The sequence below is a fragment of the Elaeis guineensis genome, chromosome 2 (genome assembly GCF_000442705.2).
Source record: "Elaeis guineensis isolate ETL-2024a chromosome 2, EG11, whole genome shotgun sequence".
NCBI lineage: Eukaryota > Viridiplantae > Streptophyta > Magnoliopsida > Arecales > Arecaceae > Elaeis > Elaeis guineensis.
Window position 1 is genome coordinate 360,132 of NC_025994.2, and position 144,179 is coordinate 504,310.

At 37.1% G+C, this 144,179-nt stretch overlaps 3 protein-coding genes and 1 long non-coding RNA gene across 8 annotated transcripts; 2 read left to right on the top strand and 2 right to left on the bottom strand.

The window, feature by feature from the left end:
- Positions 1-18,143: 18,143 nt before the first annotated feature.
- On the bottom strand, positions 18,144-22,140 carry LOC105034234 (glucan endo-1,3-beta-glucosidase 1). The gene is made up of 3 exons (XM_010909300.3): positions 21,760-22,140; positions 19,863-20,120; positions 18,144-18,495 (listed from the first exon to the last, which is right to left on the bottom strand). The coding sequence occupies exons 1-3, from the start codon at positions 21,899-21,901 to the stop codon at positions 18,461-18,463; spliced, it is 435 nt and encodes a 144-aa protein (XP_010907602.3). The 5' UTR covers positions 21,902-22,140; the 3' UTR covers positions 18,144-18,460.
- Positions 22,141-45,130: 22,990 nt separating this feature from the next.
- Positions 45,131-99,718, top strand: LOC105034243 (putative DUF21 domain-containing protein At3g13070, chloroplastic). Its single transcript, XM_073251411.1, has 14 exons — positions 45,131-45,921; positions 63,465-63,562; positions 63,685-63,778; positions 71,363-71,445; positions 71,553-71,651; positions 72,493-72,574; positions 80,741-80,880; positions 80,952-81,030; positions 81,192-81,255; positions 81,581-81,672; positions 87,051-87,116; positions 94,553-94,669; positions 96,345-96,524; positions 98,775-99,718. The coding sequence occupies exons 1-14, from the start codon at positions 45,337-45,339 to the stop codon at positions 99,093-99,095; spliced, it is 2,100 nt and encodes a 699-aa protein (XP_073107512.1). The 5' UTR covers positions 45,131-45,336; the 3' UTR covers positions 99,096-99,718.
- On the top strand, positions 75,381-76,358 carry LOC140855404 (uncharacterized). The gene is made up of 3 exons (XR_012138342.1): positions 75,381-75,787; positions 75,878-75,944; positions 76,043-76,358. It is a non-coding gene; the product is annotated as an uncharacterized lncRNA (long non-coding RNA).
- A 23,271-nt stretch (positions 99,719-122,989) lies between the features above and the next one.
- LOC105034249 (zinc finger CCCH domain-containing protein 18) lies at positions 122,990-131,433 on the bottom strand. Of its 5 annotated transcripts, none has more exons than XM_029261360.2 (9): positions 131,249-131,433; positions 130,737-130,793; positions 129,442-130,394; positions 128,940-129,107; positions 128,661-128,840; positions 124,677-124,750; positions 124,381-124,548; positions 124,171-124,288; positions 122,990-123,594 (listed from the first exon to the last, which is right to left on the bottom strand). In XM_029261360.2, exons 3-9 carry the CDS (start codon positions 130,374-130,376, stop codon positions 123,519-123,521), a joined length of 1,719 nt encoding a protein of 572 aa, XP_029117193.1. In that variant the 5' UTR covers positions 130,377-130,394; positions 130,737-130,793; positions 131,249-131,433; the 3' UTR covers positions 122,990-123,518. The 5 variants fall into 5 exon arrangements, with proteins under 5 accessions (XP_029117193.1, XP_010907626.1, XP_019703529.1 ...); XM_010909324.4 differs by having other exon boundaries at positions 129,442-130,399; XM_019847970.3 differs by lacking the exon at positions 130,737-130,793.
- Between the last annotated feature and the right edge of the window lie 12,746 nt (positions 131,434-144,179).

Genomic DNA, 144,179 nt, shown 5'->3' on the forward strand with positions numbered 1-144,179 from the left:
TGCGACCCATGCATTGGATAGACCCACATCACATGGTCTCCCCTGATTGATTGCATGCCATACAGCTCCACGTAATGGGATAATCGAAATAACTTTTCACCCCTCCTCGCTTGACTTTAGTCCTTCCCCATTAATGGAAGGATAGAGAGGGCTCTCGAAGAATGTGCAAATAGTGAGCCATCTAGACATTGGACTCGAGATTAGGGGAAGCTCAGCTTTGGCGTTATCCCTGAAGATTCTGAGTCAATCCTTACTCCTAATCGGATCTTAGGTCCTTCACTATCATAATCTATCATTCTAGAGAAAATGACCCCTATCATACAAACCCTCCGAATAGGACCCCATAGAAAGCCCTCTGGTATCCACACTCCTATCCATAGGTGGGTTCAGACCAACTGACCGACCTCCCTCCTGGTTGGTGCTCTCCGTCTAATAGTAAGGATCTCAGTTGGCCTCTAGACTTCGACATCAGAGGAGAGATCGGACATCGGACAATAGAAGAGGCCCCAGGGTTAATTATGATTCTTGTCCAAACATGTCAAGTCAGGATACATTACCATCATTTCACTTGCCGCCTACACACCTATTAAGCCCACATCACGTCACCTTCCTTGCCAGCTGTATGTTAGGTAAAGGTCCACTTGCCAACTGACATGATCCGTATGGTTCATCACATCATCAATCTCTGTATAAGTAGAGGTAAAGAGGAGACCTCTAGGTACACACATGTGTGCCCACCATACTTGTACCTTCTTATGATTTTCTCTCCTTCTCCTTTGTTGCGCCAGATTTCTGACTTGATCGTCAGAGAGTCTTCACCGAAGCACATTTTGATCAGAACTTATTTTACAGGAATGCCACTCCAGTGGTCTTCAGGCTGCTCCAGCCATATCTGTATGCGATCAAAAATTTTTTGCAACAAAAATAATATAGCTTTAATGTAAAGCACTGATACAGACTCTGTTAAAACATAAAACAAACTCTGATACAATACAAAGCACAACAAACAATTCAATAAAATGTAAATCATTAATAACTCTATTTGATATAACTCAAACACTTGCTCTAATACAATTCTAACACATGATGACTCAAATGCAAAATAAAGTATGCTTGAATGCTCTATGATGATCTATTTTAACATGAATCATGCTCTCACACAATTTATGCAAAACTCTGATACATACTTTGTTATAATATAAAATATACTTTGATACAATATAAAGCATATAACAAATAATTCAATATAATGTAGTAGCTCTAACATAATGCAACATAAAAGTGCTTTGATATAAATAGCTCTGGTAGATCATATCTTGCAACCAATTAAATTGAAAATTGACTCTTATACAACATAAGTTGCCAATTTAATTGCTCTAATCTTAGTTCATGTGCTTTGATGCATATTGAATCTAAAAATCTATTAATCTATAACCTAAAATATCTTATAAAAAGCTTTGATGCATCCAATTGACTTTGATACATTTTAAAGGCTTTGGTATATTGAAGATCGAAATTTCAAACTCTTGAAATTTACGAATGTTGTAATATTTGAATTGTCTAAAATTATGAATGCTTTGATATCTTGAACATAATTTTTAAGATTCAATTTATACTTTCTTGCATCTACTCAAGGTTTTGTCATTATCAAAAAGGAGAAGATTGTTGACTCTAAGGATTGATTAGGATGATACAAAATATTTGAGTATAGTATTATTGGTTTTATGTACTTTGGAAAGAGATAAATATAATTTGCAGGAAGCTCTTACTATTTGATTAGATATGGAATCCTTGAAATGATTATTTGAATATTTGAAGAAGCTTCCAATATACATTGAAAAATTTAGTGCAAGTGTAGCTAACTCCGGCCTTAGAGGAGCCGACACTATGATGACCATAGGGTGAAACAAAAAGGCTGAATTATGTGGGGTGGTTAGGAGTCTACCCTAGACTTGAAGTCTACCCCAACATCTCAAAAGCCGACTATAGGATACAAAAGTCAACTGATGTATGATGAGAAGTCAACCCTAATCTTGAAGAAGCCGACTCTAGAATAGCCATAACTAGAAAATAAAAAAATTAATTTCTACGATCATTTAGGAGCCGACTCTAGTCAAAGAGCAGTCAACCCTAGATGTCTAGGAGCCAACTCCTTTATAGTTGATAGTCTCTAATGGCTATTCTCCAAATAGGTTCTGAATTATACTTTTAGCTATTAATAAGGCACAAGAGCCCTCTAACAATGAGTAAAAGATCAAAGATGTCTTCTATCTTATTTAGAAGGCATCAACTAATTAATGAGGAGAAGTTGTTGAGAAATGAATTGAACACAAATGAACTACAGCACCAAATCTTGGTGAATAAAGCTTTCAAGTGGGAAAGGTACTCAATCGGCTGAATTCTTACAATTTTCCTCCATATTTGAAAGAGCTGAACCATATTCATCAAGCTTATAGCTATGATTTATAAGTGATTTGGATAAGTTTCAAAGAAAATTTTGAAACTTGAGGATGAGGCATGGCTGTGCCTTGAAGCAAGTAGTCGTACAAATTAGGAATAAGCTCAGGTATGCTTGTTTGTTAGTGGTAGACTGATGGATTATTGTAATTATTAGAATATGATTATTGGGTTAGAATTCTCATGGGTGTTTCCTTGGAAAGAGGCTATAGGAGATGAGTTTGGCTTCAAACCTCTACATAAAAATTCATATGTTTGTGAGATGCTTAATTTACTTGCTAACCTTCATTTGTTTTATTATCTCTAATTGCCTTCATCTTATTTATATATTGATTAAATTTAAATTTGTTCTGCTTATCTATTGCTTCTTCTTATCTTGTCACTATACTTTATCATTCAGCCACTACATCTTATTTTAAAATAAAAAAGAAGCAAATTTACCCCCTCTTTTGGGTTATATATCAATAACACTATGGCTTTGTATATCAGCTTTCAATCATAAAAATAAGCTTTTTAATCCATTCTAGCATCAACAATGAAGATGGTGCATATTGCTCTAAGAGTGGCCCCAACAAAGTGGCCACTTGTTACGTGGCCACTTCCTTGATTTTCTTCTGTAATAGAATACTGGCAATTATGTAGTGTTAGTGTAATACCCCAGTCTCCATTTAGGCTCGAGCATGAGTTTTAAAGCATGAAAACACACACACAAAAAAATAAAAAAATAAGCCAACACGTGCTCTGCACGTGCTAGGCTGTGGGTTGTGGGCGGTGGGCAAGTAAACAGAACTCCCGAAAGAGTTCTTTCTCCTCTTGTTTCCTTCTTCTATTAAGACTCCTGATTAGAGTTGAAATCGGAGGTTAGGAGAGAATCAACCTTCTCCCCCTTTCTCTCTATTTAAAGGGATGGGGTCCCTTGTGAAACCTCCTACACCATCCGCCCAATCATCATCGAGAAAGAGCTATTTTTTTCCTCTCGTATTTATCAAATTTCAATCCATCGACCACCAAAAAGCTAGGTAAGAGGCTGAGAATCCTCCTCCCTTTCTTCCTTCATTGTTAAGTCATGGTTTCAACTAACTATCATTGGATTTCAGTTGGAAAAGGAAGGGCTCAAATCGGTTTCAAAAATCCCCTATTTTCCTTTTGTTTCCTCCCCTTATTTTCTTGTTTTTTCGATGCCAGTGGTCATTATTGACCGCTGATATGGAGTCGTTGGGCTGCACCATCGTAGCTCCAACTGTTGCCGACCACCATCGTGCCAATGGTGCTCTGTTGTTCAATGATAAAAGGGAGAAAATAAATCCCCTGTTCCACCATGGAAGAGAAAGAAGAAAAGAAGAAAAAAAGAGAAGAGAAAAGAAAAGAAAAAAAAAATCTCTCTCTTCCCTCTCTCCCTGCTCTAAGTTTAAATCTTTACTTTCTCTCTAGACAACCAACTTTCTCTCTGTTTCTCTCTCTAGAATTATCTCTCTTGTTGGAGTTTTCTCTCTCTAAGATTAATCTAGTGAAGATTTTCTTTCAATATTCTGATCTAACTTGAGTGAAAAAGATTCTTGATTCGTAGTCACTGGCAGCATGCCGGCATCCATCTTTGCTAGATTAGGATACCATCTGATTTGATCTCTATGGAGCCAATTGTATCTTAATCTGACTATGATAAAGTTAATTATCAAACTGATCTTTGATTGCTGAGCACCATGTTGGTCTCCATATTGACTTTCATTGAATAAGATTGATTTGATCATCTTTGATCTCTGTAAAACTATGTATATCTTGATACAATCTTTGATTAGATGAAGTTAGATGACCGACCAATCTAAATTGTTAGATGTGACTATGTGTGAATTATATCTTTCTTAATTATCCTTATTCTTTATGATTATTGGACTAAATTCTATATAGGAGTATAGCCTTTTTGAGAAGATGTCTAACAGTAGATACTGCAATCTTATCCATGAATTAAAGATTTTGAAAACAAATTTATGGAATAATATGGATTAACTGGAATACATGTGAGATAAGTAATCACTACAAGAAAAAAAAATTTTATGATGAATTTATTTATGATGAAATCACTTTTCGTCGACTATTTACGATGAAAAATTATATTCATCGCTAATAATAAAATATTTATGATAAAATTTTTTTCATCATAAATAACTCCATATTCGCAATGAAAATAAAATTTCATCATAAATACATATTAATTATGATAATTATTTTTATCATAAATAATAAAATATTTATTTTAATTTTAAATTTTTAAATATTAGCGATAAAATAGTTTCATCGTAAATTATATAAGTGTTTGCGATGAAAACTCATTTTTCATCATAAATATATATTATTTATAATTAAAAATTTTCATCACTAATATTTAAAAAAATAAAAAAATTTAAAAATTCAAAAATTAAAGATTATTTATGATAAAAATTTTCTATCATAAATAATAAAGTATTGCCGATGAAAACTAATTATCCATCATAAATACCATCTTATTGACGATGAAACTTTTTCATTGCTAATATTTAAAAAAAATTAAAAAATTATAAATTATTTATGATAAAAATATTACATCATAAATACTAGAGTATTGATGATAAAAATAAATTTTTCATCGTAAATAAAACTTATTTATGATGAAAAATTTTTATCATTAATATTTTAAAAAATATTAAAAAATTTAAAAATTATAAATTATTTATGATACAAATATTACATCATAAATAATTGAGTATTTATGATGGAATATGAATTTTCATCATAAATACATAGTGATTTATGATGAAAATTTTTCATCACTAGTACAAAAAAAAATAAAAAAATTTAAAAATTTTAAAACTATAGATTATTAGCAATAAAAATTTTACATCATAAATAATTATGTATTTACAACGAATATCCACTTTTCATCACAAATACTCACTATTTATGATGAAAAGTCTTCGTCGCTAATATTTAAAAAAATAAAAAATTTAAAAATTATAGATTAGTTATAATAAAAAATATTACATCATAAATAATTGAGTATTTATGATGAAAATTATCTTTTCATCATAAATACTCATGTATTTATGATAAAAATTTTTATCACTAATATATTAAAAAAATTAAAAAATTAAAAAATATAGATTATTAATAATAATAAATTTTTTATTGTAAATAGTCAATTATTTAAGATAAAAATATTTTTATCATCAATATTTTTAAAAAAAATTAAAAATTATAAAAATTATTTGCAACAATACTTTTCATCTTTAAGTTTCTTTGAATCTGTCTCATTGTTCAATTTTGCATAGGTTATTGGTTCTATAAACTGACTAGAGGTCATAAAATACAAACGCCTTGTATCTGCCTAAGAATATAGAAAGAAGATGATACTAGATCTTTATATATTAAAATATGATTTACAAAAAAGTTATCCAAAGATTCTCGAATGTATACCAAACTAGTCCTCCTAAACTTTTTAAAATAGAAGCTCTTCTAATCTTTTTAGTAATTGTATAAGTTATTTGCATGATGATGTAATTAAATCATGCATAATAGGTGTAATGTTCATCAAATTCAAAATTTATAATATTGATTCATTATGTCCGAATAGTAAGATATCTTTTATGATAAATCATATTAATTATGGTATCTCTATCTAAGTTACTCTAATAAAGAAAGAAAAAATGAAGCATAATTAATATCATACAAAATAATAATATTTATTATACTTTTTTATAATAAATTAATATTTTTTAAAATATTTAATTATCTATAAATTATTCTAAATTTAATTAGAAGGTATGAAAAGTAATTTTGAGCATTTGGTTATCTCAAAAAATCAAAATCAGTTCCCAATCTGAGGATCCAGATTCAAAAATACTTGAAATGACTTGAACTGACAAGAACTAAAATGAGTTCTACTCAAATAATCAAATACTCTTAACTCAAACTACAGTTGATGCTACTAAAGCATACTTTTCATAGTATTAAATGAAACAAGTTTCAGGAACAAAAAAATAAAATTAATAAAATATGACTATATAGGGTGGATATATGTTGCATAACTAAGTAAAAAAAGACTTGAAATTTGAATTTAATATAAAAATAAATATATAAAAATAAATTAATATCTTTTATAGTTTATTCTTGCTTGAGGAAGAGAGAAAATTATACCCCATGAAATCACATATCTTTTTCAAATTACAAAAATATTACCCTCTGTGCATATGCACAACTACAATATTTATCATTATTATTTATTTTAAAAAATTTCAAGAATAGAGATTCAAGAAAACTTGATTGAGATTCAATATATTTATTAACTAATTTTGAGCCCCTGCATTGTGTGCAGGTTCTAGATCATATAATAGATTATTTTATATATATAATAAAATAATATCCATCTAAATTTTTTTCATGAAAAATAATTAGCGATGAAAATTATTTTTCATTGCTAATAAGATAATTAATGATGAAATATCTCATTTTTATCATAAATTTTTTGGAAAATTGACACAATTTTTTTTCATCAGGAATTATTAGCGACAAAAATCTTTTTCGTCGCTAATAACCTAATTAACGACACAATATTTTTGTCGTAAATAATTTTTTTTGATGAAAAAATTTTTTTAGCATGAAAATGGAGAATTTTTTTTTGACAGAAATTATTAGCCACGAAAATTATTTTCTATCGTTAATAGAGTTATTAACGATGAAATATTTTTTTTGTCGTAAATAATTTTTTTGGTGGGAATTTTTTTTATCAAAATTTTTTTCTGAATTATTAGCAATGAAAATTCAGTTTTCGTTGCTAATAATGTTATTAGCGATGAAAATTTTCGTCGCTAATAGTTCACATCACGTCATGTCTTATCGCACAAAATCCTTCTTCTCTCCCCCCTGTTTCACGCAAAATCTCTTTTCCCCCGTCCTCCTCTCTGCTCTCCCCCCTTTCCCCTCCATTGCTTCTTACCGCCATATTCGCCGCCGTCCGTCACTGTCGTCGTCGCTTCCCATCGTCGTCACTTCCTACCGTCGTCACTTCTCCTCTGCCGCCGTCGCTTCCCGCCGTCCATGTCCGTCGAAGGTAACGATTTCAAGATTTTTCTTTTTTTTTTTGGTGTTGATCGCGCCACCAGGGGGCCGAAGAGTGGTCGGCCGGTGGCTGTGGAGATGGGGCTAGCGGCGACTGAGATCGGGATGACAGGGATGGGGTCTGGGGCGGGGAGGATTTGGGGCGGGATGTGGCCGATGGGGGATAGGCCAAGGAGGGGGCGGCCGGCGGCCCTGTCTCCGTCGTCGGGGAGGGTGTCAGCCGGTGGAGATGGGGCTGGGGAGGGGGCAACGAACGATCAGGGGAGTCGGGGCCGAGGAGGGGGTGGTAGGGAGGGAGGAAGGGAAGAGAGAAAGGAGGGGGGAAAAAGAAAAAAAGAAAGGAAAAAAAAGAAAGGAAAAAAAGGAGAAAAAAGAAAAAAAAAGAAAAAAGATAAGATGGGGTAGGAGAGGGGGCGGTCGGCGGTGACGGAGACAGGGCCAAGGAGGGTGTCGGCAGTCGGAGATGGGGTCGGAGAGGGGGCGGCCAGGGGAGATAGGGTCGAGAAGGGGGCCCGTCGGTGGCCTGCGAAGATGGGGTCAGGGATAGGACCGCTAGCGGCCGGGGGAGATGGGGCTGGGGAGGGTGTCGGCCGGCGAAGACGGGATCGAGGAGGGGGCAACCGAGGGAGATGGGGTCGGGGAGGGTGTCGACCAGTGGAGATGGGGTCGAGGAGGGGGCGGCAGGCGGCTGGGAAAGATAGGGCCAGGGAGGGTGTCGGTCGATGAAGACGGGACCGAGGAGGGGGCAGTCGATGGCCGACGGAGATGGGGCCGGAAAGAAATTTATTTGATTAATAAAATTATTTAATTATTTGATTAATTATTTGATTAATTATATTTGTTGCATAAATATTTTAGTGTTACTGTTAAAATTATTTAATTATTTGATTAATTATTTTTTATTCCACTAACACAATGCATATTGCTATTACTTATTATAATTTAATTATTTTATGTACTATTTTGTATGCTTTTATTTATTATAATTAAATATAAAAAGTATTTCTATTTTAGAGAAAACTCTATGAAAATTTTTGATGAAAAAATTTCAATGCAGAGTTACTCTTTTTTGATAAATTAGAAATCCATCTTCGAATATATGTTCAGAGATAGTAGTTAAATTATATTGAGCCATAGATTCTTGTTCAAGGATCGATCTTCATCGAGGTCGACTCTTGGATGTCCCGTATTCGGGCTTTTTGAAAAATTAATAATCTTATTGTTGTTAATAGTTGATATTTTGTTTCATTATATGGTATTCAGTAGTTATCTGTTCATTGTTCTTCGGATATATGGTAGATAGAGTGCGTAGGCACCATATTCACATCATATACTTGGAGAACCATGGAGAGATACTGTCAAAATTTTCACAATAATGAGATAAAATATTCACTAATAACAATAATAAGATTATTATTTTTCTGAAAGAGATAGGACCATACCTGTTAGTAATGATTTGAAATGGATATAATCATACATTTTTACTTTATTAAATTGGTGGAAAGATATTTTCTGTGTTACTGTTCAGTCTATATTTTTTAATATATATTGTTTTGTATAAAATGATCTGTGTCTGGATCTGGATCGAAATTTTGGTCAGAATTTGGATCGTGATTCAATCTAGAATTCAAATTGAGATCCAGTTCGGATAAATACCACTGAATCTTTTTTTGTTGTTAATGATTTTTTGTTTGTTATTAGATGGATATCAACAAAAGTTGAATGAATACTAGAGGTATTTTTTTGCCTGAATATCAAAAAAAAAATTGAGATTTTATTGAGTTTGTACGGCATAAGGCTGACATGCTAGTCGGATAAAGTATCCATGCAAGAGATGTGTCCATATGATATATCATCACATAACACTTGTTGAGGAGCATCTGCTACATTATAGTATGGATAAAAAGTATACTTGTTGATATGGCATGGGGAGGGTGATCCAAATGAAGTGGTGCGTGATAATGACGATACTAAAGATGATAGTGATGCTGCTGGACCTGTCGAACAAAGTGGTATAAGAGAATTATTAGATGATTTATATCAGGGTGTTTGTTCAAATATACGTATGAGTACTACTGCATTTGAAAGCAATTTTGATCATGAACATAATATCCAACTTGAGGTAGAAGGGACTTCTGAACTGTTTGCAAAGCTTGTAAGGAATGTACGAGAGCCACTCTATCCAAATTGTACAAAATTTTCTAAGTTAGAGTTTTTGATAAAATTGCTTCATATTAAAATCGTGAACTGATAGAGTCAAAAGTCGTTTGATTAAATTTTAATATTGATTAAAGCAGTTTTTTTCGATGAAGAGAGACTTCTGAAATCATATTCTGAAGTAAAAATATACATGCAAGAATTGAGACTTGGCTATATTCCTATACATGCCTGCAAAAATGACTGTATATTATTTTATAAAGATAACGAACATGTAATCAAATATCCGAAATACGGTGAGCCTAGATACAAAATCGATAATAAAAAAGTAAAGAAGATATCTTAAAAGATTTTGAGATATTTTTTATTGATTTTAAGACTTCAAAGGTTGTATATGTCCACAAAAATAGCTGAAAAAATGAGATGGCATTATGAGCAGCGGGTTTCGAAGGAGAACATATTTAGCTATCCGACCGACTCTTTAGTATGGAAAGACTTCGATGCAAAGCATCCGCACTTTGCGAGTAACCCGTGCAATATCCAGCTTGGTCTAGCGATAGATGGATTTAATTCCTTTAGCAATTAGAGTACCTCTTACAGCATGTGGCCTGTGATACTAGTTGTATATAATGTGTCACCTTGGAAGTGCATGAAAGAATCATTTATTTTTATATCACTGTTGATTCTGGATCCGAAAGCACTAGGTAATGAAATTGATGTATATCTACGACCTTTAATCAATGATCTGAAAGAGTTATGAAAAAATGAGGTATAGACATATGATTCTGTGAGCCAAAGTAATTTTAAGTTGCATGCTTCGAGTCTATAGAGCATAAATAATTTTTCTACACATAAAAATTTATCTGGATGGAGTACCAAAGGATATCTGGCATATCCAATATGCAATAAGAATGCATCCTCTTTATATTTAAAGCACGGACGAAAAATATGCTTCATGGGTTATCGATGGTTTCTTCCTAGTAATCATTCTTGGAAGACCTATTATAATCAATATTTTAATGGTAAGTTCGATCGACGTCCGCCACCTAAAGAGTTAAGTGAAACAAAAATTTTAGAACAATTTGAAGTTATTGAAAACATCGAATTTAGAAAAACATCAGATACTTGTAAGTAGAAGCATACTGAAGCTGAACTAAATTGGATGAAGCGAAGTATCTTTTTCGAACTACCATATTGGAAGCAGCTACTACTTCATCATAATCTAGATGTAATGCATATTGAGAAGAATATTTGTGATAATATCATCGGTACTGTATTGAACATCCCAGGAAAAAATAAAAGATGATACAAAAGCTCGTCTTGATTTATAAAAAATAGAAATCCGACCAGAGTTGCATTTAGTTCGTCGAAGTGAGAGATTTTTTATGCCACCTGTATGTTATTCGCTATTCGGTGAGAAAAAGAAGAATTTTTGTGAATGGTTCAAAATCGTAAAGTTTCCTGATGCATACGCTTCAAACGTATCGTGATGTGTTAGAAACAACGACGGTAATATCTCTGGCATGAAAAATCATGACTCCTATGTGATGATGCAACATTTACTTCCTATAGTCATGGTGGCTATTTGAATGGTCATGTTTAAACTGTATTAATTGAGCTGCGAGTGTTCTTTCGAAAACTGTATTGTCAAAAATTGAAAATTAAGTTACTTCAGATATCGAAGAAGGATATTATACTCATTCTTTGTAAGTTAGAAAAAATTTTTTCACCATCATTTTTTGATGTTATGGTGCATCTGGCTGTTCATCTTCCAAAAGAAGCATTTTTGGCCGGACCAGTACATTATCGATGGATGTATCCTATTGAAAGATAAAAAAATTATACGTACTTTATCATATCAATTATAAGATGTAAATATATTTTTAAAATTTAAATTTATTTTTATTTATAAATTTTGTGTATCTTAAAAAAATATGTGCGCAATAAAGCAAAGCCTGAAGGATCTATAACGAAAGCATATGTAGCTACGGAGTGTATCACATTCTGCTCGATATATCTTGATGATATCGAGACAAGATTCAATCATACCAATCATAATGCAGATCGTAAATGGGATGATAATTAATCGATATTGTCTATATTTAAACAAATGGTTCGATCTCTTGGTGCAAGGAGATATGAATTTATGGACGTGAATGAGCTATACAAGGCATACTTTTATGTTCTAAATAATTGTAAAAAAATTAAAAATTTTATTAAATAAGTACCATCTTAACATACTGTTTCATATTCTAAGTAATTTTTTCATGTTGATGTAAAATTAAAAATCATAATTTGTTGCAGTGAGCATAAGAGTATACTATGTAGAGAGAATAATACGGATGCTGATGATCGACATAGAAAAAAATTTATAAAATAGTTTGATGATCTTGTAAGTTACATTAATAATATATTATTTATTTAATTATAAATAATATTATTTAAACCAATATAATTTTTTATGTTATGGTGAGTTGAAATATAAGTATTTCAATAAAGAAGTGGATGCGACCGATGAGTTGTACAATTTAGCATGTGGTTTCGATCGAAAGGTTAATCACTACGCATCTTGTATCATTGGAGGAATGAGATTTCACACAAGGGAGCTTGAGATGCAATGATGGACCCAAAATGGTGGGATTGCTACAATAGGATATGAAGAAAAAGAAGAAATTGAATATTATGGTGTACTGGTAGATATCATAGAACTAAAGTATGGATCCAGTAATTCTGTATTCTTATTTCAGTGTGAATGATGGGATATTAGTAATAAAAAGATCAATATTCATATCGATCTATACTTTATCAGTATAAATTTTGCATGAACATGGTACCAAAATGAGCCATATATATTAGCAACTCAAGTGAAATAAATAACATATTTGAAAGATCTAAAGTAATGAGGTAATTGGTATGTTGTACAAAAAATAATACTTAGAGACGTATATGATATACCAACCCGATTAGAGATGAATAAAAATTTGGATTTACATGAAGATGAAGCTTTTCAGCAAGAAGAACATACATTAGCCGAGCTTTTTGTTGATGAAGAACTTGTAATGGCATCTTTGAATAAGACTGATCTACCGTCCAACAAAGTTGAAGCTGATTTTGTATTTAATCTTGATGAGTCAGAGGGCGACGATCAATTCATAAATAACGATGAGATAGAAGACGACACATATATCGATTATTGTGATTCGAAGGAGGATCTACACATCGAGAAAGAGATGAATATTGATGAATAGATCTATATTCTTCGTTCAATCTTCTCTTGGAATAACGGTATACGATATAATTATATTCATTAGAATATAATTTATTTTTTATTATTATTATTTAATGTTATATTCATTTATATGTCAAAAATTATAGATATGGTATCAGGAGACAGACGACGACGTTCGCATTCACAGTCTACTCCGGAGGTTGAGATGCTTTCACCGATCTCTGTTGTCGCACCAGCTCCATTGCCAGAGGGTCCTGCACTGGCAGGTCCCAGTGAGGTGGGTCCCAGTGAGGTGGGTCTGAGTGAGATGGGTCCGAGTGATATTATTATATTTTTTATATAATAAAATTTGATTCTTTTATTTGGATAGCTATCATACTAATGATTTATTTATTATTGTTTCATATCAGTCTTCATCGATAGTGAGACGAGGATGAGATCCATCGAAGAACCTCACTCTAGAACATTGGAGACGCAAGCACTCGGGATAACATCTCCATATCAAGATATCATCTGGTTATACCAGACCCATTAGGAGATGGTGCGAGCCGTGACAGACTGAGCTGGGCATTATATGCCGCAGCTATGCCCCCGTGATGCTTTTCGATTGGCGTCACATTCTACCGGCTCGAAGAGAGATTATCTACACCCACTTATAGGTAAAATAAATTATATTATGAATATTTAATTTACATAGTATTTTTTTAATATTTGTTATTTGTAAGGTGTATTCGACATCATTAATTTTGAGGAAGATCGTGTGCGGCGAACAGTGATACTCATTTATCATTACATTTTAAGGATTATCACCATCACATGTATCAACATTGGTACCATATGGTGCAGGATCATAGGGAAGAGGCAGCATGGCAGCAGCCCTATGACAGCATCACTACGGATGATTGGACTGTCATATACCGGCATTACGAGGATCTGACATATCAGATTACACATCCAAACTTCTTTTTTTAGAGTTTAATGATTGAATCATTTATTCTTAAATTAAAATTGTTATCTACTAATTTGACTGGTAACTGTATAGAGAAGATATGCCTAGAACATCGTGAATCGGACGAGACAGACCATACCGCATTATGGGGGTTCGAGGTCGTTCGCTCGTCACATGGAGCATATGGTAAGTAATTTTTAATTTTTAATTAGCATATAATTTTTTAATTATTTAATTTTTTTTAATTAATTATTTTTAAATTACAAAGAGATGTTGAGAGTGGCGAGCTTCCTGAAATGATCGATATCTACCAGCGGATCCACCAGCGATAGTCATGGGAGTAAATAATGGAGAGACAGGAGCTCTTTGTAAGTTTTTTTAATTATTTTTTCATTCACAGTCTGATTTTTATTACAAAATTAAAATAGTTATAACTTTAATTTTCAGGACCGTATGACAGACATTAGATCCCAACCTATCCTTGAGGATTCGATCACGCCCACAGATGATGAGATCTGTGATCAAGTGCTTAGTATGAGACTGTTATGTTAGAGATCTAGGATATGGGATCACTGCTCCCTCATCCTCACGCTCATCTAGGGCTGACATCTATTCTACTTGCAAGGCTCGACTGACGGAGATGCAGAGACAGACTGTCGAGGATCGATAGCGGGTTAAGCAGTGAGCTTAGGAGTTGGTTACATGTGTCGATGAATATCAGTAGCTCCAGATCCAAATGATAGAGCGAATAATATAGATAGAGCAGACGATATAGCTGATGAGACAGCAGAAGGCCGATTCGAGCTTTTTCGAATGCTCCCCTTCCCTAGCTCGTTCTCTAGATACCGACATTTAACGACTTCTTCATATAGTTTTTTATTTTTATTTCAAACTTTTTATAATTTTAATTTAATATAATAAAATAATAAAATTTATTTATAAATTTATTGTGTAAACTTTTTATTTTTATTTTTTATTTTTTATTTATAAAAAAATATTATAAATATAACTTAAAAATATATATTCATAAATTATTTTTTAAAAAAAATATGTTTAAATTATTAGCGATGAAATTATTTTCGATGAAATATTGATCACCAAAAATATTTTAGCATGATAATTTAATTTTTCAATAAACATAAAATTATTAAAATTTTATATAAAATTAATAGTGATAAAAATTTATTCATCATAAATAATTATTAATGATAAAAATTTTTATCAAAAATTATCATATTTACGACATAAATTTTACGTCGCTAATATTATTTAAACTTAATTTTTCAAAAAATTTATTATTAAATTAATAATGATAAAAAAAAATTATTGTAAAAAATATTATTTGCGATGTAAATTTTTTATCGTTAAAAGTTTTTAAAAATTTTATTTCAAAAAATTTTAATTAAATTAATAGCGATGAAAATATTTTTGTTGCTATTAATTTTTTATTTATTAGCAACATTATAATTCATCATAAATATTTTTTTATGATTAAAATTTTTCATTAAAAATATTTTAACAATAAAAATTATTCATCGTAAATAAATGTTATTAGCGATGAAATATTTTTTTCATCATAAAATATTATCAACGACATGATTATTTACGATGAAATATTAGTGATAAAATTTTCGTTGCTAATAACTATTAGCGACGAAAATAGATTATTAGCAATGAAAATTTTTCATCGCCAATAACCACTTTTATTGTAGTGAATGTAATCTTTTTTTTAGATTTATTGATAAATTATAAAATATTTTATATATTAAATTATTCATGATTTATAAATTTGATGCATTATATTTTGGATTACTGAATATGTCCCTTTTTTTATATGTCAAATGATTTGTGATTGATCACATTGATTTTTATATCAATTATATTTTTTGATTTCAATGTTGTCTAGTTTATAACTCTTTGAATTGGAATATGAATTTGTATTTAATCTGAGATGAATTTTGACTTACAGTCTGATTATGTTTCGAATCCCACCAGTGAAGGTCAAATGCTAGTATTTTGATATTCTACCAGTAGGGATTGTGCGCTGATATTTTGATATCCTATCAGTGGAGGTTGTGCACTGATATTTCGATATTCTATCAATGGAGGTTATACACTAGTACTTCGATATTCTGTCAATGAAAGTTGTACACTCGTATTTCGATATCCTGTCAATAGAGATTATGCAATAGTACTTTAATATCCTATCATTGAGAGTAATACAACGGCATTTTAATTTAGTTCATGACTATCGAGATGTGTATGATATTTGAAAGAAATTGATTTATTAACAGAAATAAATTTGAAAATAAATTTTGAAAAGATCAAATTTGCATGGATTTATTAGTATTGTATATTTTGAATTGATGCACCTTGTATGCTTATTTTTAGTATATTATTATTACTAAATTTATCTAGCTAAAGTATATATTGCTTATTGGGTTGTCTAATTTATTACTCTATATTTTACTATTTTTACAGATTCTGAGGACTAGCTTGATTCGAAGATTCTATATAGAAAAGCGAAATAGAGATGGACTTCGATATTTTATTTTAAATTAAGATTTATTGAAGTTGATGAAAAAATATGAAATTTTATTCTTATAAAAAATTTGATTGAATATTAATTATTTGAATTCTACTGTTGCTTATGATAGATTAAATTTTGAAATTTGACTTCACACATCTTATATCGTGATTGATTGTGGCCGAGTCTTAATTTATCAGCCTATTCATTAGCATCATGGTTGAATTCTACCTCCTCAGTCTATATCTTCGTAGGTAGAATTATAACTGAATCTTATCAAGCCTAGCAAGGATTACGTGGTCTTTGTTTGTCTGTACTTCATCTAATTGTGTCCACAAAGTACTTACTCGTAACCTCCAACTAAGTTATTCAGATAAGATGTAAACACCAAGAGATGACGATAATTTTTTTATCAACTGTAGCTGAGATAATTTACGTCACTTTCTTAAATTTTAGATTCTACCTCTTTCTTATAACTTGAATATTAAGAGATTTTGTTGGCATTATTTCTGGCTCTTTTAAGATATCTCATAAACATTGTCCCATTAGATATAATTTAACAATGGGCTTCCAAATGGGCTAATAAGTGTTCAACTTATCAAGATAAGCGGTGGTAGCAAAAGTAGCTAGCCATATTGATGTTGGTGACGTGGGCCATCATCACGTGAATATCAACTTATAATAGGCCCATATGTTTGCACATACATAAAATAATACACTGATAATTACCTTCGAAACAACCAACAATCAGATCATCGCTTTAAAAACTATTCTTTAAAAACTGTGCTCTAAATAAATCTAATCAAAACTCCACACTACTTGAATACACTAACTTTGCTCTGCTACCATATAGTATAGTGTGCTGCTCGATGTAGATTGAATGTATTGACTCAAGAGTCAAAACAAGCAATAATGATGGTAGAAAACATGTGGAAGAGAAAAATAAATTTATCCAAAAAAATAGAGATCAACACAATGAATCTAACTCCCACTCTCCAACTTCCGTTAAAAGATAAATTCTTATATATTGAGTCTACAACTTAACCTAACTCAACTTAAACTAGCACTAAAAGATAAACTATTCGAATTAGAATCGGAGTAAGACAAGGAAAAGCCAGCATAATCATGACAACAATGGACTTCCAATAGAAAGCACTTGCTAGCACCATTTGGTGGCTTCACATTTACTATTGCTCGAGCCAGCTTACTCTTCTGATGGTAAATATTTCTTTAGCAATGGTATCTCTAAATTATATATATGAGCTACTTGTGATGCTTAGCTTTGCAGTTAATTAGTCCTGGAGCACGATATTTACAGTTGGAGAACTTTGGGAATGCTTTCTATTGGACATGATTACATCCTTGTTAATATTGGGCATTGGATGCATGCTTGTGAATTTTAATGTGCATATTCTCTCCTGGAAACCAATGTGTTGGCCATCCATTTTACCAAATTGGGAGTCCTTTTCTCTTAGATAAGGAATTTTTGTCTGGTGAGTTTAGCTCTGAAGTGCATATGTATCATTTGAAGTAGCCATCAGCATTCTAGCAAGACGTGTTAGCTAGAAAATTTATAATGAAATTCACCCTCGAGTTTCATATGTTTAAAGACAAGATTATTTTTGACTAACATCATGATAGTTGTGCACGGATCCTCATTTGTAAAATACATTTTGGCTCATTTGTATGAAAAATGGTTGAATTATTGGTTTCATAACTGGAAAAGGTTTGCAATAAGGAAATCAGAAAACATGATGTAGAAATTACGATAAAAGTCTGATCGATGGTAGCCGAGAAACCACAACAAAATGGCACTTAATCAATTATCCTTGTTTCTTAGATCACAGAAAACACCTTAGATTGATATCTAAACATCTATGATCATATTAATTATGACAAACACAATAAATTTAGAGAAGTAAATTTCATAGTCTGCTGCCTAGCCTTGTCTTTCTTGAACCAAGGGAGAGATTTACCCAGCAAGACGATCAGCTTAATTAAGCATCATTAAGAGAAAAGCTGAAAATCTTAATCATGGCATGGTTTCTTAGTATCAGGAAAGTGACTCAAAGTGACATGAACCATGACCTGCAAGCAAATATAAAAACAAAGATCACGGCAGGTACCACCAAACAAGTACATATATAAACATAAAACCTGTGATAAGAACAGTGACGTAGAGCCACATTTAGACATGCTACCTACGTGCTTGCCAATGCTTTAAGCTTGTTGGTTGTTGTGAGGATCCATATAAGCTTGTGCTTAATTCTACATTAACTATATAGTGAGAAGATTTTAAGTACTTATACAGGATCAAAAAATCTAAATAACATCTTCTGGTAAGTCTTTTTGGATGAAATCTTGAATTAGTCATTATGCTGCATCAATTGTTCTTTAGTTGATGAAATACTATAGCTCTGAAATATGATTTTCATTTTATTTTGTTTGTACGAAGCAAACTCTAATAAATTAATGATCATAGTGGCAAACAAATAAAGTTATTATTGTAGTCTACAGTTATATTGACATTATGAATTCAATAAATTAAATAATATCATCATAGTACTTGGAATTGATGTGTAATGGTTACATTTCTAACAACTCTAAAAAGATAGGCACTCCTTCCTCCCTCCATTTCTCTCCCCCCCCCCCAACCCCCACCCCTTCTCTCTCTCTCTCTCTGCATGCATGTGCACATGTGGGTATAGAAACATACTATCTAAGAACATTCTAACCAAGAAAATTTCTTTACAATATGCCAAGTTTTTAGTACAAATTTTCCAACTCCTAGTATGACACTTCTTGTATTTATTATTTGCTCTCTTTGCAATATTTATGCAAAACGCTTATCCTTCTTTTACCATACAATTCTCTTTAGCTCTCATTAGGTGGGCAAGTGCTCTCTCTGGATGAAGTGCACAGTAAAATAGGGGAAAGAACAATTGCAATCCAATGCACCAGCCTGATATAGAAAAGGGACACAATGCATCGGCTCAAAAATTTAAAAAGGAAAAAAAAAACAAAAAACAAAAGAAAAGATGACAAAATGCATAGATAGGGGAAGGTACTGTTTTGGGTGGAGGGCAAGTGGATGGACTATGGGGTACCCACATGGTACTAAGTGATCCATCCACATTCAAGCTATGGGCTCTATGTATCCTTGCATTGAAAAAAGGAAAAAATTTTGCATATGGAGAATTCTTTATGGATAGAACTATACATAAACCATGTGGAAAAATATTCTAACACATAATGTAAACATTAAAAAAAAATGTATATGGTAAAGAGCATTTTTCTTTACTGTTGATCCAACTTGTTTCTTCAAGAAAATTAATTATTATAGATTGTTTTAAGGGTGGTTGTCATACTTTCAGGCAATTCTACGAAATGAAATGAAATGAAATGAGATGAGCTTGGGTCTCTCAGTCATCATAGTGGAGATGATGAGTTCATACTTGGGTTCAAGTCAGTGACCATGGCAGCAGCATTGAAGTAACAAGAACCTCCGTAGTTTTTGAATTTCTGCCAGTAGCTGTTGAAGGCATAGGATGCATGGTCCCTAACAGTGTTGGGAAGGTAGCAGGACTTGTTTGGTTGGATCATCCTGCAGTCTGCACCCCCAATACCGCATGCCCAATCCATAGCCAGCTGTAGAACATCATCTGGCGTTTGTTCATCAGCTACACACCATTGCTGCTCCAGATATGCCCCATCTATCATACAATTTATAGACTAAATTATTAGTGTAATGCTTGATGGGCATATGTTATTCCACTCATGTTCATCATGTCTTGAGCCTCAGTTTTTCCTACATTTATGGAACGATTTAGTAGCCTTTAACACTGGATATGTATGGATACAGACAAAACAAATTGCAATGTATGAAGCTGAAAGTAATTGAAAGAACAAGTATGAACGTGTTAATATCTTTTATGTTTATGATCAATATATGTGCTGTTTGTCAGATCACTATGTCATATCTAGATCTAGTCAAGATTGTGGGTTTCTGTTGTGCTCCTCATATTATCTGAGTAGTAAATTCTTTTGAATTTCAGTGCAATTCATGTTCATGACATATCTAGATTCTTAGCCACAGAAATCTCGAGAAGACCACTGGCCAATTGTGCACAAGGGCTTGTGACTGCTAATTTTCTGCTGCTAGCTGTTGCTTTATAGAACAGTCAAAAGCCTTCCGCTACTACTGATTGTACAGCTAGAAAACTAATCTTGGTTATTGTCAGTCCCCCACAATGCCTGGCCACATATGATAAATTCATTGGATTAAATTGATTGTGGTTAATTTGCTCGCCTTTGTAACTTGAAAAGCATATTGTATTAGTTTGTACCATCTAGTGCGGCAGTTTCCTGCAGAACTTATGAACCATATTGAATTAATGAATTCCTATCTAATACATGATGATATTTTTTAAGCTGTTTTAATTGCGCATGTATTGCTGTTGACCTTCTTGATTGAAATTATGCTCTAAATGAATCTCTGAATATCTTCTGACAGAACAAAGAATTATTCAAAATAAAAGGAAAAAAAATTAAGAATCATAAGGCTAGATATATCTTCCCTTAAGTTTTGGTATTATAATAATTTTCTGCTCTGCCATTCATTCCAGCAGCAGTACTATGACAAAAGAGGGCAAAGTATGGATCATGGAGTTCCATGCATTGTTCTTTTTATTTTTCTGTTTTCTTTTTCGTTTTTTAATTCTTCTTGAAGGCCTAAATACATGGTTTCTTACAACCATGTGATTCAGTAGGCCTTGTTCTTTACAAGCAGGAAAAAGAAAGACTGTCATGACATCCCTTAATTAAGTTATATAATACAAACAAATAAGACATAAATGGAAATACCGGTCTAAATGAGACATGAGATGTTCTCAAAACAGATATGTCCTAGTGAGATACTATCTTACCTGCTACTGGTGAGAGAAGAAAATTTAGTTTTCTTACGTCAAAAAAATTAGAAATATATATAACATAATTTATCTCATGTGGTCATAAAAGTTCTCTATCATCAGTATAAGGTAGGCTTCTTTCTTTGCAGATATCTCAGATATTTTCTACTTAGACAATCCCAATAAGAAGAAAACCACAGAAAGCGGGGAGGTCAAATTTTTTTCAGTCGTGACACCATGGTATATCACGAAGGCTGAATGTTATATTATTGCAAGAAAAGTGTGTGTGTGTATATTATGTCATGATTTCTGTGAAAATTCCTCAAATTTATCTGTATAACTTGAGTGCGCCATATGTTTTCCAAAATGCGTTTATGATCATAATTAAATAGAGTCGTATCAGATGGATCAGAAGAGACAATCCAAATGGCCATAGCTGTCGTACCTGATCTTGGTGTCACTAACACCAAAAACAGCACAGAGATCAGCATCGTTATGGAAATGGAAGTCATCTTGTTCCCGTTCTTCATCCCTTGAGCTTGATCAGGGCACTGACATGTGATGAGTAAGCAAGTCTTCCAGATCATATATTCCAAGATCTGCTGCTTTTCTAAAAGCTGGCGCTTGGTTATATATTCTTATATTAACTATGGAAAATTGAGATTCTTTCCTTCATACTTGAGGTAGGTTTTCACACTGTTTCTTCAGCTGCAAGTGTAGATTTTTTGCACCCAAGATATTCCTAGAACCGTGATCACTTGTGGTGCCTCAATCATTATGGTTTAAAGTTAATTATCTGTGGATTTGGATCTGAAATAAACGTTTCTTTTTTTAAAAGAAAAAAAAAAAAAAAGGGCATCAGGATAGGTGATGATGAAAGTAAAAGTGTGTTATTCTTGAGATTAAACTACTATTATTTCGTGGCTATACTATTTCCTCCCCGGCGTGCATACGTACTGGCTCTGGTAACCTCACCCAGGGAGCCCATAGATTGTCCGTACTTTCTTGTAGATCAAACAAATCTTTTGCATGTACTGGACATATGTAAAGCTATACTTGGAATCTTATCCAGTGTGTGATTTTGCTTTCTTCTCCTTCACGGATGGTACAGTCACACTGATCAGAGTTGGAAAGATGGATGGCACCACTGGAGATAGAAAATATTACCTCACGGACGCAAGTTATGTAGTAAGGTTTAAAGGGGCCATTATAATAGATTGGAGGTTCCATTTTTTTTTTCCTTTTTTTTGTTTTTTATTGAAATAGGAGATTCTTTTGTGTTATATGTATTAATAACGAGACTCTAAATAATTACCACTATCTCACTGTTATTTTGTTTCAAAAGCTATCATGTTATACGAGCAATGGCTTTTGCTTTATTTTCGCCTAAATAAAATAATATTATTTTAAGATTTAATTCTATATAGAAGCCTGGCAAAGATATTTCTTTTCCGATGAACAATGACTAGGACGAACAACAGGATTGTTTCCATTGTTTATTGCCATTGGGACCACTGTTTTATTTTCTAATACACTCAAGAAGGGCTCAGATGGGCATACAATGCCCATTACTTTTGTTATAAACAATAAACAATGATTTTTGATGGGTTACATTATTTGGGGCAATGACATCAGGGAAACTTTGAATACTATAATCTTTTTTCTTTTCTTTTTCTTTTTTTTTTTAATTTTTTAAAAATTATAGAATGCACAAAATGCTCCGGCACCTGCGGTTGTGATTATATATAACTACTAATTTAAAAGACTATACCCAAAACCTCATAAGATTCATGAGTTGGATCAATACTGTCACGCTCTGAACCCACATCCAAATCGGATATATAATGGCCGCACATTTTTTCGGGCAACACCCTAAATAATATGTCGTTATAACTTTAAGATTCTGTGAATACTATTGATTTCAATTCATAATAAATGTTTCATATTAACAAATATCAAATCTTATACAATTTATAAAATTTGCTATCCAATTGGTCTGAATGATATTTTATCTAATCAATCCTTTCAAATTGTAATCTCAATCTTAACCAAGTCTTGTAACTCTGAAAAAAAGAATGAATGGTTGTGAGCATTAAAGTCCAGTAAGAATCTCCATACTCATACCAGCAAGAGTATAAAACATCTTTCAACAAATATATATAACTGATAGGAAAATAATAAGATTCATACATCATCAATTTGATAATTGAATAATATCATCATGTATAATTCTATTAAATACGTTACATAACACCAATCAATAATTATATTCAACAGTAATTCAATGAGATTACTTATCATGAACTAATTAACATAATTCTGATCCAGACAATATTATTATTCTGATACTGGACTAGACCCACTCATATTCCAGCTCATGACAAGCCAAACACAGATCATATTTTTATCCATGACCGACAACCATATTTTAGCCCACGGCTAAATCACAAATTCTATATTTTATACGTGTCGACTGATCTATATACTCTACAATTAGACATGAATCATCATCTTGATTTGATTTTGGTACTAGATAGTTACAACTATGCTTTAGCCGATGGCAAGCCAAAACATCTCAGTCCACGGCTGATACATCACATTTCACACATCACCGATTAATCTACATGCTCTCTATTTTTACACTTTATGTTTGTCTTTATGGTATTGAACTAATTATAACCATGCTTTAGTCCGTGATCAGCCAAACACAATGCTATGCTCCAGTCCGAAGTTGACACAGCGCATACACCACATTTCTTATATAACCGATCAGTTCAAACGCTGCCCATGCCCCATCCATATTATTAAAGTCATAATCTGATTTTTGACACTAGATTAGTCATGGTCATGCTTCAACCCATGGCAAGCCAAAAAATAATATCGCACCCTAGTCTGAGATTGACCCAGCATATACACTATATTTATTACATGATCAACTAACCTAGATACTGCCTACCTTATCAATTATATTAAATCATATTTTTTTTACTCAGCAATCATTAAGTATCAATTAATCATGATTAAAACAATATCAATTCAGCAACATATAATATACATACCGATAGATATAGAACATGCATCAATCATATATATTTAATTTTTTATAAATATGTAGATGATCGTGTTAAAAAATTCTTATCTCTATTGGTGATTAACTCAAATATAGTAATTAATAAACTCTCCGATCTATAAACTCGGGATAAAGTATTCGACTCAATACCATCTTATCTTAGCAATTGCTCACCTATAAAGTCAGTCCTCACCATCGAACTGATTATAACATCCAGGATTCTTGATGAAAAATTATAAAAAAAATCAAAATAGATGATTATACAACACTAGCCTGTGACTCCGAATCTCACAACCCAGTCTAAGACACATCCTACCGTTGATGTAGACCTATCATATACCTGAACTCTCCACTGGTTCATAAAATCTTTAGAGAAAGAAATCTATGAAGAGAGAGAAAATTATAGTGATAGAAAGTAGAATTTTCTAAAGAAAGAAAGTCATAGAGAGAAACCAGAGAGAAAAAGAGTATGGTAGAGAGAGGAGAGAAAAAAGAGAAGAAATTTTTTTCTTTCTTTTATTTTTATTTTTATTTTTTTAGTTTTCTTCTTTCTTTCTTCTTCATAGAAATGAAGGAAAAAAGCTTGACCATCCGTCCCCCCCCCCCCCTCTCGAGATGGTTTTGGCCCTTAGACACTGGAGCACGATTGTGTCTAGTGATGGCAGTCGGTCCGATGGAAGAAAAATAAGAAAAATAAAATAAGAGACTCTCATGACTAGAACCGGCAATAAACCAGCGGTAGTCAGGCCATTAACGGTGATCAAGAGACCCCTAGATATTGATGGAAGAGAGGTAGGGATTAGTTACCTTACTCTGGCAAAAAATTCAACAACTCATGAAGAGGCCTCAGCTGAAAATCAGGGGAAACATTGGGGTTTTGCTGATGGTGGATCAAGATGAAAGACGGCTCCGAGGGGAAGAGAGGATGAGGATTTATAGATAGGAGTTTCAGGTGCTTGCCGGTGCTTGATTTGTCCCAAAATCATTTTCTCGATTGGACCCAAAAGATGAGACGGAGTCTTCCTCTTCTACCTCTTTTGCCTCACATGCCTGCCACGTGAGATTCAATTTTTTTTAAAAATTTTTTGTGTATGCTTAAAAAATCATGTGAGAAAAATAAGGTCCTTACCAACTTAAATATGGCATAGCCCACCCAATCTTTATGCATACCCAAACAACCATGATGGTGGACTGGTCCAAATCTCAAAGGAGCAGTTTTTTTCTCTCTTGGGATTTGGGTCAATCTGATATAATAATTCTTTAGGTATTTATAAAGGCAAATCTAACCTAGCGACATTTAAGTAATAATATTGGTCCAAATCTATCATTCCTATGGGATCGTAAACTCAGCCATTCAAATAGATCCTAAGTATCTCTACTCAATGGAATAACAAACCATGTCTCATCAAGCTTAATTGAGAAAACTAGCTGAAGAACATGATGGCCAGCTTCTTTTGAATTAAAAAACAGCACTCCTGCGTAAAATGTGAAGGGCAAAGCTTCTGATGATTACTTGGGCTATTCACCCTCTCATCTTCTGTTTTAACTAGCTGGATAGATCCAATCAGCATATCACAACCATGGATGTATCCTGATGATTGTTTGGATCCCAGGTACCTACCTAGGACTACTTGTCATGCATAGCGTGAAGCCTGTTGGATCATGGGGCTGGCTATGAACTAGAGAGGGTTCAAACTTCTAGCAGCATTCTTGATCTACGTAGTATATGCATGCATGCACATAAAGATAACTTGCAAAATGTTGAATGCATCGGGATGGTTGGAGTTCGTAGGTTGGCATGTTCGGAATTTGCTGAGTTTCAACATAAAGCTAAGACATATGACCTTTTATCTATTCCATGGAATCATAGAATAAAGCTGTCTCATTAAATTATTTTTTTCTCACAGAATAAAATTGTCTTTAGTAAAGTTTGAAATGGTGGGCTAAGGCCTAGTTTAGCTAAGCTGTGGCTGGTAGAGCTTTGGGGAAGCATAGCTTTTGAAAAATAGGGTTTTTACCAAAAGTTGTTTGTTGTTTCATAATTATATTTCTAAAATATTATGAAACTTTAACATATGTTTGGTTACCAAATAAAAAAATTATTTTTGATATGACAAAATGATCATAAAGAAATTACATAACATTACATAGTAGAGTATAATAAAATATAGGATAAATTATAGTGACACTCGTTCATCTTTTTATGGTTTGCACTTACAACCCAAATATTTTATTTTTTTCAATTTGACCCTTAAATAGAAGTTTTTGTTGCAATGTAGCCCAGCCATCTAGCAATGTCTAATGCCCTTAACACAACTATTAAATTACTAATTTACATTCTTGTTTTAAAATAAGAAAAAATTATCTGAAAAATTACAGAGACATCTTTCAGAAAATCATGATTTTCATGTAACCCCATAACTTTTAAAAAGTTATACTTAGCCCCTTCCTTGACTATGATATCTATAGTTACTTATGGAATGAAAACCATCATATTAACCATCCTATCTTGCTTTTTAGTGTCCATTTTAGTGCCAACAAACCTCCCTTAAGTATATTTAAGAGATTTGCAAAAGATCTTGCTTGAAAAAAAAATTCAAGGGTAAGGGAGGATGAAAGAGAGCAGTCATATCCTTTGGATATGGAGTTTAAAAAATTGAGTTAAATGATATATATCCTTCAGAAATGCAACTTGAGAAGAAGAGGCATAGCCACAATTCTTCTTCCAAAGTAGCAATGACACCTTCTCCCCCACCAATGATTAGGACATCGGAATCCAAAAAATCCACAAGCTGCATTCGGCCATTGGACACTCCATCACCTCTATAACAGAGACTTTAGTTCTCTATTTTTTTTTTTTTTTGCTTCTTTGATTTTATAGTTCTTTGCTTTGTACAAATCTAGATTTTATTATGATTTGATAAATGGGTGGTGTTTGGCTTCTCTTTCATTCAAAGTGGCAAAATTGGTCATCCACTTTCTTATTCCTTTCTTCCAAATGTGAGTTAATATTTAAATACAATGAGTCATAAAAAATAATAAGTATGGCTGTATAATTAAAAATGGTAAACAACTATAGAATATATATACAATAAAAGAAAAGAAATAAGAAAAAAATATTCAAAAACAGTATTGCTGATTATGATAGATTTTCTTGATTGCCGAGATCATAATTGACCTTTGATTGCTATGATCTTGGCTTGATTTTATAACATCAATATGATCTTGGCTTATTCTGTCAGATTGATTAATTGATTGCCAAGATCTTGACTTATTTTGTTCACATCCTCCCTCCAATTGATGCGGAGAATCAGCAAGCATCAATTTGCTAACTAAGTATGACGAGTGGAAAACATGAATTTGGCAAACAAGTTTGCTAATTGATCATGAGATGAGACATGAAAAAAATCTAGAGTTTTGTCTTGCACAAGTTTCCCAATGTAATGGTAGTTGAGCTCCATGTACTTAGTTCATTCATATCTTTTTTAAGACAAATATGGAGAATTCTATAATCAAAACATTTTTTTATCCAGATTTTTATGTGTAGCAATAATATATTACTTTTCTAGATAATTACTAACAGGTATGCTTACCAATACATAAAATGATTCAGGTTTCGGTATATTAAAATTATATGGCATTTCTTAGTCTCCTTTTACTTGTAATGTTGGTTCATTAATATATAAGTCCTTTTATTCCCATAATTCATAAATTTATGTGATAAAAGATAATATCTGTAGTATTTTTTAAATTTTTGACTCGTCAATGAATCTATTGCCATCACATAGTAATTTTGCTTCATGCAGTGAATTAATTAGTTTTTTTTTCTAGGTGAATCAAATTTAATTGAGTTTTTATTTTGAACTATAGAGTGTTGGTTGATTCTATTTCACCATTTTTGAGGTACTAATAAAAATCATTTTGTCTGAGACAAATTGCATTGATAATGGCCCTTTAACCAATTTTTCCATTTATTTTTTTCAAACTTATAAATTTTCTTTTGCTTTGATTTAAAATCAAATATTCTTTGTGTCATACAATAATCCTTGATTTTATCCTTAATAAAAGAATTGGTATGAACTTTCATGCATGATTGGATAATCTGGGAGCTATACCCAAGAGATTTAGTTTGATATTTTGATTGAGACAAGATTGTTGCTCTACTGAAAGAATGTTTCTACAGGTATAGCATCAAGAAGGGTGTCTAGAAAGCTATCAAAAAGTGTCACGTCTATTAGATGACCAAGTTCCAATGTGTTGACACCTAGGCTTTACTCCCTTTTGTTAGTCCGTAAGACATCATGGAAGACCTAAGCACGGACTTTATCCTACGTTTATGGAAGACAATAGGAGCATAGATTCTATCTTTGTGGTGGTGAATCAATTCTTTAAGATGGCTAGTTCATCTCCTCCAAAATGGTTACTAATGCTTCCTATTTTTCCTAGCTCTTTTTCAAGGAGATAGCTCACCTTGCATGGAACTCCGAAATCAATAGTGTTCAACCATATTATCAAGTTTCCCACTCACTTTTAATGGATATTGTAGGCCAAGTTAGGCACCAAACTCCAATTCTTTAGTGCCGTTCATCCCCAGTTGGATAAACAAATTAAAGTTATAAATAGAAGTTTGGAGAATCAACTATGAAGATTTATGATAAAGAACCTAGCCATCTCGAACACCAATCTTCCTTGGCTGAGTTTGCTTAAAACAACACCATCAATTGCTCAACTGCTCAGCAAAATGATCCTACATTAGGATTATGATTAGATTAACACCACAACAACTCCTTCCGACCAATATGCAGTAGTATTTTCCTCAAATAAGTGAATTTTTTGTAGCACATCTAACAAATTCATGAGGAAATCAGAAAAAATATAGTAGAGTGCAAGAAAGTTATACTAGAAGTATGCCAATTAAAAGTAAAGATAGTACATTACAAGCCATGTAACAATATTTTCATCATCATCTAGTCTCAACAACACCCATCCATATTATACGGTAAACTACAACCCCAATATCTTTAGCCCTTCAGCATCGTTGACAGAGTGGAGAATGTCTATATCATTGACTTATAAAGGATCACCACTTCAATTCCACCTTCGATGTTGTTGACCTTGCACCTTACTTTGAAGGATAAGAGATGGCCAACAAAGTTAGAGATTTGTAAGTGGAAGCACTAATAGTGGAAAATGATATAAGAAATTAAGGCTAAGATCTTATTGACCAAAAGTGGATCCATCCAAAATTTTTGGTAAAATAAAAAGGGCTTCTCAAATCTAGCAGATCATAGATCATTGTCGAAAATTTGTAGCCTTTTAATCTACATCTTTTTGAGGAATATAAAGCATAATTTATTGGATCCGAATCCCTCCAAGTTGGGGGCAGCTAATGCAAGCTAGACTTAGACCCAAGCAACAAAATAGGCCTAAGTGAGCTAGGTTGTCTTAAGATGAACTATGCATTATCAAAAGCCATCTAACAGTGCCACTATTATTATCTAAAAGAAGGTCACATTTAGAAGTTTCCATTAGTGAATCTACTTTTATAAAACTTGGTCATGAAATAACCATTGTCCAAAATGAACTCCATCAAATCCAGCAACGTCCCACTCACCATTTGAAGAACCTAGAGTATCATCCAAGGATCAAGGAGCTAAGTCCAATTTGAAAATATAAACTAAGGCATCTAACGGTGGACCTGCCACCATTAGATGGTATCCATTGGTAATGTAACTGCCATTTAAATTTATTAGTACCTCAATGTTCGTAGACCCAATCATCTTATCCCTTGTGGGGGCTCGAAAACCTATAATAATCCTTATATACCTCCTACTTTGATAAATTTTCTCTTGCACCTTTTTTCTTTTCATGATGAATTCTACACATCTTAATGGATTCTAAAAAGGATAGTGAAGCAAGTTGTGAACCCGTTGGTTGCGGCATGCTTCAAGTTATGAATGATCTTTGGTATGGCAAAGCCCTTTTAGTGGTGAAGGTGAAGAAGCTACTATCTTAACTAAGAGCTTAATTTTTTCTTTATCTTTAGTTTTAAAAATCTATTACTTATTTTTAAACATCCAGGATCAATAAAATTAGATCTAGGTTTTTATTGTTGGCTTTGAAGTTATTGTCAAGCCTTCCTTGCATCAAGGAGGTGGAGGTGGTGCTTGGTGGGTGGGCGCATGTGCACGTGTACACACACACACAAATATATATAAGAAGAGGAGGAGGAGGAGGTTGAGATAGACCGATGCGGTGGCAACAACATTTAGAGGAGAAGATAAGAGAAAAAAGAAAGAAAGATAAAATAAACAATATAGTGCATATCATGCAATATCCAAATTATATATAAATGAATATATAGTCAAGCTAGGTAGAATGAAATAAATATCAAGTTGGAGCTATCTACACCATATCTTGACACTTGAGGATCATTATATGGCAATTCTGAGAAAAGACTTAAGTTAAGACTTAAGTTAGATAAGACCAAAACTTTAATATTATCAATCTCATTAAGAAGTTGAGTAATTAAAAAGTAGTTTCGACATAGCACTTAATAGATCAAGTTAGGCGACCATCAAATTGATAGCTGATAAAATGAGGCAAATTGAAATAACTCAATCAACTATGTTGAACAAAAGGTCATTACCCATTGATCTTACCAGAAAGATTATAACACAGCATAAGATCAAACAAGCATTTTTTGGGAGTGTGGGACTGGATGGTTTGTGAGTGAGAGAAAAGTAGTCTCAGTAGTTAGAGTTATTGTCCAATGATGCAACTCAAGTGGGGAGGTGAATTGTGTTTTCAAAAATTTTATAACTATGTGCAACAAAAAAATAATGTTAAAATACAAGTAAAGTAGTCTATGACACACATGTGCAATTATAACATTGAAAGAAAGAATGCAAAGGATAAATAGATTACAAGCACTTCAAATATCAAGTTTTATAGTAGTTCAGTACCAAACTTAGTCCTTACATTCATTTTCCTAATGATCCATTTTGAGAACTTCATTAAATCTATCTCAAGATTAGAGCTCCATTATTTTTTTAGACTTGCAATCAAATCTAGTTGATTTCTACTAGGGATCACAAAAATTAATCCAATCACATCCTTTGCTAGGCTTGATTACCCTTTTATAGTCTAATTTTAGGTCGGATAGACTTTTCCCCAAGTTTCAAGCCTTTTAAAACTTGCCCTCATTAAAAATAATAATTATAATTGATGAAACCAAAAAGTTACATAGCTTCTTAATAAGCAAAACAAAAAATTATTGAAGCTCAAGTTGAATAATGTTGAGGCTCGTCTTCAATTTTTGGATGTATCATTTGAATGCTCAATTAACGTCTCTCAAAAGTGGTTGGATGTGAGCTTAAATGCTCTCTTGAATATCACTTGATATTCTTCAATATTTATTTTCTTTTCTTAATAATATTTCTTCAATTTATTTGTAATGCATTTATATTTTTCAATTTGTTGGAGAGCCATTTCTAACTGTCAGAGGGGTGAAAATAACTGTCAGAGAGAAAATTTTTCTATTCTGTACTTATAAGAAAACTAGCCATGAGAATTGTTTAGCATAGAGGGGTTGACTTGTGGCCTTTTAAGTTTGACTCATGGAAGGCTCGAGAGACTTATGAGGATCTTGGGTCAACTCCTAAAATAGTTATTTTTACTACTTTTTAATTTTTTTTGTAGCCATTGAATGGCTGATTAGGTTGATCTTAGGGTCAACTCGTTGATTGGTAGAGGTTGACTTGTGTTGCTTGGGTTGATTCATGAAATATCTATTTTTTATTATATTATATTTCTCCAATGATAGTTTTGGGATCGACTAATATATTGTTACGATCGACTTATAAAATTGTATTAGCTCTCTCTAGCATGCCAAGGTTGACTCATCGATCCTTGGATTAACTCCACTAGTCCTTGGATTGACTCTTGAGACCCAAAAATTTACTACTTTTCTATTGACCGTATGGTCTCTAAGAGTTGGTTCCTATCATTTTTGAGTCGACTGCTATAGAAATTCAACAAACCTTATAGAAACTTCTCCACTTGCGTAATTTGGTTCATTTGCTTGTCCAATCACTCAAGTCACCTAGAGATTATTTTTAATTCCTATACACAACCTTAAATACTTCAAGAACACAATTAGTAGACTTATAGTCAAATATTTGGTACTCATGAAAATCAAAACTTTAGGCCAACAAGAGCTATCAAAGAAAGTGGAATATGATCGTGGATCGATGCAGGATGTGGGTGGTTATTATGTTTCTTGTCATGTCACATATAAATAAAAGAATGTAATTTAAGAAAGAACCCTTTTGCTTATCAAATAGACTGATGTTATCTTTTTCTTTATCTTTAATTTATTGTTGTATTTATCTTTAAATTTTTCACCTTTAGTTACCTAGTTCAAGTATAGTTTTTCTATAGCTATAGCAGAGACTTATAACCCCATCTTTTCTAGACAAGTTATATTATAGTAGTGAAAGTCTTTAGAAGTCAAGGCATCAGAACTTACACTACCATCATTTTACTTTCTTTTTTTATGGCTATTCAATATTGATAGCATGCTTGTGTACATACATGAACTTTTCAAGGACGTCCATGCCATCCATATTCCCCTAATAGAGGATTTTTCAGCCAATAGGAGCCCAATTTGATTCTAAACTTAGCCTAAATGTTTAAACATGGACTAGCAATTATGCCTAAAACTTGAGACTAGGCCTTGCAAAAATTGGGTCAATCAAAATTGGTTTTGATCAAGTCTTGTGCAATCCATATATTCAAGCTTCCTAAAAATGAAAGTTTATTATGTTGATAGTGCAATAATAGTATTTAGTAAGTTGAAAGTTATAAAATAGAAATCTAACTAGCAGAATAGTAGTTTTTGATCTCAAAATACACCCAGTGACAAACTAATAAATAGGATTGTTGGTTATAGCTTGGATGGCTATATAATTATTATAACATCTAGCATGCCTAATTCTAATATATGACACAAACTAGCATACAAAGCATGTTATCCTCAACAAGTTTGTTCATTTCACAAATGAACTTCACCCTTTTTTAATTGGAAAGAGGACCTCTCATTTTGAACTTAAATTTCTTTAATGTCTATTAATTTGTACCAAATATTGTCCTTTGATCATTTAAAAATTCTCTTGCATTTTATAACTATGTGATTCAATCCAAGAAAAAGGAAGAAATTTCTTTAACCTACTCAATACAAAGTTTTTAAAGAAAAAATTAAAATAGAAAAATTGTCTAAAATATGTCTAGATCTTCTTGTCCTTCATAAATTAATTCTAAAACTGAGTAACAAAGCCTTTATTAATGCTAAAAAAAGTCTTAAAAGAGGTTATAGGTTTGTCAAAATAGATGTAACTAGTAAAAATAATAAAAAAATATTAAAATTCTATATAGGTAGATCTAAATTTCTATATCAATTTTATCTTCGGCTGCTTTATCTAGATTTTCTACTTTCACTTGGTTTAGGTGATATGCCTAATCAACATTATGTTTTTTAAAAAAAAATTGCTTTGATTTACCTATTTTGAGGTCCAAAAGATGGAATTTGCTCTAATTACTTATCTTCTGCTGCACTCTTATAGGATGGCACCACATCATATAGTTTAAACATTACTTAATTTTTCAAAAAATATCGATTGAATGTCATATGTGTATATTAGGACTTCTAAAAGTTTGATGTGTGATCAGCTTCATAATGTCATAGATCTTACGCTTGGATTTTATTATAGTGATTCACATCAAGTCTGATGATTTTATTAGATTACTATAAGAGTAGAGAAATCCAATCATATCTATGACTTAGGCAAAAGACTAAATAGAACATGAGTATATATAGAAAAGGCAAACATTATCGATCAATGTTAGAGTTATGTTAAGCATTAAGGGTTTAAAATTTGAAAGCATAACATTTTTTACAATTACAAAGTGGCATAGAAACTTTAAATGATGGAAGGGGAGTGCAAGTTAAAGAAATCATCAAAACATGCTATACCCCTTATTTTTAAAAATAAGGATATAGAGGTTTTCTGAAAATCAAGGTATAAAAGTGTAGAAGATCGAAAAATTAAATGACTAGTATTAAGGTTGGAATAATAATTCTTGCATTGCTAATGATTCACTACACCAAAACATAACAATCAATAAAAAATAATACTATTTTTAAATAATTAATATTTAACTAAATATTTAAAAAAGCATATCAAATGTTAAATAGTGTCACTTGATTTACTACTTAATGACTATGAAAATAGAATAACATATGTCACTTCAAATTTGTGTCATTGATAACATAATAAATCTTTTTGTGTATCATTATTCAAAATAGTAACGATGATTGAATTTTTTTAAAAAATATTATTATTTTAATAAATAATTCTAAAAATATGATCATTTCAAAATTATTTCGAGTCTATGGTTGGAGATGCCATCTGCTTCAAATCGTAGGCTAAACCCACGATTTTATTGCCACCTCACCTGAAATCGTGGGATGATCCATGATTTCAAGATGACGTGGCCACTAATGGGAGTTAGACTAGCACAAGAAGTCATGGAGTGGGGTTGTGATTTCTTTTTAAAAATCACATCATGGAGCCATGATTTCTTTGTGAAATCGTGGCTTGAATCATGATTTCTATTTAGTTCATCCTCCTAACTTGTGATTTCAGTTTGAAATTGGTGCGCCCATCTGCACCCTAAAATCATGAGATAGGCCTATGATTTCAAAAATGAAATCATAGGTTAGACCCATGATTTCAGAAATCATGGGTCTATCCCATGATTTCACTTTTGAAATGGCACAATTCACGAAATTATGGGTCTATCCCATGATTTTACTTCTAAAATCGCATGATGGACCCATGATTTCAAGAAATCATAGCACCAACCCATGATTTTATTGTCTTTGAATACCACCCCAACCATGTCCAACCCCATCCATCCGATAAAATATATCTTTAAATTCTCACCCAACCAAGTGCTCTCAGCCAAGCCCATTCCACCTAGTCAAGCCCTTCTAGCCAAACATGTCTCTCTTCTAGCAAGTATTCTAACCCTAAACCCTACTCTAAAATCACCCTAATGATTTCTAGAAAAGGTGGAGCTATTTCAAAAGAAAAAAGAGCTCGAATAGAAAAAAGAAAACAATCTACATCTAGGTATGATGAGGATCTATTTTTAAATAGTGGGTGTAGCAAAAATTTTCTATCAATTTTTTTCTTGAAGAAAGGTTGTAGGTGGAAGAATTGTTGATTTAAATTATTTTAGTGATTTTTGAATTGGTTTTCTATTTGAGAGGATGGGTTGGCTTCCTATAATTACGCTCAACAAGCTAACATATCTTATCCTAGTTAAATATTTCTATAGTAATTTTAGTTTTAGTAGTTCTGCTTATTCTATTTCATCCTATGTGAAAGAAAAATTATCAATTTAGATTATAATGTTCTCAATCAAATTTTAAGTATTCCGTCAGATGGTGATAGATATTTCAATACTACTTGTTGGAATCATAGAAGTTTAGATTATCAAAGCTGTATTAGAATATTTATAAGAATGATAGTTTAGCTAAAACTTGTAAACCTATTGCACATCAGTTATCACCTGAAAATAGATTAATTCATCAAATTTTTATGTTTAATTTTCTACCAAGAGGAGGCTATAGGGATAATGTATCATACATGGATATCTATCTCTTCAGAATAATTCTTTCAAGTGATAGTGTTAATTTGTTATATTTAATGATAAATTATATAAATGAATACTTTCAAAGTTTCAAAATCTATTTATCCTATGAAACTTTATGACTGCTATCTTCAAGACCTTTGATGTCTCTATCGCTAATGACGATGAAGTTATTAAGCTCAACCCCATTGACACCTACAGTCAACCATCTCTGAAGTGAATGGGGTATGTATCTACTAGTGGGGTATGGAGGCATATGTCTGACATAGATGAAAAAGAAATGCTAGTGAAAGAAAAAGTCAACATACCGTCAGAGACTAACCTTGTCATTCTATACAGTCCGATCTGCAATCTTCTAATCTGCATGCATTGTCTGCTCGGATCAATGCACTGGAGATATCTGTTAAGGAGGGATTTGTATGTATAGATCAGAATTTTGTACAACTTGATCACTTCATATAGCATTTTTATCATCAGTTCCCTCCACCTCCACAGGATCCTAAGCGGATGATTAAGTCTAGCTTTTGGTTGCAGTATCTTTTGTATTAGTTCCCTCCACCTCCACATGATAATATTTTCTTTCTTTTGGTGGCAACTTAATTGTGAAATGAAATTATGAAAAATGAAAGTCTACTTCTTTTAATATAAGTACTATTTTTCTTCCTAGATGCTTGGTGGTTGTCATAATTAACTCTGTTTTCCACCCTGAGTATTAGTTTTGGAAGCATTAAAATAATCATTACGGATGGCATTGAAAGTCATGTAACCCAAAAAAATAGAAAAAAAAATTATAGAAAAAAAATAGTAAGGGGAATAAAACAAAAATCCCAATCGATTGGGATAGTGGAAAGGTCGACCGTATCGGATGAGATCGATCGTTCCATTCAACCATTCTCCTCGATCTATTTCGATGGACTGTAAGTCGTTTGGTCGACTGTAAGATCGAAATAAGGTGATCAATCACACGTGACTGAACAGCTCGCTGAAGCGATCTACAGCTTTAGTGGTCTGATCGACCACTTCAATGGCCTGATGCATATCATGCCAAAGCAATCAACCAGACCACTGAAGTGGTAGACTGCTTCAAGCCAAAATTATACTAGGATAGTCAACCTCCTTGTTTCCTTCTTTGGGTCGCAAGGGCTGCTGAGCTAGTCGATCGATTCAGTCTAACCAGTTGGTCGAGCATGGTCGGTTTAGGTAGTCCAATCTGACAAGCTAAAAATCTAAATAGGACAATCCGACTGGGTCTTATTTGTTGAACCCAAACTTGCAGATCCAAACTTTTGGATAATGATCCGAAACTGTGAACTCAAACTCTCGATGCCCGACTAGCTGAAAACCCAAATAGGATGATTTAAATCATAATTTGCTGAACCCAAACTTGTGGATCCGAACTTTTGGATAATGATCCAAACCTTGAACCCGAACTCTCGATACCCGACTAGTCGAAAATCCAAATAGGATGATTTGAATCATAATTTGTCGAACCAAAACTTATGGACCCCAACTTTCAGATAATGATCGAAATCCTGAATTTGAACTCCTGAGACCCAACTATCCAAAAAAATAAATAGGACTGATTCATAATTTGTCAAACCTAAACTCTCGATTCCTCGACTAGTCGAAAACCCAAATTGGATGGTTCGAATCATAATTTGCCCGAACCCGCACTCAAAATCCAGTTATAACACCGTAATCCCAAACCCAAAAATCTGAAGTGTAAAACCCAAACCTAAAATCCCAAATAGGATAAATAACACATGGACAACAAATAATGCTCGAACGACAAATAAGAGTTGAATATTACAATCACAAATAATATGTAATACTTAAACATTACATGATAGGTGACAAATAATACCTGAGCTTACATGAGAAGTAAGAAAATTTACAACTTTATGTATTGAAAAAAAATCATATCCATGTACTACATATATATAATAGAAAAAAAGATCATGTTCCACATGCCGGTCATTGCTTCTTCCTTGAAGGTTGCTTTTGACGACCCATAAGTGGAGCCTCACTAGGGCTTTCAAGCTCAATTTGTGTGATAGTTTCCTGTGTAGCTCCCTCATCTATCTAGACTCCTGCATAGTACGAGACTCCTTGATGGCTAATCTTATTCGCCGTATACTTAAAATGTGTCGTATTCTCCTCAACGGACTGAAATTGGATGATATTGTGTTGCATATACGTGCCCAATGACATATATGGACTCAATCCTGAGAAGTCCAGAATCAAAAAGTCTAAGTCGGTACATCGTCGACTCTCTCGTCTCTGCAAAGCCACTGGTGCTCCCAACAACGATGGATGTAAATAAGGTAAAGGAGTGCACTCATGGGTGTTGCAGCCCCAATCGTACATATACACAAAGATATGACCATGCTCATTGACGGCATGGAGCACTGAAGTGCATATCTCTGGATCTGGTGCTCGAATGTGGATACAGAGTCCGACTGAGCAAGATGACGAATTCTTGCAAGACTGTTGCTTTGATTTAGGCAAGTAATATCCATTATGAACAATAATAATAAAGTTATGAAGAAAAATACGAAAATAAATTTTAATATTTATCAGATAGTCGAACATCACACTGCCACGAAAAATAAATCGACAAGTAATCTGATGATATTAGTCCATATAGGGGTCATAATAGCCTATGGTGTCCTCAACTACTGGACTATCCACTACATGATCTAGCCAACTCTCCTAGAGCTTAACAAACTGATGATGAGTGATACTCCAATCATGATCAATCCATTTTCTAAGATCGATATGATGTAGTCTAGAATCTATGTCACAATAGAATGGAACAGCCTGTTGGATTACAAACTGACACATCACTCTATCCAGAAAATGCCACTACAATACAAAAGTAGAGAAGTGGCATTCGAGATCACCATTTATCCTAACCATTGAAGTAATTATCTAGTAGAGGTGCAAGGACCTCAGGAGTATATGGCTGTCATACAATCTTTTTTATGAACGCGATTAAATATAAGTATTCTGAAAGTTATTCGAAATATAATTATAATATTTATTAGTAGTGGGTTAAATTGTACCTGCTCAGCTCTAAGATGATCGAGCTGATAGCATATGTCATCAATACATGGGTGGAAACCTAGGTCACTGAGAAAGCATCTCTCCATCTATAGAATTAAATTAGATAAATCAGTTATATATGATTCAAAGTAGCTTGGATATGAAAAATACAATAATAATATCAGTACGAACCTCATGGCTAGCGGACCACATGGTAATGCACCTCCATCAGGTAAATCCATAATAGAATCTAATCTATAGGGTCGATCTAATCTACAAGGATAAATAAAACAAAACCTATCCCATGCCCAGACCTAAAGTAAAATCAAAGATGCAGTGATGTCATATGCATCTATCCTACTTGCCTTACAAAGCTCTCTATACAACCAAGCTAGGCCCACTCTACCCCAACTATAGTGTCTCGCAGCCTCAAAATCGATAAGCAGTGATAAAAATGTGATATGCATAAGGTTGTTTGACTTATTCATGGACAGACAACTTTTCATCAACTACAGAATATATGTCCTAGCATACTGCTGTATGGCGATAACATCTGCATCAGGAGCTGGTCTGTCGAAGTACTCTACTAACCATACCATGCTCAATCGAAAATCCTTGAGTTTATCCGGGGATGGGATAGCACCTAATAAATCAAAACATATCTGCCATCAATCCTGACATGTACTACCTATAATTGGTAGGCCGTCAATGGATAAACCTAACTGAATGCTAATGTCCTCAAGTATGATAGTGCACTCCCCCTATGGCAGGTGAAATGTGTGGATCTCTAGACACCACTGCTCTACAAAGATAATAATCAAATGCCAATCTAGTGAAATAAAACCAACATGATAAAGGTTATAAAATCTGGCTGTTACAAATATGGCACTATACGAGCATCCAGCCATATCGTCCGAGTCCTAGCAAGCTCCCTCTATCAACACATAAGGAAGACAAGCTCCTATCAAGATAAAAAAATCAAAATATTAATATTAAGACAATGCAAATAAAGTGTATAGACGATATATGTAAATACATACCTGACCATCCCAGATGGCCAACGATCGATGGGTAGCCTATGCATATAACACCATGGGATCTGTTGGACCTGGCTCCATAAGATACAATATACTACCGACATTAATAGAAAAAAAGTAAAACAAAGTCTCAATACATTTCAAAAAGATACAACATCAAATATAAAGTTCAATAGTTTTTATCTACAATCCATTAACAAAGTAGCAGTGAAGTTTGATTATAATTCAACAAGATAAACCATTAATCACAAAGTTTCACTATTAATTTTTCCACCAAAGTTCATTCTTGGTTTTGTGGGTATGTCCGTTTGCTATGTTCTTCTTCACCACAAAGTCGACATCTAGTTTTAGTGTCGATTTTTGTCCAATCCATTTCATTCCTAGATCTAGAGGATCATGGCTTTTTCTTCCATCGTAATTATTCTTTCTGTGGTATTATCAAAATATCATTTATTGGTTACAATCAATACTTTGCATGAGGGATCGATTGAAATTTATGACTATAAATGCAATGATACTCATCTAGAGTATAGAACCAATTTATATATCATCAGAAATCAATTGAAACATGAGCACAAGCAGCCATAACATGTGAACATGACAAATGATGGCATTGTCATTTCTGGCACGTACACGAATGCTCATATAACTATATTATCTGCATGCAAATGTGATTGCTAAAAAATAAATTTATTCATTTATTATAATTGACTACATGAATGTATAATGAAAGCTTTGCATTGCTATTCACATGAGTGTTATTGCTTTTGTTCATATAGAGCCCACGGGAAGCTGTTTGCACTTGAAACACCTCACTTATCCTATCGAATCTTGTAACATTATAAGATGTGGCTTTGAATTGATTAGTGATCATGCAAGTTGTAGCAAATAAATCTTTCATTTCTACTTAATGCATGCTCTGCTTGACCACATTAACCATCGAAATAAGATACAAGCCTAAAGAAAGTCAATTGTACTAATGAAGTTATCGATAAAAAGTGAGTATTTTTTAGAATTCTATTGAAACATTCTGACAAGTTAGTAGTCATCATTCTAAATTTTTGACCACCATCATGTGCAAGAGACTATTTTTCTAATGAAATTTCATTCAATCACTGAATGGCTTCCGAGTTCAACCGTTCTAGCTTCCTCAAGTGCTTACTGAACTTTCTGATTTGTGTTTGCATACTTATTCTTTTTACTAAATCTCTCAATCTTGAATCACAAAACCTTGAATTAAAGATACTCTCTACATGGAGCAGGCAATACACATGATATACATAGGGTGGTTGCCAACCAAGATGTTCATTTTACATAGCTGATAATATACATGCATGCTGATATGAAATCAGACAGATGTCTCGACATGATGTAACAAAGGTTCTCAAACAAGTGAGGGACCAATCCTACGTATCAATAGACTCTCCATCTACTATAGTAAATGCAAGAGAAAAAATTTGGTTGTTTTCATTAATAATAGTTGCAATTATTAATCTCTCTCAGTACTTTTCATATAAAAATATAGCATTAATACTGATTACTAATCTATAGTATTTGAACCTTCAATCGATGGCGCGAAGGTCCAAAACACACGATTGAAAGCAATAAATGTTGGATGACCCATAGGAGTGCTAATAAACTTATCCAAGAGTTAAGGTTAAATTTCTCTACAGCATGCAACCACTTCGGCAATAAGTCATATGACTTATCCTAATTTTCATATACTAAGGCCATTGCTTTCTACTTCGCCTCTTATAGCTTTTTGTAGCCAGACGTGTAGTTGAATCTATTTTTTATGATTACACCAATGGTGACGATGAAAATTATGGATACTTCTTTTATAACATCCTATATTTCATTGATGATGAAGTTCAAATCAAGTTCGGAATGATCCTAAGAAAACGTGACCGAAATACAAATATGCAGACTAACATGCCTGTGATTTCAAAATAATCATACCTCTTAATTGCTTGAAGCATCTAATTGCATCCAAACGCTCTATTTTTATATTTAACCATCCAAACCTTTGGCTGTGACTCAACAACCTTAAATTCATGATGCCAGTCAATGGAATGTTGTTTTACTATAGTTTGCAGTCTAGTCTTATCCACAAAATGTAGTCCTTTACATAACTCGACATTCCTTTCCTAGCTGATATATACTTCGTGCATTGTAGAAGATATTGATATATCGGCAGCTATCCAATCAATCCTCCGAATGTCATAGAAAGAGCTTCAGACCCTGGCAAATTTGGGCACTCGACAATAAGAGGGCACCCTCCATCATTCGATGTACCAACTTGCTGGGAGTCATCGTCTATGTCATCTTTACTTGGTACATCTTCTTCCTCAAATAGCTGATTGTCTATAGGAACTGTATCGTCGGAAACTATGTAAATTAAAGATTGTCTGATTATAGTACATGGCACATCAATGTCCACTGTAGGAAGCTGATCTTCTGGTGGTCTCAAACTCTAAGTTGCTGAAAAATTATCAATCACATATGGACTAGAGGGCCCGATATATTCACTGACTTGAGTCATTCCTATGTCCCTATCAACTACTTGATAATCGTCCCTATCAAGAACAAGTCCAGTGTCTTCAATGGGTTGCACATCTAGCTACAACTCTGTACTGGATAAACATTGATGCGAACTAATAGTTAAAAATATAATCTCAATATCTTCATCATCAGTAATTGGAATGGACTCATATTTTAATACTGTCGGCTGTACAACCTGTGAATATCCATATATTATCATTAATCTATTCTTTGTACTATCTATATGGAAGACTTTGCATAACTTTTCTTCCAACTCTTCAAATTTCATTCCATATCTAATTCTAATTGCCCTTTGAGGAGATCCACTGTACTCTATGCCATATGGTCCGTTAACCATTGCACCATTTATATAGTATAATGCCGTGATAATATCTTCCATTTTCTACTACATATAACAAATAGATTTACATCATGCTTAGCACAAATATTAAACTAGCATGCTTAACATATACAACATATCATTATGGTGATCTTCATTCAAATTTTTGAGATACACAATCTAAGAAATGAGCCCATTGATTTGTTGCTCAGCAAAAAGAAATTATCTAAATAATCATAACTAATTAATATTACTCCAATTATTATTTTGAAAACAAGAAAGGTCAAGTTTCCAAATAGCATGTCTACATAATATAGATACAAATTTTAGCATCTACATAATATGACTATCTATTACATAAAAATATATGAAATTATGGATGAATAACTATTCGATTCGTATATGAGCAACAGTACATGTCTTTTAACATGTCTCTCATATTAGCATTAATAATCTTGTCCAACTTTTAGCCTAAGAAAATGTATGGCCATTACAAGAAGTATCATGGAAGGGTGAGAAGGGAAATGAAGCAATAGACAGATGTGTCAGATCTCCATATATTTTTGACTGAGCAAAATCAAAACACAGCATGTAAAATTCATACATTGCAAAATAAAATTCAGACATGCCCAAAAGCTTGCTGCATATGAGAGATGGTGACTGACAATATTGTAAGGGCATTAGAGAAGGCACATCCAAAGAATCATCCTTCCTATAACTAAATCTTGAGATAGTCCTTTCAGCTTTCTTAGTTGAGAGTTATTTTTCAAGAGCCTCGGTCCTTCGTGAATCAGCTTCATGGTTGTGGTGAGCCCATTATTTGCAATTTAAAGAGCTACTAAAAGCAAGAAAACTAAAACCATATTGACCCAATTCAAAATAGTTGGAGCTCTCACTGTTTAACCATTTGGCAGAGCAATCAGTGTAGATGACCAACCTTATTCCCTGATCGATCTATGGATAATCCAAAACACATTTTAAATCAAATAGCGATTGTCGTACCAACCGCATCAGCCATCACTAAGGTGCTCAGAAACTCACCCAGAGCCATCTCATAGGAATCCTTTCTTCAAAATTGATGTATATAAAACTAGTATTTTTCAGCTTTAAATTCTGAAATGCATGATGTCTAACATTGGTTTGCTATTAGGTAGTGGTGGAACATAGATGCAAAATTTATACATCACAAAATAAAAGTTTTGACTGAAAAAATAATAAATAATACTTATTGGAAGATGAGGCCAGTTGGAAAAGTGTGCAGCAGAGGTGAAGGGGGTCGGATCAAGACTAGAGGGGGGCTGATTCAGATTGTATGGGGCTGGATTGGGATGGACGGTTCGAGCCCATATGGGGGCCAGATCGGGATCGGCCGGCTCAAGATCGGATGGGAGGCGCTCAAGATTGGACCGGATCATATAGGAGTCGGATGCTCAGGACGTTGGGGGCCCGACGATAATGAGAGGGAATCTGATGTTGGGAATCGAGTAAAAAAGTTCAAAGAGAAGAGTTGGTTGGTCGTTCGGGAGGCAGGAGGGTTAGTAACAGGAACTAGGGGCATCTAAGGGTGGGAAAGAAGTCATCATTCGGAAGGGAGGGGGGCCCAAGAACAAGAATCGAAGGTCCAGAGGTGGGAAGAATGGTTGGCGTCCAGGATGCGGGGGGTGGACGAAGAAGCAATTATCTTTTGAAAGTGCGATTTCACTGAAATAAATTATGATTTCTTTTGCCATATCATCAATACGAAAATGTGGGGTGAACCTACGATTTTGGCCACATGGAGCCAATACCATGGGTTCATCCCACGATTTCAATCACGTAGCCACCGTCTGAAAATATTTTTAAAATAAAAATATTTTTAAAATTAAATATTAAAATAATAATATTAAAAAAATCCGATGATGATTACCTAACATTCTAAGACCTAAAATTCTGCTCAAAATGGATAATACGAAGGGCTGCTACGACTTCTACCAAAAAAAAAAAAAAAAAAAAAAAAAAAGAAAAAGAAAAAGAGGCTTCTACGCGATTATCGTCGATCTTTATTCTGGAAACAGTAGTTATATAGATATATGACGCCCCGGCAGCGAGAGGGACGGGGGCGACAAATATTTGGGTTGAAAACTAATTCCGAGATTATAAAACATCCAGGGTCTCCATTCTCCAAACAAAAAAAACGAAAAGAAGCAAAAAAAGGAGCCGCGCTCTGTTGTCCGCGGTAGCAATCAAATGGCTTCCCCCAACTTCTAGGGTTTCGGAGGAAACCCTAGTAGGATGCCGCTCTTCTTCCCCTCGATCCGATCTTCCCGACCTCCAACGAACGCCCCGACCCCCATGGATCTCGCGCTGAAAGCCTCGTTTCTCGGTCGACCAGCAAGATTTGGATTCGGCCACCACCACAAAGCTTCGCTGTTGACTGAATTCAATCGGAGTCGTAGAGTCCCCTGTCGGATCTTTGCTAGAATTCTGTCGCCACGTTTCCGCTCGCTATCAGTTCAAGGATGCGATAGTTCGCATTTGCCTAGTATTTTGAGTGCCGAGGCTTGTTCGAAGAATGATGCACGCGAGGTGTTTGCTGTCGATCAGAATGTGAGATGCAGGATCGGTTTTGTTGTGACTGCGATCGCCTGTGGGCTATTTGTGGTGAGGTGCCAAAGTGTTCTGGCTGCGGAAGGTGTCGCGGGTGCAGGGGTTGGGGTTTTGAGATCGGGTCGAACGATTGTTGGTGGTTTGTGGCCGAAGCTGATGCAGATTCTTCAAGTGTTGAAAGAGCAGGGCTTGGTTCTGGCGGCGCTGTTGGGTCTTTCCGCATTTTTTTCCATGGCAGAGACCTCGATCACAACACTGTGGCCGTGGAAGGTTAGCGCTGTTTCGTTATTTCTGAGAAGACCAGTAGACCAAATTGATTTTGGCCTTAAACCGACTTCTTTTTTCCTTTTCAAAGAAGAAATTTCCTTTTAAATAACATGGAAACACTACTTGTTAGTTATTAGTAGTAGTATCCGCCAGACAACTAAGCTTGTGACACCACCATTGTTGATGGACTGTACCTTCTGATTAGTTATTATACTTCAAAACTTACATTTAACCTATTCAACATGGTCACAAACATTTCAAGTTTTAAAAGAATGTGTATTGGCAAGAGTGTCATAAATGGTTGGGCTCCTTTATATCCAAATAAAATGCAAATCATATGCACAAATTCCAAATCCAACATGAAACCCCTTCTTATACTCTACATCCATATCCAAAGCAGAATCAAAACTAATGGGATATTAATTTGGTTTCAGGTTGTTTTTTCGTTATTTGTGGGCCTAACTAGGCTCTGTTTTAGCAGTGAGGCAACGTGGAAGGGCTAGGGTATACTAGTAAGGGTGCACAGTGTCACCATTGACTGTTGCCTTCTCATCTGTCGTCCAAACACTCACTGACATAGGTGCCCTTGCCTTCACCATTAGATAATGGGGAGAAGTACCTAAAACTTTTGAGACAAAAATGGAGGACAGAACTATTTTTCAGTTGACACGCGTCAATGACAAAACAAATATTAAACGTATTATATAAGAATACAGGAATATATTGTAAAATTAGCTTCGGTTTCACGTATGATTTGGCCTATTAACCCAACGTGACCCATTAAGACTATAGTTCTGATTTTGGGACTCAATCCCAAACCAATAGTTCATTGGTCTTATTTTTTTTAAACCCAAACCCTATATCTTGAGTCAGGTTTGGGTCATGTTAGTGGGTTATTGGCCCCCATTGTCACCACTATGCCACTGGAGAGGACGTGAATCTCTTCGTAAATTGAATTTTATTAGGAATTCTGATTTTTCATATAAGGCATTTTACTAGTTTAAGCTTAATAAATTGTTTAGAGTGAGCCATATAAAGAATCCCTTTGCTAGTTTAGATCTCTCCTTAAATTCTACCTTTCTTACAAGCCTATTAGAGCACTTGACCAATTCTATTGTATATCAGCAAATAGTCACATCTTAATTGTTCAGTATGGCACTGATTAAATAAAAGATTGTTTTTCTATTAATATGAGTTGCAATTCACAGAACTGAGAGATTTTGAACTGGAGCTAAAATTGTTAGATTTTAGTGGCTGGAATCTTCTACCGAGGATAATGTATCCATTTCAGATAGTTCTTAGAATCTTGAATCTGCACCCACTTCCTAAGCACTTTCTTGCTTAAAGTGTTACCAAATATTAGCTTCCTTGTACCAGTAACTGCACACGCTCTTGCATTGCTCCTAATTTTGGTAGCTAAGGATTATGCTTGCCCTTGATGTTCAGAAAGTGAAATGAGCTTGAAAAGGAACTTGGGGAAGATGAGGCGAGACTGATGTTGTTCAAAATGAAGTAAGAAGTATGCAGGGCCAAATAATTTCCCTTTTTTATCATATTAAAGGTTGTGGAACATTGTTGTGCAGAATGTGTAAGTCTTCTTAGTGATGTGTTCTTGAGTATGCCTCCAAGTGACATAACTTGAATTTTTATCCTTCCAATAATGGAGAAAAAGGACTAAAGGAGCACATGAACACGGAGGAATACATCTTATGAAGCATCAGCTTGTTAATTGAGGTTTCAAGCATAATAAAATATTGGTTAAGTGGTTGACTTTTTGGTTAGGGGCCTAGTCTTTTAGCTCTTCATAGAAGTAGATAATTTCTTGACAATTCTGAGATTATATAGAAAATTATATTTAGTTATAGGTATGTCTTCTTCTTTACAGGAGGTCTAATTACACTTCTGGAGAAAAGTTAAATTCCTTGGATGTGTCTATTGATTGTAGTCATTCGTTGGATGGACATTTGTTTATACCTCAGTTGTTCCCAGATTGCCCTTAAGAGGCATATTCTCATTCCTAAATAGGTCATTTTATTCATCAATATTCCAAGATTCATGTCCATACCTCTTCATTCTTTTTATCCCATAGCATATTGTCACATTGTGTTTCTGAGTGACATATTGGCCTTGGAGGATTTGTGATTGTTTCATTCTCCAAGTAGTGTCCTGTTTTGATGTCCATATTTTGATAGTACTAGTACATAAAAACTATGTGCGAAGTTATACGATCTTCATTATTTATGTATACACACCAATGCATGTATATTGCGCATTTAGATTTCTTATTTATCTATGCGTATGCTTGTGATGTTGGTCTAAGACGTAGATGGCCTGCTATAGTTTAGGATGGCCCAAATAGGTAGGGATATCAGAGAGAGGGAGAGAGAATAACGAAGAAGGCATTAAATAGGGAAGGGGCATAGAGAGTGCAAGATAGAGTAGAGAGGATAAGGAGCCAAAGCTGGCCAAAGAAAAAAAAACCTTTATCTACAATAAACACACATATAATACAAGACTTGAACCCATTATTTTAACTATTCCATACATTGTATATAGTCTTCCAAAACTTAAGGACCAAGCAACCAAATATTTTTTTAAAAAATAACTTAGGGACTAACATGTTGACTGAGTAAATCGTGATGATATAGGATCTTCAGAGCTCTCAGTCTTCTCAATTTGGTACTCTAGATGCAGTGCATCATCAGCAAGCTTTGATGTGAGGGATAGGTCTTTCCAGGGTATTTAATTGATAGACCATCAAAATAAGATCCTTATAAGGCAGATCTATAAATGTAATTCAGTAGTTATTTGACACTGAAGCTTAAATTGTTGGAGGGGATATGTGAATGTGAAGTGGAGGGGTTTGATTATGTATTGAAACATTCAAGGTTAAAGGGGGAGATCCCAGTTTTATTTATCAACCGAGCTCCAGGTACCTGGGTTCTAAGAACTAAGGCATCAGATTTGGCATGCATAATAGCCATTGATGACACCAAGTTGGGCATAGTTTACTCTAGAGATGCTATAGAAATTTGATATATTTTAGATCCTTTTAGACATATGGCTTGGTGCATTGGCATCCTTGAGCGGGAGCATCAAACCTTGAATGAAGCTCAAGGCATTGGTTACCATGGTGGAAAGAAAAGAATGAAGGGAAAGAATGAAGGGAAGGGAAGAGAGCAAACAATAGCCTAGGATGTTTTCCTTTAGCACTAAGTTGATGCAAGAACACTTAGGGGATGGTTTGCTATAATGTAGATGGGTGTAAAGAGTGAGGGAGATCAAAGAAAGAGAGGGAGGGATTAAAAAGGCACTAGAGAGGGAGGGGGAATAGAACGAATGTGAGATAGAGGGATAAGATGAAAGCTGACCAAAGAAACCACTTTCTCAATAACAAGCTCAAGTACAATCCATGACTCGACCATCATTTAAATTATTCCAGACTATACACATGTATATGTACGATAAATTAAGGACCAAGTAAACCATTTTTTCTTTTTAAAGAGTTTCTTGGGGACCAAGTAATTGATGAGTCAAATAAACTTGATGGCCAAATAACTTGACTGATTTGATGGCCAAGTAACTTAGACTAAAACACTAATGTACTGTAACTTAAGGATCAAGTGAACTGGTGACTGAGTCCCCAAGTAATACCAAATTAATATAGTCTCCATATAGATCAATTTGGCTTGTTAAATAACTTTAGAGACTAATAATATCCTTTGATGCTTTTAGTAGTTTGATAGGGCTCGAAGAATCATGAAATGGTCTATGTTGTAAAAACCAAGCCTTTAACTACATTGATGCCATGGTTTATGTACAGACATATATTTTCAAGGTATTAAATATCGGTGGAATTGCAGGGCATCCATTGTGTCGATTGTTGGGAGAGTATGAGTCGGGAAATGGGCCGAGATGGGACATCCACCATCTTGTGTGGTGGTACATGGGGCATTTTCTTCTATGGAAAAATTGGGATGGCCCCATTATATGGCTTTTAAAACCATATTATGTATACAGATATGAATATATGTATATATATGGTTTTATTGCATGTACATGGACATGTATATATGCAAACACATGTTAAAATATCCATGTGATTTGTGTGTATGCATTTTATACACATTCATGTAACAACAATAAATGACCAATAACCCCTTTAGCACAAAATTCTCTATGCACCATCCTAAAGGTGTGTTGTATGACCTTGCCCATGTAATATATGCATAACACTCCCAAATATGAATGGATGCATTTAAAAATTATTTTGGTAATGGCAACATATAGGTTTCTTGCTTTGACCTACTAAAGGAGCAGTCTAGTTGCTTCTATTTCTACCATGTAATTTTGAAAAGGGTCTGTTTCAAGACATTTCTAGGACATCTTTATATAAGAACATTGTTATGAAATACTCTTATTGTTCTCTTAAAAATACTAAGGGTGATTATGACTTCTTATAGAACTCCTAATGCCAACCTCTTCACATTGAAGTGTTAGGAATAAAAGAACCCATTCATGGTCTTCAATGCATGATTAGTGTTGAGATCAAGGTTTAGTATCTCAATATCGAATCATGTACCAGTACCATACTGGTAAAATATTGGTATGCTCGATATAGTGGTTGGTTTGGTGTATCGAAGTTTGTTACTCTCTTCGTATAGAGTCTTGGTTCAATATTGGTATATATGGTGTGCTTGGTACGAGGTAACATACATCGATGCAGTGAACCATGGTTGAGATTATAGTTCAAAGCAAGGTTTATCATCTTGGTGTTGGATCCTGTATCAGTACCTTGTTGGTATAACACCAGTTGCCCGGTATGGGGTTGGTGTGGTGTATCGAGACTTGGTATGCCCTTTGTACCGAGTTTTAGTTTGGTACCTGTACAGTGCTATATGCCCGGCATGAGACAATATGCGTCAATACAGCAAACTATGGTCCAAAGTGCATAGGATGAAATCTAGTTTGCAAATGCATGCTGTTGAATGTTATCTACACCATCAATATTGCTTATACCCATGTACCATGTGCATAACACTCAAATATGAATGGGTATTGTTGCGGCTGGTTTCTAGTTGACGTCGGAAGATAAAGGAACGCAGCATTGGAACAATCTGCAAAAAAGTCCGGATCGGAGGATGGTGCTCCGGCGAGGATTCTCTGACGCTCAAGTTAGATTGCACAAACAGAGAAGCAGAGTTTTGAGCTTAATGAAAATGGATGACTTATCTGGATCCTCGAGATTTGGGTATTTATCGAGAAGATGACTGTGTAACCATTTTTGGAAGACTGGCCGAAAGAATCTGGTGCAATTATTTTATCGCGATTCTCTGAATCAGGCAGTTATACTGGCGAGATTCTCTGAATCAGGCGGTTACACCCAGATAGGAATGACAGATGTGGCCAGTTAGTGCCTGCCTTTTATACCTGAATCTGGTCGATTTGCTTTCAAAGAAAGATCAGAGAGTGTGACGTGCTAATTAGGAATTGGGACTGATAGCTTTCCAACCAAGGCTCGATTAGACGGGTTGATCCGGAAGTCTAACCAACCTGCAGTTGTTATGCTAACCAGAGGTTGTCCATTATACTAGCCAAATAAGGATCGGATGTGTCTGGAGGTCGACCAGCTGATCCTTCGACCAAGGGTCGGAACAGACATTCGGTCCGACTATGAGTCGGGCCGACCACAACAATTAGGCTGCCTGAGAGATGCCGATATGGACTTGATGGGTCATAATGGGCTTAAGTCTCCATACATCACTGGCGAATTCCAAATTACTCCTAACAGATACCCCCTACTCCCTAGTTTGAGCTCTAATTGGGCTATGGAAGTATTTATTCTAGCATTCTGAATGGCCGAGGATGTGAAAAGTATTTTTAAACTACACGTCTGTGTGCGATTTTTTAGGCGAAAAAATGGTCGAACTAATGATGAAATTTTCGAAATCTGCACGGACGCCACTTTAGATGCCACTCTTTTCTGCTGGGATGCATTAAATGTGGAGACCGTAAGCCAGTTGTTGAGCTAATGAAGGCTTGACGCGTGGCTCATTTTACGAATTGGTATTGACTTGACGTCCTTCAAGAGACATACGTCCTTCTACTTAAAGGGATGGCTTCTTCTGTTTTATCTCTTATTTTGTTTTGCCTGTGAAATCTTTCTCTTCCGTCATTTTTCTTGCTCCTAAGTTTCCACAGACAGATTTCCTTCTTTCTTCACTGTGTGAAGAGCTTTCGGAAGATAGTTGCCTCCTTTCGATTTTTTACTTGAAGGTTAGTCCCTCTTACTTTCTTCTTGGTATTTCCTTTCATTTTTCCTCTAGATTTCTGCTTCCATGGTGGGTTCCGAAAATTCTGTGAGTGAGTCCCATGCGAAAGAAAACGAAGGATCAAAAAAATCCTAGGTCCAAAATCAATCCTCAGGTCGGACCCGGAGAGATTCAATCCGAGTTGACTTTGAGTGACCTAGAGTTGCTCCGAGCTCAATACTCCATTCCGGATGGGTTCCACCTTAAACTTTCTGATTCCAGTGCTCGAGTCCACAATCCGCCTCTAGGCCGATTAGCGATGTACGAGGAAAAGCAGGTCTTAGGTTTTCCATCTTTCCCTTTATTTTCGAGCTTTTTAGGTTCTATGGGATTGCTTTCTGTGTCTTTGAATTTCTTTCGGTATATCATAGGGTTTCTTGTCCTCTGCTTTCGAACAGGAGTCCGACCTTCGATTTCTCTCTTTTTAGCTTTCTTCACATTAAAGAAACACCCATACGCTGATTGGCTATATGTTTCCTACCAGAGGGGTGCCACTCTCCTAGTCTCTGATGCTCTCTCGTCTATTTATGGCTGGAAGAGCCATTTCTTTTTTGTTTCTTGTGCTTCGATAGAAGATTGGGGGATTCTGAACTGGGGTCAGATCGAAGCCTCATCCTTGAAGCCCACAGAGTTGAGTGCTGAGAAAAAGAGATGACTTAGTGATCTTTTGGATCATAATGCTTCTCATCTGGATGAGCTTTTATCTGATGAATCCCTCTTCTCAGTGGGGCTTTCTTCTAGCGAATCTAGGAGTGAGTGGGGTCGCTTATGCTTTCTCTCTTTTTCTTTTATATACATATATACAACTTTCTAACCTGACGTTTGTTGAACAATTGTAGAGATGGAACCCTCGACGAAAGATATTGTGAAATTGAAGGCCTCTCTTCCACAAAAGAGGAAGACACGGGCTACCGAGATTGAGAGAAGGAAAAAATTGAAGTCTGTCGAGCTCAGCCAAGAGCTTGTGTCCGTCGATCAAGCACTTTTTTTCGAGGTCGGAATAGATTTGGCAACACCTGCACCTACTCCGACCTTGACCGCCGACTCTCGAGAAGAGATCGTCGAGCGACCTCGGTGTTCCAAGACTTTTGCTCAAGACGGGTCTTCTAACAAGGCCGATAATGATGAGGCCCTTCCTGACGACGTTTCAGAGGGCTTATTTTTCCAAGACTGGAAAGTGGTTCGGGAAACTATTGAAAACTCCGTCATTCCGGCGAAGCTGGAGCAAATGGACAAGATGAGCATTTTCGATCAGAGGAAGTTGTCCTTGATCATTGGCCATTATGTATGGCATTTATTCTGTTACCCCTTTCTTCTTTTTAATCATTATGCTCCTTCTGACTTGGTCGATTTGAAACGCAGTTGCTCAATATTCTTGTCAATCTATCGGACCGCTCGGCCAGGGAGGCTCAAGTGTAAGAGGCCGAGAAGAAAGCTGAGATGGACGCCCAGGTAGCTTGGACGAAAGCTAAGGAATTGGAGGCTGAGGCCAAGCATCTCCAGGGGGCCTTCGGGCATGTGAAGTCCGATCTTGCCCTTGCCCTTGCCCTGAAAAGGAAGAAAGAGGAGAAAAGAAGAACTGAGGAATGCATTCAAGATGCCAGGCGCTCCTCCGTTGAGGAATTCAAGGCATCACCTGCCTTTGCTGAGGAGATGGCTCGAGCGGTTGAAATATTTAGAGCGTCTGAAGAATACTGCAACAGCCACGTGACCTTCAGTGAGAAGATTTTCATCAGACCCACAAAGAAGGCTGGGCTGATTGCCGGAAGCTGATAGAGGAAGAGCATCCGGAGCTTGATCTCGCCTTCTTAGACTATGAAGATGAAGAAGAAGATGGCGAGGGAATTTGTGTTGCCTTCGAGTTCCCTGAGAAGGAGAATGTTGCCGAGCCACCCTCCTTTTCAACTGCTGACATAGGTCCCTCGGAACCTCCTTCAGACACGACTCTCCAAGAGAAGGTTGGGGATTAAATACTTGTACTTTTTGCCTCTTCTTTTTTCTTAGTTTGTTTTTTTGTCCATCTCTGTAAGGAAATTTCATTTAATGAAATGAAATTATGAGCTTTTTGAATTTACCGCTTTCAATTGTTTGCATAGTTGGTGGTAACGTTTGTAACGTCGGCTCGGCAGTTGTTGCTCCTTTACCGGCCACTTCTCTTCCTCCAGTGATGGCAATCAAGATTAAAACTCACATTGAGAGCTTGGAGAAGAAACTTAAATTTTTTGAGAGAAAGGCTGCCAATCGGAGAAAGAGACTGCAAAAGGTTCAAAAAAAACTTGGTGAGGCCGAGAAAGAAGCCAGCAGACTCCAACAAGAAGTTCGGTGAGTTGTAACTTATAGTGCCGAGAAGGCACAATTAACTCAAGAGATACAGAGGATATTCGACGCAGCATGGAAGAAAACTTGGGATGTGGCGACGAAACTGACTGTATATCGTCGTCAGCTTGACTCTGCTCATGGAGAAATTCGTGCCTTAGAGTCCTTGATTAAGTGCAGGGAGTTTGGATGGGCGAGGTCTAAGCGTACATTACAAATTCAGGATGAACTCTGCAACGCCAGAGAAGAAATTTTAAAGTTGCAAAAGGCGTTGGATAGTAAAAAGATAGTCGTCTCTCCCAAGAACGTACAACAACAAGGTATCCAAGTGACTACTCCAATCGCCATCGTCAGCCCAGGAGAGTCTCTTTCGGTTACCCATGGCTACAGATCTCGATCGAAAGAGCAGGAACCAATAGGTCGATCTCCGGTGGAAGGAGAAAGAGCTGTTTCTTCCCGACCTAATGAACAGCTAATAGATAGTTCTCGATTGATGATCCATACGCCTTTACTGGCAGACGTCATTCTGGTTACAGCTTTTGTCGGAATGCAGTTCGAGTTTTATATCCAGAACTCGATCTGTCTGAGCTTCCCAATCCCGACATGGATATGGACGACGCTTTAATGCAGCTAAAGGAGAAGCGAGGGAATACTTACGTATTTCTCGAATTCGTAATTCTCCGCAGAGTGCGACGCGTTGAAGATCTTAATGGTGGGATACTTTCTAAGATTGATGAAGTACACAACCAGCTAATGATGCCCCACCATCCACAGTCAATTCTCTGTTTCTTTTTTTTTTTAATGTCAAACAAAGAGCTGACTGGATTCTTGTAAACATTCTTTGTCGGAATGAAGCAGTAATTTTTTTTCAATCGCGCATTCATATTTTTATTTTTTTATGTTGCTATTTTTCGAATCATGCTGATTTCATATGATTGCCATAGAACTAAGTTTAAATATAAGCCGATCAAAAGTTTTTAGTATCTCAAGGTCGATCAAAGGCCGAGTTCAAATATCTCAAAGCCGATCAAAGGCCGAGTTTAAATATCTCAAGGCCGATCAGAGGTCAAGTTCAAATATCTTAAAGCCGATCAGAGGTCGAGTTTAAATATCTCAAAGCTGATCAGAGGTCGAGTTTAAATATCTCAATATCGATCAGAGGTCGAGTTTAAATATCTCAAAGTCGATCAGAGGCCGAGTTCAAATATGGAAGTACCGATGTAGGCAAATTGAAGCGTTCATTCGTGCATATACTTCAGCAAAATTACAATATCACTGGTAATACATGCGGAGATTAACTGAGTTCCACGATCTTCGGAGTGGAGTTCCTTCAAGCTGCTTTAGTTTATAAGTCCCAGGGCATACCGCTTCATCTACTTGGTAAGGATCTTCCCAGTTGGGCGATAGCTTCCCCTGCTCAATAGGTTGTGAGACTTCAGTGCACCGCAGCACCAAATCACCAATTCGGAATTTCTTAGACTTGACTCGAGAATTGTAGTAGCTGGCTACCCTTTGTCAGTAGGAAGCCATTCTCACGGTAGCTCGTTCTTTACTCTCTTCAATCAGGTCAAGATTGGTTTGCAATCATTCCGAGTTGATGTCCTCATTGTACTCCTCGACCCTGAGAGAAGGAAGTTCGATCTCAACTGGTATAATGGCTTCGGTTCTGAATGCAAGGTTAAATGGAGTTTCACCGGTCAGAATTCTCTGAGTCATTCGATATGCCCACAGCACATGATATAATTCGTTCGCCTAGGACCCTCCAGTCCGATTGAGTCTAGCCCTCAGGCCTTGTAAGAGTTCTTGTTCGTCACCTCAGCTTTTCCACTGGCCTGTGGGTATCCAATTGAGGTGAAGCGTTGTTCAATCCCAAGGTCTTCACAGAACTTCCGAAGTCGGGAGCCATTGAATTGTCTGCCATTGTCAGTTATTAGCACCCTTGGCAGACCGTAGCGGCAAATGATAGATTTTCAGATGAAATCTTTAACCTTAGCTTTTGTAATATGGGTTAGAGGCTCCGCCTCCACCCACTTCATGAAGTAATTAATGGCCATCAGGAGGAATTTATGCTGATCTGAGGCTTGAGGAAATGGATCCAAAATATCCATTCTCCATTGAGCAAAAGGCCATGGAGCAGCGATGGGAGCAAGGGGTAGTGTTGGTTGATGTTGAACATTAGAAATTTTTTTGATAGCGATCACACCTTTTAACAAAATTTGAGGCGTCTTTCTGCATTGAAGGCCAATAATAGCCTTACCGAAGGATTTTGTAAGAAAGAGTTTTCACATCCAAATGATTTCTACATATTTCCTCGTGGACGTCCTTAGTGCATAGTCTGCATTGGACGGTCACAGACACCTCAGAAGTGGAAGAGAGGACTGCTTGTACAACTTGTTATCATGAAGCACATAGCGAGCAGTCTGATTGTAAATTTTTCGAGCTTCCCGACTGTCTGATGGCAATTCATCTGATTTGAGATACTTTAATAAAGGGTTGATCTAACAGGGTTCATCAATTTGCTGGATGGCATGAGGTTCCTCCAAGCTTGAGGTTCCCAATATCTCGATGTAAGTGCCTCTTTGGAACTCAAGCGGCATGGAGGCTGCTAACTTTGAGAACACATCCATCCGTGTATTTTGCATTTAAGGTACCTGTTGGATATTAAAGCTTAAAAAAGACATGGTCAGTTTTTTCACCTTTTCGAGGTACCTCTTCATGTTTTCCTTTCAAGCTTCATATTCATCCTTGACTTGTCCTGTCACCAGTTGAGAATCCCTGAAGACTTTCAAGTGTTTGTCTTTCACATCCTTTGCAAGTCTGAGGCCAGCAATCAAAGCCTCATACTCTGCCTCATTGTTGGTGGTTGAAAATTCAAACCGCAGAGCATACTCCGCCACATCACCCTCCGGTCCAATTAAAATGATCCCAGCTCCTGATCCCAATGAATTGGAAGACCCATCCATATGAAGAATCCACTGGTCCTCAGGATCAGGGTCCATATTTATTTGTTCCTCTAGCGCCACCGAGCTATCTTTCGCAGCCTCTGATCTCTCTTCGTTAGGGATAGTGCACTCAAGGACGAAGTCTGTCAAGACCTGAGCTTTAATTGAAGGTCTTGGACGGAACTTAATGTTGAACTCAGAGAGCTGCAAGGCCCATTTTGCAATCCATCCCGACGTATTCGGATGGCGGAGGACTGCCTTGACTAGTTGATCTGTAAGCAATACTATGGTATGAGCTTGAAAATAGGGTCGGAGCTTCTTTGCCGTGATGACTAGAGCAAATATTAACTTCTCCAACTTTGTATATCTGGTTTCTGCATCCTGAAGGACTTTACTTGAGTAATATACCGATTTTTAAATTCGTCCTTCTTTCCAGATAAGAATCGAACTAATTGCTGTTGGAGATACAACAAGATAAAGTAGCAATTCTTCTTCTAGTTGGGGCTTTGTAAGCAAGGGTGTTGAGCTGAGGTATTGTTTCAATTCCTCAAATGCTTTCTGACACTTAATCGTCCATTGGAAGTCCTTTGGCTGCTTGAGAGTTTAAAAAAAAGATAGACATTTCTCAGCCGATCTAGAGACGAAATGATTGAGTGAAGCGATCCTTCCGATGAGGCGTTGGATTTTCTTTACATTTTTTGGTGGGGACATCTCCAGAATTGCCTTTATCTTCTCTGGATTCGCTTCAAGTCCTCGTCGGAAGACCATAAATCTGAGGAATTTTTCGGAGCTAACTTCGAAAGCACATTTCGTGGGATTCAATCGCATCTGGATTCGGTGCAAGGTGCTGAAGGTTTCTGGGAGGTCGGCTATGTGATCCTGGGTTGCTTGGCTTTCTACCAACATATCATTCACATAGATCTCCATGCTGCAACCGATTTGATCTTTGAATATTTTATTCACCAGTCGCTGGTATGTTGCCCCTGCATTCTTTGGCTCAAAGGGCATCACCCTATAACAGTAGAGCCCAGAGTCAGTAATAAAGGTCGTTTTCTCTTCATCCTCAGGTGCCATCCGGATTTGGTTATAATCGGAGAAGGCATCCATGAAGGTGAGGAGCTCGTGCCCAGAAGTGGCATCCACCAATTGATTTATTCAATGAAGAGGATAACTGTTTTTGGGGTAGGTTTTGTTCAGATCAGTGAAGTCGATACACATGCGCCATTTTTCGTTCGCCTTTTTGACCAGCACCACGTTGGCGAGCCAGTCTGGGTAAATTGCTTTTTGGATGAAACCAGCCTTGACAAGCTTGTCTGCTTCCTCAGCAATTGCTTTTTGGCGCTCTGGGGCAAACCTTCTCTTCTTCTGCTTTATAAGACGGAAAGTTGGATCCACCTCCAAGCATCACCCTCGGGTCTATGCCAGGCATATCTGCCGCTACCCAAGCGAACAGGTCCGCATTTTTCCGCAAAAGAACAGTTAGCCGAGCTTTGGTTACTTGATCTATGGATGATCCGATTTTTACAGTTTGATGGAGATTTTTTTCCTCAGAGGGATCTCCACTAGATCCTTGGACGGCTGAGCATGCTCCTCAGCCAGATCATCACAGGCGTCCAAACCTATTGGGAGTTCAGGTTGGGATGCCGCCGGCTGTTCCTCCACCTGTAGCTTAGCAGCAAAGCACTGTCGAGCCCATGGTTTGATTGCCTTAGACTTGTCCCACTCCCACCTCCGTCGGAAACTTCATCATTAAATGGTAGCTTGACACTACTACCTTCAGCGCCTCTAGACTTGGTCGGCCAAGAATTACATTGTAGGTTGACGGTAGGTTAAGCACAAGAAAATCAACATGGATGGTCACTTGTCTGGGCTTGGTTCCTACCGTAAGAGGCAGTCTTATAGTTTCCTTCGGAATTTCCGAACTTCCGGAGAAACCTTGGACAGGAGTACTGAATTTACTTAGCTGTTTTAGAACAAATCCCATTGCAATGAAGGCAGCAAAGTACAAAATATCGATTGAGCTTCCATTATCAATAAAAACACGGTGCACATTGTAGTCAGCGATATTAGCAGTAATAACTACCGCATCATTGTGCGGAATTTGTACACCTTCAACATCTTGTTCATTGAAGACTATTGGTTCCTCGAGCCGAGGCTTCTTTGCTGCATGTGGCTCCACTGATCCAGATGACCCCCTAGTTATCGTGTTAATTTCACCTCGCAGAGGTCGATCTTCTACTATCGCCTGCCCCTCAGCCTGTGGTTGTGCTGGAGCCGGTTGAGGTTGAAGCTGAGGAGGCTGGTGCTATCGTTGCTGAAGTGCAGGGCGTCTCTGTTGCTGCTGTCCAGTCCTTGGAGGATATCGGCGCAGAGGATCTTGTCGTCGGATGAACCGATCCAGTCTCCCCTCTTGGATCAAATGCTCAATTTTCTCCTTGAGCTGGTAATAATCCTCAGTATCATGATCGTGGTCACGATGATAGAGGCAATACTTGTCCAGATTGCGGCGCCCTAGGTTTGTTCGCATCTTTGGAGGTGGAGGCAGCTCGGCTCGTACTTCCATCAAGATCTCTCTCCTAGAAGTGTTCAACAGAGTGAGATCACCAAATCGCCTCGGAGGTGAATGATTCCTCCTAGGCGAAACATTCCTTCTCCTCATTGGGGACCTTGAGTGGTGGTGATTTTCACTATTCTGCTTGGGCGAGCGAGCCCGTTCTGCTCTTGATTCCCTACAGCTGGAGTTGCTCGAATAGTTTCCTCCGTCAAAGAATCTTTCAATCGGACATATTTCTCTGTCCGAGCTAACATTTTCGAGAAATCTCAGAAAAAAGTCTTCAACAGCGATTTTTTGAAGTCGCCTATCAATAATCCCCTCTTCAGGACGGACATTGCGATCGAGTGATCTAGGTTACGGACTTCCAACATAGCTTTGTTGAAACGAGCTACTAGGATTGAATGGACTCGCCCTCTTTTTGCTTGATGGTCTGGAGGTAGTCCGAATGCTTCTGTTGCCACCGGTTGGTAATGAAATGAGCAGCAAAGGCCTGGTTCAGCTGTCGGAAAGAGTGAATAGAGGCCAACTTTAGATTGAAATACCAATGTCGGGCTACCCCCTTCAAAGTGGAGGGAAAGGCCTAGCACAGGATAGCGTCAGAAGCATCCTAAAGAAGTGTAACTGCTCGGAAGTAGTTGATATGATCGGCGGGGTTTGTGGTCCATCGTAGCTCTCCAGCTGAGGAACCTTGAAGTTTGGTGGGATAGGCTCTTGAGAATGCTTGCCACAAAAGGCGGTTAGAATCGAACCTATTGGATGATGCTGACGGGTTGTTGCAGATCTGCTGATCTTCCGATCCATTTCTCGAAGTCTTCGTTCGACTTCCACATCTAAGTTGGTATGCGCTTCAGAGTGCGGAGGTGATTGCCGGTCGGGGTTTGAATCATGCCGGATGGAGAACTCGAAGACCGCTGTCTCTTGGTTCTCGGGTTTATCCGCCGCCATTCGCTAGGCTAGAGGGATTTGGGTTTGAGTCGCCGGCTGAGGTGCTGGGAGGTTGAATCGCTGCCTGAACGACAGCCGTGAGTTGCTGCACCTACTGAAAAAACAGGTTGAACTGCTCCACAGTCACTGCTGTGGGCTGCTGTGCCAGTGCGGGAACTTTCACCGCCGGAGGTGTAGGGGCAGAATGATTTATTTCATTCTGCATCGCTGGAAAGTGGAGGTGTTGGTTCGCCGAGAGGATGTTCTGCGTGGAGCCATCATTGGGAGTTTTTGATTTGTCTGCTTCTTTTATAGGACCAGAGATTCGGCCCTTCCTCTATCTGTTGCGGCTGGTTTTGGTTGACGTCGGAAGATAAAGGAACGCAGTGCTGGAACAACCTGCAAAAAAACTCGAGTCGGAGGATGATGCTTCGGTGAGGACCCTCCGATGCTCAAGTCAGAATGCGCAAACAGAGAAGCAGAGTTTTGAGCTTAATGAAAATGAATTACTTATTTGGATCCTCGGGGTTTGGATATTTATAGAGAAGATGGCTGTGTAACTGTTTTTGGAAGACTGGCCGACCGAATTTGGCGCAATTATTTTATCGCGATTCTTCGAATTAGGTGGTTATACTAGCGAGATTCCCTGAATCAAGCGGTTACGCCCAGATAGGAATGACAGATGTGGCTAGTTAGTGTCTGCCTTTTATATCTGAGTCTGATCGATCTGCTTCCAAAGAAAGATCAGAGAGTGTGGCACGCCACTAGGAATTGAGACTGATAGCTGTCCAACCAAGGCTCGATTAGACGGATTGATCCGGAAGTTTAACCGATCTGCAGTTGTTACGTTGACCAGAGGTTGTCCCATTATGCCAGCCAAATAAGGATTGAATATGTTTGGAGGTCGACCAGCTGATCCTCGACCAAGGGTCGGAACAGACACTAGCCCGACTATGAGTCGGGCCAACCACAACAATTAGGCCGCCGAGGGATGCCGATATAGACTTGATGGGTCATAATGGGCTTAAGTCTCCATACATCACTGGTCCTTCCAAATTACTCCTAACAGGTACATTTAAAAATATTTTTGGTAATGGCGACATATATGATTCTTGCTTTGACCTGCGAAAGGAGTGGTCTAGTTGCTTCAATTTCTACTATGTAATTTTGAAAAGGGTCAGTTTCAAGACATTACTAGGACATCTCTGTATAAGAACATTGTTATGAAATACTAATATTGTTCTCTTAAAAATACTAAGGTGATTATGACTACTAATAGAACTCCTAATGCCAACATCAACAAATTAAGTGTTAGGAATAGAAGAACCCATTCATGGTCTTCAATGCATGATTAGTGTTGAGATCAAGGTTTGTCATCTTGATTCTGGACCATGTAGCAGTACCACACTGGTACAGTGTTTGTAACTTTGTATGCTTGGTATAGGGGTTGGTTTGGCATAACCGAAATTTGTTATGCCCTCCGTATAGAGTCTTTGTTCGATATTGGTATGTATGGTATGCTTGGTAGGAGGCAATACCCATGGATATAGCAAACCATGGTTGAGATTATGGTTCAAAGCAAGGTTTATCATCTCATCTTGGTATCTTACCTATATTGGTACCTTATTGGTATAGTATCAGTGTACCTGGTATGGTCAGCGTATCGAGACTTGGTATGCCCCTTGTACTAAGTCTTGGTTTGGTACCTGTACAGTACTATATGCTCGGTATGAGGCTGTATGCACCGATACAGCAAACTATGGTCCAATTTGCAAATGCATGCTGTTTATTGTTACCTACACCATCCATATTGCTTAAAAACAAAATGCCTGGTTTTCAGATGCTTCCTACATTGCATCCAATGGTCATAAAAGGACACTTCATGATTCAACAAGCAGTTTGAGTTGGATAAATGAGAGTACGTTATTCTTGTGTGATTTTAAAGATTATTATCATGATTTGGATTCTTGATTTAGATGGAATTATTTATGATGATGTGAAATCTTGATTTAGATGGCCATATGCATGTTCATACCCAAAGAAATCTTGTTACTTACTAAGTGGTTGTATGAGAGCTGCACACTGGCACAAGAGCACATTTTCTGAATGTTGGAATTTGCTCCGTCATTTTCTATGTGGCATTTATGCTGCATATCAGCCATGTACTGTGCATTTTCTATATCTGAGACATAGATCTTAGTATATTCACTTGGGTAGGATTTTTCTCAGTTAACTACTTGTAAATAATACTAGGTACTGCATTCCCCAAGTTGTTTTTATGTGCTTATGGTGGTACTTTATTAATTTTTTTAATTGATTTGGCCAAATTCTAGAAAATTTGTTGGAAGACAGCTGATAAAGATGGGGTTGAAGGAAGTGAGGCTACATTGTTTAATAATATTAGATGTATGCTTTTATTTCTTACTACTAGTTCTGCTTGAGTTTTGTATATCTATGGTGAAATTGGCTTTTGAGCTTCATATGCCTTCTTTTTGTCAGGTTCGTGAGTTAGCTGAAAAAGAGCATGAGAGTGGTGTCTTCAGAATGCTTTGCAGTGATGTTACTCGTTTCCTGACCACCATTCTTATTGGCACAACGTACTGTTTTATTTATTGCTTTATTATTTGCATTTTTACTGTCTATTATAGCAGTCTGCTTTTTATCATTTTCTTCAGCAAGTATTCCCTCTTATTTTACACTTACTCTTATGTGTACTCAGTGTGGTCAATATTGGTGCAACTGCACTTGTGACAGAAGCAGCAACAACAATTTTTGGTGAAGCTGGTGTTAGTGCAGCGACAGGAGTTATGACTGTATGTCCTAAACTGTTCTTAGATCAGCTTTTAGATTCAGCTGTCTATATGGTAGCTTGATTCTGACTGTTAATCTATTTGAGATTTCATGTTTCCTTCTCTACGTTAGGCTGTGTTTAAAGTTCTCAGTGATAACATGCCATTTTTATTGAAGTAATATGTTTGAGCCACTGCACACTGTCATACCTGCTTACTGTTTGCAAATAAATGGTTTAGTTATCAAATTATGAATAGAAAGCGTTGATGATGTGGAGAGAATCTATTTCATAGCTGACTGCCAAGATCTGATGGACATATGATATATATTTTGCTATATGTTAAAAGTCCAATAGAGTTGCTTCATCCACATGTGCCTTGTTTCTTCCATTCTATAGGTTCTGGATGTGCCTGTCTTGGACATTAATGAGAAACTAAAAACAATTATTACTTTCCATGATGGACAATAACCAACAAAAAAAAAATTCTAGAGCCACTGTAGATGTAGTAACTTATTTTCTGATAGTGAAATAAAATATTGTTTATTTTTTTATACATATAATTATAATGGATACCAAATGTTGAGCTAAAAATATTATTTTAATTTATTTTTATATCATTTGTAATTATATTTGTTGGGGGAAATTCCGCATGGGCCGATGATATGAAAAAGCCCAAGGCCTAGGATATCCAAACACGGTGAGCCTACCTCTTGAAGCCTTTGCCGACCCATGGTCGACTATAACCTTTGCCGACTAATTCTCAACATCTGCCAGTCAACGCTCCGCGCCTTGAGTAGACGAAAGCCTACCAGCTATCGCTCGGCAACCCATGTGCATGATCGCTGATATTTCCTCATCAGTTGATCACATCCGGTCGACCAACTTTACGTTGCTGAACATATCTCGGCTCTGGATTCCTTCATCCGACGACGACACAAGGCGATCGACTCTTAGTCATCGCCGACCAATCTCCATCTTGACGACACCCAGTTGGCGACTCAATTCAAAATTCAATGTCTGCTGGGCGACAACTGTCGTGGAACTAATAAGGCAACCATAATTGTCATATCCTGAAAATTGAGCGATAATCCCGCTACCTCACGCAAGTCACGGCATCGTGCCAACCAACTTACCAACCGAAGCTCCAGCCCTCCGTCTATAAAGGAGGCTCAAAGAGGACCCCAAAAAAAGTAAGCCATTATTTTGCCTCTCACGCTCCTCTTTCTGTTGAACGATGGTTCTAACTTGAGCGTCGGAGGGTCCTCGCCGGAACAACCTCCGGTCAGGACTTTTGTATAGGTCATACCCCCGGGAGGTCCGTCTCGCCGTCTTGCACTAACAATATTCATAAGGATATTAAATAAATTTTGTTATTTTAGCATCAGAAAATATATATTTTTTAGTTGTTATCCATTATGAATTAATAGTCAATAATAATTATTATTTTCATTACATTTTAGATAAATTTGAAAAGAGTCTCATTGTCAAAATCTTGGGATGAGCCAGTGGTAATCTGGTATTTTGATTTATTTTATCATATATTAGATCTTAAATGATAAAGGATATTCTTTCATATAGTTTTTGTGTTAGATAAAAAATGAAGAGAGGAAGGTATATGACTGTTAATTTCTTTTAATTTTACTTGGATAAGAAGTCTTCATGGGAATCCAAGTTTGTTGGAAACTATTTATGGGCTAGATTTTCCTCCTAGCTGGTTGCCTAACTACCCATGTCTCTCCATTAGTATTTAGTAAGGGCAGCTTTAATTGGAGGATTAAAAGAATGCTAGATGGCACAATCTCAGTGTTTGTAGGCTTTTTTTGCCTGCAAGAGCTAGTACCTCTGTCACTGCCCATCCTACCATCCTAATAAAGGACAGTCCCTTAAGGATTTAGCTCTTATTCAAGCTATCTTTGAACCTCAAGAGTCTCATCCTACTTCTTCTTATTGTCAACCCATTTTATTGTAGATTATTCTCTAATATCTAATTAAGGTTCGCCATACCGATACCTTAGTGGTATAGTGTCACTATGCCTAATATGAGATGTCTAATATGAGGGTCGGTTCGGTGTACCAATACTCGATATGCTTCCCATATTGTCTATCGGTTCAGTACTTATATGCTACAATAAGGTCAGTATGCATCGGTAAGGTTTTAAATCCCGTGGGATGGAGGTGTCCCGATACCTCCATGGAACGGACACCCTGTTGTCTTGTTCTGTTCCGATGGCCATCCCGATAGATATCCTCCATCTCTTTCCCTTCTTTTTTTTTCTTATTTTCTTATTTTTTCCTTGTTTTCTTTTTTTTCTTCTACTTTCCTTTTTCTTTTTTGTTGTCTTCCTTGCCTTTCTTTTTTTCTTTTGCTCCTTCTTTCTCTTTCTTTTCTTCCTTCTTTCCTTCCTTTCTTTTTCTTCCCCCTTTTATGCTTTCTTTTGTTTTTCTTCTTCTTCTTCTTTTCTTTCACTTTTCTCTTTTTTCATCTTCCTTTTTTTCTTTCCTCTTTCATTTTCTTTTCCCGCATGGATGGGTTTTCGAGTCCTGACCCCATCCCGGTCCTGTTTTCTCACAGGAACGGGATGGGATGGTCGGGACGCCCCTGTCTTGCCGAGATATAAAACCTCGCACATCAGTACTGATCGATATAGCGTACCATCTTCACAATCTTTACAATATCTTATGGAATCTTCAAATAAGAGTTTAAAAAACTGGTTCGTATCGGTTCATATGATGCTTACTGAATTGTATTGGAAAGAGGTTCTTCATACAACCCTTAATATTGTATTGTATTGACACATGGTAGGTGTTAACCTTGCTATGATGGTCCTAAATATGCTATTGTATATTATTATGGTACGATATGTATTGCTATTATGGCATGTTGGTCCCCAATCAGCATAGGTACTAGTGATACAAGGTAGAACAAGCTTTGATACCAAACCGACACAAGACTGACTTGGGTGGCAGGGAGAATAGGATGCTTTGACACCAAATTGATGTAGGACAGAGGAAAAGGAGAGAAGAAGAGGAAAGAGAAGAGAGGAAAAAGGAGGAGGAGAAGGTAGAGGGAGAGGGCAACTCAATATTCAGTATCCTCAAATCTCAATAATGCAAACTATTTTCTCAATTAACACTCTAATGGGTTTATCTAGACAATCCAAAACCCAAATAAGAGTTCATATAAAAATAAAATACTGGAGTCCTCACAAAATTGTAGTTTCAAAGCCCACATAAAAAATAAAATTTCCTAATTTTCAAATAAAATAATTTTTAATTTCTATACTTTTGTCTAATAGCAATGCACCCAGATTTTTTATTAGACGATCCTCTATCATTGCGCCTCATAGAAGTCGTTGTTTGGGTCCGCTGAAAAGGCCTAACAAAAGAAAGGCCTTGGTTCAATTCGGTACATCTTGAATTGGGTAGTTTAGGGCAGTATGGCCTTGGTGTCAACCAAGGTTCGCCCAACCTATAGCGGAGGGCGTATTGGTCGGTGACTGGTTTGATACACTATGGATCCATAGCATGCCATTCTAGGATGTACTGACAGAGGGAGAGCCGTAGAGGGAGGGGGAGAGGGAGGAGGGAGGTAAATAGAGGGGGAGAGGGAATAAGGGAGGGAGAGTGAGGGGGAGAGAGTGGAGTGAGTTTCGAGCCATTGACTCTCTGGTCCGGCAATGGGGATCGAGAGAGGGGGATAGAGGGAGAGAGAGACTCACTTGTACGGGCGGAGGGGATGACGGGTATGGTCATTGCTTGATGGGGATAGTGGGGATCGAGTGTATGAGGGGATCAAGCGACGGAGGGACCGAGTGATGGAAGGGGCATGGGGAAGCGATGCAGGGGATGTATGGGAGCTTGAATCAAACATTAGGGCTTTGATTTGATAGACGAATGTTGTCGTATTATAACCCCAACATCATGAGCTGATGGGCTGGACTGCGCCGGTAATCAAGGTCGGTCCAATTCGGCATGCCTCGAATTGGCCTGTTTGGCAGGATTTAGCATTCCTTGGTTTCAATTATTAAAATAAATGCTAAAATTGAAGATACAAATAGACATCATATTTAAAGAATTACATTTATCTAATTATATGCTACTTCATTTGTTGGAGTTTGAAGAATTTGACCTCACACCATATCAATATCCAAGGACTTGAGTCCCCACAAAACATCCCACAGGACACTAGGGCATGATAACATCCCAGTGTCAAGACATGACTATCTTGCCATTGTCCCATGTCCTGATTGGCACATCTTTGGATGTCCCCGGTCCCAAGTGTTGGGACAGTAGAGCGTCCTGTTCAATTGGAAAACCAGGACAGCCCCATCCCCTAAGATTTAGTCCTTATCTATCATAAAGCGGAGAGTGGTAGTATGCATTGCAAAGTATGTGATAGTTTAAGTTTGGTGTGAATTATGAGATGAACAAACCATTGATACCTTAGCTTGGATTAATTCCATGTCAGAATATTACTGCGACATGCTTAGAGAAGCATGCTTGAATATGTAGTCATACTTGTTAGTGAGGTTGAGTGCATGATTAAATTTGAATTTTATCCCAAAACCTCATGTGTTAGTGAAGACAGATGCTCATGAATGTATTTTGGTTCTATATGGTGACACTTTTGGGCAATCTGGTCCCAAAGAACTAAGATGAGGATTGATTGTTATGGTTACAATTATAACATGGTTTTTATGGCATGTATTTTCTCATGGTAAGAAAGTATGTAGAGCCTATTATCATCTAGCTGGTTAAAATTTTTGAACCCTAAGGTGCTGTTTGGTAGGGGATGATATTTCACATCACCCTAGTGATGCGATTATCTTGTTTGGTGTTGCAAAATCCTATCTAGTGATGAAGAATCCAGTAATAAATTCGGTGATAGCATAATTGTATTGTGCAGTGATGCTATCACCACACATACCGCAGGTGATAGCACATCATCGGATATTGGTGATGTGCTGAAATTATTTTGGGACAAAAATGTCCCTAATCAATAAATTGGGGAGAAAATAAAAATCCTTCTCGTCTCTTTTTATAGATGCCTATTTTATTTTTATTGGTAGGTTTAGTTAAATGGCATAGATGCCTTTTATTTATTTATTAGATGTTTATTTTATTTTTATAGGCAAGTATGGTTAATTGGCACGGATGGTTATGCTAAATCCTTCGTGCTTTTCTTTTTCTCATTTTATTTTATTCGGCTAAATTTTCTTAATGGGCAGCCTTGATATTGATGGTCAAAACTGGCTAAGTCTAGCCAAGATTATATATAATATTATCATAATATCATTTTAATAGCCTAATCAAAATAGACACCTATAATAATAATAATAAATATTATTGTTACTACTACTACATCTTTTTGTGAGGAGTTGTGAATGAAGAATATTTAATTAAGTTGTAGAATAATTATTATGTATCAATGTGTAAGGCTATTTATGGTATTTTATATATTATCACTATCACTACTTGGTGATATACCAAACATAGTGAAGTTCTATTCTCGATGATATACCAAACATAGTGATTACATATCACCCCAATATTTGCACATCATCCGAATGCTCATATCACTCCGGTGATCACATCACCTTAGTGATCACATGACTAGTGATATACCAAACGGCACCTTAAGGTCCATCCTAGCGTTGGTTGTAATAATAGAATGAGTGAATACTTTTGGTTAAGAATAATTTTAGTTTGTCACAATCTTTAGAAACTTTCCTCATTGATTTTATCTTTTCTCCATATTATTCTTCTGCCAAGTGAACTACAGATATATTCCGAATATAAATCTTTGTATTGCATGCTGTGAAAGATTCCCTAGATGAAGAATTCTACATATATATTTTGTGCTAGAATTGCATCGTTTAGCCAACTTGTGATATTACAAACGATGGTTGATGGGCAAAAATAATTACTTCAAGGGCATATTTGGTTGGGGGAGAGTTGGATTTTGGAATGGGAATGGAATGGGAATGAGTAACTCCTATTCTAGCCGTCTGATTGGGGAAGTCACATTTCCATTCTGATTCTAGGGGAGAATAAGAATGCCCTAGCCCCTCAAAACCCAATCCTTATTCTCTCCTAGGATTTAAATTCCTTTTTGATTCCAATTCTAGTCACGAACCAAACACATCGGGGGATATGGCCATTTCAATTTCCATTACAATCCATTCCGATTCCGATTTTGACTTTAATACCGATCGCGAACCAAACACACCCCAAAATTTAGATATATCTTATTAGATCAATATTTGATAGCTATGAACTAAGAAAGACATACAAATCCATTTTAATGATGTTGGCACCATTTGGGATTGCTTTTGGAGGGGCCAAAAGCGCTTTCTGGAGCCCAAAAAGCACTTCTGGGGATATATGAGCGGGTAAAAAACCTAAAACAGCTTTTTGATCCTCCTAGAAGTTGAAAAACCTCTAATGACAAAAGCTCTAATTTAGAGCTTCTCCATCCCTAATAATGCTTTCTGAAGCCCTTTGGAAAGTTGTTTGTTTGACCAAAATACCCCTGAACTTTGCACTATATTATATAAATATGAAAATAATATTATAATATAATACTATTATAATTTTGTACTAAAATAATAATATCACATTCGTATATTATAATAATATTATATATGTAATGACATATTAATATGTAATAATAATAATTGTAATGCTTTATATCAAAATATTATGTTATAATTATTAACTAATAATAGATACATCACATTGCATTTTATTCTATCCTATTCTATTACTATTCTATTATTATAATATAATAATTATTATATAGTTTTAATATATTGTTACATTATATTATAGTATATTATATTATCATAACGTATAATAATTTATCATATTATCATAATGTAATATTATATTATACTATGTTTTTATATTATTTTATTATACTATACTATGTTATGATATAATATAATATATTATATATGTTATATTATATTATATTGTATTATATAATATTATGACGATACTATGTTACTATATTTATTATATCATAATAATCATATTTTAATAGTATAACATTGATAAAATAATACTATATATCACAAAATTATGCTATTCTTATATTATACTATTCAAAATAAATAATTTTTAAATTAAGAATGCCTTAAAATAATAGTTTTAATAGTACAAAGAGTTAAAAAATTGAAAGCACTTTGCAATTTCCTTTATTGTCATTTTTCTCATCCTAAAAGTACTTTCTCAGTTTGTTCACCAAACAGATGTTATACTTACATGGCACTTTAGAAATATAGTTGTCAAACAGCTGACAACTTTTTGTTAAAAGCCCTACTTCCATAAATTCTACCAACAAAAGCTCTACCAACAGCAATCCTAAAGAAGGCCTTAGCATCTCTCCTTAATGTACGTTCCCAGCATGTCTTTTTTAATGTGATTTTTAAAATTGTGCTGTAACCTTATAATGCTTGCACTGCATATACTTGCATTCATGCATGAATATGATGGACTATGCACTTTATGTTACATCTTTGGAAAATTAATTGTTCAATATCAATGATTGGACCATCCAATACCTATGGCAAACTGATCTCACTAGTTGTGTAAATTATTTCAGGTTGCTATTTTGCTACTTACAGAAATCACTCCAAAAAGTGTGGCTGTTCATAACGCCACAGAGGTTGCTAGGTTTGTTGTAAGGTGACATTACAATCCATTGGTTTGCAAATGAAATAAGATCTGCATAGTTTTGATAAAATATTGCTATAAGGTTGTTGATGGAACTATTACTTGGGAAATTAGGTCAGGCCGGTTGCATGGCTTTCCTTGGTCTTGTATCCAGTTGGAAGAATTGTCACTTTTCTCTCAATGGGAATTTTGAAGATGCTAGGTCTGAAAGGTAGAAGGTGGGTTGTATTTTAAAAACTCCAGGTTCATGTTTTAGTTGTTTAATCTTATGTTATATAATTTCTTCTTCATGTTATATGTTCATCTACTACTATCATGATGGGAGAGCTCTGAAGTCTAGCATGTGTTGGACTCAAAGTCTTTTGTCTTTGGGGCACAATTGGATGTCTCATCGCGCAAAAAAAGAGGAATGAGAAAAAACAAAAACCCATCATATTCTATCCCAGTGTCCCATCTTCCACTTTAACGGATGGCCCACCAATTTGATCAAAGCACATGCATGGTATGTGCAGGCTTATAGTTTATTGATAAATAGTTTGTGTAGCTTTTTTTGATGATAACTGTCATATCTTCTGCTTTGGCTGGGTCATATATAGACCTTGTCTGCTTAGGTGGCCTATGCTTTTTCTTTTTCATTTATGTTGTATTACACTGCCAATGCAACTGACTGTTTTGCACCTTTATTTTCTTCCATTCAAATTTTAAAGTGCCTTGCATTGTTGCCTTATTGGTCAATCAGACAAATATGCCAAATTGTTCTGTATAGAGAGTTTGCATGGATGACAACCAAGTGGGAGATGTAAAGTTAAGAGAATATGTTTTAATAAAATATTAAATAGTATCTCTTTATCAATTAGATTAATCAAACATCGCATGGCATCACAGATGTCAAGCATGTGCTGATATATGCCTGGTGAATACAGATCTTGAGCATGTAAAGATAATCTGATCACATTTATAACTTCAGGATAACATTCTGCTTCCATCATCCATGTAGCAAGCATAGCACGGCTAATTTCCTTGCAGTGTTTTTCTAATAATACTTTTTTGTTAATGCAGTGAACCATATGTCACTGAAGATGAATTGAAATTGATGTTACGAGGAGCAGAGCTAAGTGGGGCAATAGAGGAAGAAGAACAGGTGACAGTAGTGCAGAAGCATTATATGGATAGCTATTGATCTATCTTGTCAACTCAATTTGCCTGTTTAGTTGCTCTAGATCCAAATTGGAAGCTTGAAGTAATCCTGTAATTATGTGGCTCAATTTGATGCAACTATTTGTTTTCTTTATGACACTCTAACCTTTGGTGGTACAATAGCTTCATACTATAAAATCCATATGTGCAAATGTACAAGTGTGCATGTCTGCCTGTGTCCGTGCATGCACGTGTGCGCGTGCATAGGTGGGTGCATGCATGTGTGTGTGGGTGAGTTGGAGTATAGGTTAGGTCTTCAACCTTTTGCAAAAGATTTGATGATTCCAAAATTAATGGTAGTCCATCCAAAATAAAGATTCAAACTATTGTTTTTTTCCTATTGTATCAAAATGCTTGTCAACAAATAAAAAATCATATGCATCTATCTGGTGTAAGAATGGATGGTGCAAATTGTATGATATGCTAAAATACATGAATACATGATAAGGCATTCAAACTGAAAATCCTTTTTTTTTTTTTTCTTTTCTTTTGTGTGTGTGTGTGAGAATTGAAATCCAATTTATCCATTATGATCTACTCTTAAAACATGTCTTGTTTGGAACTCAATGAATTCTGATACTCGCATCATAGCAAAACAGTGTGTTGTATTATTAAAGCTCCCACTTGATGTACAATTTAGAAACTGCCAGAAACTTTTGAATCTAAGCACATACATACATATATGCATACATGTGTGCATGCATGCATGCATATACAAGCACATGCGAGAATGTGTTTGTGTTGATGTATGTATGTTTGTTTGTTACCCATCATAGTTTTAAACTTTTAGTCACACCTCGTAGATCTGAATATTGGTGAAATTTAGTTTGTATAATTAGACTAGTATAGTGGTTGAATCTCCTCTTTCACTGATCATGATGCTTACAGCAGCAAAATTTATATATGTGGTCACTTTTTTTATTGTACAGAACCCTAGCTTATGTTGACAACTTGCATGCGAGTAGTACAGCTTAGTATTGATGGTGTGTTATATTGTCCGTTTAGGCTCAGAAGCAGTGAATGTCCTTTTATTCAATCAGTAGAATGCACTGATGGAAATTAAAATGCTGGAGTGGCCTCTTTTAAACATTTAGTCATAATGTAAAATGATGTTGACAAATTTCAAGCTTACTGTGAGTACAATTCTGTGGTAAAATTAGCTTCTAGACTAGGAAACTAAGATGTAAAAAGAACTAAAGCCATGCCAGAAGAGTGTAAGTGCTTTATTTATTTTTATCTATTTCTGTACATAGCTCACTGTGTGCAAAAATTCTTAGAAATATGGCTGTAGCACTTGCTGAACCATCTTTTTTTGCTCATTCTACTCTTTGCAACTTTCAATAATTCATATTCAAGATCAAACCTACCAAATATAAGGAATATTAGGTCTACACATATTTTGTTCATTTGTTCTTTAATCATGGCCTCGTAAAGACAAACCAATCAGGTTGGGAGTAACCCGTTATTGCTTTAGTTGGAAAGTCAGCTTATCCTTGTTGTTTTGAAGCAAATCTATCTCATTTTGTTATGCTTTATAGTTTATATTAACCCTGGAGCTATTATTCATTTTTGGTAGAATTGAGTTGCCATGGCGGTCTAGCTCAATTTATTTTTTTTTAAATTTAATGCTATTGCTGGAAAATGATTCTTGAGAAGAATTCTCTAGTTAACCATCAAATCTATGATGAACTAGGCATTGCCTCAACCTTTTAAGAAATAGAGGTTTTAAATTCGAGTCTTGGGTAGCGTATTCCCATTTTAGGACCTTGGTAATTTAAAATACCAAGTGTACCTTTCTCCCTTGTTATCATCAATTTTTTTTGTGAATATGTACTTACAAATTCCCTCTGAAACTTTTGAGTCCCTTTGTATACGAAATAGTGGATGTTGTGTGCTAAGCTTACTCAGTTGGCTGGGATTTAGGGAACAAAATAGTGGCTGTCCGTTACAATGGAGTATGTTAGATAATAATGGTGAAACAACATTATTTGATAATGTTATTGTTCATATAACAATTTATAGGAAATATTATTCTAATCAAATGGCACTATATATGCTTATTATTTCTAATATGACAAACATGGATCAAAGTTGTCAAAGGCTCAAGGTGCACCAACTTATCAAGGTCTCTTGGAGCCTAGGTGCAAGGCAGAAAGTGATGTGCGTGCCTTGACAAAGTGAGGTACATAAATATAAATATACATACAAATAATAATTCATACATGATCCTAAACATGTTTTAACCAAGGTTCACCAGATTGGCACGGAGGTCGTACTAGTTGGCAATCGGTTCGGCACGATGCATGCCCATATCACACCAATCTAATGCATGTTGGACGAGGGAGAGGGAGAATGAGTGGGGAAGAGGGAGAAGGAGAGGGAGAGAGAGAGTGGGGCCCATGGAGAGGCGAAAGATGAAGGAGAGGGAAAAAAGTGGGAGAAAAAGAGAGAGAAGGGGGGTCGAAGGCGATGATTACCACTAGAAAGGGGGGAGAGGGATGGGGGGGAGAGAGAGAGAGAAGGGAGGGTCGAAGGTGATGATTGCTACTGGAGAGAGAGAGAGGTGAGAACATACCTTGTTAGTAGGAGTGGTGAAAACCTAGACTTTCTTGGTTGGAGTCGTAAGAGAGATTGCTTTGAGCGAGCTAGGGTATGATTGAGGGGTCAAGGATGGAGGGGTGGGGGGAGGGGGCAGAGGGAGAGAGAGGGGTGGGGGGTGGAGGGGGAACTTCATTGGCGGTGACTAGCATTGAAAGAGAGCGCTTCGAGCGAGCTAGGGTACGATCAAGAGAACCCATCAGGGAGGGAGTTTTATATGCCAAATTGACCATATTTGTCGGACCGTCTTGACTTGGTGTCAGTTTGTTTCTTTATGGGCCCAACCACTTGATTCGGGTTGATTGGGCAATTTGTGATTTTAATAATGAATTATCAATTTTTGTCTTTGTTATGTTTCTAGTTATTAGAAATATAGATGAAATTGGAGCAACTGAAGAAGAAGAAGAAAAATCATGGAGTCCCATGTTTTTAATAAAGAAGAACTGGCATTGAAAGAGAGCACTTTGAGAATGCTGGGATGAGAGAACCCATTAGGCGGAGGGGGGAGTTTTATAGGCTGAACTAACCCACCATTGCGAGTTGGTGTCGGTTCATTTCGGTATGGGCCTGACCACCTAGTTCAGATTGATTCGGCAATCCATGATTTTGACAATAAATTTTCAATTTTTGTCCTCTGTTATGTTTTTAGTGGTCAGAAATATAAATGAATTTGCAATTGCGGTCAAACAAGAAGAAGAAGAAGACACCCACTTCAGGTTGATTCATCAATCCATGATTTTAACAACGAAGTATCAATTTTTGTCCATTATTATGTTTCTAGTGGTTAGAAATATAAATGAAATTACAATTGCAGGAGCAACTGAAGAAGAAGAAGAAAAAGCATGGTATCCCATGTTAAGAAGAAGCAGGGTGTCCACTATTTCCATGCTGGGGCACATTTTTTTGTGCCAGGGATTTTTTTTTCAAGGCACTAAAAAGATGCACCTTTTTAGCATCCAAGCAAAGGGGCTTCACCTTAGGTTTTGAGTTGCCTTTGCCTGCTTTCTCTAGGCATGCCTTTGACAACACTGGCATGGATAAATATGCACATATGAAATCTTTGGGCCATGTTTGTCATCTCTTTATGTTATTGGGACTAAAATTCATGTAGCTTTTATTATAAAGTTATCATCTTATCCCCTTCTAAATTCTGCAAGTCAACTTGGATTTTGGAAAGTTACTTCTAAATTTCACGAGCTTGAACTAAGTTAATAAAGTCATTCTCTCTTCTCGTCAAATGGGATATAGGGTCTAATCTAGATTCCTCTTTTGCTTGAATTTTCCTGGTCTTGTGATGTGGCACCAATTTTGAAAGGATGGACATTAGGCTAGTAGTCGATCATAAAATCAGTTTTATCCTTCTTCGGAGTCTTCTTGAGTCATGCTTTGTCGCAAATTTAATTTTCCATGAATGGCTTGAGTATGTAGATATGAATTTTTGCATATTTATGCTTCAACATGTCCTTTCTGGCATAGTGAAGGAAAAAATGCATTTATACCCCTCCAAATGTATGGATCTTGAAATATGCCTCTTGAAAAATCAAAAACTGGTATATATATGCCCTTGCTATTAAATGACATTCTTAAGATGAAAAATGACATTATTATTATTATTATTATTTTTTTTGATCATATTGCGTCAATGATCCTCGCACTTCTTGAAATGTTTAATTTAGGGGTTTAAATACAAGAATCAAGCTCCATTTTTCTTTTGTCTTGGAAACCAAGGTAGTTGGTATCACCAAGAATAAAAAGCAACAACATATAATCAGTATGGATTATCGGTACATAACTAGAATAGGTCGGTTCAAGAGAAAACTAGTGTGCTGCATCGTAGCAGTATCTTTTTCTGTCAGAATTGATACCTTGCGGAATGAGTGATATTTAAAATTCTCTGGTTTCATAATTCATGCAGCTCTCAAGAAGTAAAAAAATGTATACATATTGCTAACAAAAATGCTTATAAGGGATTTTTAGGGGTATATGCACAAACATTTCCTATGCACACACACACACACACACACACGTACATACATATATGTACTTACACATAGAGTCGTGGAATATAATTCCATTGATGGAGTTTCAGATCAAGTATTGTCAGTATTATTGGACAATGGTGACCCAACATCCAAGCTATTGAATATGATTTACTACGTTTAAGCTGTTTTTGCATGAAAAGTCATGTGATTTCATGATCCTTAGTGGAAGTATCAAATAGTTAATTAACATGCATTATTTCATCTTAATCAAATTGTTTATTTTGACCACCCAATGCATAGGCTAGGGTCTCCAAATCATGTATTTTAGTGTATAAGTAGTTTAGAGGTAGTAGTTCACATCTAAGGGCTTGGATCATTAGTGTCAGCTCCATGATCTGCCATACCGTCCTGTACCAAGACGAAGAAAATCGGTACGAAACTCAACTTTAAGTTGGAATAAGCTTCGTACCATCTCGTATCAAGGTGTACCACCCCATACCGAGATATACTACCCCATAACGAGATATATTAGACTTATATCAAGGAGTACTGAGGTATACGGAGTTGTGTCCGACCTGTTTTGAGACATACCGAGATAAAATTGAGAAAAATGGTTAGAGAACTATTTCGGTATAGGATGTATATTGTACCATACCATACCGATAGGATACCAATATAGTTTTTGGTATCGAGATTGCGGACCTTGGTTGGCTCCCTATCATTTGATCATGACTAAATGAAATTTGGTCGATTGGATTCCAAACCACCTCTATATATGCATAGATCTATATATCTATACATATGTATGTATGCGTGTATGTAAGTGTACATATATTTCCACATTATGTTGAGTAAGAGTTCTGAATGGTGGAACATTCCTGGAAGGACTTCATTAGCCAATTTTTACGGCCAAAGTACGTTCCACTAGATGCAAAGAACCTTTTACTTAGATATTGGACAAATGGCTAGGAGTAGAAATTCCAAATGAGATTATTCTAGTCTGATCCTAATGTGTATCTCTTGCTCCTTCCTTGTCCCTCCTTGTTGTGGAGGGGGACCTAAAAAAGGGACTTATTTCACCAACCTGATCTCTCACTTCTCTTTCTGCATACTCCAGGCTTTCGTGTGGATTTCCCTCTCCTACTCTCTCTCCAGCCCTCCTCCTCCCTTCCCATACATGACATGTCCAATTGCCTCAACTTTAGGGGGCTATCCCCTGATCTCAGACTCCTTTCATGTGGCAGCAAATTTACCAAAATTATCAATGATTTAGTTATGAATAAATTTAATATCATGTACTATTTCCTACTCATTATAAATATTGTTTTCCTATTTGCTTTACTTAGTTTATATCAATTTTATATTTAGTCAATTTTACTATATTTTATAATTAGTAGATTTTATTATATATTTTTTGTTTAGGCATGCATTAGGCATGATATTTGCTAGTGTACTTCTATGACTATGTCTTATTACATTCTTCCTATTCCATGCTAATTTTGGGAAACTTGTAGAGTCCTGCTTGCATAAATGTCTTTGTTATTGTTGAATGGCATTTGACCCTTGCGTCTAGCTCATTTCTCTTGTTTGGAGATGTTGTACTTGGGAAGTAGGCATCACTTACTGGTTTAAAATTTGTGTTGTTGGTCCAAAAATAAATTATTGAACTTTGATATATCATGTCTTATTATATAGCTGATAGGCTTGACCACATAAGGTGGCACAGAGCTTTTATATTTAAAGTTTATGAATAGCAAAGTTGACAATCATGTAAGCTTGTTTTGCAAGTCAATCTCTTAATCCTATACAAGTGATCTTAGGTCACTTTGGACATGGTGGCTTACTTCCCGTTAATGATGACTTGCAAACTATAAATTAGCTAATGTAGTAGTTAAAGAAATTGACAGATTTGTTAGAGAACCTTGGATGCAAAGCACCTACTTGCAAGAATCTTCCACCTGATGACATCAGAAATGGTGGGATTGGATGTCGAGTTAAATGTAAGGAGTTAACACAAGTGGAACCTGAGAAAAGCTCCTCCCACAAGGAATCCATCAAGAAGATAGTAGCACAAAGATAATAAGGAGAACTCCACCAAAGCCATAGGCTAAATTTTCATTCAAAATATCAAATTCATTATTACCTTCTTCCATGCATGCTAGTCTTATGTAGGCATTGGATGGAACAAGTTTCCAACTTTGTGCTTGCAACAATAGTGATATCAAAATTTTCAAAAAGTCTTCATTTTTTCATGAGAGACCACACAAGTGGTAAAGAGTCCAGTTATTAATTGTGATGCATGTAACAAACAACCATGATGATTAAACTACCACAAAGCCTAATAACTGCCAAATAGTTGAGAATCCAAAAGGATCTTTGTAAGATGAGCTTTATGGACTGGGCTTTCAAACTTAAAGTCATAAGCTTCTCTTGTGGGTTTCTTAGGCCTTGAATTGTGAACGGCTTCGATGTCAATTTGGTATCAGAGCTAAGGAGACAACCAATTATCAATGATGTGGACCAAGAATTGGTGATCCTCTGGCGCATGAAATTGAGTTTGACGAATTGAGGAGACAAGTGCAACAACTAGAAGAGCAACTAGCATGCAATGAGGCTTTGGAGCTTAATGTATCATGCTATGTTTCAAAGCATGGAATTTTGATCCAAGAGGATCTCCAGATTCGATGTGGACAACTTTAGCCACTATGGGTAGGTTTGGACAAAATTCAAGATCAAGATCTGCCACATGGGGAAGCCATATTGAGTGCCAAACTTTCAAAAGCCCAAACTTGCTCGTGTGACATCCAAATCCTAACTTTCTTCTAAATCGGGTAACTTTTGGAGATCTACAATATGAGGGTAAACCCTAAAGTGTCTGATCACCTAGTGATCAAGGGCAAATTCCACTTTTTGGATCTCGGAATGGGCTGGTCAAAAATAAAAATTTTCTTTTGGTAAAGAGTTTGAGCATATCTCTCAATCTGGTGGCAGTCGGCAATTGGTGGCATTGGGTAGTGGTGGTGGCAATAGAGATGGTGGTGATGGCTAAGGGTGGTTTGGATTTTCAAATAAAGTGAAACCAGAATTTTTTTGGTCTCCATAATTTCTAGAAATTGAGAAAGGTTTTTCCAAAAAACTGAAAATGGAAACTGGTTTACCAAACATCATTTTTGCATGTTTTGAAAATGAAAACTGAAGACTAGAAGGGATGCCAAATGGGCCTTAATTTAAATACAAGGCAGTTGAGTGTGGTCAACTTGTGGGAACTGCTTTTAAAGGAAAATTTGTAGGAACCATTAACTCTTTAATTTCTTAAGAGCATTGCCACTGTTAGCTTTCTTGATTCTCCATTTTGTTTCAATCATGTTATTCATGCTAGGGCCCAATTTTGATTAAAAAGTGGTTGGTTTTCTTTTCTTTTTATGTATGCCATATATGTGCGCATATACCATGTCTCTTGTTGTGTTTTTCTGCTTGGTTTTCATCACGGAAAGATTAGATAATTTGAAATTCTTTAATTCTCTTAACAGGATATGATTGAAAATGTGCTAGAGATAAAAGACACCCATGTCAGGGAGGTGATGACACCATTGGTCGATGTAGTTGCAATTGACGCTACTGCAACACTTGCTGATTTTCAAAAATTATGGGAGACTCATCAATACTCTAGGTATGCATAAATAACTTCAATGTAAAGCGCATAATTTAAGCTGTGAATATACTTCATGGATGCAATTTCAGGGTACCTGTGTTTGAGGAGCGTATTGATAATATTGTGGGAATTGCATATGCAATGGATATGCTTGAATTTGTTGAAATGGTTGGTTCCAGTTTAAATTATAATTAATTTTTTTATGTATGATATATTTTTGTTCCTAAATGACTTTGATTTTTTTCCTTTTTGATAATTGGATACTCTCTTTTTTTCTTTTCTTTTCTTTTTTTTTTTTTTTTGATGAGGCTCTCTTTTTTCTTTTGAAGGTTGAGAAGCTAAAAGAAATTACTGTCAGAGAGATTGCACACATGCCCACATACTTTGTACCTGGTAAACTAAACTATAAAGTGATTGTTAAGAAGAACTTGAATGATGTATTGAATTGAGTCAATTGACTGCTACACATTTCAGTTAATGGATTTTTTTCCCTTCTTAGTTCTAAGTTCTAACATTTATAAAGCAAGTTTGAACACTATAGGATCGAGTATCCTTTCCTTAATCTCTCTCTCTCTCTCTCTCTCTCTCTCTCTCTCTCCCTCCCTCCCTCCTTCCCTCCCTTGCTGACTGACTCACTCTCTTATATGAGTTAGTAGTTTGTATACTGCAGTTGCTCAGCAATAACTTTGGTTCATTCTTTCTTTTATTGATATTGCAGATTCTATGTCTGTGTGGAACTTGTTGAGAGAGTTTCGTGTAAGGCAAGTTCACATGGCTGTGGTCCTGAATGAATATGGAGGAACTATTGGTGTATGTTTACATAAAATTCTTCCCTTTTTTATGTTAATTATGACAACTAATTGCCATAGTGATTTTGTTTTGTCATCTAAGGCTCTTTAATATCTGTACTTGATTACAAGTTGATTTTTAGACTTTTAGTAGCTTCATCCTATGCTTATTCATGTCCAGCTTTTAACGTTTTATGCAATATAGTGATAGTTAACCCTCAGATTTGGTCCATGTTGGATAAAGCATAACAGTGTGATTTCTCACAGCTCCTCAAATTTTATCCATCCAGTACCTGTTATTGCCCAGGCATTTCACCCTCTCAACCTTACATTTGATACCCATAGGAGTCATATTTGGCCTATTTAGTTGCATTCATTCATAATTTTTGTTTGGTTCTTAATGGCATACTTTTGCCACCATGGGCATTTGATTGAAGGTTGTCCGCCTAAGCTTGTAGATCCTGTTATTTACCGTAAAAATCTCTTGCCTAAGTGCTGCTTAACATGTTTATGCAGCATGAGCCATGTGTGCAAGGATAATTAATGAACTTCTGGGAAATCTAAGCAAGGGTTTGGATATCTTCTAAGCATGATATAAAGCAGCAAGGTACTTGACCTCAGTGTGATAGCAATCTGGGCTTTAAGGGTTCGACAGTCAATGTTATGCTGGAACCAGATAGGCATCACTTGAGCTATGGAGGCAGAGGACCTTAGGTCCCACCAATCAAAGTCTAAGGAAAAACCAAAGGGAGGCTATTCGTGGCGACCACCTGGTTCCTGAAGCAACCAATTCAGCACGGCACAGGTCTGTACTGTGCTGTTGTAGAGCGTATCGAACAGGGAGAGCAGGAGGGGGAGAGGGAGAAGGATGGGGGAAAAGAGAGTGAGCGGGAGGGAGGGAGAGGTTGGACCCTTGTTGTTTTTTTCTTTTTTTGGTTGGGGGGTTGGGAGAGAGTGGCGGGGAGAGAGAGAGAGGAGAGAGAGAGGGTGGGAGGGAGGGGGAGACTTACTTGGCTAGCCGAGGATGACAATGGAGGGGATTAGGGTTTGAAGGGGGAGGGGCGAGTGAAGTAGATAGTGAATGGAGGGGGACAATTGATCTGGTGAGGAGGATGAAAGATCCGGCGAGCGTGATGATCAATTGGGTGAGTAGATGGAGCTTCTATGTGAGAGAGAAGTTCTTGGAGGCATTGGGAGGCTGAGCTTCTATGTGAGAGAGAAGTTCTTGGAGGGCATTGGGGAGGCGGGTGGGGCTTGGGAGTCTTTAAACATGCCAAGCCGACACTCAGGAGCTTTAAACACGCCGAACCAATTAGAATGGCTGAACCATTCCAGTGCTTGAATGGTATGGTTTTGCATGGCCCCAACCATTTGGTTTGGGTCGGTTCTGGTAACCATGTCTTGTAGTTTCTCCAAGGGTTCAAATAGATTATCAAATAGGGGATGCCAAGCCAAACACTATCCTATGTTTTCTTGATTTGGGAGACATGCATGCAATTCATCGCCAGGCTGCTACATACAACTCAGAAGTTGAGGGGCCAATGGTAAGATTACACCAAGTGGTGATGATTGACCCAGAGAGCTTTGATCAAGTTGAATTTCTGATAGCCAGACTCTGCATTTACTGAAGGATATCTTATGGCTTTCCTGTGAAAGGGTATTAAGGGCATAGTGTGATGGGCCTCTCACATGCCATTTCAATTCATGAATTATCTGATTGCCACTTATCCCCAAGTCTATCCTCACTTTTTGCTATGACCATTGCATGGCTTGACATCATGCTTGGAAGTGAGTCTGACCTATTGCAAGATTTTATGCTTTTTGTTAACTTATTTTCCTTTTAAAGTGTTACATGCAAATGGAGACAATTTATCATTTGTTTTCTTCACTACTAATAAAGAATACCAGAAATACTATTTGTTTCTCTTCCATGTCTTGCCGTGAACTTGAACTCATCTTAATGACCCTATCAATTTCATCAGAAATTGTGAAATCCTCTTCATTGGGGCAAAAAATAAGCCACACCACCAGTTGTTTAGACATATCAGTCAAACGACCAGCATCCTTTAGTCAGAAGGGGGAGTTGACCTTGCACAACTCAGATGTCACCCATACCAGTTTTAAGGCAACGCCTGCTTTGCTGTTTTTTCTCCTTTAGATTAATTTGGTAGCTGACTCCAGTACAGGCTCTTCAAAAGCTCCAAGCTTGATTGAGTGCCTGAATTTTGTTTGGTAATGATACAGCATTGCAATATTTGGGTTGGCTGTTTTTATTTAGATGCATCTGAAGAAAGTTCGACTTTCAGGATATGCATGCAGAGATCAGAACATGCAGATTTTTAACTTTTAAAAATCATAAATGCAGCGAAAATTGAAACTGATCTACATTTAAAACTATTTTAAATTAATATGCAAAAAAATTATAGATCTAATCTACATGTGCCAGAAAAGTTCACATGTTGAAATGAAGATGCTGAAAAATAAAAATCAGATTTAGACCTTTACCTTTGCGCAGGTAGATCTTCACTGCGATCCGATGGTCCGTGGTAATCTAATGAGGTTCCTGAAGAGCCACACACGCGTCTGCCTCTACGGATATTCATCGAGGTTGATCTGATTAGGAGGACTCGATTTTACGGGATGCTAGCTTCCTTGCAGAGATCGCTCTCTGGATTGTCGAATTGACTTGATCTTTTGATTTTCTTCTAAGAGAATCAAATAGGTTTAAAAGAGGAGGACGAAATCAAATCATATTTGATTTTTTTTTCTTTTCTCTTCTCAAGAGAAAATATGAAGATCTATAGAAGAAGACAAGAGATCAAATCTCTTTTTCCTTTTGTCCAACTCTTGGACTAGATCTAGGAAAGGTAGAGGAGAACCGTCCATCTTATAGACCAAAAATAAATCAGATCAAATCTGATTTTAATCATGTCCCACTCTTGGATATCTTTAAAGGAGAGGGATAATTTATGTGTCCATCTCATGGTCCAATAGGAAGAGAAAAAAAATCAGATCAAATCTAATTTTATGTCCAACCTTTGGACATCTATGGAGAAGAGGATGAGGGAGACATGTCCAACTCTTGGACACAAGAGAGAGATAAGAGGTTACCTTCAACAACCACCTTCTGGATGTAAGAAAGAAGGATGAGGGAGAGGGGCGTCCCACCCTTCTCAATGTTGAAAGGCCTTCACGCACAAACTTTTTGGCGTCCTCTACTGTTCCATGCCAACCTTCTCTTTGGGCATCCCTCCTTTGATTTTATCTCTTAGGAGGAGGCGCCCCAAGTCTCCTCTATTTAAACACCAAGGTGGTTAGGGTTTTCTAGAGTCTTTAAGTAGAAAGACTCTTCCATAATGTGGTGCCCTCCCTTTCCTAGAATTTCTCCACGCCAAAGCTTCTTTACGCAAGAAAATAGCGTGAAAAACCTTAAGGCGAGAGGACTTATTGGATAAGGATCTCATCCTAATCCAAGTCAAAGGGTGGCTCAAATCCAAATCAATTTGGGTTTCAAATTAGGTTTGGGTTTCATCATAAGTCAAGCACTTATTAAGTCTAATCCTATTAGACTTATGAAATCCAGTCTGAGTCAAACTCAAACCACATCTAATCAAATTAAATCTAATTTAATTTGACTAGGATCTAATCCACATCGATTTTGATTTTGTAGCTTAATTCCAATCCGATTCAAATCCAATTTGAATCTAATTTGAGTCAAATCCAATTAGGAATGAAGTCCAAATTTTATTTGGACTAGAAAATCCAAATTAAACCAAATCTAATCAGATTAGATCTGATTTAATTCAACTCATATTTGATCAAATCAAATAATTAGCAACATTTGCAATTTGGTCCTCTTATAACTTACTAACTCTTAGTAAGTCCTTTATGTAACTTTTACATTTAAGTCCAATCATCAATCAAATTGATATTAAGACCACATGTGATTTATGATTCGAAATCGCGATTCGGCAGTCTGATCAATCAAGATCTCTTTTATGTGTGATCCCATAGGTTCTATTCTGTCTGGTAGTGAGAAATATTTTGATTTTCATCAAAATATCATTGAAATTCTTTTCAATGGATTGAAATAATTTCAACTCACCAATCGAGAATTGTTGACCATCAAATAATTCTTATTGATTTCATAATCCATCAGTGACGTCTAGCAGCATGTAATGGCAATTTGGTAGAACAGAAGGATGAACTTCTAGGTGTAGTTACCATATGATTCAGTTCTTTTATCGTGAGTCCTGACAAGACGGAGATCATGAAAAACTCATCAAATCCCATTGTCTGTCATATGTAACATTTATTCGACTTGAGTTCATTTGTGAAACCTGATGAAAACTCCTTTTGATCGTTTACACTATCCTGGACAAGTCTTTCGAACTCAATCTCATAAATCACATAGGACTACTCTTTTACTACTAAGGTCGATTGATCCCATCTAGATGCACATCCTATTCCTACAATGAACCTACTGTAGCCAACATACACCTCAAGGCTCCGTATGGCTAAGAGATCGAGTTATGGTACAGTCAAACTATAGTAACCTCATTGTGAACAGCTGAGGTATCCAGGTCTAAGAACTAGTCACATCACTACAGATCGAGAATGTCACTGACGAGTGAGTAGACATCCAAGTGACTTCTCATGTTGGTCACGCTCAGTGCCGTTATTTTCTAACAACCACCTGCACTTCGCTCCAGTGTCCTCACACTGTAGACTTGAGATTTGTCTATCCTAAGGGAAGCGATCTATGCACCAATCTTACCGGATCAATCACCGTCTCCGTGATGATCTTTCGATTGGGAGTAATTTAGGAATTAACCATCAGTGCACATACCTCAATTTCTCAACTCTTGAGAATATGTGTCATCATCTATTAATTCCTTGGACGATTCATGGACACATACACTACATGAATGAAATTAACTACCTTAATTAATTAAATCAAGTAAAAATTATGTCTTAAAAAGAATTAATGTGTCGGCCCGATTGGCTTTTAGGCATACATCTAACAGCATCATATGTTGTTACATATCGTATCTGATTATATTTTAGTTTCACTAATGCCTTGGGATATATGTTTTAAGAGCATCATAAAATGCCTGACTTCATTCAGAAAAGGTGGAAAGGACCTGTTGTCAGAACCCATCTTATTCTCCTACCTTGCTTTATAAGAGATCTTAATTAACATTTCCAAAAGCTTATTATTTGAACTCTGAAATAAAAAACAAGTTGAATCCTACCGAAGAGAATTTAGTGTTTAGTGGCAGCATTAATTACTAGCGTCTTAAATGTCTTTGTTATGTTTGTTGTGGAAACTTTTATCACTCTCATTGTTCCTCTCTATCTGTTTCAGAACCACTACTGATTTGTTCCAAAATCTAACAGATTGTAACATTGGAAGATGTTGTTGAAGAGATTGTTGGTGAAATTTTTGATGAAAATGATTCAAAGGTAAGCACAATTTTGTAAACCTCCATTGTTCTAGTATACAGTTTCCAATCCTATCATTAAATTTGTGTCTCGCTGGCAGTACTCCTCTCTCTCTCTCTCTCCTCTCTATATATATATATATATATATATATATATATATATATCCTTCTTCTGCCTGATCCTTCACTGAGCTTTTGAGTTTGCCTTTGGTCTAGTATTTCGATCAATTTTGATATTAAAGTAGCTTCTCTTCTTCTGAGCATCAAGTTTGTGTTTATTAACACGAGGGTACTGATCACCTGCATGTGTTTCTAAAGTGCATTTTTTTCTTTCTTTTGGCTTATCTTTATCCAGAGCATTAATACTTTATATATCAAATTGCTTAATATTGAAGCCATAAGAATTTAGATGTTTACAGTTACACAATGCTATTCACCTTTTCTGATACCATCTCTTTATTTGTTTCTTGTAAGAAAATATATCCTTGCTGATATGTGCCACTATGTTGCTTTGAAGAGTTAGCTTATCAAAGAATACATGAGAACTGGATTTAGTACCTCTGGTTGCAGGTCGAGATACTCTAGTTGCAGTGAGTCTTTAGAAATGGTTGACTATCTATGAAGTGTTCACAAAATTTCAAGTGAGATCCTCTTTGTGTATGCACTAAAGCTTGATTTGTCACAGGAAATTCTGTAATTTGACATAAGGAACATGTCAGATATCAAGAATTATAAAGATGGAAAAAAGAATATAAGAATATGATAAGCACGTTGCTAAAGGTTAAATGCCAACATGATTCCAGAAAAGAAATGTTTCCTGAAATTTGCAAATGCATGTGAAATATGGGTTACTTGTCAAAGCTTCGACACAGATTTACAAACATACAGCTGTGCATTAGTGCATGCGTAACAAACAAATTTATCAATTGTGTAAACTATAGATCTAAGCAAATGCTTTGTTGAAAACTTGGAATAGCTCCTTCTGGAGCTCTGATAAACTTAAGAGTTAAGATAATATGTGTAATGTGATTTTATATTGATGAATGTGGTGAATGCAAGTAGGTACATTGTATGAATGTATATGAAGAATGAAGATGATGTTTTGACACGTTTAAGGCTAACAAATACTTCAAACTAGTTTTTTCCATACCACCCAATCCTTGCCGGTATGGGACGTACCATACTGCACCGGTACCATACTAGTATAGCATACCATACCATACCGTATATCGGCATTGTGATAGGATGGTACTGGTAAGGGGTCCGGTACCAAGATGGCAAACCTTGCTTCAAACATTTCATTATTAGAGGAAAGTTGGAATCACACTGCTGTAGCATTATTGATAAATTTCAAGATGGCCTCTGTAACAAAAGGTAACATAAAAGTAAAACAAAATCTCAAACTCATTAATGAGATATATGTGCAAACCAAAGGGTACCCACCTTTACCAAGTAGATATAAGTGAACCACCTAGAATGACTATATTAATGAAAATCAAGGTGGACGCTACACAGCTAGGTGACACAAATAGAATTTCCAAGTCACTAAAATGAGGTGCATATACAAAACCAAAAGAATATGCATATACCTAAGAAACACTACAACTTTGAAGCATTATCAAGAAGCACAAAACTGTTCAAGCCAAGGTTTTCAAAACTGATACTGGAAGCTATTACGGTCGGCTGACGGTACAAATTGGTACGGCCCCATACCAGATCGGATCGACGTGAATAGACAAAGGGAGGAAGGGATGAATCGGGGATGAGGAAAAGAGAGAAACAGAGGAAAAGAGAGGAAGAGAAAGAGAGAGGGGAGGGAAGCAGGTTGAGGCGGCGGAGATGCCGTTAGTGGCCACCGAAGGGCTGTGCGTGCCCTCGGAGGGCCACAGTGGCCACCGCGGCTTCGTGTCATCTGTGGAAGAAAAGAGAGGAGAGAGAGGGGGGAGGAAAAGAAAAGGATTGAGGGGAGTCCCACAGAGGGAACGGGATCCTCTGTGGTACTTAAAAAGTACTGCGCGGTGCTGTACATATATTAGGACGTTCATCAAAAAAAGGACGGTTATGTGATGTTTATCTAAACTATTCAAATACGCCTGGGATTTATTCATTTCTCTTTTCTTAGTATTACCCGCGTGCGGCCACTCATCTTTTGATGGATGTCTCTGAAGCATGCACAGCATCCTGCGGTACTTTTTGAGTACCGCAGAGGATCCGTTCCCCCCACAGAGAGGCTGTCGAAGGGCCTCTGACTGGCCGCCATGGCCGTCAGGCAGTGTAAATGTCACCTGCGGCTCCACGGCAATGAAACGGGGTACTGTTTCAGGGTTTAAAAGAGCCCAACAACAGTGAGTGAAGCTAGCAAACACATTGCCGGCTTCACTGTTTCTAAGTTTTTTTAAAAAAATATTGAAATAATGAAGCCGACAAACCCATTGCCGGCTTCACTGTTTGTCGATTTTTTTAAAAAAAATTGAAATAGTGAAGCCGACAATTGGTTTGCTGGCTTCACTTAAGTGAAGTTGGAAAATCTACCATCGGTTTCACTATTCATCATCGTTTTTAAAAAATGTGATGCGAGGAATAAGGGCGGTTGCCTCTGTTCCGCGGCCGCGGCTCCACCTGTGCATTTTTCGCTGTCCTGTGACCACAGTGGCCACCTAGCAGCATCGGAGATCCCTCTCTGCCGCCGTCCTCACCATCCGGTAGCACCTCTCCCCCCTCTCTCTCTCGGGGTTAAAGCCCCTATTGGGCGACACCTAGCGTGGACTCCACGGCCCTCCAACGGCCTCGTCGGGCCAGTGCCGCCCTTTGGCGGCGGCATCCGACATTTCCCTCCCCTCCTCTCTCTCTCTTCCTCTCTTTCCCTCTCTTTCTCCCTCAGCATTGGCGTGTGCCGCTTTCCAAGCTAGAACCATCTTGGTTCCTCGCCGGTCCGGTTTGGCATGCCCTGAACTGTTCGGTTCGGGACGGTTTTGAAAACCATGGTTTAACCCAAATTAGTAGAACAATGGGATGAGCCTTTTTGATATCTATCTATGCTTTAAACCTCAGGTTGCAAAAGAAGAGCAACCGCTATCAGTAATTTATGGCGAATGCTTTATATGTTTGCCCATATTGCTATAGCGAGTATTTTTCGATAAATAGTGAAAACTTTAATGTGGAGCTTCATGAATTCCAACTTTCTGATCTTGAGCCTCAATGGGCCTTAATAATTAGTAGTACAAGATCACAATCACAAGGACTTTGTTAAAAGACTCAGTGGCATACTTGTTGGGAAATTGAATAGATCGAAATATACATTATACTTGGAAGGTAACGTGATTGCTATTTTAAGTTCTTTTGGAAACCCTTCTTTTGCTATTTGCTATATATAATTGCTTTACAGAGACAGGCTGACATGGCTCTTTTAATTTAAGTCCAACAGTTTAAGATATCAACTTGCATATTTAAGTCTGGTTTACATGTTACCATCGCTGTCCAACAGATTGTCTGGTTTAGATGTTACCATTCCTATGCATATTTCCCACAGGATACCTTCATAGTCTCTTTGATTCAAGAATTAGTCTGTGAATGAAAATTTGAAGAGTTTATCAAGATAAGTTTATTTGCTACTAGGCAATGAGTTTTATGAAAAAGGTTCTTTATGTTTGGTTTTCGAAGCTCATGTCGGGTGTATTTCAAATTGAAAGCTTCAAAAAGTATTTGGAACTAAACTTTGGTTCAAGGTTTTCTTATCTTTGCTTTGTTGATAGAAACTTCCATTTGCAGTAAGAGCAAATGCAGAATCATACCTGCTTGTGCAATTGAGACTTGGATAGCTCTGTATTTTAGTTGTTCACACTTGTGGTGACTTATACAATAGCACATTGTTGTGATATGCATGGTAGGCACAGTTACATATACTTCTATGGGCTAATACATGGTACTGCTTTCCTTATATCTTGCTAACAGCTGACCAACATGCTTTGTGGTTCTTTTAAGGTAAATCTGTAAGATGACAATCCCATTATCCATGCCTAAAAGATACTCTTTCCGACTGCATGAAGTGATACCACCCAGTATGTTGGTAACTGTTCTTCCACAAGAATGTCTTTCAAATGACTTCAGTTTAAGTTTTGACCAATTTAGATCCTTTGAAAACCAAAGAATATTTCAATAGGCTCACAATAATAGGAAATTGTACCTGCTATCTGCACTTTTAGCCTTCCAAAGGAAACCCTGGACATTTTATTTGGTATTTCTGTACCATAAGGTCCAAGAAAACAATTTCTTTTTCCATAAGTAGCTCCGATCCCAATTCTCACCTGAGGGAGATGCTTGTCTTTTCAGCAAGAATGATCCCCCAAGTGCCCCTCTTAGGCCTGTTCGCGTTCAGCATAATTTTTCAGTTTATTGGAATAGGAGGAATAAGCTGGAGGAGAAAAACACCGAAACAAAGCTGAATAAGTCTGAATGAAATTATTCAACCGTGTTGGTCGAATAGTTTTATCCATGTTAAAGAAAAATAAGTACCTACAAGGATTTTTTAGCTTTTCTTTTTTGAAATTCCAAAATACCGTTCCTTTAACCTACTTTATTCAGTGCCGAAAAGGTCGCTTGGTAGAAGAATTCTCAATAAGTGGAGGGTTTGGTCCATGGTTATTGATGAACTAAGATCTTGTTGGTGGCATTTCCATAATCCTTTTAAAGCCATTTAAAAGCATAAGTTATTAGAAATTCCTGAGCTATTGTGCCTCTTTCTTAGTGATGGCCGAGGGGAAGTGAATTTTCCATACTTGAAAAAACTGTTATTATGTTTCATTGTAGCTTGTGATATTTTTAGTATTTTGACCATATATCCATAGTCTGTACAACTCTCTGCTTCAATTTTAAAGATAAATTGTCTAACATCCTCAAAACACTGAGTGGCCTTCCAGTTTCCAAATTAAGCATAAATAAAAAATATACCAAATAAGCAGTTGATGTTTCCAGATGATCCACTTGCTACCTCACCTCTGTCGTCTCTAACCAAGGCTTTTTGTTAAATGCTATTATGCATCATGAAAAAGGCCTGTAGAACAAAATGGCTGAGTTTAACTCCCCAGATAAAAATGCTAATCATAACTTAATTTTTTTCCCCCATCCCAAAAATCAGAGCAAATCTAAGATGTGTCACATGAGCTCAGACTATCCTTCTAAATATTGGGTTCAAGCCTTGCAAATTTATCTTTTTATGACACATCCCAGCACCTCCTATTTCCCACTATTATTTTGTTAGTGGAATAGACTTTCAATTGACAACTGAAGAAAGTTTTGTTCTATCTATTGTATTGATTGATTGGGTGCTCATGTCTTGCAATGCATGCAGCATTGTGTTCCGCATCCTACATCCGTTTCTGATGCTTCCCCAATTTTATTTCAGGGATTTATCACTTTCTTCATAATAACATCCAGGTCTCTCTCGGCTTGGAAGTGCAATACGTCTGTGTAGATTTATCTGGTCTACTTATGTTTAGTATTTCACAATTTTTATAAGCAATAAGTACTGAATTAGGGAGTCAAACAAAAGGGTTTAATCCACTCTGTTTAGGGAGTCAAACAAAAAGGTTTAATACAATTTGTTTAGGAGCTTCATTGGTTGGAGGTGAATGCTGAGGTTGGTACTTAGTACACATCCTTCTGCCTGGCTACCTGCTAATGGTTTAATGAGCCGGACTTTAACCAAAAAGCCACATAATGTCAATCAATTTAGATCAAATTAGATCTTTTTGCATTGCAAGTTATTACAACTTGAATATATGCGGATGAAGTCTGATCTCTTCTGGAGCTTTTACTAGTTGCTGGTAGATGCTGAGACCACTGCCCAATATGCATTGTTCTAACCTATGTTACTTAGTTTGCTGGTTATTTCAGTTCAAATTCGGATTCATAATTCAGAATTCTTCTCTTCAATGATTTTGATTCATATGGGGTAGAATTAGAACAATACGGCCCTAATAAATTAATTTTCACATTATCTAATCAAGTATCGGGAATGCTATTTCAAATTTTATTCAGCAGTGCCAGTGGAACCTTTAGTTGTCTTATAACTCAAACAAGAGCTTTAATTAGTTCAAGACCACAAATTGAAAGCATGGGATCATGTATGAATGGTAGATATAGGGGATTATTTTAGATTGATATCATTTAGTTGTATCTCAGACAAAGGCTGTTACAGGAAGAAAGAGATTGTTTAAGGGTTCGGGAGGCTCTTCTCTCATTGTCCACCATGATCATATATCTGTGTCCTGTTTCTCTCCAGCCCATATTCTTACTTGGATTAGTAGAAGCTTCTTCCGCGTCATCTTTCAGATATGATCTTCTAGGACCAATAAAATGCCCACAAGTTCCAAACTTTGGATTCAATTAACTCTAGTTGGCAATATATACTCAGCACCCACAGCACCCAAAACATTTGAGATTCATCTAGATTTCAAATTTGTTAATATTCTCCACCTATCTAAATGCTTTCTTGGTTATAATTGGATTTGGAGTGGAATTCAGCCAGTGAGGAGCTTCATCACTGTATTCCCAAAGGGCCCCAAGAAGAGTTTCCATTCTATACCATTCTATCTTCATTGTTATCACATAAATTGCAGTAGTTTATATATTAAGATGAATTGTATGGTCAATCAGTTTGAACACGCTGCTCTGTGATATAGTGAGATGTGATATGATTAAGGTAACCCTGGTTCTAACTGAATAAAAATGAATACACATAAATCTTTCTTGTCACTGTTATGCTTCAAATATTTATGCACCTATGTTTGCTAAAACTATACGTTCTTCGTTTTACCAGCTACTTATTTATGATTTGCTGGACTAGAATTTTTATGTCAAACTTACATTGTGAGAATTTTCAGTGGCACATCAAACCAGAAAACTTTATGTTGCCAATCCCTTTTATATACAAACTGTAAAATTGTCTTTGCATCTTTTTGCTTTCAACTGACAGCTGGGGCAAAATTATTTGTGAATTCTTTCCAAAGCATAATGTACTGCATGCAAACTACTGTACTTCCAACTTAGTTATTTCCCTTCATATGGATATATTTTATTGATTCATCTCCCTGTTCCTTATTGGCCTGTTAATATAGACAGAGATTTGAAAATCCAACCATTCCATGCTGGACCAACCTGTCTCAGCAGACAGTGAGTAGATACAGGGGCATATTGTGTTGCATACCGTACCAATTCATGACTGGTACAAGCCCCATCCATACCTCAGAATCTGAAACCTTAAGCAGTTAAGCACAGACATTTAACTTAATGTAATTTTTGTTATCTGAAGGTTGTGGATATTAGGAGCACTTAATAGACTTAATTCTTGATATCCGCATTTGTTCTGCCAGAAGTTGGTTTGCCCTATGATCACCATGCTTCTATCTTTTTTTTTTTCCCATAATTTATTTTTTCTTATCTAGTTCTGATATATTGCAGGAGGAGATCACGAAGAAAACTGGTTATATAGTGATGCGAGAGGATGGAACATTTGATGTAGATGCAAATACATCAATTGATCAGCTTTCTGAAGAGCTGAATGTCAAAATACCTGAGGTCTGTAGTATTGTTTTCTGGTGAAGGATCAGATTTGGTGTCTCTTCACAGTTTACCCTTTTTTCTTTCAAGCCCCAAGATTGCTGTATAATGGGTTTCCATTGCTTTTTAGTTGAGAGATGCTACTTTACCGTTTAATCTTTTCATGTAACATTTTTTTTTATGTCTACTGCTGCATCACGCTCAGACTTAACAATGAGAGTGAAGAAGAAAGAATAACAAAGAAGTGGGAAAGGGAGTCGGAAGATAAGAGAGGGCATCACCAAATATGGGTGTTGTGAAAAAAAGACAAGGTCTAAAAAATGATTTATGCTACTGGGTCTATTAGCTAGAATATTATAACCATACAGGTCTCCATGCTACTAGGACAATTCTAGTTTAAAAAGAGAATCTTTTTAACGTTTTACTTGTGATGCTTTCTTGAATTAATGCGGAAATTGTCTTAATTTTTTTGTTTTTCATGTTTTACTTATGCTAAATTTATGTTATCAACTTGTGATAACATGGTGTAACATATTAACTATATATTTATTTTGAATTACCTGATGGCCAAGTATCAGCAATAAATAAACCTCTCTCTCTCTCTCCCTCTCTCTCTCTCCCCCCTCCCATGGCAGGTCCAGCCAATATGAACTTTTAGATTTCATGGCCAATCCATGTTGTCCAGTTGTATGAGGATATTATATATCCATACTTAATGAAATCTTTGGGGGCATCCCCAGTTCGACTAACCAAGTTTAATCTTAGAAATGACTAGAGAGAGAGAGAGAGAGGAGAAACTTCTGAGCCTCATTTTCTCTTTAGCACTGTTATGGTAGCAAATGCTCCTCTATTAGCAGGCTTGTTCTTTTTTTAAAGAGAAATGATAAAAATGCATATATCAGAACTTGGAGTGCATTTATGAATTATTAATAGACTTGAAACTTTTAAGGGATCACAATTATCTATTCTACATCCATCCCAATTCTCATGCAAAATGAACGTGTATCACATTTGTGGAATTCTAGTTTGATCCATATAGTTGAGCACCACCCCATGGTCATCTTTCTTCTTATATGCCATTAGCAAAGCATTCTAAAAATAAAAATACCAAAAATAGAACTTAAGGTAACAATTACTGAAATTATATCTATTGTCATACCTTCTTATCTGTAAATTACTGAAGAAGTTGGGAAATCCCATTTGGTGTAGCTCTTTTTCCTTCTTGAAATTAAGAATTCTGCCTGTTTGAAGTGGTGCTGCAGGTCAACAAGCAGCTCCTTAGAAGGAAGGGGGACACTAGTGTTTTATGAAATACATTAATAATCTCATTAGTTTTATATGAAATTCATTTTGATCTTAATTTTTTTCCATATGTTGACAGTTTTGTTAGTCTGTCTCCTCTTGCATCAGTATATATGTCATTACCATTTTGCTTTTATTGTGCATTTCCATTTTCCCATGTGGAAAATTGGTTCCCATTGTTTTGACTTTTGACCAAATAATTTGTAGTAAAGCGTTGCCATGTCTATACTCATTTGCACTCTGTTATTTTGTTGTATATGAATTAAAATACATTAAATACTACTTGCCTACAATGGAATTTTTACATAATAAGAAATTATTGGAATTGTTTAGTGAAATTATTGGAATTCTTTAGTTTTTCCTGAATGCCTATCCTCTTTCACATTTATAGGGTCATCAGTATGAGACTGTATCAGGTTTCGTTTGTGAGTCATTCGGATATATACCAGAAGAAGGTGGGAATATGGTTGTGGTACTTGAGAAGGCAAACAAAGGAGAGAACAATGAATATGGTGACACAACATCTGATCACCAAAATGAGAAGGAAAAACATCAAACATTTGAACTTGAGGTACATACTCAAATTGGCATATATAGAAAAAAAAGTGTGTTAAGTTTTGCTAATTATGTCAATCTTAATATCTTTAATTATCATATTTTTCTCTTCACTCAATCTCTTTTTGGATTTCAGAAAAAAGTTTTCACAGAAGTAAGCATCAAATTAACTGCACATTTTTAGTTGTAAAAAATCTTGCATTCTTCTTTTTCTTTCGTATTACTTATCTTTTAGTGGAATATTCAAGGGCAATATAATTTTAAGCCATATCAATCATGAAGTCTTTTGTGTATTTAGAATCTTTTATTGATTACCCTGAATGGATCCCCATGTTATCAAGGGATAGTTCTGTAAAAGGTCGAAGAAACTTCCTTTCTCAATGCTTACAATGTATGTATGTCACTATAAAGCCGTCATAAGTAGCGTGATATATAGAATGTGGTTTTTTCGACACTATGTCTGCATGTTTTTATTGTATCTCTTTGTAGCAGTACATGTGTTTCTGTGCTAGTATTCAACACCATATGTCGTATTTTATTGCTTTGGCTAGCATTGAAAGATGTTGTGTGAGATGGTGCCCTGCGTTGGATTTGCATGAAGGGGTAATGGTGAGGGTAACAGCAGGTTAAGAGTAGTGGGTAAAATGTGGAGGATAGGATTACAGGGAGGAGCCAGAAAGGCCAATTTTGTGCTTGTGTGAGGTGGTGCCCTGCAAGAACATCTAGAGGATGTGGGAAGAGAAGTAACATTTCCTGATTCTCATGCTTTCCAAATTTTCTTGATCATAGATTCTCGCCATCATCTACTGGGTATCCCATGGTTGTATATGATATCTGTATTACTTTTAGTGGAATTGGAAACACCACTTTCTGGATGAATAATTGTCCATTAATGGAAAATCAGCACTAGCTAAAATTATTGTATTGCTATACTCTTGATAAGCCTGGCGCTAATATTTTGCTAGACTTTTAACAACCTAACTTTTCTGCTTTGCTTTCTGACATACTTTGTCTAAATTTAATGAGCAATGCAGCATGCTACTGTCCTTATCTGAAATTGCAGTCGATATAATGTTGTGCTTGCTCTTAAGGTGCAGATCAAGATACTAAAGAAAGAGCAAGGGTTAGATGCCAATAACTAAAACAAATTAACAACATACTTTCTCAAGCTTTTGCTTCTTGCTCATAAAGGGGTACTCAATATGTTTAGAAAAATAACCATCATTTTGTTTTTAATGGAATTCGCTGCCATCCAGGTTTTAACATATTGTCTCCTCCACGATTTGATTCCTAAAAATAGAGTCCATTCTGTTATTTTTTAGGTTTCTGCAGGTGCAATGCATGTTATTCAACTTTGGCTTGAAATTTCTTCACTAGTTCTAGGCTGGGCATGAGATATTCAACCAACTTGTTGCCTTTGATCTTCTACTCCGATCCGACCAGTGTGCATTTCATTTCTGTTGTAAGGCTCCTGTGCTGATTCCCTGAGATAACCTGCACTTGATAGTTGACATCACAAGCTGTTCAGGATTCAAGTAAATTATTCAGAACAAGTTGAGATAAAAATTTGGCATCAGACAATCTGGCCAAACTTATTGATCTTACTGTCTAAAATGCGAATGCCCGGAGACATGCTTCTAACCTACTCCTGGGGGCTCTAATCTTTAGATCTCTATAAGCCAACAAATATTTGATTTAATTTTATGGTAATTGTTGTTGGTCATGATTTAGCTTGCAAGGTCTCTTATTACATGATCATATCTGTCAGAGATCAGAAACTGAGTGCTATTTTATCGGGTTTTTAGTAAGTAATTGCTTGCATATTTAAGTTGACAGCCGTTTATTTTGCTGTTTCTTATAATTACTAGCTTTTGAAGCATATTGAATGTCATGTTATCTGGCAGTTTTATATGCACAGGTCTCAGTTAATTCATAGGAATTATTTGTACATTTCTGGTCGGTCCCTTTCTGCAAGCAATCACCATTAAATCATGTTCAGTTTTATGTTATAGTTTTTATACATGCATGCTTGTATTGTTTTTAAATCATAAGCTGTTTTTAATCCTTTCTATCCTTTCAATCAATGATCTCGAATGTTTTCTTGTCATTTTTTTTCATACAAGAAAGGTGGCTAAGTTTATTTACTAGCATGTGTGGACCAAGCTTTCTGTAATTTTCGGTCTTTTGCAATCATGAGAGGGTTAACTCTCAGTAAACCTGCCCTTGTATAGCCTCTGCTTAATTCCATGTGGTTCTTTATGTACAGATATTGGAAGCAAACGCTAGAAAGGTTGGTAAAGTCCGCTTCAAACCAATAAAAGGTGAATATGTAAATATGGAGAATGAAGGCATAAATAGTTTGGTTCCCACCAACGTCATGAAACGGAAGAACCAGAGTGGTAGTGAACCAGAACTGAGCAGCCATGGAGACTGTGAAATGGATGCAGGCAACCATGGTGAAAAAACAGAACAACAGGAACATGGATACTCTGATGAGGTCATAATTGTCCAGGAGGCATTGGAAGAGTCCCACAGCTATGCCATTGATAAAAAAGCAGATGATCATGATTGTAATACCCAACAATAATTACATTGCACCTCAAACACTATCAGTTCTTGCAACACAGGGGAAAAAGAACTTGGAAATATAAAAAGAACACCATAAGACTGTCAAAAATGCAGAGGAAAAAAAGGAGGCGAGTCAACAAACATGTAGGCTTGCTTACAGGTGAAGAGTGGTGTCAACACCTGTTTCATTGGAATTTTGAGAGGCATGCATGCCCTTGTTATGCAGTAAGCCAATGGAAAGCGAGGTCTCTAAGGCCTGGATTTCTGAGTGGTCACCATAGGAGTCGAGCTGAAGGGATGGAGACCCGACGTGTAGGGGCCTGGAAGGTTGTATCAACTCAGGATGGAAAAAGCACTTGGCTTGCTCGCAACGAGTTCTTTGACTTGCTTGTTCAGCTTCAGCAAATATTCTCAGGAGTTCCTTCTCTTTCCTCATCTCCTTGTTTTTCTGTAGTTGTCTGAATCTCTCTTGCAACAGAGCAAGGGACGACGAGTAGAGGACTGTGGTGCCATTGGTCTGGCTGCCCCCCATGGGAACAGTCAGAATTAAGATTGATGGTGGTGTATGAGTTTCTAGGAAGTTATCAGAGGGTGGCTTTGAATTTATAGCAGGTAGGTGTTTGTCTTCTTGCTTCTGTCTAACTTGTTTTTGTGTGATTTGATGGACTCTTGATGATGTAAAAGAAAGAGGAGAATCGAGAGGGAGGTGCACGGTCCAAGAAGGCAAGGCTTTTGTGGCCATCTGAAGAGTTTGGTTGGTCCTTTTGTGCAAGGGCAAAGGGACCTTTAAAGAGGAATAGCGGTGGGAGATGGAGTCCAAGGAAAGGTGGATTTAGCATTTGGAGGGGCTCCTCAAGAGAATGTTGGGTGATTGTTTTGTCACCTACCACTTGCCTTGGAGGAGACGTGCAGCTTGGTAATAATGTTTACTGGTGCTTTTATAAGTTCCAAAAGTGAAGCCCTCGTAGCCGGAAATCATTATGTGCTTGTTGGCAGCGCATTTGTTTGCAATTGGATGGTTTGATGGGCCGATGAGAATCTACTGTTACGGTTAATGATCCTAAGATATTGCATAATAAATCATACGAAGATGGTTCCGCGCTTTCTATCTTATAATGTATAGGATTCCGATCCTTGGTAAAGGTAGTGGCATGGGGGTGTGGGACCGGACGGTGGTTTGGAAGGTAGGGAATAATTTTTGGGTTTGCTGATGTCCTTGGAGAGGAGGGAGGGACTAAGGCTGTCTTCGTCTCTAACTTTTCGCACCAGTAGCCCACTTTGTTTTGTCTCGGAGTTATTGGAGGGAAATGGCATGCTAGTTAAAAGCCTTCGTTGTTGTGCCCGTGAAAAAGCCATGCTTTTCTTTTATCCTGCCTCCACTACCTCGTGTCACTTGACTAGTTTAAGAAAAGGAAAAGGACAATGATGAGAGGCTTGATGGGGCTGCAGAAGGCCTTAACTAACCCATGACCTCGGCTTCTTATCCCTGTGGTCGGTCTGAATCAATAAAGTTTACTCAATTGAAGATCCCATTTGAGTTTATTATATTCTTTTTTCTCATCCAACCTTGACCTGTGTTAAATCGTTCAAGAACAGATCCAACATCACATGACGACCTTACCCAGCCTGATCTGACGCAACTTGAAAATGCATCATGTAAGATCAATGATTCCTCTTTTACTTGCTTGTTGCTATGTTCCGTTTGTTGACTTGAAAGTAGGGGTGTTTCATCAAAAAAACCTTGAAAAAATAGGGGTGGCGATGCTTAATCTTTTAATATGGTTAACTTATTTTAGTCCATTGGATATCGGATTTGATTGCATGTTTAATAAAATGGGTAGGTTTTGATATGAAATTTTAATCCGGTTAACGAATAGGTGGGGTTTGAATTGACAGATTTTTTTATCTCTCTCGTGTCTGATCGGATTTGTATCTTAACCCATTTGACCCGATTGCCACCTTCACTCGAAAGTTCAATTGAGATGTAACTATGTTGGTAGATGACAATACTACCAATAATCTAGTTAAATTTTTTTGAAACTCTTTCATCATCCATGTTATTAATTTTTCCTTCTAAATGCGTGTAATATTAAATCACTACTTTTCATCTTGCATTAGAACCAAGGATTTGTTTTACTTGAACTGAGTGCAGTGTTTGTGCTCGTTATGCTTGATTCAACCTGACCTAGAAGACTAGTGGATCGAGAAATTGACTTGACCTGTGTTGACCCAATTAATCAATAGGTTAGGTTCTGGTCTGAAATTGTGAGATAAAAGGAAAATAGGTCAAGTCCAGGTCGTTCTGGCTAAGCTGTTTGCTTTAACTTTAGTTGCAAAAGCTCGGCAAATTCTACCATATTATGTGTGAATTATACAAATGGCGGGGTTAAGATTTGTTCGACCTGTAACTTTTTGCTTTTCTTCCCATTTCCTTCTGAAAAGAGAGTGAAATACAACTCCTATTGAATCTATTGACGTAAAAAAATTTGTAGTGAGTGCAAGAATCAAACCCAGGTTCGTGGTATCCATCTTCTGGTCAAATAGTTTAACCAACCTCTACCGAAAAAGAAAAAAAACAAACAAACAGTCGAACCAAACATTCACATGATTTTGATTCGAAGTAAACATAGATCTTGATTATAGTTTGAATGTTATGAAATTTCACATTCTATTTTGGTATTGGACTTAAATGCAAGTTTCATCATATTATATATGATTGATCCCATTGCAAATCAAATTCAGTTAATTAAATGTTGACATTGTGTAAGTTTATCTGGATGCTTGATCTAGATCGGTTTGTGGCACCCCTGTGCTTGGTATATGTATAGCAAAGAGGTTCCGCATGAAATCAAAGGGAGACATTTCCATATTTATTTTTCTAGGAAACGATTCTTTCTTTTTAAAAATAAGAAAGAAAAAAAAAACAACCTGGATCTTATGCTAAATATATGTGTTGCCACTGATCACCGGGTCAATGACATCGACTACTTCCGTAGATTTATAAGGCAGTAAATGAGGTTAGAGAGCTTGCTAAATTAGCTCCGGCTGGACTCCTTGGCACCTAAGTTAGAATAAGTTTTTTTTGTGAGAGACAAGGAAGAAGAAGATAGAGAGGATAAGAGCTTAGTAACAATAGCTGTAGTAAGGCCAATATTAGGGAAAGCATGCATTAGAGGACTTGTATCTTTCTTGCAAAGGCTCATAGTCTATTTATAGATGTGATACTGAATCTTCTAAGAATTGTATCTCAATAGCTTGGAGACGTATTGTAACTATTTGGGCTTCTGCTATAATTGTCAAAAGATTTGGTGTAACTGGCTATTATGATAATCCTTATCTTCAGCTTGATAGAGGGAATACCCTTCCACATAAAGATGAAAAAACCATCAGCTAAAGTAAGAGAATGCAGGTCAGTCTGGGAGAGGTGTTGAGTTGAAATGGTGTTCAGTCGAGTGAGGCATTACTCGGATGACACATGACCTCGAAGGATTTTAGATTTGCTTGTTCGGTTCCTTGATTTGGTCAAGGTAGACTTGGTTCAACCACCTAGAATGCTACATCAGTTTTAACTTGGACCAATCAATTCATGTCATATTACCAAACTTATTTTCTACCATAATACTTATCCTCTACTTCCAAGTCTAAGCCATCTTCCTTAGATTGGATGAAGGAAACAACTAAATCATCCAATTCAATGCTACTTTGAAGAGGGCATTAAATGTTTAGTAGGCATGTTTCGAAGGATGAGCTGCCTTGTGTCAATTCTCAAGACAATGTTGACCATGGGAGGAGGGGTGGATGCAACATATGTTTGCTGATCTAGGTAGAGGGATGATTGGTTGAGCTAATTTAGACCATTCATGATCCTACATAAAAGGTACAAGCCTCAGTAGTTCCGCCATAGTTGGCGAGCTTATGAATGTCTTCTTGAAACTATTCAATCATATTGAGAGTTCTTGCTAGGCTCTTTCCAGTAAACAATCACTTAGGTTGCCACTGAGTGGTGGTTCCTTAACTTCTTTCTTTCTCCTTATTTTTGCAGGGTTGGACTTCTTTATTAACTTCATTTTAGGCTTGTAGGCTGAAAGACTTCACAGTATGAAAGGCATCTTAGACACCGGGTTGAGGAGCTTGAGTTGGCCTTGTGTGAGGCTAGGGTGAAAGTGGCTGCTATAGAGGCCAAATAGAAATCTGCTTAGAGTAAACTATGGAGGCTAAATAGAAATCTGCTTAGAGTAAGTTATGGATCACAGAGGATCGAATTGAGGTGGCTAAGCTCTAAGCTGCTACTACTAAGCTAACGATCGCCAAGCCCAAACTGCCAAGGTCGAGGAAGGCCCTCTATCTCATGGAAGAGTATAATGCTTAGGGGGACTGTCATGTAGAACTCACCCTCATTGCGGTTTACACATTCATAGAGGGCTTCAATGAGTGCAAAAGTCAGGTGGCGAAGCTCTTTTTTTAGGCTAATCTCAGTAGTCTCAGCCCTTTCAGGGGCAGCGACATTGGTGCTGGGCAGCATTCAAGCCTCAAAGAATAGGCCTTTGTGTAGGTTTTCTTCTTATGCTTATTGACTCCATCATTGGCTAGAACGTTGAGGTTGGATGCTGAGATCGGCTGAATCAAACCAAAGTACTTTAAAAGTGAGCCGAAGTATATGGGGTCGCTAAGTAAAACCAAGTGATGATAAAAAAGTTGAGATAAAACCATAATTATTTTAGAGATATTCCAAGGGCTTGAGATCGACAAAATAAAAAACTTTTAAGGGTTGATTGAGATAAGATCATAATTGGTGCGGACACCAGAGCCATCAAAAATCGGCAACATAATTTAAGGCCATACTTGGATTTGTCCACGTCACCTTTGGAGCCACCACTCTCCACATGCCAAGAGAAGAAATATGCATGCAGCATGTACCGTGCTCATGTCAAGTTGTGTCAAGCATCAAGCACCCACATGGAGTTTCATTTCTTCCTTAGAATTCCTTAAGAGTTCTTGGCTACTTACTTATTTTGTTGAAGGCTATTTCTTTCCTATGGTAGATTATAATGCTTTACTTTTTTGTGGAGGGTTGATTTCTTCCTTGTAAAGATAAGAGATTCCAAAACAAACAGGACCCTTAGAGTCCTATATAAATCCTTGTATCTTTCATGAAAAAAATAATGAATGATTTTACAAACTCCACAAATACTTGTGTCAATCGCTCCGAGAGGGAGAGGGTGTGAGACCCAAAATCGCCCACAAGGGGAGGGTGTGAGGCCCACTTTCTATCCTATTCCTTCTACTTAAGATTCAGTGTTCCTGCGACTCTGATCGACTCCACCATCTACCCACGCAAGCCTATTCCGTCAAGAGAAGATCTGTCTCCTCCAGAATTTTCATCTGTCGTGCTGAGAGAAGGAGTGATTTCTTATTCTACAGATCATATGCTGTCAAGGACCTTCGTTCCTTAACAGTTGATCTTTGATTTTTTTTTTTAATCGATGTTGGTAAAGACCTAGTTCTTTATCGATGGATCTGTTTGGTTAAAAGATTAAGAGCCCTAATCAGAGTAGTTTCTTAACTACCACGATCCGATTCTTATCATCTTCTTGGATTTTCTCACGGTTTAATATTTTATTTTCTCTCGTTCCATTCTTATTTCTTTTTTTGCATTTACTCGTGAGCATGTTTAATTTCTGCTATCTGTTTATAAATTTTCTATTGCTAATTATTTACTGATCTCTCGAATGGCATTTGTCTGTATCATTTAGATTGATCTCGCTTTAGTTCGTATCAATCAATCACGCCTCCTGAGCAGAGTATAGTAACTATACTGTCTGTCCTTGGAATAATGAGTCCCTGGCCGGACGTGATTTGTTGTTGATGAACAGAAGAGAGCTTGATCATTAGGATTGATTTTTTTCTCTCTTCTTTAGGGTTGTCCCGCATCAATTTGGTATCAGAGCCGGTTGATTAGGGCTTTAGTTTAAATTCAGCAATTTAAATTTTCGCAAGTTAAATTTTCGCACTCTAAATTTCATACTTTATTTCAAGCATTTTATTTTTATTGCACCTTATTTTTGTATCTTAGAGTTGCATGACCACTAGATCAGGTACCTGGTACCAACATCCTACTTCCCCACCCAACGCCAATATGGATCCCAATATAGCAGCCATCATTAATGCTCTGACTGAAAAGTTTGATGACATGAAAAATTTTATGAAAGCCATGGATGAGAGAATAGTGGTATTAGAAGAAGCTAGGCAGAAACAACCTGAACCTGAGTCTCCCCGACTACCTATAGGACAAAGAGGTAGGATCTAGAACTTGATCGACCTATAGGGGCACGCCCGCACCATAACCAGTTCGATCAAGATGAGCATATTCTTAGGAATGTGAAAGTCGAAGCTCCAAGTTTTGATGGTTGTCTAGATCCGAGAGAGTACCTAGATTGAGAATCAGGTATGGACCACTATTTTGGATGGTACGAAATGTCTGAAGCAAGGAGAGTTAGGTTTGCTAGGATAAATTGGTGAGGCAAGCCCGACTTTATTGAGAAAGTGTTGAGCGTCTCTCAATCAGAGAAGACAAGATCCGATAGAAACCTGGGATGAGATGAAAAAAAAACTCAGAGAGAAGTACCTCCCCACCTCTTACCAACAAAGACTTTTAGATCAATGGCAGAGGCTTACTCAAGGGAATAGATCAGTCACCGAGTATATCACGAGATTTGATGAATACCTCATGAGATGTGGAGTAGCCGAAGATAGAGTTGTTACCTTATCTAGATTTAGAGCTGGATTACGAGAAGATATTCAGCGTGAGCTCTTTCTGCGAGAGATAACCACGTTGGAACAAGCTTATCAACTTGCCTTAAATTTTGAAAGATTTTTTAGATATTCGACTCCCCGTCGTCCTGAACCCAACCAAGTAACCCCTTCTGGATCGAGACCTAATATTAATCAAACTCCTAGTAATGGACCTCCACTTACAAATCCTATTGGGAGAAAAGAAGATAAAAAAAAAGGAGCTATAGGAGAGTTATCAAAAAGAAGTAGTTCTCGATCTCATTGCTTTAAGTGCTATGGTTACGGTCACTTTGCTGCACAATGCCCCAACCGATCATTATTCGTAAAAAATTAGAAGGAGAAACTCTAGAAAATATTGAGGAGAAAGTTTATGAAGCTGATCCAGATTTAGCCGAGCAATTTGAGAGTACTGAGGACATCCTAGGTTATGCCATACCTGAGTTAGACCTTAGGCTTGGAGTCGTTAGGTATGTCCTAGCCCAAACTAAGGAAAGTGAAGACTGGCGTAGGACCTCTATTTTTCATACCTTCATAAAATTTGGCGATAAAATTTGTAAGGTGATCATTGATAGCGGTAGCTGTATCAACGCCATCTCCACCGACACGGTTAAGCGATTAGGATTAACTCCTGTAGATATCCCAGTCCATACCGTGTGTCTTGGATTGATTCCTCCTCTATTCTCATCAAATTTAGATGTCGTGTGCCCATCCAGCTTCATTCCTATCAGGATCATGTGTGGTGCGATGTCTTACCCATGGAAGCCGGAAGTATCATATTAGGTCGGTCTTGGCTATTCGACAATGATGTTACGATTTATGGCCGTACCAACTCCTGTAGCTTTACTCATCAGGGTAAGAAGATCACGATTAATCCTTCCCCACCTAAGGCTACTAATAGAAAGATAGGCGATGGACCAAAAGAAAATCTTAAGAAAAAAAACCTCAATCTGATAGGTGCTAAAGAATTAGAGACGACCATGAGTGAAGGATCACCAGTTTGGATGCTTGTTGCTAGAGAAGTTCGTGAGGATTCTAAGGTGGATTATCCTAAGGAAGTAGCTAGCCTTCTTACTGAGTTTCATGATGTCTTTCCTGAGGATCTTTCAGATTACTTACCACCTATGAGAAACATTCAACATGCCATTGATTTAGTTCCCAGATCTACCCTACCCAACTTGCCCCACTATAGGTTGAACCCTAATGAGCATGCCGAGCTACAAAGACAAGTTGGAGAGCTGATAAAAAAAGATTTGTAAGGGAGAGTTTGAGTCCTTGCACGGTTCCTGCATTACTGACTCCAAAGAAGGATGGTACATGGAGGATGTGCATAGATAGCCGTGCCATTAACAAGATCACCATTAAGTACCGCTTTCCCATCCCTAGGTTAGATGACATGTTAGATATGATGGTCGGATCCACTATCTTTTCTAAGATCGATCTTAAGAGTGGTTACTATCAAGTAAGGATTAGACCGGGAGATAAGTGGAAAACTGCTTTCAAGATAAAAAATGATTTATATGAGTGGATGGTGATGCCATTTGGATTATCTAATGCCCCTAGTACCTTCATGAGGTTGATGACCCAAGTACTACGACCATTTATAGGAGTATTTGTAGTCGTATATTTTGATGACATTTTGATCTATAGTCGAACTAGGGAAGACCATTTATATCACCTCCAAAGAGTGTGTCAAGTTCTTAAAACAGAAAGCTTGTATGCTAATCCTAAGAAGTGCGCTTTTATGACAGACCATATCATCTTTTTAGGTTTTGTTGTTACCCCCAATGGTGTATCTGCTGATTCTGAAAAGATTAGAGCAATAGTTGAGTGGCCGGTGCCCAAGAGTGTGCATGACGTGCGGAGTTTTCATGGATTAGCAACCTTTTATCGTAGGTTCATAAAAGGGTTTAGCACCATAGTCGCTCCCATCACTGACTGCATTAGAAAGAAAAATTATGAGGAGTGTCCTGATTTTGGTGACATACTTACCGCTTTACGTAAGGGGCCATCTAGAGAACGTAGTGAATATACCCTTCAGGATGATTACCTATTTAGAGAAACTAGGCTGTGTATCCCCCGTACATCTTTAAGAGATTTTTTAGTTTGAGAATTACATGCTGGAGGATTAGCTGGACACTTTGGTAGGAATAAAACTATAGAGTTGGTAGAAGCCCAGTTCTTTTGGCCAAGCTTGAAAAGAGATGTCGTCCGAATTGTTGCCCAATGTAGAACATGTGCCGTGGCCAAGCAGAGAAAATAAAACACTGGCTTATATACACCCTTACCTATACCAGACTGTCCCTGGCAAGATGTTAGTATAGATTTTATTTTGGGATTACCTAGGACAGCTAGGAAGCATGATTCTATTCTAGTGGTTGTAGATAGATTTTCAAAAATGGCCTATTTCTTGCCCTGTTGCCAAACGTCTGATGCGTCGAAAGTTGTAAGGATATACTTTGATGAGATTGTTAGACTACATGGATTGCCTAAAACCATTGTTTCTGATAGGGATGTTAGATTTATGAGCTACTTTTGGAAAACCCTATGGCACCTTTTAGGCACAAAACTAAAATTTTCTTCTGCCTATCATCCGCAAACAGACGGTCAGACCGAAGTGGTTAATAGGAGTCTTGAAAATCTTTTGCGTTGCTTGATTGGGGAACATATGGGTAACTGGGATCTTTTGCTGCCCCGAGCCGAATTTGCATATAATAGCTCTATTAATAGGTCCATTGGCATGAGTCCTTTTGAAGTAGTTCATGGATATCAACCAAGAAAACCAATTGGTGCGGACACCAGAGCCATCAAAAATCGACAACATGATTTAAGTTCGATTTGGATCGAAGAAGCATCATTAAATTGATTCTACTTTAGTTATTTATTTTCAGTCAATAAATTTTAATGCATTTGGCTTTGGGTCCATAGGGCCATACTTGGATTTGTCCACGTCACCTTTGGAGCCACCACTCTCCACATGCCAAGAGAAGAAATATGCATGCCAGCATGTGCCGTGCTCATGCCAAGTTGTGTCAAGCATCAAGCACCCACATGGAGTTCCATTTCTTCCTTAGAATTTTTTAAGAGTTCTTGGCTACTTACTTATTTTGTTGAAGGTTGATTTCTTTCCTATGGTAGATTATAATGCTTTACTTTTTTGTGGAGGGTTGATTTCTTCTTTGTAAAGATAAGAGATTCCTAAACAAACAGGACCCTTAGAGTCCTATATAAATCCTTGTATCTTTCATGAAAAAAGATAATGAATGATTTTACAAACTCCACAAATACTTGTGTCAATCGCTCCGAGAGGGAGAGGGTGTGAGATCCAAAATCGCCCCACAAGGGAAGGGTGTGAGGCCCACTTTCTATCTTATTCCTTCTACTTAAGATTCAGTGTTCCTACGACTTTGATCGACTCCACCATCTACCCACGCAAGCCTATTCCGTCAAGAGAAGATCTGTCTCCTCCAGAATTTTCATCTGTCGTGCTGAGAGAAGGAGTGATTTCTTATTCTACAGATCATATGCTGTCAAGGACCTTCGTTCCTTAACAGTTGATCTTTGATTTTTTTTTTTAATCCGATGTTGGTAAAGACCTAGTTCTTTATCGATGGATCTGTTTGGTTAAAAGATTAAGAGCCCTAATCAGAGTAGTTTCTTAACTACCACGATCCGGATTCTTATCATCTTCTTGGATTTTCTCACGGGTTTAATATTTTATTTTCTCTCATTCCATTCTTATTTCTTTTTTTGCATTTACTCATGAGCATGTTTAATTTCTGCTATCTGTTTATGAAATTTTCTATTGCTAATTGTTTACTGATCTCTCGAATGGCATTCGTCTGTATCATTTAGATTGATCTCGCTTTAGTCTCGTATCAATCAATCACGCCTCCTGAGCAGAGTATAGGCAACTATACTGTCCGTCCTGGGAATAATGAGCCCCTGGCCGGACGTGATTTGTTGTTGATGAACAGAAGAGAGCTTGATTATTAGGATTGATTTTTTTTTAGGATTGTCCCGCATCAATTTGGTATCAGAGTAGGTTAATTAGGGCTTTAGTTTAAATTCAGCAATTTAAATTTTCGCAAGTTAAATTTTCGCATTCTAAATTTCGTACTTTACTTTCAAGCATTTTAATTTTTATTGTACCTTATTTCTGCATCTTAGAGTTGCATGACCACTAGATCAGGTATCTGGTACCAACATCCTACTTCCCCACCCAACACCAATATGGATCCCAATATAGCAGCCATCATTAATGCTCTGACTGAAAAGTTTGATGACATGAAAAATTTTATGAAAGCCATGGATGAGAGAATAGTGGTATTAGAAGAAGCTAGGCAGAAACAACCTGAACCTGAGTCTCCCCGACTACCTATAGGACAAAGAGGTAGGAATCTAGAACTTGATCGACCTATAGGGGCACGTCCGCACCATAACCAGTTCGATCAAGATGAGCATATTCTTAGGAATGTGAAAGTCGAAGCCCCAAGTTTTGATGGTTGTCTAGATCCGAGAGAGTACCTAGATTGGGAATCAGGTATGGACCACTATTTTGGATGGTATGAAATGTCTGAAGCAAGGAGAGTTAGGTTTGCTAGAATGAAATTGGTGAGGCAAGCCCGACTTTATTAGGAAAGTGTTGAGCGTCTTCTCAATCAGAGAAGACAAGATCCGATAGAAACCTGGGATGAGATGAAAGAAAAACTCAGAGAGAAGTACCTCCCCACCTCTTACCAACAAAGACTTTTAGATCAATGGCAGAGGCTTACTCAAGGGAATAGATCAATCATCGAGTATATCACAAGATTTGATGAATACCTCATGAGATGTGGAGTAGCTGAAGATAGAGTTGTTACCTTATCTAGATTTAGAGCTGGATTACGAGAGGATATTCAGCGTGAGCTCTTTCTGCGAGAGGTAACCACGTTGGAACAAGTTATCAACTTGCCTTAGATTTTGAAAGATTTTCTAGATATTCGACTCCCCGTCGTCCTGAACCCAACCGAGTAACCCCTTCTGGATTGAGACCTAATATTAATCGAACTTTAGTAACAGACCTCCACTTACAAATCCTATTGGGAGAAAAGAAGATAAAGGAAAAGGAGCTATAGGAGAGTTATCAAAAGAAGTAGTTCTCGATCTCATTGCTTCAAGTGCCATGGTTACGGTCACTTTGCTGCACAATGCCCCAACCGATCATTATTCGTAGAAGAATTAGAAGGAGAAACTCTAGAAAATATGGAGGAGAAGTTTATGAAGCTGATCCAGATTTAGCCGAGCAATTTGAGAGTACTGAGGACATCCTAGGTTATGCCACACCTGAGTCAGACCTTAGGCTTGGAGTCGTTAGGTATGTCCTAGCCCAAACTAAGGAAAGTGAAGACTGGCATAGGACCTCTATTTTTCATACCTTCATAAAATTTGATGATAAAATTTGTAAGGTGATCATTGATAGCGGTAGCTGTATCAACGCCATCTCCACCGACACGGTTAAGCGATTAGGATTAACTCCTGTAGATCATCCCAGTCCATACCGTGTGTCTTGGATTGATTCCTCCTCTATTCTCATCAAATTTAGATGCCGTGTGCCCATCCAGCTTCATTCCTATCAGGATCATGTGTGGTGCGATGTCTTACCCATGGAAGTCGGAAGTATCATATTAGGTCGGTCTTGGCTATTCGACAATGATGTTACGATTTATGGCCGTACCAACTCCTGTAGCTTTACTCATCAGGGTAAGAAGATCACGATTAATCCTTCCCCACCTAAGGCTACTAATAGAAAAATAGGCGATGGACCAAAAGAAAATCTTAAGAAGAAAAGCCTCAATCTGATAGGTGCTAAAGAATTAGAGACGATCATGAGTGAAGGATCACCAGTTTGGATGCTTGTTGCTAGAGAAATTTGTGAGGATTCTAAGGTAGATTATCTTAAGGAAGTAGCTAGCCTTCTTACTGAGTTTCATGATGTCTTTCTGAGGATCTTCCAGATTACTTACCGCCTATGAGAAACATTCAACATGCCATTGATTTAGTTCCTGGATCTACCCTACCCAACTTGCCCCACTATAGGTTGAACCCTAATGAGCATGCCGAGCTACAAAGACAAGTTGGAGAGTTGATAAAAAAAGAATTTGTGAGGGAGAGTTTGAGTCCTTGCGCAGTTCCTGCACTACTGACTCCAAAGAAGGATGGTACATGGAGGATGTGCATAGATAGCCGTGCCATTAATAAGATCACCATTAAGTATCGCTTTTCCATTCCTAGATTAGATGACATGTTGATATGATGGCCGGATCCACTATCTTTTCTAAGATCGATCTTAAGAGTGGTTACCATCAAGTAAGGATTAGACCGGGAGATGAGTGGAAAACTGCTTTCAAGACAAAAAATGGTTTATATGAGTGGATGGTGATGCCATTTGGATTATCTAATACCCCTAGTACCTTCATGAGGTTGATGACCCAAGTACTACGACCATTTATAGGAGTATTTGTAGTCGTATATTTTGATGAATTTTGATCTATAGTCGAACTAGGGAAGACCATTTAGATCACCTCCAAAGAGTGTGTCAAGTTCTTAAAACAGAAAGCTTGTATGCTAATCCTAAGAAGTACGCTTTTATGACAGACCATATCATTTTTTAGGTTTTGTTGTTACCCCCAATGGTGTATCTGCTGATCCTGAAAAGATTAGAGCAATAGTTGAGTGGCCGGTGCCCAAGAGTGTGCATGACGTGCAGAGTTTTCATGGATTAGCAACCTTTTATCGTAGGTTCATAAAAGGGTTTAGCACCATAGTCGCTCCCATCACTGACTGCATTAGAAAAAAAATTTCGAATGGACTAGGACAGCCAATAGAGCCTTTCTAGACATTAAGGACAAGATGACTCATGCCTCAATCTTACGTCTCCTTGATTTTTCTAAGGTTTTTGAAGTAGCGTGCGATGCATCTGGAGTTGGGATTGGTGGTGTCCTTAGTCAAGAAGGTCATCCGGTAGCATACTTTAGCGAGAAACTTAACGATTCTAAACTCAAGTATTCTACCTATGATAAGGAGTTTTATGCGTAATTCAAGCTTTAAGATATTGGAGGCATTACCTACTACCGCAAGAATTTATTTTGTACTCTGATCATGAGGCCCTTAGATTCCTGAATTCTCAAAAGAAATTGAATCATAGACACGGTAGGTGGGTCGAGTTTTTGCAAGCCTATACTTTTATTTTGAAACACCGTGCAGGTGTAGAGAATCGTGCTGCTGATGCCCTGAGTCGTCGTCATACTTTGCTGTCCACCGTTAGTATAGAAGTTGTTGGTTTTGATAAGGTTAAAGAAAATTATGAGGAGTGTCCAGATTTTGGTGACATACTTACCGCTTTACGTAAGGGGCCATCTAGAGAACGTAGTGGATATACCCTTCAGGATGGTTACCTATTTAGAGAAACTAGGCTGTGTATCCCCCGTACATCTTTAAGAGATTTTTTAGTTTGAGAATTACATGCTGGAGGATTAGCTGGACACTTTGGCAGGAATAAAACTATAGAGTTGGTAGAAGCCCAGTTCTTTTGGCCAAGCTTGAAAAGAGATGTCGTCCGAATTGTTGCCCAATGTAGAACATGTGCCGTGGCCAAGCAGAGAAAATAAAACACCGGCTTATATACACCCTTATCTATACCAGACTGTCCTTGGCAAGATGTTAGTATGGATTTTATTTTGGGATTACCTAGGACAGTTAGGAAGCATGATTCTATTCTAGTGGTTGTAGATAGATTTTCAAAAATGGCTCATTTCTTGCTCTGTTGCCAAACGTCTGATGCGTCGAAAGTTGCAAGGATATACTTTGATGAGATTGTTAGACTACATGGATTGCCTAAAACCATTATTTCTGATAGGGATGTTAGATTTATGAGCTACTTTTGGAAAACCTATGGCATCTTTTAGGCACAAAACTAAAGTTTTCTTCTGCCTATCATCCGCAAACAGACGGTCAGACCGAAGTGGTTAATAGAAGTCTTGGAAATCTTTTGCGTTGCTTGATTGGGGAACATATGGGTAATGGGATCTTTTGCTGCCCCGAGCCGAATTTGCATATAATAGCTCTGTTAATAGGTCCATTGGCATGAGTCCTTTTGAAGTAGTTCATGGATATCAACCTAGAAAACCAATAGACCTCTTCCCACTACCTATGCATGCTAGATTTCCGAATCTGCAGAGTCATTTGCACAGCATGTCAAGAGTCTGCATAAAGAGATCAGTAAAAAAATTAGTATGAGTAATAAAGTTTATAAACAGAATGCAGATTCTCATCGACGTGTTCAAGAGTTTGCAGAGGGAGACTATGTGATGGTTCGATTGAAGCCTGAACGGTTTCTCCCCAGAACCGTGAAGAAATTACATGCCCGAGGAGCAGGTCCGTTTAAGATCATAAAGAAAATCGGATCAAATGCGTATGTTGTGGACCTACCTTCTGATTTTGGAATTAGCTCTACTTTTAACATTACAGATCTTGTCGCCTATAAAAAACCAACTCGGATACCTAGTGAGCCATTTGAGCCTGAACCAACCTTTGAGAGCGAACCTATCCCTGAGTGTCCACCAGCCAAAATGTCAGCAAAACACGATCAGATTGAGAGAATTTTGGATGAGCAGATCCTTTCCACCCGGAGTCGAGGCTATCAGCGGTATCTGGTCAGATGGCAAGGTCGATCGGAGTCTGAAGATACCTGGATCACTCGAGAAGAGCTGCAACGCATTGATCCCGATCTACTTGAGCGTCACCAGAGCGGAATTGACCCACACTCGACAGGGTCGAGTTCTTCCCACCCCGGGAGAATTGGTGCGGACACCAGAGCCATCAAAAATCGACAACATGATTTAAGTTCGATTTGGATCGAAGAAGCATCATTAAATTGATTCTACTTCAGTTATTTATTTTCAGTCAATAAATTTTAATGCATTTGGCTTTGGGTCCATATGGCCATACTTGGATTTGTCCAAGTCACCTTTGGAGCCACCACTCTCCACATGCCAAGAGAAGAAATATGCATGCCAGCATGTGCCGTGCTCATGCCAAGTTGTGTCAAGCATCAAGCACCCACATGGAGTTCCATTTCTTCCTTAGAATTCCTTAAGAGTTCTTGGCTACTTACTTATTTTGTTGAAGGTTGATTTCTTTCCTATGGTAGATTATAATGCTTTACTTTTTTGTGGAGGGTTGATTTCTTCCTTGTAAAGATAAGAGATTCCTAAACAAACAGGACCCTTAGAGTCCTATATAAATCCTTGTATCTTTCATGAAAAAAGACAATGAATGATTTTACAAACTCCACAAATACTTGTGTCAATCGCTCCGAGAGGGAGAGGGTGTGAGACCCAAAATCGCCCCACAAGGGGAGGGTGTGAGGCCCACTTTCTATCCTATTCCTTCTACTTAAGATTCAGTGTTCCTACGACTTTGATCGACTCCACCATCTACCCACGCAAGCCTATTCCGTCAAGAGAAGATCTGTCTCATCCAGAATTTTTATCTGTCGTGCTGAGAGAAGGAGTGATTTCTTATTCTACAGATCATATGCTGTCAAGGACCTTCGTTCCTTAACAGTTGATCTTTGATTTTTTTTTTAATCCGATGTTGGTAAAGACCTAGTTCTTTATCGATGGATCTGTTTGGTTAAAAGATTAAGAGCCCTAATCAGAGTAGTTTCTTAACTACCACGATCCGGATTCTTATCATCTTCTTGGATTTTCTCACGGGTTTAATGTTTTATTTTCTCTCGTTCCATTCTTATTTCTTTTTTTGTATTTACTCATGAGCATGTTTAATTTCTGCTATCTGTTTATGAAATTTTCTATTGCTAATTGTTTACTGATCTCTCGAATGGCATTCGTCTGTATCATTTAGATTGATCTCGCTTTAGTCTCGTATCAATCAATCATGCCTCCTGAGCAGAGTATAGGCAACTATACTGTCTGTCCTGAAAATAATGAGCCCCTGGCCGGATGTGATTTGTTGTTGATGAACAGAAGAGAGCTTGATTATTAGGATTGATTTTCTTTTTAGGATTGTCCCGCATCACCAATAGATCTCATCCCACTACCCATGCATGCTAGGATTTTCGAATCTGTAGAGTCATTTGCACAACATGTCAAGAGTCTGCATAAAGAGATCAGTAAAAAAATTAGTATGAGTAATAAAGTTTATAAACAGAATGCAGATTCTCATCGACGTGTTCAAGAGTTTGCAGAGGGAGACTATGTGATGGTTCGATTGAGGCCTGAACGGTTTTCCCCCGGAACCGTGAAAAAGTTACATGCCCGAGGAACAGATCCATTTAAGATCATAAAGAAAATCAGATCAAATGCATATGTTGTGGACCTACCTTCTGATTTTGGAATTAGCTCTACTTTTAACATTATAGATCTTGTCGCCTATAAAAAATCAATTCGGATACCTAGTGAGCCATTTGAGCCTGAACCAACCTTTTAGAGCGAACCTATCCCTGAGTGTCCACTAGCCAAAATGTCAGCAAAATACGATCAGATTGAGAGAATTTTGGATGAGCAGATCCTTTCCATCCGGAGTCGAGGCTATCAGCGGTATCTGATCAGATGGCGAGGTCGATCGGAGTCTGAAGATACCTGAATCACTTGAGAAGAGCTGCAATGCATTGATCCCTATCTACTTGAGCGTCATCAGAGCGGAATCGACCCACACTCGATAGGGTCGAATTTTTTCCACCTCGGGAGAATTGGTGCGGACACCAGAGCTATCAAAAATCAGCAACATAATTTAAGGCCATACTTGGATTTGTCCACGTCACCTTTGGAGCCACCACTCTCCACATGCCAAGAGAAGAAATATGCATGCCAGCATGTGCCATGCTCATGTCAAGTTGTGTCAAGCATCAAGCACCCACATGGAGTTTCATTTCTTCCTTAGAATTTCTGAAGAGTTCTTGGCTACTTACTTATTTTGTTGAAGGCTGATTTCTTTCCTATGATAGATTATAATGCTTTACTTTTTTATGGAGGGTTGATTTCTTCCTTGTAAAGATAAGAGATTCCTAAACAAACAGGACCCTTAGAGTCCTATAAAAATTCTTGTATCTTTCATAAAAAAATAATGAATGATTTTACAAACTCCACAAATACTTGTGTCAATTGCTCCAAGAGGGAGAGGGTGTGAGACCCAAAATCGCCCTACAAGGGGAGGGTGTGAGGTCCACTTTCTATCCTATTCCTTCTACTTAAGATTCAGTGTTCCTGTGACTCTGATCGACTCCACCATCTACCCACGCAAGCCTATTCCGTTAAGAGAAGATCTGTCTCCTTCAGAATTTTCATCTATCGTGCTAAGAGAAGGAGTGATTTCTTATTCTACAGATCATATGCTGTCAAGGACCTTCGTTCCTTAACAGTTGATCTTTAATTTTTTTTTAATCCGATGTTGGTAAAGACCTAGTTCTTTATCGATGGATCTGTTTGGTTAAAAGATTAAGAGTCCTAATCAGAGTAGTTTCTTAACTACCACGATCTGGATTCTTATCATCTTTTTGGATTTTCTCACGGGTTTAATATTTTATTTTCTCTCGTTCCATTCTTATTTCTTTTTTTGCATTTACTCGTGAGCATGTTTAATTTCTGCTATCTGTTTATGAAAATTTCTATTGCTAATTATTTACTGATCTCTCGAATGGCATTCGTCTGTATCATTTAGATTGATCTCACTTTAGTCTCGTATCAATCAATCACACCTCCTAAGCAGAGTATAGGCAACTATACTGTCTGTCCTGAGAATAATGAGCCCCTGACTGGACGTGATTTGTTGTTGATGAACAGAAGAGAGCTTGATCATTAGGATTGATTTTTTTTCTCTCTTCTTTAGGGTTGTCCCGCATCAATAATGCCCTTAGAGAGAGGCCAATGTAAGTCCATATTATTATGATAAGATAAATGAGCTGCAATAAAGCCAGAATATCTACTGAGACAAGATAAAGCCATAAGCACTTTGGAGATATGTTGAACTATGGTGATAACATCTTTTAGAGATAGACCAAGATATGATCTAAATGTCATAAAGAAATTGACTAAAATAATACTTTTCAAATAAGTCGAGTTATTTTTGTAGAGGTCGGAAAGATATAATTATAACTCTATAAAAAGAAGGGTTAGAATTCCATAAGAATATAGCCAAAACTCTATAGAAGTAGGGAGGTCAAGATAGCAAAATCTGATCCTCAGTAGCCATTCCATTTTTCTCCATAGTACATGTCTGAGGTTGAGAATGAAATCATCGGTCTTTGGGGGCCATCGGCATTTAATCAATTGGGTTGTTTTAGATAGCTGGTACCTGAGTGATCAGGCCAAGTGTGCTTCCTCCAATCCAAGCTTAGTTTATGCTAGAACTTTTCATCTCAGAGATCCCAAAGATTGGTCCCTAGGATGTCTTCTCAATCCAATCCAATTGGAACTTTCATACTAGAGGTCCTATGGATTGGTCCCTGAGGTGTCTCCTTGGCCTAGTCTAGCTAAGACATTTAATCTTAGAAGTTCCAAGGATTGGTCTATGGGGTATCTTCTCAACCAAGTCTAGATGGAACTTTTTATCATGGAGGCCCTAGGAATTGATCTTCAAGGTATCTCCTTGGCTCAGTCTAGCTAGAACCTTTTATCCTAAAGGTCCTAAGGATTGGTCCTCGAAATATCTGCTCAATCCAATCTAGCTGGGACTTTGTGGAATGTTGTTTAGGAGAAAAGGTGAAACATGATTTCATTAATTGCTAAGAACAAAAGATACAAAATTTAATATTACAGTTCTTACTATGGTCCATCCTGGGATTGCTAGAGCTCGGTTATTCAGTGCTCTTCTCGTCTGATGACCTTAGCTTATTGGGCCTGGTTGTGGTGCTCAAGTCATTTGGTCATCGGTCTTCTAAGCTAAAAAGCATGTTCCTCTTGTCGTAGCTCCTCCATAGATTGATGCAACCATCTAAGTGAGTGGTTTGTTACTGTCCTGTCTATCTAAGGTTCGCTTGTTTTTATTGGTGCTCCAATCCTCATTCCATAGATAGAAGCATTGCTTGATATCGTGTTTGTTGTCCATATAGAATCGATGGTATCTATTCAAGTCTCTTTTATTAGTAGGGATCTTTATCCTTTGAGGCTAACATGGATACTCTTGGTCTCAAATCTCCATCAAGATCCAAGTCCTCAGAGCATTGAGGGGAGTATACCCCTCAAACTCTTAAGGTAGACTCTAAGGTCACATGGCGCTTCTTGCTTAATTGTGCCTTTTGCTTCGCTCATCCTTTTTCTTGTGATTTTGATGTTTTCGACCATTCCCTCCTCCTACCATCTCTTTCCGATCAGCTATGTCTTCCTTAGCATGTATTTATCCTCCTGGGATAGGAGTTTGGTCAAATCCTTTGGAGGATTTTTTTTTGAGCAAAAAACTGAAATGTGAACTCTTCAACACATTCATCATCATGGCTACTGTGATAAAATGATCTAACTCACAACCTCCAACACTTAGTATTGAACCACTTGATATAACTTTGGAGGGAGAGTATCTTCTCTCTACTTGATAAAAAAAAATAGGATGATCAAAGTTTTTCTTCGCCTCTTGCTATTGATAAAGTGGCTAACAAATTAGTGACTAAGCTAGATGAAGGAGCTGATAGAGCATATTCAAGGCTCGATTACTAGAGTCAAGCAGCCTTCTTGCAAGTGGTTGGAAAAATCTAGCACATTATGGTATTAGTGGCTCCTTGCATTAGCATAAGAGCTTTGAAGCTCTTAAGATAGTCCATCAAATCTGTGGTACCATTATAAAGTTTGAATTGAGGCACCTTAAGCCTTTTTGGCAAGGGCTTCTCCATGATCTCTTTGGTGAAGGGAGGTTCATTCATTATCTCCAACTCATCTCTTGTTTCAACCTTCTACCCTTGTAGGGCCTTGATCTTGTTATATATCTCTTTGATCTTGCTATTGGGGTCAGGCACCCATCTAGAGATTTTTTTCGGCTCATGTAGGTGGAATCATTGGAGTTGGAACTTATTTTGGAGAGAAATTAGAACAATCTTGTCTCTATGCCTTCTCAAGGCCCTTGGGGCAAAAATAGCTGCTATTTTGCATCATGCTACACAGGTGTTTCGGCTGGCTAGTAAAATGATTGACGATCCATTGTTGTAAGTCCTGCATCATAGTTGTAAGGGCTTACATCTACTGGATAAGCAAGTTGAATTATTTGGCATCAATAGCTCCTATGATTAGTTGAGGGGGTTGAGATCGTGTGGAGTTGTGCAGGGAGCCATTAAACTCTAGTTGGGTAACTCTTCAATGGTTGTTTCTTTTAAGCTTCATAGATTTTTTCCTTTCCCACTGATGATGTCAAACTATTGCTATCGATCTCGAGGTTGATTATGTGAGTTACTTTCGTGAATCTACAAGGCAGCAAATGAGATCAAAGAGCTTGTTGGATTGACTTCGACTGAGCCCTGTGATGCTTAAGTCATAGACTTTTTTTTTGAGTAGAAGATGAGCAAGAAGATAGAGAGAATAAGGAGCTTAGTAGTAACAATTGTAATAGTGAAAGTATTAGGGGATACATGTATTATCGGATTTGTATGTTTCTTACAATAGCTCATAGCCTCTTTATAACTGCAATTCTAAATCTTATAAAAATCATAGTGCAATAGCTTGGAGTTGTGCTGTATCATGTAGGATTGCATCATAACCACTAGAAGATTTAGTGTAACCATGGGAGGCTATTATAGTAATCTTTATCTCTGGCTTGATGGAGGAAATATCCTTCTACACAAGGTGGGTAAATCATTAGTCGAGTTGAGAAGATTCAAGTTAGTTTGGGGTAGGCATTGAGTTGGAAGAGTGTTCATTCGAGCAATAAAGTTTCTCCTTGGATGACATATGGCTTTGGAGATCTTCTAGTCTGCTTGTTCAAGTTCTTCGACCTGGTTAAGGTAGGCTTGGTTCAGTCACGTGGAATGCCACATTAATTTTGACTTGGACCAATCAAGTTATGCTACGTCACCGGCTCATTTTCCACCATAATAACATATATAGATTGGATCACCCTCCAAATTATAGCATTCGTGGTAGCTCTACAAGCCATAGAAATGATGGTATTTTGCTGGCTATAGATGCCACTAAAAGTTCGTCAAACTTGCCGCTAAATCTTTATATAGATTGAAAGATTGAGGCATATACAAGTCTATCAGCGCAATCTGGAATCCAGAAAAAAGAAATTATAAATCTTGCTAACCAGCATGAAAAAAGTGCTACTTCATTGGCTGCTAAGCTACATTAAAGTAGAGTTCCCAATAAATTAAGTTGTTGGTATTCTCCCTTCATGTCAGTGTTATCGGATGTCTGAAGAGATCGCATTAGAATTCTTGCTGTTTTTAGTTCCTTACACATGCTCGTTTTCATTGCCATCTATAATTATGAATTTCTTTAATTGATCTACACTATTTGTACTTGCCTCAATGGTGCTTCATGTGATCATATCAATACTATAATACCAAATCCTATCAGAATTCTATTGTTAAGCAAGTTTAGGGGCTGGAGTAATAAGATGGATGGCTCTCGGAAGTTCTTGTATTGCAACATCTCTTTTTAATATCTTTCTTGGCCTTTTGGCTCAAGATCAAGGATAGTCCACGAAAAAAACTTCGTTGCAATGGTGATACCACGTCAAATTTACCACAACCTAATGAGAATACCTGTATTTCATCGATTACCATGTATTTTACCGATTCCTGTGATGATACCCCACACTACCCCACCGATTCTCGACTTTTGATAGGGTTGTTTCAAGTTTGACATGGTATCATCGTTGCAACAAAAATCTTCTCATAGTTCACCCTATTATAATTATGTTAGGATGCATTGGATTATTAATTGATACACACTTAGCTCCTTGTCTGTCTTGCCCGACGCATTGTGTTTAGCGTTTGCACTGGTCTTGGCTTAATAAGTGGAGCTATCAGTCTCAACTTATTAACAAGCAGCGCTCATGCCTCAACTTTCCAGCTGTTGACATAAAAGTAAAGTCAAGCATGAATTTTTTTGGCTAACGGAGAACATGATACTCTCTCTCTCTCTCTCTCTCTCTCTCTTCTTGCTTTTTTTTTTTTTTTTGTTTTGGTGGAAGGAAAAAGATGCTAGGGCTGATATCAGGCTCAACTAAGCTCAGTTTATTAGGAAACTAGTTTGGCCATTTATAACTGAGCTCTACTCAAGCTTAAGCATCTCTCGGATATGGGAAGTTAGGTCTGAACATCCCAAAGCTTGGTTTTGGTGATGACAATTAACCGACGTTAAATCCTATTACTTGCGAAGGAACAAATATCGACAAAATCTTCAAGGTAGATAGCATGACTGGTGAAACAACCTGAGACTTATCTTGTATGCATATTATATGAAGACATTCTTGTAGCAAAAAAAAACAAAAGAAACCAAACATTCTCCTTATCTTTCATGGGGTCAGAGAAATCTGCACCATTCAGATATAAAATGATCAATGTGTTCACAACAATAATCCTTTCTTATAAATGCATGAATTAACTCTCTCTCTCTCTCTCACTCAGAGACAATTCTATGCGAGTGAATCAGCTACCATGGTCGGCATATAAATGGAGCCACACAAGCACACCACGACAACCAGAGGCAAATGCTAGTTATGGTCCCAAGAACCCGAAGGGCAACCCTTACCGGCTAATAGAAAGATTTAGAGCTCCATTTCAAGAACATTACCCATTTGGCCTTAGGCATGGACAGGGTAAAAGGAGGCAAAATAATTGTAAAGAGCTGGAATGAAAGAGACCCAGCACCCCTGCATGCCATTGAGGCCAAACAGTACTTATTTCAGCATTGTTTTTAGGTGGCTTTGTGAGCCCCACAGCTTTTGTATATCACAAATGACAAAAACCACATGATACAAGTATTTAGTTTTTCCTTGCAAGCGCAGAACTCTAGCATCACTCACAAACAAAACAATAATTTAACTGGATATACACTTGCTAAGGATGAAATCCACCAGATGGTTTCCTGCACAGACTTTCGCAGATTATGATGTATATATAAGTACCAAGCCAGAAGAGAGCATCATAAATTTTAGAAAGACCATAGCCATAACCACAACTTTTGGGTTCTTGTTTTGCTTACAGTATGGAAAATCACTAAATAAATATCAGTTCCGAATTCACTAAAACTAGAAAGACCTTTTTATACCATATGTTTCTCCAAGGTACTAATTTATTTGCGGCTGACCTAAATATCCACAATATTTTATCAAGAAAAACCATTCACTTTTAAATGGTCATTCTCACCAGCTTCTTGATGTTGGACTAATGTAACCACCAACTACTTTCTGAATCCTGCATGTTTGCTGACTTCATTCCTCCCTATATAACCTTTTCTTTTCTGAGGCATCACCGAAATCATGCTTCTTTGATAACAGTGAAGTTTGGACCTTTTTTAGCTGTATTTGTATCATTACTTCAACCTTCTCCAAAAGTAACTTGCAGAGAAGCATCTGTTCTTCTGACTGTTGGGTATGTGACCGGCTAGGACCTTATCAGTTAAGTTAGCAGATGAAACTGTCTCTATCTAACTGGAGAACAAACTCTTTATATGACTGCAGAAATGCTGCTTTCCACTGGTGGTGATGCAAATGGGCTCTCTGGAAGATCAATTTGGCTGCTGCTGCAAACGACGAGTACCCAAAATCCATTAACTTATTTTCAGTAGAAGATCCTAATCAATTATTGTGATGATGATCCTCCATGACAAAGAAATAAATAAAGAAAATTATTAATAAGAACGCAATTGCATTGCTATTGTGGAGAACTCTTTGGAAAAGTGGCTGAATGAACCTGCTAAACGCAAATTAAATGATAGAACCTTAAAGTTTTTTAACCTGAAAGTTAACTTTTTTCCACCATAATCAAATTTTCCACCACCCTTCATTGCAACCAAGTAGAACCAGTTTCTATGCAAGGTGATTGAAGGCAACAAGCTATCTTCTCAAATAAATTCCTCCCTTGTTATTTTCTCTTGTTTGCTGGCATACTGGTTCTACTTCGTTGTAATATAAAATATTGGAGTTATCAACACATGGGTGGAAAATGAACAAATTCAAAATTTGATTGTGGCATAGTAACAAGTATAACTTATGTTTAAGGAACCAATTCTATAAAAATGTAGTTAAGAATAAATACAAGCTTCTAATTTGGAGGCAGTTACTATTTTTTCCTAAGCAAATCAACTGCTTCAGCTTACCTTCCCTGCTCACCATTACCGTTGCTTAAATGCTTGCTTTTATTATCACTCGTGGATTCATTGTTCAGAGCATCAAGCATATGGCTGAAATGATCTGCCATCAGGAAATTATTTTGACCTGGACCAACATTGAGATGACAATTGTCATGTGCACAAGACAAATCCAAAAATAAGAACATTTCTTCTTCAATCAGGAAAAATTCACCAGACCTTCTGAGACTTCAAATGCCTCCATTTTACTTAAGTAGGAGAATTGAGAGTGTGGTTTGATGGCTAAGTTGAGCTCAGAGAGATGCCTTCTCTCAAGTTCAGCCAATTTTTCCTGTTCCTCCATCTGCTGCCTTCTGATTAATCTGGATCTACCAGATTCCCTTTGCACTAATAAGAAAAGGAAATGATATTTAATGAATTTTGAAATGAAGAAATTCCTAATATAAAAAGAAGGGACTTATGAGACAAAATAAAATGACAAAGATATATATTGCTTTTAGGAAAGGTCCACCCACTTGCATGGAGCACAGGATCCATTTCAACATAGTGAGGATGATAAATTGCAGGCTCAACTTTCTCCAAATAGTTTCTGCAATGCAAAAAAAAAAAAAAAAAAAGAAAAGAAAAACATTTTGGCATCACCCATGATGAAATCTAAAATTAAAATAAAAGGCTGCATTTGTGTGTGTCGCTCTATGTGCTATATACGTGTCATCATTACATGATGTTTTACACAGCTATTTAAAGAGTTTAAACTAAGTGGACCTATTAGGATGAAACATCCCAGCACCAAAAAGAATAGCCAGAGCAGAAATGATAATAGATATTGTGCCACCATCAAACAATCAAACTCATATATGTAGCTGGATTCACTGCATAGGAAAAAAGAAAAATACTAATAGGAAAAAACTGCATGCAGTTTTGCCACAATGATTAGTTGAAGGAAACCATGTTAGGGGCCATGCATATATGCCTGGATTGCGCAATTACAATGGGCCACTTTAAGAAAAGACCCAAATCAGACTAACCAAATTACATCACACACCCCCCCCACCTCTTTGTCTTTCTTGCTTATAATAAGTTTTGAATCTCTCTTTTTTGAAGTTTCATAAATCCAAGCATCTATGAGATCATTCTGTTATCCACTTAAATCAACAAGTCAAATATGTAAATTAATATATTTTACTATCCAACTCTAGCTTTTCCAGTTGCAGTTAAACCACCCTAGAAAGCAGACACTGAATTTCTAATGTACTGGCTTGCAGTACATAGGGCCTTGAGAATCGTAACCGCTCCATGATAACCTTTTAATGCACCACTAAGCTCATAACGGCAAAAATGAATCTCCATATATTGCAAACCAGCCTAAAGCAGAAACCCAGGTATCCACTTCAGAGCGAACCTCGACTGCACCCAGCATTTTGGTGCCAAGGTTTGAGATTTCAATTGAAACCTATCCATTTCGGACAAACCAGTCCAAAACTAATTGAAATTTTTAGGTTTCCAGTTTCAAACTTGACCAGAACTGATGGTTTTTGATTTTATTTCTGTTTCACAAGCAAACACACACATACACACAAAGAGAGACCAAAACTGATGGCTTTTGATTTTATTTCTGTTTCACAAGTAAACACACATGCACCCACGCATGCATGCACACACACGCACAGAGATACATACATACATACATACATACATATATATATATAAATAAATAAATATATATATATATAGAGAGAGAGAGAGAGAGCGAGCGAGCCAGACTAGAATCAGGTCGACCAGATTTAGACTCAGATTTGGTCAGATCAAAACTCTATAATAAAGGTCCTACATAAATGATCCAAGTATTTGAATATGATCTACTACTTCAAAACTGCTTCCACACAAAAAATCATATGATTTGAAGACCTTTAACCTACGCATCAAGTAGTCAAAAATTGGACAGTCTAAATAAAATTAAATTAGATGTATTTTTTAATCACTTGATGCATAGACTAGGAGTCTTCAAATCATATAATTTTTGATGTGCAAGCAGTTTTGAGATAATAGATCACATCCAACAACTTGGATTATCGATGTACGACCCCTATTATCCAGTCTTGATTTGACCAGATCTGAGCCCAAATCCGATCGATCTTATCTAAGTCTGCCCCTATATATATATATATATATATATATATATATATATATAAGAGAGAGAGAGAGAGAGAGAGAGAGAGAGCTAGACTTGGCTACAGTTGCGTAGATCTCTACTCAGATCTCGTTGGACCTATAATGGATAACGAGGATCTCACATTAATAGTCCCAGCCATTAAGTGTGTGATCTACTACCTCTGAATTACTTATTTACCAAAAAACCATATGATATGGAGACCTCTAGCCTATGTATTAAGTAGTCAAAAATTGGACAACCTGAATAAAATTAAATTATATGTGTTTTTTGATCGCTTGATGCATAATAGGCTAAGGATCTCCAAATCACATAATTTTTGTTATATAAGCAATTTAGAGGCAGTAGATCACATCCAATGACTTGAATTATTGTTATGGGACCTCCATTATCCAATGTAGACCTAATCAGATTTGAGTGGACCACTCGAGTGTAGCCAAATCTAGTTCTATACATAATTTGCTAGTATTTTCTAAAATGCAGCATCGTTCAATATCACATTTATCTAAGGCTATAATGTTCTCATCAACCTTTTTTTACTAAGCTTTGTTATTAGAGGAGACAAAAAGATGCAATCTTGATCTGTGAACTAATTTGAAGGTATCACACCATTATGTGTTCCTATGATCTTACTTGCATACGTTTCCTTTTCCTCTTCTTTTAGCATAAAATTATACATTACAATGAAATAGCAAAATGAAATGGCTTTTTATTTGTATGTGTTTTTTCTTGCTTAGATGAGTTATTCTCATTAAATAAAATTAAAAAAATGCTCAAACAACTTTTTCCTTGGCTTCTCATTTAGATGAGTTATCATAATGAAATACAATTGAACATGGTTAGGCACATTTCTTTCTTTCTTAAACAGGTCATTAAAATGAAATAGAATAAAGTATGCTTAGATATAGTTTGATTAAAGGCAAAAATTAGAGTAAATATGTGAAAGCATTAAAAAATAAAAAAATTGTGCAAATTAGAAAAAAATAAAGAAAAGTGCAATATATAATGCATTAAAACAATTTACTTTCAACCTAAAACTCACCCAAACTATACAAACTGTGGTTTTAGACAAAACACAATAAAATGATGTTTAAAACTTTATCTTGAGTTTTTCTTCTTTTTGAACTTTTAGCACATTTTTGACCAGAATATGACAATTGGAGGGATATTGCCAAAACTATTGAAATTAAAACTCTACCAAGAGGCCCAAAATCAAAAGCCAGTTCTAGAACCTTGTTTGGTGCCCTATGCACCACAAGATTGATGGAACAGATAACTGGAACAGATTGCACGTTTTTAATTAAATAATAGTGCAACTTAAAATTCAAGGAAAATATTTGCATTTTACCACAGCCCAATAAACCAATTAAGTTAAACTGAAATATGAATGTCTCCAATTTTATCCCAATATCTGACTTGGTATAATTCAATTCTATTTTTGGAACATGAAGAAAGTCAAATCTTCTTGTTACAGGATCTTTACCTTCTTACTCAAGTATTAGTGTACTAATATACTTCTGGCACCTTCCCAGTGCTTTTAAAATTTTTTGAGAATCCCAATCTTTCCTTCGAAGTTGACATTATCATGATTCTGGCAAGTCACTAAAGAAATGGAGGTTTCTAATATTACTAGACACTCATTTGAAAACCGAGAAAGAAACACATTGACTTGAGACACATCTACAGAAAACTGGCTCAGCCAACAATTTGCACCTCTAAACTGCAAAAGAGACACATAGGCACACAACATAAACACCCAAATTAGAAGCTAGAAACAATCCAGCAAGCTTTCATGTTTATACCAAACACAGAAATCTAAATAGATAGTTCAAAACTTCACCTGAGGTGATGATCTTGTTCTTCAACTTTGCTAGACAGTCATACAAGAGCATCATCTCAGGCACTTGTATGACAGAAATGAGTGCACTATATAATGGTTGATTTTGTACTAACCAGGTCAAGATAAAACCCTGCTCCTTCTTTATGCTCTTTGTAGAACACATGTGCCACAAGAAATGTGAAAAAGGATGGGTAGACGTGTAACATAAAAAGGATACCAAGACATAGAATATAAACAAATGCTTGCCACGTCAATGGTAACAAAGTTGCAGACGACAACAACAATGCATGCAAATTTCCTTGAAATCTAGCTTGATATAACAGTGACAACAGAAAATCCAATAAAAGCAAAGTCAGAAGCCTTTTCAAAGGTTGCTCATGTAATGGTTTCAAGATTGAGAAAGTTTTTTGAGCAATGAGATTCAGCATTTATTTTTTTTTGACCAATGAGATTCAGAAAGTGGACGGCATGTTACCTACAAATCGTTACCTGTCAATGATCCTTGACTTCTCCTTGTATGGCTTAACTAGAACACGAGCACCAGAGATGTAATGGGGATTTCGCTTTGTCAATATTAGTTTCACAGTCTCTGGATACAGGAAGCTTACAAATCCAAACATGCGTTTCTCTTGGCAAGGAATTCTCACATCACGAACCGGCCCATATTGCCTGATAAATACAGGAGAAAAGAGAGCTACAGAGTGAGAAATGACAAAAACAACACACGAAACTCCTTTAATTTCACAATACTGCTTGGCATATAATTACTTGAAATAGTTTGAAACATCTTCCTCAGTGAAAGTGCTTTCTGCTGGAAATGTAAGATAAATCTGATGAGAGCTTGCAGGTGTTGTTCCAGGATCACCGTTCTCATTCCTGTACTCCATGTACCTTGGTGCATCCCCTTGTAATATTACTGAATGCTGCCCATGAGGCCTGCAACTCCAGAATAAACTTTAGCTAAGGAGGCAGGGATATTACATAAACTACCATCGAGGGTCCACTATATATCATTTTTGTGTGTGTGCCGATGCATATTTTTGATTGCTTGAAGAATAAAAGCCATGTGCATGCCCAACAGCCTAGGTACTGCCAGTATAATTCTGTGTGAGTGAGAGAGAGAGAGATTCCAGACCGCATATATGGGTTTTGCTATCCTTCAAATGTAAGTTAAACCAGGACAGCACAATCACAATCAGCTTAGTCTTCTTATGCTTTCATACACAAGAAAAGAGGCACAGGAAGTCCCCAAAGAAGTACATGTAAATACCTATCTATGAGTCGGATACTATTCTTCAAGCGAGCAAGCAACTTTGTCAAGCTGAAACCCGATTTCCCATGCCGGTGGCTTTCACTTAGGTACCCCTCTGCCTGAAGATTCCTACCATACTTCTCGAAATACAACAAAGGCAATGAAGCAATAGAAACAGGCATCCCTCTCCTTTCCTTCAAGAGCTCTGTCAGCTCCATTTCAAGCTTCTCCAGTGATCCATGTGAGACGCCATGGTCCTCACTTTCCATCTCATTCAGGTTCGGGCCATATATCTGGGATCGACCATCTGGGATGGAGTGACCATGAAAGTACCTACAGTTTGCACCATGCTTGCAGTATCCTTTGTAGAAGTAATGGCAAGCCTTGAAAGGAAATTCTAGGAAGTTGGGTGATCTCCCGCTGGTTCTAGAAGCCAGACCGTCCTCCTCATAGTAATAATTGCTAAGGTTCTCGGGTCCCATGGAGTGCACAGGATCCAGCTGCTCCTCAAATCCTGATAACCGAGCTTGGCTACGAAGAGCATAGTCGTCTCCGATGGAGCTAGAACTTGGATTGGGAGGGGCAAAATCTAGGTTGCGGATGGGAGGTGGCCGATCAGAAGCAAGCCGAGGCTCCAGGTAAGGGGCAGGGACACGAATAATAGTAGCAGGTGAAGGGAAGGGGCGTGGCCCGGCGGTGGAGAAAGAACCAAATGGGTATGCATGATCGGGAATCGATTGAGCCAAAATTGGCTTAGAACATAGCATGCTGAGCGTGGACTTCGCATCATCGATAATAGAATGGATTTCCTCATCAGGGCCTAAGGCTACCTGAATCATCTGCTGCTCACTGGGTGCCGTCAAGAAAAGGCACCCTAAGATTTTGATAGCATTCTCTGGCTCAAGCTTTCGAATTCTATCAAAGATGACCTTCGTCAGCTCAGAGAAATCCATTTCATCGTATTCCCGTCCCTTCCCTTGCACATGCAAAGTAGAGAAAAACCAAGAATTAACAAGTAAGTGTGGCTAAAATGTACCATACTAAGAAGAAAATAAAGAGGATGAGGGCCCATTAATTTGAATTCAAAATCCAAACACATGCAACAAGCAAATGGAACTGTTACTAAATTTCTTTGCAAAGATAAAGGATGAGAAAATTAATAAGAATATTTGCACAATGGTACTTCCCGCATTCCCTTTACCACTTACTTACCAATTACTTGAGTAACTTAGAACCGCCCCCCCCCCCCCCCCAAAAAAAAAAAAAAAAATTATATAAGACCAGAAGCGATGAACGCCCTAAGAGCATTTTACCAGTCACTGCACTTCGAGCCCAGATCGGGGGGGAACTGTGATCAACAGCAACAAAACCTAAAACACAGAAACAACTTCGCAATCATTTCAAACCTAGGAACAGAAAAGATACCCTCCGTTGTAACAAGCACCTCAAAATACAAAATTGATTCCAAGCAAAAAAAAATTGCTTCAAAAATCAACATTTCCCTTTCATTTTTCTTAAAAAAAAAAGAAATAGAGTATTTTTTAGGAAACGCTTCAAAATCACAACTTTACAAGAACTCTATTCAAGAAATAAAAAAAAAAAAACCATATATATATATATATATATATATATATAAAACAAAATTCGTGATTTCAAAAATAAAAGACATTAAAGCCGGTGATTTCAAAATCTACCCATCTCGAAAAGTTCTTCTTTTCTTTCCGTTTACCATTTAGGTTAAAAGGCGAAGCAGAAACACTCACTGCTCTTTCCCCACCAAAATAAAATCAATCAAAGCAATGCAAGCATAAGAAAAGGATCTTACTGTGCTCAAGTACGACTCCTTTTTGTGGCAGAGAGGAGAAATCAGCAGAGAGAGAAGGTGGGCGGCCTCTCAATCCATCTCCATGGCACTGAGGAGGACCCGAGTCCCGAGTCCATTCTCCCTCCCTCTCTCTCTCTCTCTAATCTCTGAGGGCATGCATTGCATCTGAAAAGCGCGAGAGCTGCCAAAGAGGAAGGATATGAAAAGCGCCCACGATGGAGGATATCAGTTTTTCATTTTTTTTTTAAAATTAATTCTTTAACAAACATATAGTTTCTATATTTAAAAATATATATATCTTAATTAAAAAATTTAAATACTATTGAACGACACATGAAAGATTTCTATGCGGATGGCACGACAGCCATCAATAGTTCCAAACCTAGGCACAAGCAACGGTTGATCCGAAGTCCACGTGGAAAGATCTATGCGGGTATTCCTGTGTGAAATTGGAAACCGTGTTTCCTTTTATTTTAGCATTATTCTTTTAACGTTCACTTTTTTTAACAGCAGAAGCGCACAGAATGTGGTTACCATTTTGGCTCTCTCTGTGCAGTCACGGGCTAAATTTTAAAATTTACGAACCTATGGACGCTGCGCGGCTTAGGAGAAATGACAAAATTACCCTTCACAAATCCCTCAGATCATGGGATTAGAGAATAAAAAAGGGAAAAAAATAAAGTAATTATAAGGATCAAGTGAGGGCGGTAAGAATCGAGGTGGGTATTTTTGGTAAAATGGAGAAAGTTAATGGCGAACGTTTCTCACGGCTGGAGGAGTGGGGTTACGATGGCCGGGTTCCAAGAAAACGCGGACACGTTGCGGGGATCCGTCGGAAAAAGAGCATTTTCTGTTACGTTTTCTTTCTTTCTGCTGCTTTTGGACTCGGAATCGATCAGCCGCTGGTGCTACGAAAGGCAGAACATCAGCACAGTTTTTTGGTTGAAAGAGTCAGTGGATGAGCAGGTGCAGCCAAAACACACAACAGCAGAGCATTGAGAATGCTACATTCAATTGATATATACCGAACGTCCTACATCCATACTATCTGTATACACACGCATACATACATACATATACATACATAATATATATATATGTATGTATGTATATGTATGTATGTATGCATGTGTATACAGATAGTATGGATGTAGGACGTTCGGTATATATATACACACACACACACACATACATATATACATACATACATACATGCATACATATATATATATATATACATACATATATATATATAGAGAGAGAGAAAGATGACTGAGCTCGGATTGATCGGACTTGAGCCTAAATTTGGTCAGGTCACTATAGGATCAGCACGAATCTTGATGCATCACTAAAAAGCTAATGGAGAGGGTTTGGAAGCCGTGTGGCTTAGTCAGCATTATTTTTTATTTTAAGAGAAGTAATAAATGAGGGATGGGACTACATTGGCTTTTGTTTCAATGAGTTAGTATTTGAGAATAAACAATGTCTTAATAGGGATGGGACTAGAAAAAAGAAGCTCTCTAGTTGTAAACTTTTTATTTGGATGAGATGGCATTTGAAATAATAAAAAAATATATGTTAATAGGGATGAGATCTCTTTCAAATAGTATTCTTTCCTCTCTCTCCTTCTGTTTCTTGCCGGCAGAAACTCCTCTCTCTTTCTCTCAGCATAAACACCTCACCAATAGAAACTTCTCTCCCTTCTCTCTTTCTCTTCGGTGCAAACATCTTACATTCTCTCTCTTTCCATCTTTGTCATTAGTATAAACTCCTCTAATTCTCTCTCTCTTGTAAGGTGATTGCAAACACCTCTCAATCTCTCTCTCTCTCCATCTGAAACTCTCTCTCCATTTCTCTCATCGGAATCATGACCCATCCTCTCATTCTCTCTCTCTCCCTCTCTTCTGCTTATCCCTCTCTCACCAAAATCATTTATCTGAGATATCTCTTTCCTCTCTCTTCATCTTGCCAAATGTTGGAATCTTTTATTCTCTACTAATTGAGTGCAAGGTATATTTTGATTATTATTACGTCATTAGAAGCTAAATATTTTATTAAGTGTATGAAATATGTATATGATATTTCAAAAAATAAGTATGAGATAATAAATAAAATTTCATAATATAATTTTATTTACCTATAGATGATCATACAACATTTTAATGACAGTTACTTGCTTATAATTAACGTTCTATATAAGCTAGTAGTTGCATATTTTAATAGCTACTTTTTGTATTAGGGACTGTATTTGATATTGAACCCTATATTAACATAGAAGAACAATATTCTCTATTAATTAAATCTTTTTATATTATTAGCCTTCATGATGTTACTAGTGTATGTTGAGAATGCTTATAATCTCCTTCTAACATTATGTCATCTTGGCCTACACAAGTAGTAAACTACTTTCAATATTTTTATTATTTATCTATTAAATAGAAACTCTTTGATTATGAGAACTCACATATAGTTTAATTTATCAGAGAGTGGATGGTTGGACTTTGGAATTTTAATCCATTGGATAAGGATTATATGCTTTTTGATTGTATTTTATTCTTGTACTATAATCTGTATTAGTCAAATATCTATTATTACTATTGTTGCGGGTGAAATTCTTCTTGGGCTGGAGATGCTGGAGCAAGATGATGTTCGGTGGGTCGACAGTGGCTGGACTTGCAAAAAAAGTCCCCATCGGAGTTGACCCTGGTGGAAACTCGTCGACGCTTAAGTTAGATTTTTCACAGCAGGTAAAAAAGAGCGAGTATTTATAAAAGAAATAGAAGGCATACCTGGAGGACCCTTGCTTACCTCTTTATATAGATGAAGTGGGAGCCTTTGGAGAGAGAGAGGGAGAAGATCGTAAAGGATCTTTTTACCCCTAATTATGTCTCTGAGCGGTGCCGTACCTGATTTTCTGACTTTCTTAAATATTGTCACTTCATAGCACGTGGGGGCCGCACTATAAGGGTAGGAGCCTCCTAACAAGGGCTGTCTATCTTATTTGAAGGGATGAAGTGACTGCACTGTAGGAAAGTCTCTAAGAGTCATCATGATAAGCTGTTGTCTTTAATGATCCGACTTGACAGCTGCTTGGAGACTTCAGATAAATGTTATCAGGCGCAGCAGTCAAACCATAGATCGAGAGAGGTAGGCCTCGGACTGGTCATGTGGAGAGATAGGTCTCGGGTTGGTCATGTACCGATAGGAGCGAGCTTAGTATGAATACTGGAGTCGAGGTCGAGGGTTGAAGTTCGAGGTCCGTTGGTCTGGTTGGATGCTGAACCGGCTTGGTCCCACATAGGGTGACATGGTTTGATAGGACCGTGCGAGGGTCGATCTCCCCAAAGTAATGAGTTATAATAGTGAATGGCTCCGAGGCTGGTTAGGAGTAAGAAATAGTCAAAGATGTTCGGAAAAGACACTAAAGTTGGGGCTTCCCTCAGCTCGATGCCACATCGCTTTTGGGCCGATGGCTAAAGACTCGGTTGAGGTGAGTATTAGCCGTCCAAACTGAGGTCGCTTGCCGAAGTCTAGAGTCGATAATTGGGGTGGGGATCGGTGTTGTAGCCTTGGGAGCTCTTCTAGCATGTGTCTTCTATATGGTTGAAGTACCAACCCAACATATTAGCTCTTTGATGTTCTGGGTTGGTGAGTGGTATCAGATCATAGTACGGGGGGCCATTCTCATCAATGATAGTTAACAGTTCGAGACTTTGAGAGCAGCATGGCTTCACCCTATCCATGACCACTCCTATTTTTTAATGGGATGATGTGATGGAGCTATAAAGAGGCTTTTTGGGGTCGATGGGCAAAGTCAGAAGTGGAGGCTAATGCCAGGGTCAGAGGCTTAGGTGGGGTCGGATGCGTGCGAAGGTGCAAGCATCCACAGGCCGAAGCCGGATGTACGGGCACATCCTCTCCTTTGTCTTCCTCTTCCGTCACTTTTTCTTTGTCCTCCATCTATTCCTCTCTTCCTTTTGTCTTGTTGTGATTCCCATGAGAGGATAGGGTGAGAGGGAGAGAGGCAATTAATGCCTCTGCAGGTTCAAATATCCCAAGGCAATCCTCGTAACATATGCATAGTGGATGATGCACAATCAAAAATTAATGAAATACATGGGGCAGCATGGCTGATGAAGATCTTTTGGCACTGACAGTGGACTGGTTAGATTGATAACATGCTGGGCCTCCGGTCTCTTCTTATCTTCGGCCCAGACGAAATTTCTCCCAACAACTATGATATGAAAAAGAATAATATGTAATAATTTTTTAATTGTATTATTTAAATAAGAACAATATTTATTCAAAAAATATTATTTTTGTAAAGAAAATAAATAAGTACTTTTTTCAATGTTGTCTGATAAAGTTATTTAAATATTATTAATCAAGTTGGAACTTCAGATATACTAATTATAAGATCTTTTAATATTCAACAATTATATTTATATTTGTTTGAATGATAAATGATTAACTTTTAGCATGAGTTGTAGTTTGAGATGTCTGGCTATATTTTTGATTTTAGTACTATAGCACTTTTTTTTAATAGTATAGCACCAGTTTGAATTTGATATTTAACACGATTTAAATTTGATATGCATCAGTAAAATTGATATATGCATTTGAGTACTACTTATATTAACTCTATTCTATTGGCAATAATTATATCAAATTATACATATCATGGACGTAAAAAATATGTACGATGACAACATAACAACCATCTTTAGCTCACCAGCTAGTTTTGTTGGGGGAGAAAGCAATGTGCATGATTATATTTCACTAGATGATACTTCCAACTCATTCAACATTGAACATGTAGAGACAGCTTCTGAGAGAGAAGATTGTATTGATCAGACTCCAAACTTAGAGAAGATTGTATTGACTCAACTCTAAACTTAGAGAATGTTAAAGGTTTAGCATTGCATGAAGGCATGACTTTTGATACTCAAAAATAAGTAATAGAAGCTTACAACTAATATGCATATAACAAAGAATTTGATATTTGAAAGGGATCATTTTATCAATCCTTCAAGGGTAAGGAGATTAACAGATAATAATTTATATGTTGTAAAGAAGGGGTATATAAGCCCAAAATCAATATGTTAGTTGATGGGCAAGATCATGCAACACCCATAACATCGTGCAAGGAAGGACAGAACATTGGCATTGGATGTAAAGCAAAAATATATATTAGAAAGAATGAAGTTGGTAAGTGAGAAGTCATAATGCATCATGATATTCATAATCATAAGCTAATTCATAGCTTATCGAAAATTTATTTTTTTCGATCATATAGAAAGATCACCATAGAAGACAGAGTTTATAAAAACTTTATATGAGCAAAATATTTCAATTCAACAAATCATGGATGCTATCTTATAATTATATAGAGGTATACGAAGTATAAACTTTACTAAGAAGGATCTGAGTAATTTTAGAACAAATCTCCAAAAATAGTTATTCAATGTTGACCTACAAACAATAGTTATTCAAGGCAAGTCGAGAATCTAGCCTTCTCTTACACCATCCAATTAGATGCTGACAATAGTATACAGAATATTTTTTGGATTGGTGGGAAGTTAAGATTGTCTTACCAATATTTCATTGATGTGGTGATATTTGACATTGCATACATGACGAACAAATATAGCATATCTTTTTGCACCATTTGTCAACGTTAACCACCATATGCAATCTATTCTATTCAGTTACATACTGGTGTGAGATGAGTGTACCGAATCATTCATTTGGATCTTCCAATCTTTTTTAGAGGTATTTTATAGTAAGCATCCGAAATGCATATTAACTGATCAAGACTTAGTAATGAAAAAGATAATTGAGCATATTTTCTGAGACCATTTCTTTAGTCGACTTCTGAAGACCTCAAGTCAACTTAAAGATATCTCAAGTCGACTCCTGACTTGGTTTAAGTCGACTCTATTACAAGTGACAGCTCCAATAGTTAGATTTTTAGATATTGTAGTTTTGCACAGAAGCCCTCCAATGACTAGTTTTTACCTCCCAACGGCTAGAAATCTATTTTTGGATACTCTAACAAGGATATATGGGGTCAAAGGCATTAATGAAGCAAAAGAAGTACATAGAACACAAGCAAAGCAAAAGAAAGACTAAAAATCAGTAAAAATCACTTTGAGCATTTAGTGAGCTTTCAAGAAGAGAAATTAAATCTCCAACCATCTAGTTCTTCAGTCTTCAAGTAATTTTTATAAGAAAGAAGGGCACATTGATTGCAAAGCTTCCTCATCTCCACAACTTAAGCTACATTGATTTTATTATTTGCTCTTAAAAGAGCTATTTCATTTGTGCTATGTCTTATAATCTAAATTTTCTATTATAATAAGTTTCAATTGGGATTGAAACTTGGGGATAGACTCATCTAAGTTTTGAATTGGATTGTATATAAGTCTATTAGTGACTTAGAAAAAGATTTTGTTTGGTGTGCCTAAGAAAAATCAACTGGCACAACAAAATAATTGGACTTTAATCTTAAGGATTATAGTTCAAACTCTCAAGAGGTTACTTAGAGAATGGATGTAAGTGCTGAGTTTGATACTGAACCACTATAAACTATTGTATTTATATGTCGTCTTGCTTACTTCTATTTTGCTCTTATTTACTTAAGTATATTTCTTATTTAGATATATTGCTTCTATTGCACTCTTATCTAGTATAATTCAATTGAGTATATTTTTGTTTTTAATTTTATAAAAATTTTAAAAAATCTAATTTATCCCTTCCCTGTTGGGTTGTCTCACTGGGCAACAACCTGATTTGGGGTGATCCCCACTTATCTCCTAACAAGGACAAGTCCATCCTTTTTAAGGATGAGAAAGATTATCAAAGTCTACTTGACATTAAGGTGCCTAAGCTTAAAGAACTATTGATCGGATAGAATCTCTACGACGTCGACAGTAGTATGGTGTTGCCTCGAGGTATGGCCAGCATCTTTTCTGATTGAAAAAACTTTCTAGGTTGCTTGTTAGAACTCAAATTAACCACTTTCTCCTCGATTTTACAGCGATGAGGCCAACCCTTTTGTCTATCAAGTTAGCTCTGAAGAGAAAAGTAGATTCTTTGGATGGAAAGTCTTCATTGAAGAAGTTGAAGAGTATCCAGTTGAAGCTTCCTACCCCTGCCCCAACCTCGACGCCATTCATGGGAACATCGAGCGCCTACCCAATGGAGATCGAGGATGAGCTGATGGTGGCGAGTTGTTGCGATCCACCACATCGATAACTTTGAAGTTAGCTTGGACTCTATCTCCATCAACTAGTCGGACCTCGCCCCCTCCTCTGACAGTTAGGCAGGTATCATCCTGGCCTTGTCCTATCTCATTGCCACTATCTCCCATGGCACCGAGTAGGTCAGCAAAGTCCAAGGTGGGCCCCCCATTATTCAGGAGTGAAGGAGGGTTCATTATTGTAGTGAGAAGAGTGTAGAGAAATGACTCCATGCTTCAGAAGAGTTGGTGAAGATGATTTTGCTGCTGACCAACTAGTTAGAGAGAAAGATCCATCCCTTGGATGAGATCGTTAGTGCTTCCTACGTCGGCCTCCTTGGGATGAGCTTTTTTTTTGTTATTCATACTTGTCTTCAACTTGTTGCTGTGGTTGCTGACTCTACTTTTTCTATGCAATTGGCACATTGTATCACCATCCTCAGTGAGGCTTGGTCAGTTTCAACCGAGCAAAGCTCTCCTTAAAGGAAAAGCTCAGGACATCCGAGGCTTGCATGAAGGCTACGGAGGAAGCAAGGTAGGCCATCGAGGAGGTGAAGCAAGCTGTCGAATAAACAAAGAAGGTGACCGAAGAAGAGGCCTCTTGAGTCAGGTTCGAGCTTCTAGTAGCTCGAGAGAGAGTCAGGGCCCTGGAGGGCATGGTGGCCATCGAGTGCGAAGCTACTAGGGTGCTTCGCCAGAAAGTGATCGAGCTCGAGGAAACCTTAGTGCTTGAGAAGGCAACACTCAAAGCTACCGAAGATAGGATGGAACTCATCAAGGCCAAAGTCGAGGAGGAGAAGGCGAAGGCTGTTGTTGAAAAAGCCAAGCTCAAGGGCATCGAAGAGTTCAAGGCTTTGGTAGAGTTTGAGAATGAGGTCACCAATGGCTCCTTGGTAGCGTATGTGTACGGCTTCAAAGCCTGCAAGAGACACTTGGGTCGGATGCTTTCCAAGTTAAACTTGAGTGATCTTTGTTTTGAAGATAGTGATGATGAGGGCAGGGCACACTCGATGGACAAGGATGAGCCCACCCCAGCTGAGGACCCAACTCCCAAGCCCACTACGAGGATGCCGTAAGGAGCCTTATCAAGGAGATCTCTGATCATACCATCGAGCCCATGCCCAAGGACCTCGACTAGTTATTTTTGTGCATTTGCTTTTTTTCTTCTTCACTGGCGGCAACCTTTTCATAATGGACTTTTTCTTCTAATGAAATAAGTTTCTTTGTTATCTTTTGGTGCTTGTATTGAGCGACCCTCAGTCTCTAATGATGGTCTCTCTCCATTGGTATAATCGTTGCTTTGGTTAACCATTCATAAAGCAAAAGTCTTAGATCTGGAACAGGGTCCAAGACCTCAGTATCTGGAGTTGATCCAGAGTCTTACTATCTGAAGTCGGTCCATAGTTGATCCTTGACAACTAATTTCACCAAGCTAATGTCCCCATCCATCAATGGATGTTGGAGAAGGTACTAATGAGGGTTTGTCCGAAGTCGATTCATGGCAGCATTTTTGTCAAGTCACTATCATCATCTTGATCCAATCCTTAATGGGATACATGAAAAGATTCCAATGAGGTTTCATCCAAAATTGATCTATAGCAATATTTTTGTCAAGTCGCCATCATCATCTTAACCGATCCTCAGTGGGATGCTTAGAAAGATCCTGATAAGGTTTCATCCAGAGTCGATGTAAAGTTGATTGATACAATATTTTTGTCAAGTCATCATTATCATCTTAACCCGATCCCCAATGGAATGCTCGAAAAGATTTTGATGAGATTTAATCTGAAGTAGATGTGAAGTAGATCCATGATAATATTTTTGCTAATCGCCATCATCGTCTTAATCCGATCCTAGATGGGATGCTCGAACAAATCTTGATGAGATTTCATCTAAAGTCTATGCAAAGTCGATCTATGGTAATATTTTTGTTAAGTCACCATCATCATCTTAATTCGATCCCTAGTAAGATGCTCGAAAAGATCCCAATAAGATTTCATCGAAAGTCGATGCAAAATTGATTCACGACAATATTTTTGTCAAGTCACCATCGTCATCTTAATCCAATCCTTACTGGAATGCTCGAGATGACCTCGATGAGGTTTTCTTTGAAGTTGATGCGAAGTCAATCTGTGACAATATTTTTGCTAAATCACCATCATCATCTTAACCTGATCCGTAGTGAGATGCTCAAAAAGATCCTAATGAAGTTTCATTCGAAGTCGATATGAAGTCGATCTGTGCAACATTTTTGTCGAGTCACCATCATCATCTTAACCTGATTCCTAGTGGGATGCTTAGAAAGATCCTGATGAGGTTTCATCCGAAGTCGATGTGAAGTTGATACATGGCATTATTTTTGTCAAGTCACTACCATCGTCTTAACTTGATCCCTAGTAGGATGCTCGAGAAGATCTCGATGAGGTTTAGCCTGAAGTCGATGCAAAGTCAATCCATGATAATATTTTTACCAAGTCACCATCACGTCTTAACCTAATCTCTAGTGGGATGCTCGGGAAGATCCTGATAAGTTTTATTATAGAGGTCCCAACTTGAATCAAAATATCTCCTTGAGATCGAGGCCTTGCTGATCACCCTTATGGAGATCTTAGCCGTAGTCAAGATATCTCTATGAGTCGGTGCTTTCCGACCAAGTCATTGGGGTCTAGACTGAGATATGGATATTCTGATTCAGATTTTATCCGATTGTCATTCTTTGAGGACTGAGGCTAGACTCGATTGTCTCGGATTTGCTTCTTGTGATGTTCTTGATCGTTCTTGATGACTTTATAGCTGATATCAATCAAATATTTTATTTAGTCACTTTAATAGAAAATCTGCATCAGGGCTTAAAGAAAATATTCTTATTGATGTAGCCAAGGGACATTCGACTCATCGATGATACATTCTCATCAAAGAGAGAAATAAAGTTCCCTATGCATTGTTTTTCTACCCCCTAGTAGATCTTTTGTCTACCCACCACCAATAAGTCTGGAGGTCATGTTGATGACACAAATCATGGTTTGGTTGTTGTTGTTCTCCTCAATGGGCTAATGCTAAGGCAGCTCTTCAGACACTCAAACTTGTCGCTCCCGAATATACTTTCGAAGGTAGCCTCTTTAAATTAGGACTTCAATCTCATCCTTAAGTTAGAGACATTTCTTGATGCCGTGACCATGGTCATGATGGAAGTGACTGTATTTCTCTTTGCTTTTCTTTATTAGTGGGCCCTTCATCGATTGGGGTCGGCAGTGATAGCTCTGGCCCTTAATTTTTGAGCCCGAGAAGCAGACCGGGGAGTGCAGTTTTTAAAGCACCGAGCTGGACTCCTCAGCCTAGAGCTCTTCGATGGTCAGAACTCTTCCCCCACCCAGTTCGCATGAGGTTCTTTTCGGCCTCACTTCTTACTAGGGCTCTTCTTCCCCTCGACCTGCATCCGTGCAGCCTAGGCTTCTTTTGTTGGCCCCTATTTTTGAGCTTATGCAAGCAGGTTAATGTAGTCTCTCGAAAATATTTTATTGAGAAAGATGATGAGGTGCTTATTTTGCAGTCTTTGCTTAAGCGCCGACATTGCCATCGATTTGTCGAGGTTGTATACTTCAAGCATGGCGGCATTGAAGCATGACACATGGTTGCACAGTGACTCACCCTCTTTGTGCTAGATTAAGAAGATGCTATCTGTGTTTTTTGACTGGGCTTGATTGTTATCAAAGTGGGTGATGAACAGCCTTCTAAGCTGTTCAAATGAGTGAATGGACTCCAGTTGGAGTCCCAAACACCACACTCATGCTGACTTCTTAAGGATGTTCGGGAAGATGAGGTAAAGGAGCACATTCGAGCATCGTAGAGCATCATGAGGGCTTTATAGCTCTTCAAGTGGTTGATGAGGTCTAAAGAGCCATCGTATGACTCTATCTAAGGCATCCTGAATCGACTCGAAATCAATTTTCTCAAGATGGCGTGGGAGACAAGAGGCTGAGGCCATCATCATTTCGATGTATCCCATTCTAGACTTTGCCAAGCGATGCTTGATGTCCCAAACTTTTTGCTCGAGATATTCTTTCCAATGAGACTTTCTAGGGGGCAGAGAGTAGCACGGAGTGGAATGTCTACCAGAGGAGGAGGAAAATCACTGTTACTGATCTTCCTTCCTCAAATGGTCGAGAGTAGAAGTGAGAGCGGAGTTGAGGACATGCCATGGGGCTGATTCTAAGCTCTTGATGCAAGGCTAGCGACTATGTCGAGAAGGAGCCATTTGAGATGGTAGCTCTAGGGATTGAGGCTGCTTGTCATCTGCTGGAGCTACTGCACTGTGCAAGTCAATGCGGATCTATTGGACTAGGACGTTTAGCGATCGTGGATTGGTTATGACAAGGGGTTGCATGATGGTAGACTTTTGGGCAGCACCACTCTAGATGTGGTGAGCGGATCATCAATGGGAGGCAGTCAAGTTGTGTGCTCTTGTTCTTGCTATACTCTTTATTGGTCATGTGCTAGTACACATCTGGTAGGATCTAGGGAGGGGTTGCCAGCCGGAGGGTGACTGATGATAGCCGGAGGGTGGCTGATGATGTGGCAACGAGTCTTGTGGGTTGGTAAGATTAAATGAGACTGACCTTCCAGCCTACTACATAAGAATGATCTAGCTTGATACGGATCAACTCAGGGTTATGGAGTTCTGTATGGTTAATAAAGACTAATAAACTCTATATTTTTTTAAGTAGTAATCTTTTGAAAAGTTGGTTAGGGGTTAAGATCCAGTAAATGATATTAGAGCGAGGTTGTAAGTTCGAAACTTGACAGACCCCCCGAATATCATTGGGGAGAGAGCTTGTTGGCCATATGGCAGCACCATCCGATAAAACCTAGGGAGGGATTGTCGGTTAGGATGGCTGATGATAACTGGGGGGGTGGCTGATGACATGATAACAAGTCTTGTGGGTTGGTAGGATTAAATGGGACTGCCACCCAGCCTGCTGTATGAGGATGATTTGACTTGATGCGGGTCAACTCAAGGTTGCGGGGTTCTATATGGTTAATAAAGATCAATAACTCTTGTCTTCCGTTAGACAATTATCTTTTGAAAAGTTGGTTAGGGGCTAAGGACACTCTCTTTCCTCTTTAATTGAGCTAATGATCCTTCTTCTAGCACTAATTTGTTGCTAGAAGACTTCGATTCGAAGTAGATGTGGCTGAGGTTGGACTCCTTATGATCCAGAAACTCAGCATTGATCTCAAGGTTGTAATGCTAAAGAAAACTTGTAAGAGAAGTCCACAAATATTGAAGATTCTCCGATGGGGACCCTCTTATGCTTAAGTCTGTCGAAACTTGAGAATAGGAGAGAAAAGAGAGTGTGAGAGGAGTAAAGAAAGCAAGAGCGCAGGAGGGTTCTCTAGAGTTAAGATTATTTGAGGGTCATTTTGTTACCTCTTTATATAGAGGTAGCACTATGAGTTTGTTTTCCAGAGGCAGCAACCCAAGAGAGAGGGTTGAATTGGATTTCTTAAAATTTAATATCTAACTTTGAAATAATTTATATCCAAAATAATTCAAATTGTGTAAGTGACGTGATAACCAAAAAATTAAAGTTACAATGGAAATAACAAAGAAGGCAAAGCAATTACAATCACAAACGTAATAATTTTATAGTCATTCTGTGCTAAACTCAGTACCACATCCACTCTCCAAGC

Bases quoted from the DNA above. Each gene is read 5' to 3' on its own strand.
- LOC105034234 (XM_010909300.3), bottom strand. From the start codon at position 21,901: ATGATCTGGAAGACTTGCTTACTCATCACATGTCAGTGCCCTGATCAA. The intron at 20,121-21,759 runs GTACGACAGCTA...ATTGTATGATAG, and splicing joins GTTAGTGACACCAAGATCAG to ATGGGGCATATCTGGAGCAG. The intron at 18,496-19,862 runs GTATGAACTCAT...ATTTGCTTGCAG, and splicing joins GGTCACTGACTTGAACCCAA to GTCATGGTTCATGTCACTTT.
- LOC105034243 (XM_073251411.1), top strand. From the start codon at position 45,337: ATGCCGCTCTTCTTCCCCTCGATCCGATCTTCCCGACCTCCAACGAAC. The intron at 63,563-63,684 runs GTACTGTTTTAT...ATGTGTACTCAG, and splicing joins ACCATTCTTATTGGCACAAC to TGTGGTCAATATTGGTGCAA. The intron at 94,670-96,344 runs GTCTGTAGTATT...TCACATTTATAG, and splicing joins TGAATGTCAAAATACCTGAG to GGTCATCAGTATGAGACTGT.
- LOC105034249 (XM_019847970.3), bottom strand. From the start codon at position 130,376: ATGGATTTCTCTGAGCTGACGAAGGTCATCTTTGATAGAATTCGAAAG. The intron at 124,289-124,380 runs GTCTGGTGAATT...ATGTTGGTCCAG, and splicing joins GGCATTTGAAGTCTCAGAAG to GTCAAAATAATTTCCTGATG. The intron at 123,595-124,170 runs GTAAGCTGAAGC...CGTCGTTTGCAG, and splicing joins GGTAATGGTGAGCAGGGAAG to CAGCAGCCAAATTGATCTTC.